The sequence below is a fragment of the Capsicum annuum genome, chromosome 12, assembly GCF_002878395.1.
Source record: "Capsicum annuum cultivar UCD-10X-F1 chromosome 12, UCD10Xv1.1, whole genome shotgun sequence".
NCBI classification, from domain to species: Eukaryota; Viridiplantae; Streptophyta; class Magnoliopsida; order Solanales; family Solanaceae; genus Capsicum; species Capsicum annuum.
Window position 1 is genome coordinate 178,691,670 of NC_061122.1, and position 144,179 is coordinate 178,835,848.

A 144,179-nucleotide genomic window follows, 5' to 3' on the forward strand; every position below is an offset into this window, starting at 1 on the left:
CGGTTGAAGATTACTCCGTGCTATGAATTCTATGTTATTAATCCATCATGGTTTCCACAACCCTAGTTATGGTACTTATCTACTCATAATTGCAAGAACATAAAAGGAAATCTGGTATGAAAACATAATTATGCACTTACAATGATGAAATAATAAAATCTAAAATTCCACTTGAATTAAAACCTTAAAATCAATGTTTGTGTAATTCCAAAGCCAAAAATATGCCTTACAACCTTACAAGAATGTAATAAAACATAAGGTAATACAATAAAACAAATAATAGCATTTATAGGTAAAATAAAACCTATCCTTAGCAAAATAAGAAATCTGAGTTAGTCATCTCAAACGAGTGAAAGGTATGATCGTGGTTAGATACAATGATCGTCCTTTGGTGCTTGTGGTTTGTTTATGTACTTTGTAAATTTTGTGTCTTCAATGATACAGATCTTAGAATGACCTCATACTTTCTAACTATGATCATATAATGCAGTAGTATGATTTTTCTCTACCTTGAGTTCTGTAGACTTCAATTCTGGGCTTTCATACTATGATATCTAGGTAGGACCGTGGACTTTAGGTATGGTTGTTGGAGAAACTCATCTAAATCATCTTCATACAACTTCTGCATCATTGATTTCAAGTATCCTTCCCATTATTAATTTGTACAATCGTATGATCAAGGTATAACCGTAGGAGATTTCGTCTTTAGCACCACCTGAGAGTCACTTCTATGCTTCTACATACGATGACCAAGTACAAACGTGGTCAAATTGCACGGTCATGGAAATAATTTTCTAATGCCTATTTTTTCAAAAATCCAACACTCTACTTCTCCAATCATATTTGACCATCACATACCCAAAAATACATCATATCCATATAAAAATACCTATGTACATACAAATATTCATGGTTTTAAGCATCTCAAGTGCTGTAAGTTCATGGAACATCCACATAATTTACAGAAAAAATTATAGTCAAAGTAGACAAACAAGACAATTATGTAAACAAAAAATACAATAAAGTAACACAAAAACCACTACAATGTAATACCAAAAACAACTTCATAAAACATGATCCATAAAGTGCTAAAAGTATGCATAATAATGCTATAAAAAGAACCTGTATTAATAGCCTTAAAAAGTGAACAAAGTACGCCTACTTCCCTCTTTAGTCTGTTGAAAAAAGAATAACCTTTTTTTTTGCAATACTTTAATTTCAGCTTTCCATATGGCATGTTTAAGACCATAATTAAAGGACATTTAGGTACATATGACACAACTTTAATTAAAGACCACAAGATCCAAAAGTCTTCTTTATTTTCTTAAACTTCGTGCCAAATTAAAATAGGTCATTATTTTTAAAATAGGGGAAGTAATTGTTTAATACTATATTATCATGCCCCTATTTAGAGGTCATGATGTCACCTACTAAATCTCGCCAGTAGTTAAGCCAATACTATAATACAGAGCTAACACAATGGACTAGTTCGGTAAGAAATACCAACATAGGCCAAATTCAACGAACACAGGTTTGAATATAAACAAGGTGTTCTAATATAGATAAACTGGCATTATAAGATACAAATCCCAAGACCTAGTAAAGTCAGTATGAGATCATATAATGTCACTAAAACAACTCCAAAGACTTAGAATATAGTCAATACATCTGTCTCAAACACTAAAGACTGAATATAAAAAGTAGATGGAAACTAGGGGATTCGAACTCCACGATCTCACTTTATCTCTAGAAGTCAATCACCGCACGAACTAGAATCAACAACGACAACTAGTACTCAAATATTTTCCAAAAAGGTACAAAAGTGTAGTATGAATACCAAAACAATGGGTACTCAGTAGGCAACACCATCTAACTTAGCTAAGCTATAATATAAAATGATATAATGAAAGAAAATCCTAAGAATGTCAAGGTACAGAATCGAACCTGAATCATCTCTATCATCACTTTATATAATAAGCAATTAAACTAAAATAATAGTATAACATATGGCATCAACACATGACAATATCATCATGCATAAGAAATAGACCATTCAGAACCATAACGCATCATAAGGCATACACACAAGCAAGCATAAGTAACAAGTTGGCGTCCATATACTAATTGGTGCATGAAGTAAAGAACTCATCACTACATACTATAAGCGAGTATACCAAGAGAGATAATAATAAGGTATTTGACTAATAATTAATCTAATTCTCATTATTTTCAAGATCTGAATACTTAATCTACTACAAAATAATCACCTACAGGAGTAGATATATGCAAATAAATAGATAAAAAATAACTAATCAGCTATAATCGTGGTGCATAAAGAGTATATATATAAGAATAAGTAGATCCAGGATAAAATAAAGCAAGAGCCGACTTATGGCACACTAAAATTATACTTATAACTACAACATTCAAAGTCTCAACCTTTGGTGTAGAGGTTACTACATATAACTGACCATGCTGGCTACCTAGCTGGGAACCTGGCCGAACTCTTGTTGTGCTTGCCTAAGAACTACATTGAGCACTCTGGAAACCACCCTTGTGATCATGAGAACCACCCCTACCTAAGGGATAAATTGCTTTAATAGGGGTAGCACCCTAAGCTGAAATAACCATCATCCTACGACTAGGGCAATCTTGCAAATAATGTCCAAAAAGACCACAAGTAAAGAAGGAAATATGACAACAACCGAAACTAATAAATTTGGCTGACCCAGAATAACTAAAACACCCGAGAATATGGCCTCACAAAATTTTTGGTTGGTTGGTAGTAATCATGATATATGTGTTATGTTGTATCCTTATAGTGTGTTGTTTCTAACTTGTGTAATGATTTATTTGGAGTATGTTGAGGTATTAACTTGTATCTATACTTACCTATCAAATTGGAAGATATTTGAATCACCTAAATCATGGAACCATTAAGAAAATATCAAATTTTGATGCCTCTAGAGTGGATACGGATGGAGGTTCTTGAATTGTACCGTAGGTCACGGCTCATACCCATCATGACCTCCCCTTTCATATCCTAGGCAGTACGTTGGGTTATCATACTGTGCTCTATTTAAAAAGGTCATACCTTGGTCCTAACTGTGCTTACAATTCATAAACTACTCAACCCTACAAAGGGAAAACTAACCTAGAGTGGAATTTTTTGGTCACAGATATAGATTATGACTTAGGGGGTGTGTCGTACCCCTTGGTTATGACTCAAAGGTCCCTTTTTATACCCAAAATAGTATGGTTTACCTAGGAGAAGTCTAGGGTATAATTTAGGGTACCACTTATACCCTAGGTTACGATTGCCAAGTAAACCGACTAATTGAGTAAACTTTAGAGAATACTCTTTCACCGACATATTGCCCTGCTAGAGGTTGATGAATTCTAGCACCTTATCTTCTATAAGCTCTTAAGGAAAGAATATATCTAAGAATGCAGTGACAAACTCCTCCCACTCTATAGGACCTACATCATCTGATCTCTCTAACTTCCACTATTTGAACCAAGTATGAGCCACATCCTGCAACTAATATGCAGCTAGCTTAGCACTCTCAACAGTAGTCACCCCCATGATGTCTGTCACCTTCTAAACTTGATCAATGACTTCCTGAGGGTCCTCATCTACCTTAGACCCAAGAAAGGATGGAGGATTTATTCAGGTGAAGTCCTAAAACCTAGCTGTGGCTAAATTGGTCACTGGGTAAGCCGAAATGACTGTTGGCTGTTCATTTTGAGTAGCAATTGACTGAGCAAGTGTAGTGAATGCGGCCTTAAACTCCGCATGAGAAACATGATCGCCCAAAGGATCTTTGGGTTGAGGGGCTAATTGATTTTCATTTTTTCTTTAAGGTGGCATGTTCAGTAGAAAAAAGGGAGAAACAGATTAGACTAAGAGATTGACTTAAGATTATGCTCACTGGCATGACATGAATACTAAAAGAAGGGAAACTGTTCCCAAAACATCTTATAGCCTCTTGCACATAAATGTGGCGCGCAACACATCCATGCACAAGACTTCACTAGATGCGGCTTTTAGACTTTCTAGGACTCTATTGAACCTTAGGCTCTGATACCAAGTTTGTAATGCCCCAAATCTGATACCCGGAATGCTACATGGTTCTCATGAACCTGAAGGATCACAAGCTAACTCATGACTGATATCTGTACCTATATACTGCATAAAATACTTGATAATGCGGAAACATAAACTGCAAGTCCATAAGGTTCAATACTGAACATGATCTAAATGATATAGCATCTGTAATGTGCAATAGAATAACCAAAACAAAACTGAACATACTGAAGTCTAAAACATAATAGTCGAGAAAGCCTCTAACTAACTGAACTAACTGAGTAGGGAGTTGATGGGAAATGTCCCCAACTAACTTTAACAAATAAACTGATTAATAATAAAATAGGGAAATAATCATGTCCTCAAAAGATGAGGATTCACTTCTAACTTTATTTGTGGATATCTGGAATCTACTGTTGCTCTGGAGCTTGTGTCTCAAAAATTATGGATATCTACTCACAATTCATTCATTAAGACATTTCAACGAACACTTGGGGTGTATCACTTGTATATGAATGGGGAATACATAATTGCATACTATATCGTGGTATTAATCTATTCCCATGGACAATTTATCAAATACTTTCACATAAAATAATCATGGCATGGTTTCTTCTCTTATTAGATTACATAGGCAATTCATCAAGCACATAATGAACATAGTATATGTAGACAACATTACTCAAAAAGTAAATATCATGATTCTATTTTAATTTCATAATTCAAGGGTTTAATCATGGGTTCACATGAATCTACTCATATAATAACTAATTTCACATAAAATTTATCACCAAACATGGATTATAGTTCAATTGGTCATTTTCAACATGAACAAAAGCAAACCCAATATGGGACTCATAAAAATCAGTATACTTGAACTTTGAAAAAGAGATTCTTGAGCTTTATGGGTGAAAGGGGCCCATGAATTAATACTTGACATACCTTGATTGTAAGTTTCTTGAAGTTCTTGGAGAGATTCTTGGAATTGGATTTGATTTCTTAAAAGCTAGGGTTTTGTTTCTTGGGAAAGAATATCCTTGATTTGGGGAAAAAGTGAGTAAATAATGATTTGAAATATTTTTAGGGATTAAATCCCGCACCTGGACGTGTTAAAACCTTAGGAAAGGACTAATTTATCCCTGGACAAAATATTTATTTTTCATCAAAATTTTTCGATTTGACTGGCTAGCACGATGTGGAGTTATTGCCCTGTGTCTCTGGAATTTGAAAAGAGGGAAATTGGGAGATGGCACAACACAGAGCTATCGCATTGCCACTTTGTTTGCGATCTAAAAGTTTGGCACATGTGGACACATCGCGGAGATTCACTGAAAAAGGACAATTGGTATTTAGGAGCCCTCCGAGATGTGATGTAATCGCGGAGTCTTACTGGAAACTGACAAACGTCATTTTGGCTTATGGAATGATGCACCACTGGCTGAAATGATGATGTTTTACGATAGAAACTTTAAATCACCATAACTTCTTACCCGGTTATTGGATTTAGGTGAATTTGGTATTGATGGAAAGCTTGTTCAATTTCCTACACAACAAAAAGTCAAAATCTTGAAAATTCCACATATATAAACATGTATTCATCTTTAAAGCATGTCTTTGACATCTTTAGGATGAATTTAAACTAGGTATAAGTATGGGGTACTACACCAAGTATTTAGATTAGGACAGGTGAAGATGTTCAAAAAGCCCAAATTATCTTAGGACACGATTTATGGATTTATACCTAATAGCCTAATCCATTAGTTTCCCCCTTTCCCATTTATATGATAATTGTTCTTAGTTTTCTTAGACTTAGTTAAAATCCCCGCTAAGTCATCAAGAAGACAATTTTCCTTAATAGTTTTCTTTTCAAAAATCAATTTCCTTTTTTAAAGTTAGTCAAAAAATATATTTTAAAATAGTCCGGATAACTAAAATTTAGGGGATACTCTTGGTGCCTTAAAAACCTTCCCAGAGTTTTAATAGGAACCACTCACTAAGAATTTCTAAACTTTAAAGATTTTTTATGTTTTGAATCTTATAAGTAATACTTTTAGTTTTTCTTCATATTTTTTCTTAAAAATCAAGTGGCGAATTTGTAATTTCTTAAATTATTTTTTTTAAAAAAAGTTTTGAAATAGTTTTAAAAGTCAAAAATAATATTTTTCAATTCTTTTAAGTTGAAAAAAGGGCAACACATGACGTACTTGTAGCTGTGATCATGAATTTTGACTCTAATGGTATCGAGGAGTATGAGGAGTTTGTAGGTGCACTTTATGATAATGGTTCTTATAATTTTTCACCAAAGAAGCTTGATTTAGAAATAAATAATGCAATGACTCCATCTGCTCTCCCATCCACTGAGGAGCCACCTATGTTAGAGTTGAAGTCCCTCCCATTTCACTTGTGATATACATTTTTGGGGACAATAATACTTTATTGGTTATTATTGCAGTTGATCTGATACAATTAAAAGTAGAAGCATTATTATTAGTGTTGCAGGATTTCAAGAGGGCCATTGGATGGTCCATTACAGATATTATGGGAATTCTGCCTAGTTTGTGTACTCACAAAATACAACTTGAGTTCCATCTATTGAACATCAACGTCGATTGAATCTTACTATTTAGAAGGTGGTTAAGAAAGAAATAATTAAGTAGTTGGATACTGGTGTGGTATTCCCAATTGCAGATAGCATGTGGGTCAGTCTAGTACAGTGCAATAAAGGCAAACTAACTATCTGCCTACAAAAAGAATAGGATAGTACCTATGAGGCAAATCACTGGATGGTGAGTGTGCATGGATTATAGAAAATTGAATGCATGGACCCAGAAAGACTATTCTCCCATGCCTTTCATGGATCAGATATTAGACATGTTAGCAGGAAGAGGATTTCTTAATAGGTATTCAGGCTACAATCAAATTTCTATTGCACTTGTGGACAAAGAAAATACAACTTTTATATGTCCTTATGGGACCTTTACATTCAAACATATTCCATTTAGGCCAATGCAATGCGTAGAGATGTATGATTTCTATTTCCTATGATATGCTCGAAGACACCATTGTAGTTTTTATCGACGATTTTTTAGTTGTTAGTGACTCTTTTGATGACTATCTTATTCACTTGCAAAAGGCTCTACAAAGGTGTGAAGAATATAATTTGGTGCTTAATTGGTAAAATTTCCATTTTATGATCAATTAAGGAATTGTGCTTGGGCACAAGATTTCAAAGAGGGGCATAGAGGTTGATCAAGTGAAGATTAAGGTGATTGAGAAATTACCTTACCCAATTTTTGTGAAGGAAATTCAAAGTTTTCTAGGGCATGCAGTTTTTCCTAGGAGATTTATCAAGGACTTCTCAAAAATTGCTAATCCTCTTTGCAAGCTTCTGGAGATGGAGGTAAAATTTAATTTTGATGATGCATGTAAGAAGGCTTTTAAAAGTGTAAAAGAGAAGTTGGTCATTGCTCCAATCATTATGTCCCCTTATTGGACTTCACCTTTTGAGATTATATATGACGCTATTGGACTTTCCATAGGGGTTGTACTAGGCCAACAAAAAGAAAGATCCTTCATCCCATATACTATGCTAGTAAAGAACTAAATCCTGCTCAAAAAAACTAAACTGTGATGGAGCAAGAGTTACTAACAGTGGTTTTTTTCCTTAAAAAGTTTGGATCTTACTTGATTGGGATAAGGGTGATTGTGTACACTGATCATGTAGCATTGCAATATTTAATGGCTAAAAAACATGCAAAGCTTAGGCTTATTCGGTGGGTGCTATTGTTGCAAGAATTTGACTTTGAGGTGAAGGATAGAAAAGGCACAGAAAATCAAGTTCCATACCACTTGTCTAGACAGGAAGAGGAAGCTATGTGGAAGGTTGCTAATGGGTTGGAGATTGATGATAATTTTTTCCAGATGAACAAATATTAGTAGCTTCCCAAGATCTAATTCCATGGTTTGTAGATTATGAAAATTACTTAGCCAATGATAGTCCAAGAAGACCTTTTGTATCAGCAAATGAAGAAGTTCATGCATGAGGTAAGGAAATTTTTTTGGGATGAACCTCACTTATTCATAATTTGTGAAGATGGAATCATTCGCAGGTGTATACCTGAGGTGGAAATGATGAGCATATTGGAAGCTTGTCCTTCATCGCCAATTAGGGGTTATTATGGAGGGCCCCACACAGCTCATAAAATCCTATAATGCGGCTAATATGGGTCAACCATATACAAAGATGCTCATAATTATGCTTCTGTGTGTGATCAATTCCAACGACAAGGTATGATTTCTAGAACACATGAACTTCCTATGACTCCTATTTTAGAATTAGAAGTGTTTGATGGGGTGTAGATTTCATGATACCTTTCATGAGTTTGTTTGGCATGAGATATATACATGTGGTTGTAGACTATGTATCAAAGTAGATGAAAGCTATTGCATTTCCTAATAATGAAGCACGCAGTGTCACTACATTCCTGAGAAAGAACATCTTCTCTCAATTTGCCATGCCACGAACTATTATTAGTGATGAAAGGTCATATTTATGCAATCATTTTTTCAAGAGACTCCTTGAAAAATATGGAGTAAAACATAGGGAGGAAATACCCTATAATCCACATACTAGTGGACAATTTGAAGTGTCCAATAGATAAATCAAATCCATATTAGCGAAGAATATAAATGCCAATAGGACTGATTGGGTGAGAAGGTTAGATGATGCATCATGGGCTTACCTCATAGCTTATAAAACCCCCCATAGGTGCCTCACCATGTTAGTTGGTGTATGTAAAGGCCTACCACTTACAAATGAAGCTTAATCATAAGGCGCTATGGGAATTAAAGAAGATGAATCTAGAGTGGAATGATGCATCCGAGTCATAAGAAGAGAGCATTTGAAAAAGGTGACCAGGTGATGTCTATATACTTCCAAGTTTTATTTGTTTCCAGGTAATCTAAGGTCAAGGTTGTATGGTCTATTCACAGTTAAAAGAGTTTATCCCTTTGGTGATTTAGAATTGAAGAATGATGGTGAACCCCCGTTCAAAGTTTATAGGCAAAAAGTGAAGCACTACCTGGGAAATATAGAAGACATGAATGAAGTAGATGATATTGACCTTGATAAAGACTGAATAATAAAGGAAATTATGTCGTGCCACGTCGTTAAATAAAGTGCTGCATGGGAGGCAACCCATGAGGCTAGTTGGTGAAATCTGAGTATCCAACTTAGCCACATCATTCCTTGATGTTAAATCAAGCACTGAATCGAAGGCAACTCATATTTTTGTACTATTTTAATTAAAGGGTAATATGTTTGTTCAGTGTGCAGGGGTAAGGAATTTAGAAAATGCCCAGAGAAATTGAAGAATTTTTTGTGTTACAGACTCTTTATGAGTCATATCTAGATGGTACGACTAGTGAGTAGGAGTCGTATAGTCCAGGGTGAAAAATTAAAATCAGGCAAAAGTTTCTGGAATGGATACAATTATCAGAATGAGTACTACCCTTAAGGTACAATTTATCACCTTAAGTCATACCAAGTTCCGAAACCCTGGTAAGACTTCTGGTCTATACGAGTCACAGACACAACCCATAAGACTTGATACGAATCATATACGTAACTTATACCTATGATTACCAGTTAAGTCATAGGTTGACCAAACCCAGATTTCCAATTAAAAACAAAATCAAGCACCTATCGGGTACCCGATACTCCAAACCAAAAACCAACTTCATTCTTTACCTAAATTAAAGCTACAAATCACTAAATCAACTTGAAAATGATTGGATTAAGCGACCAACAACTTTGAATTTCTCATTTTTTTCTTGATTCGAACTCAAATTTGGGAAAAGTTAAAACTTGTGTAATGCCTCGAATCTAGTACCCGAAATGCTACACGGTGCTCATGACCCTGAAGAACCATAAGCTAACCCATGACTGATATCTATAACTGAGAACAAAATAATATATTGTAAATTTGCAGAATATAGGTTGTAAGGCCATAAGGTTCAAAATTAAACTAATACTGAATATAATATAATATCTGAAATGGGGTATAAAATACCCAAAACTGAAATAAACTGTCTGAACACGTGCTGTAGTCTAAAATCCTCTAAAATATCTAAAAACTATGGAGTTGATAGGATATGTCCCCAACTAACTCCAAGCTACTAAAATAATGATGTAATAAAATAATCATGTTATCCTCAAATGATGAGGACTCACTACTAGTCTGGCAGTTGAACGTCAGATCTACTAAGGATGCTCGGGAGCTCGTGCTTCTAAACCTATGGTATAAAAACTCTATAGCACAAATACATCAGTACATTGAATGTACTAGTATGCATGTGAGGTAGGTTAAATGCAAGGGTTCATATGCATGAACAATAATAACTGACTATATAACATAAACATGAGAATATATGCATGAATATGTAACTGTAACTTAGATCATAATAATGTTGACTTATAAATTCTAATAACGTGGATTTACTGATATCTAAGTACTGATACTGGATACTGAATAACTAAGTCTACTGAATACTGAGGAACTAATATCATATTACTAATAAAGGACTGATTATTTTTGACAGTTCTGATTATGAAGACTGGTCTGATTGACTCTATCTGACAGTCTTGAAATTGAATACTGATAACACGGGTTTCGTATAATTAATATACTATTAACTGAGTTTGTTATAACATGATTACTAAGTCTGAATACTATTAACATGAGTGACTATATCTGACAGTCCTGATACTGATGGAACTAGCTGGGTTCCGCACTGTACTGATTTGACTGTATCTGACAGTCCTAGATTTCTAGAGAACTAAACTGAGCTCTATTTCTAAAAATAGATTTGAAACTGAGATTATGGAAGGTAACCATCTAATATATATGCTCCAAAACTAAACTGGTGTGGTCCAACCTATAATTCCAGAAGGAAGGGTATCAGTACCATACCATGGGTAAAGACAAGTTGTGAGTATATCCTCTCTGACATGGAACTCTCCGTTAACCCCTCCTAGTAGAAAACTCAAATGAGAGGTATAAATACCTAAATACGTAAGGTGCATCTCAATCTATGCTGACTACGTAGTTCTAGAACACAAGGATTGCTTTTAAGGATCACACCCTTCACTTAATAAAAGGTGAGTCCCCATCCTTGGGTTTACTCGGTGCTAGATCCTACTCCCAACTTAATAGACACTGAACTAATTAACTGAACTAAACTGATACTAATGGTATTGTTTAGTTGAGTTAAACTGAGTTCACTAAGTTCCATTGACTGACGGAATGCTATTGAGATCTAAGGACTGACGGAGAGTACTGAAGTTACTGAGATTTTTGGGAATACTTAGGTTACCGAGATTACTGAGTACTGATGCTACTGAGACCACTGAGGTTACTGAGATTAATGAGTAGGACTAGACTGATACTGAATTTATTGAGTTTTCCTGAGTCATGAGACTGACTGAATTCTAAGGATCATGGCTTGACTTAGAGTATCGTGAAAATATGACACTGCCTCTTGGCACACAACTAAATTGTAAGGTACAAGTACCCCCAGGACTCAATAGCATCAAACTGATAAGACATGACACTTCTTGAATACATGGCCAATATCAATAATTCATAATACATTAATTTGGGGATTTCATAAAGCACATGGTTATCATAGTCTTATACACGAATGGAATTGCATATAAACATGTCATACTTTCATCAACCTAATATTATAGACATTCCCTCAACCATTCATTATGTACGTGATATCATGGAAGTCATTCTTGGTCATAGGGTAAAGCATGCATTTATCACTTGGGTCACAATTAAGCTATAGTGCATAGTTTCTATTCTCTTAAGCATTTTATCAAATACCTAGGATACATGACTTAGGGCATAGGAATAACCATCAAATTAATACAACAAAACTCCATATTTCAACTCAATTTCACATGTTTTAGATGACATACTAGCATAGGTTCATGAACAACACATAAAGATTCCAACTTGAGAATCATACAACTATAATCACATGAACATAATCAACCCACAATAAAATATTCATAATATAAGATTTAAAACTTAATTCTTGGACTTCATGGATGAAATGAGTCCATGAATGAACATTGTGCATACCTTAGTTCTTGATTCTACAAAGATTGACAGAGAGATTCTTGAATTGAGTCTTGGATTCGAATCCCCAATTGAAAACCCTAGCCTGTTCTTGAGAGCAACTTGAGAGAAACAATATATTTTGGGTGAAATATGGCTAAATAATGTGTTATTGAGTATGTATAAGGGTGAGAAATTGACCCTTTTAACCCTTGGACATGTATTTTAATTCTGTGAAAATTTCCCGACCTGGAACCTTGGTACGACGCGGGGCTATCACACCGTGTCACTGGAATTTGACAACTCTGAATTTGATCCTTGGTGTGATGTGGTATAATTGCAGAGGCTCTTTGGATTTTTACGATTTCCATTTTAGATGGCTTCACGATGCGTTAATGGCTCAGGTGGCACACCGTCTTACTAAAGTGGCTCTATCTCTTCGCCCGGGTGTCGAATTTGGGCAAATTTGTTATTGATGGAAAGATTATTCAATTTTCCACATCATTAAAAGTCAAAATCTTGAAAATACCATATGTATAAAAGTGGATTAATCTTTTAAACAAGTCTTTAGCATTTCTAAGACAATTTTAAGCTAGGTAAAAGTACGGGGTATTACAATATCCCCCCCTTGGGAACATTCCTAATTGAAGACTCATTTAGATGGGAGAAAAAATAAGCTAAAGTACATACTAAACATGAACAGCTAAAACATAACTACCTGACTGACATTACTGAGATTCATACTAAGCATGCATATCAGATGCATAATTTTATGACTAAACTGATACATGAATGCTTGACTGAGAGTACTGATAAGCTAATCACACATACCTAATGCATGAATACATAAATGAACCGACTCATGAATATGAGACCGAATATGTAAGGGTAATGATACCAAGTTTGAAATACAAACTGAGCATGGAACTGAATACTATATTTGTAACTAAAACCTGAACATAAAACTTTATAAGCTTAAGAATAGCTATTACCTTGGGCTGAGTCTAAGCTTAATTACTAAATATGAATAAGAGGAAACATGAGAACGTAACTGGGTCTAGAACGCGAGACATGAGCTGAATATTTTGATATGAACTAAGTACCTTGAATACGTGGCATATGACTGAGATTGGAGCTAGAGGGTCAACCTATGGGTACCCACTACTCCAAATAGGATTCATTATGAGAAGAGAGCGGAATGTTTATGTCATGAAAGTTTTGGAGAATTATAATGTATCTTCCTCTTTGGACACTAGGTCCCTAGAAGAATACTGACTTGACTGTGATACTAAGGAAAACTAGGATGATGTACAGGGCAGTAACGAACTAAATCGTAATTGGGCATGGATTTATGAAAATTGAATTACTTGAAATTGGGAGACTAAGCATATAAAATGATTCAGAAATATTCTGTAATTGAGGTACTGAAATACTAATGACTGATTAACTGATAGTTATATGCTATGGTTGGGTAATCCTGAAAGTGAACCGAGTTTCTAATCCAGCTAAACTAGGACTGGGATTGAGATTGTAGCTAAGACGGTAATTGAGACTGTAACCATAACTAAGACTGTAATTGGGACTGAATGCTAGTTTTCTATATCTGAGGTTTAGACTAGTACAAGAGCATTGAATTCTGATGGCTGAATAACTGATAGCTGAAATCCATGGTTCTGTAGGACTATCTTAGTCCTTTACTGGATACTGGCTACTGAATGATGCTATAACTAATGCCTGCAGAAAGGAACATTAACACTATGGATTCACCAAGGTATCTAAACTGAGAGTATACGTGTCATAATGAGTTTGATTGAACCCTAAGAGTGAATTCATGAATTGTGTGGGATAAGCATACTGTAAAGAATGACATGAGTGCATGAGTCATGAGCTTCATGAACTGAGTCATATGTTTTTGTACTCATGGAACTTTATTCGTAACACAGAGTAAACCGAAACTCCTCATACTAGGAACTTAAATTACACACTAATTTTTTAATGAAAAGTGCAAAAATATAAGCTGGGTGTATGGAATTGTGACATAAAGCATGCATAAGTATCGGGAGAGTTGAAGTACAAAACTTCACATTACGATAGGATTAGGTCAGGAATTACCTTCCCTTATTGATTTCTTACACACACTAGTATTACTACTAGAACGTGAAGGCCTGGATTTGTGAGATATCATAATCGGACAGTTACTGCATACCTGTCGGGTTGTGTTAGATCAACTCACTAGGGTAGAGACTGGAAAAGATCATGTTAACATTTGGTCAGACCTTAAAGTTGAGTTCTATGCAAGGAGTTAAAAAAGAAAAAGAAGCTCCTAAATCTGAAGAAGTGAGAACATGTAAATCAAGGATCTGTAGCATACCAGTGGATGCATTAGGAGGAATTTCCTGATACTATCGGGACTGAAGTGCATAGAGACTATTAGGGCATTACCCATTGATAGCACTGGATTATCACCCTACTGATTCGGGCGATCAAACTGAGCTGAAGGAAGATCGTGTTGACTTCGATGACTGGGTTTAAGACAGTCTCAGACCTTATGACCTAACTTTCCACATCTAAAATACATATTACTGTTAGCTCTACACACACCCTTATGATGCTTACCACACTCTTCACAAAGTGGATGAGTAAAATCCCTGCTCTCACTACCCTGGGCCTCTGAGCCTAGCACTTCATCTCTGCGGTCATTTCTGAACTTTGGTGCTAGTGCACTAGTTGAAGATAGAATTGGGGCTGGAAAATTTTGTCTATGCTGAGAACAGTTAATACCTTGCGACCCTGGCTGAGAAAAATTATAACTACCAGTTCTAGCCTTCTTATTTTACCTCTCCTTCTTCTTAAGTTTTTGATCCTCAATCTGTTGAGCATGGAACATAAGTCTAGATATGTCTATCTCCTTAATCAACATCATAGTTCTGCACTCCTTAATGACTCTACCTGATATCCCAGAAACAAACCTACTCATTTTGGATCAATTGTCTACTACTACATGGGGAGCGTACCTGGATAACTCAGTAAACTTAAGGAAATACTCTTTTATGATCATGCTACCTTATCTGAGGTTGATGAACTCTAATACTTTGGCTTCTTTCTGCTCTAGGGGAAAGAATCTGTCTAAGAAGGCTGTAGCAAACTCTTCCAACTCTATGGGCTCTACATCTATACCCTTTTCTACCTTCCACTGCTTGAACCGCATATGGGATATATCTTGTAGCTGATAAGCATTTAACTCTACACTCTCACTGAAAGTCACTCCCAGGATGTTTATGAATTTCTTAACCTAGTCGAGGAATTTTCGTAGATCCTCTTCGAACTTAGAACCTGGGAATAAGGGAGGATTCATTCGGGTGAAGTCCCGAATCCTGGATGCAACTAAATTGGCCAATGGGTTTGCCAGAATAGAAGTTGGCCATTTATTTTGAGCTTTGACTCAATTGGATAGAGTAGTGAATGCAGTCCTGAATTCTGCATGAGAGACATGCTTATCCAGAGGATCTGCCTGAATGGGCTGAGGTGTTGACTGATTTCCCATTCTCCTTTTGTTAGTCCCTTTAGGAGGCATATTCTATAAACGGAAGGGAGAATGGCTTAGACTGAGAGAAAATTTGGAGCTTATGCTCACTAGCACGACATGAATACTGAAAGAAGAGAAATTTTTCCTAAAACATCTCATAGCCTCCTGTAGATAAGTGTGGTGCACAATACACCCATGTATAAGACTCTACTAGATGCGGCTTTTTGGACTTCCTAGGATACCGTTGAACCTTAGGCTCTGATACCAAGTTTGTAACACCCTGAATCTGGTACCCAGAATGCTACACGGTGCTTATGACCCCAAAGGACCACAAGCTAACCCATCCCTGATATCTGTAACTGAGCACTGAATAATTCATTATAAATATTAGAAATAAAAGTTGTAAGACCGTAAGGTTCAAAATTGAACAAATACTGAATATAATACAATATCTGTAATGGGGTATAAAAATACCCAAAACGAAAATACACTATCTGAACACATGATGTAGTCTGACAGTCTCTAAACTATCTAAAAACTATAGAGTTGATGGGATATGTCCCTAACTAAATTTGAACTACTAAAATAATAAAGTAATAAATTATTCATGATATCCTCGAATAATAAGGACTCACTGCTAGTCTGGCTGCTGAATGTTTGATCTACTAAGGATGCTCGGGAGCTCATGCTTCTAAACCTATGGTATAAAACACTATAGCACTAATGTGTTAGTACGATGAATATACTAGTATGCAAGTGAGGTAGGCTAAATAAAAGGGTTCATGTTCATGAACAATAATAACTGACTATATAACATGAACATGAGAATACATGCATGAATATGTAACTGTAACTAAGATCGTGATAATGCTGACTCATGAATTCTAATAACGTGGATTTACAGATATCTAAGTACTGATACTGGGATACTAAATGATGGAGTCTACTAAATACTGAGGAACTACTGTCATATTACTAATAAAGGAATGACTGTTTGTAATAGTTCTAATTATGAAGAACTGGTCTGATTGACTGTATTTGATAGTCCTAAAACTGAATACTGATAACATGGGTTTCGTATAATAAAGATACTATTAACTGAGTTCATGATAACATGATTACTGAGTCGAAATACTGAAAAAATAAGTGACTATATCTGATAGTGCTGATACTGATGGAACTAGCTGGGTTCCACACTGTACTGATTTGATTGTATCTAATAGTCCTGGATTTCTGTAGAACTGAACTGAGTTCTATTTCTAAAATTGACACTATGGAAGGTAATCATATAACCAACATACCCCGAAACTGAACTATTATGGTCCAACTATAACCTCAGCTGGAAGGGTGTCCTACCGTGCCACGGGTAAAGACAAGTTATAAGTATACCTTCTCTGACAGGGAGCTATTTCGTTAACCCCTCCAAGTAGGAAAATCAAATAAGATGTATAAATCCCTAAATACGTAGGGTGCATCTCAAACTATGTTGGCTACATAGTTATGGAACACAAGGTTTGCTTTTAAGGTTCACACCCTCCACTGAATAATAGGTGAGTCCCCATCCTTGGGTTCACTTGATGATGAATCCTACTCCCAACTAAATAGACACTGAACTGATTAACTGAACTGAACTAATACTAATGCTATCATTTAGCAAAGCTAAACTAAGTTCACTAAGTTTCGCTGAGTGATGAAATGCTATTAAGATCTGAGGATTGACAGAGAGTACTAAAGTTAATGAGATTTTTGGTAATACTTAGGTTACCAATATTACTAAGTACTGATGTTACTAAGACCACTGAGGTCACTGAGATTACTGAGTAGGACTAGACTGATACTGAATTTACTGAGTTTTGTTGAGTGATGAGACTAATTGAATTTTAAGGATCACGGACTGACTGAGAGTGCTGTGAAAACATGACACAGGCTCTAGGTACACAACTAAATTCTCAGGTACAAGTACTCCTATGACTTGATAGCATGAAACTGATAGGACATGACACTTCTTGAACACATGACCAATATCAACAATTGATAATACATTAATTTGGAGATTTCATGAAGCACATGGTCATCATAGTTTTGTACATGAATGAAATTGCATATAAACATGTAATTATTTCATCAAACTAATCTCATGGATATTCCCTCAACCATTCATAATGCACACAATATCATGGAAGTCATTATTAGTCAAAAGGTAAAGCATACACTTATCACTTGGGTCACAATTAAGCTATAATGCATAATTTCTATTCTCTTAGGCATTTTATAAAACACCTAGGATACATGACTTAGGGAATAGGCATGACCATCAAATTAACACAAAAAACACATTATTTCAACTCAATTTCACATGTTTCAGACCACATACTAGCATATGTTCATGAACAACACATAAAGATTCCAACTTGCGAATTATACAACCATAATGACATGAACATAATCAACCCATAGCAAAATATTCATAATACATGATTTATAACTTGATTCTTGGGCTCCATGGATTAAAGGAATCCATGAATGAACACTGTGCATACCTTAGTTCTTGATTCTATGAAGATTGACAGAGAGATTCTTGAATTTAAGTCTTGGATTCGAATCCCCAATTGAAAACCCTAGCTTGTTCTTGCGAGCACCTTGAGAGAAACAATATATTTTGGGTGAATTATAGTTGAATCACGTGTTATTGGGTATATATAGGGGTGATAAATTGACCCTTTTAACCCTTGGACGCGTATTTTAATTCTGTGAAAATTTCCTGACCTGGACCGTTTGTGCGATCGGCGCTATCACGCCGTGTCACTGGAATTTGAAAACTCTAAATTTAAACCTTGAAGCGACGTACCATAATCACGGAGGTGCACTAGATTTTGACAATTGCCATTTTGGCTGGCTTCGAGATGCGTTGATATCTCAGGTTGCATACTGTCTTACTAAAATGGTTCTAACTCTTCGCTCGGGTGTCGGATTTGGGCGAATTTGGTATAGATGGATATATTATTCAATTTTCCATATGATAAAAATTCAAAATCTTGAAAATACCACATGTATAAAAGTTGATTCATCTTTGAAACAAGTCTTTAACATTTCTGGGATGATTTTAAGCTAGGTAAAAGTATGGGGTAATACAACTTGAAAACAAGAATTTCACAACTTCAAACACCAAGTATGTTTTCGAACCCATTATGTTTAATTTTAAGAGGGAGTGAGTTGTGTTGGCTACCATTAAGTTGGTTTGAGTAGAATTTATACAAATATTGAAATTGTGGGTAACCTAGCTTGGGTGTTCTAGAGGAAATGTCTAAATTGGGTGGAACTAGGATTGGGAAATGGATTTGGTATGATTGTGGATTAAAATGATTAATATTGTTGAATATATTAGTTGGTATTTGGGGAAATTTCATTAGATTCAAAATTTAAAGTTTTACTTCTATGTTGCAGTTGATATATAATCTTTTACAACTCGTACCCACAAGTATAGGAGTTGTAATGGGATTCATACCCGCTGAAAGCATGGAAGTCTAACAAATTTAAGGTTCTAGAATATATACGACTCATACACTTTTAGTCATACCCACTTGGGAGGGATTATGCTATAATAAATGTTTCTAATTTGCTTTCAATTATTGGTAACAAGTCTTAACTTGCCAATACAATTGGTTAGGAGGATTTATAAGCTAACCAGTGAATAAATAGTATACATCTCCTAAGATATGACTCATTGATATGAGTCATACCCAGTAGGTACGGCACATACCTACCACTCGTACCCTAACCAGAACAAGAACCAACTGCTAACAAAGGTAGTAATTTTATTTTCTTAGTTTTAATTTCTTTTCTTTTATTTTCTTTACTTAGTTACTAACAAAGATACATTTATAGGACCATGCCTCTAAAGAAAGTTTCCTCATCCAAATAAGCTACAAAGAAAAACACTAAACAAGCACCAAATACTAGTACAAAATTGAGTGATTTAAAGTACGAGACATCATTCTCTAGTAGTGGTGAAGTTTATGAAAGAGCCATAAAAAAAGTTTCACAAAAGGGAAAGGTAGTTGAGAAATTAAAAGGGAAGAAGGTTGTTACCCAAGAATCAGACTCACCTCCAAAGAGGCTGAGAAGAAAGAATCCCACTATATCTTTTACCCACATACCACAGCTTGCTGCTGCTGATGATGATAAAGTTGAATCTAGATATGCAGAAGCAAGTTCTGAAGAGGCCTAAGGTTCATAAGAGGTAGATACTATCCCCATAGATAGACATGACCCCCACTTACAATGAACACTACTCTGGTACCTATTATTAAATAATGGTGATACCCAGTATGTTGGATATATTCAACATTGGGTTGTTTTGTCTTTGGGGTGGCAAGATCAGAAGGGTACTATATACTAAGCGAAGATTAACTAGTATCGGGATATCTTAGTTATAGAGTTTTAAAGAGTGACTCCAGAAGTATGGGTTTAAGTGGATGATATGAGAGCTTGGAAGATATAGTGAAGTATTTGTTTGGGAATTTTATAAAGCATATAAGAAGGCATTGTTGGCCTACCCCCCATATGATTATACAGATTTGTATACTTGCAGGAGTACTGGATCTCTCTTGAATAGATGAGATGATTGAGGCTAAGAGAAAATTTGATTTCAGCCTGATTAGAGATATGGACAACTCTTTGGCCTGACTAGCAAGACATGCAACAATTATTTTGGTAGTGTTGTTTCCTTAAGATGGTCAAACTGATACAACAACTATAGCAGAGGCTACTAAGGTAGGAGAACAGACAGAGGGCTCCTATAAAAATTTAGTAGGCACTTTTAGTGCCCCACCACCAGTCCATTCGGTGCCGCCCAGAGCTTAAGGTATGCCATCTGGTGTTATGCTTATTTCACAAGCACTTTGGACAGATTTCATAACAAGACTAGCCACATCAGAGGCTAAGGTCTGGCACATGGAAGGAGGCATAAAGACCTAGATCATTGTACAGTTTGAGAGACAAGATAGACTTGTCTAAGGTCATTTGTATACTTTTATGTCGAGGATCACTCGACAGCTAAGTAGTGGATAGATGTACATTATTTTTTTATATCAAATCTGAGGTGGGATAAATTAAGTGAATGGTCACAGAGCTTTATGAGAGATCGATGGTTGTTAAACCCATTGTAGATATAGTGATTCCTACTATACAGTGCCTAAAATTTGGGAAGTCCTAGCAGGTACACTAATTGAGGAGACCAAAGAGCAAAAATGAGAGATTAAAAGAAAGAATAAGGAAGACAACAGCCAAGAGGAAGGCCAGATCTGAAAGTATAAAAAAAGAGCAGGACAGGCAGACACGAGTCTATGAGATGGCCTTGGGAGCTAGTGGATCAAGATCATTAGTTGTGGTTACTGAGGGGGTAGATATGGTAACCCCAATTGTCATTGATTTAGTCATGGCTAATGGGATAGTAGCTGAGAATAGGGGGACCCAATCTAAGGGCCCTCGTGTTAATGTTGATGCACTGGCACCTTGAGCGCCTAGGTATGACCTTTATCCTTACTCTATTTATTTTTTATAGCACTGGGGATAGTGTAGTGATTTTTAGTTTGGGGTAAGGGTTATTCCAAAAAATCTGGGAGTAGCTAAAAATTATAAGTAGCTAAGACTGAAAGACTGTTATGACTTGTAGGTTTGATGTAGGCAACTGAGATAGGGTAAAAAATCCGCACGCCTATAGAAGTAGATTATTTTTTATTATGATTTTTGAGGATTTTGAAAAATTTCAATTGTAATGAAAGATTTTCTTGTTGATTTTTGAGTTATGGATTTTAAACCACTGCTAATTCAAAATATTACTGTGAATTTTTTTAAATTTTGCTGAAATTATGATAAAAAAGTTGAGCCCTTTTTCCAAAATATTTTGTCATATAGTGCATGATTTGTATACTTGTGTGAGACTATTGTGAATCTGGTAATGACATTAGGATTAGAGATAAAATAGTTAGGAAAAAAATAATTGCATAGTTGGATATCTTGTACTTAGTAGTGTAGCCCTATTCAAGTCCGTGTGAGGTCTATTGAGCGCTGGTGTGTTGGAATCTAGAACTTGCCTGATTGCTTTTACGTAAGTCTAGGATATTTAAGAAGAAGATGATCATAGGACCTTTTTTGTGTGAGTCCACTAGAGCCTAAAATGTCCTAACCAAATGAATGGATCCTTTAGATCCAAAAATGTTTGATCCTTGATAGACCAATTTTTCTTGTTATGCCCATCACCTTCCTATTTAAGTTACAATAAACCTATCTTGGCCCAGGTCCTCATATGTACACTGTGCACCTCAACTCAGACAAATTTCCTAAGTAGAGGGTAGTTATTATAGGTGTATGTTAGAGAAATCAAGTAAGAAGAAAGAGGGTAGAAGAAGAATATTTGAAATTTAAGCATAAGTGGTAAAAAGAAAAGAAAGAAGAGTTGCAAAGGAAAGGCAAAAGACAAAAAAGAGAATAGGAAAATAAATACCGAAAAACCACACCTGGCCTAATTAGAATATGCTTAAAATAAAAAGGGAGAGAAAATGGCAGAAATAAAATAAGAAGTGAAAAGTAAGTGGACCCCAAGAAAGGCGTAGTGTCTAGGAGGGTCAGTCACTAAATGAATCTCAAAAGATATTCTACCATCCCCAAGACTATGTTACAAGCCAAATAAAGTCCTATAGTGATCTTATCGTGACTGTTTGAAAACTTTGGAAAAGAGCATAAGGGTAAGCCTACGGTATGCTAAGTGCATCAGTGATATTTCGTTGCGAGTGAGAGATTCATGTGTTATATCCCTAAATAGATTGGTCTATCCAAACAAAGAGTGAATGGGATTTCTTTAACTAAGAGTGCACATGGGTTATTATTCTACGTTGATAGATTTTTTGATAAATGTAGTTTGCATCTATTCGCAAGTGTAAATTGCTAATGTAATTCCACTATCAAATTTCTTCATGTTTCTATGTTATCTAAAGCATTATAAGTTGTGTGAGTGGAAAAGTAAAAAATTAGGAGGGGGAACAAGAATATTTGAATCAAGTTCAAAATTATGGCAACGGTATACTTGAGATCTTCCTGTTTAAGTTTTGATACTCTACTAGAAAATAGTTATTTGGTTTTGTTTGCCTGAGGCTATGCAAAAGTCTAAGTTGTGGGTGTTGATATTGCATGTGAGCACGACATATTTTATTCTTAAAACCATGATTTTATGCATGAACTTAGGATATTTTGTTAGGTATGATGCACTTTGGTGTATAATGCGGGTAAAATAGGTTTACAATAGTGTTAGAATGAAAAGAGAAGAAAAATACTTGAAGAAGACTTACTCTGATAAGGATACAAGTCAGCTCTTGAAGTCATGAACATTCGATACACTCGTATGCTGAATCGTATAAACAACAGAACTAAAAGCCAACATGAGAAGCTATGTATGAGGTAGATACCAATAAAGCATCCAAGTCATAATCTAGGATATGAGTCATACAAAGCAGTCCTAAGCATAATAGAACCTAAGCTACCATTCAGGAGTTGAAGTCTCAAAAGTATACAAGTTGGAATTTTGAGTACAACTCGCATAGGAAAGTCGTACACAAACTAATGGTTAAAAATTACAAAGACTAAAGTAAGGGTATGAGTCATACACTCAGGTACAAATCGATGACACTCAGATAAGTAGAAATAGTATGTTGAACAGAAAGTTTAAGCCTTGGGAGAACAAACACTGGAACGGATACAAGAAGGCAGGGTATGACTCGTATGATGCTAATATGACTAAAGGTTGAGTCATATAGGCTGCTGACATAACTTTACCTTTCCTATTTTTATTATGATTTTCATGTTATTTTGATATACTATAAATACCCTAGGGTATGTTTTATAAGGTTACGCTCTTTTTCATATTATTATAATATCGTACAATACTTTTACAATTGTTCTTGAGATTTTGGGTGTTTATTCAATTAAATACTTTGGAGTTTATTCATTTTATTCTTATTAAATTAATAATATGTGTTCTCTATTGATAATCATGGTTTCTTGGACAAACATGAAGAGCTAACCTCCTTGAATAGGGTTATAGGAACCCTGGTGGATTAGCTACGTAGAGAAAGTGTGAGACTCATCTATTCTAGGGTTTCTATATGTATCTTAATCTTGTTCATGATAATTAACCTCAAGTAGTTATAGTAGCTTGGGATATCTTGTATTTTCTTCCATCCCCACAAGGGAGTTTATGATTGGGAAAAAAAGTTAAGATAGTGATTTGATATTTCTACCTCCATCTGTTAGTTCCCGCATCTCATCTAATCACTTTATTCCAAAAGAAAGGATGAACTGAGGTCATATCAAGGAGCCATAAGGTAACACCCTAAGACTTAACCTATAAAGGGTTAGATTTATCATTGCGCCTACAAGGCGGCTAATAATACATATCTTATAGACTTTGAATATAGAACAACAGAATAGTTACGTTGATCATGAGAAATTTATAAAATGGAGAAGCTGGTATGAACACAAGCCTAATGTTTATCTCATATTGTATACAAGTCAGAAACACTCAAGATTTGGTTACTATTTGGGGTTGATATTAAAATCCCTCTAGTTACTTTCTTGTATTGCTCTTGGATTACCTCAAGTCAAGAAAATATTCATGTTTTCCCTATGGGATCGACCCTGACCTAGTTGGGTTACTATATTTGCAATTGAAAGCATTATACTTCTAATCAGAAGGTAGTTTTGGCTGATATCAGGTACTCCTATGCTTTTCTTATGAAATAAAGATGGGTATCTCCAGATATGTGTAGACTATTATCAGTTGAGAAAGGTTGTGGTGAAGAATAAGTATCCTCTTTCTAGAAGCGATGACCTTTTTGATTAGCTTCTAGGTTTAGGTGATTTTCTAAGATTGAAGTACATTTGGGTTACCATCAGTTAAAAAGTAGGGAAGTTGATATTACCAAGAATGCTTTTCAAACCCGGTACCACCATTATGAGATTTTAGTTATGTCAATGGGGTTGACTAATGCTCCATCTGCTTTTATGGATCTTATGAATTAGGTGTTTGGGTAGTTTCTAGATTCATCCATTATAGTCTTCATTGATGACATCTTGGTGTACTTTAAGAGTGATGAGAATTATGCCAATCACCTTCAAATTATGTTGCAAACTCTTAAAGACCAGAGGTTGTATGCGAAATTTTCTAAATGTTAATTTTCGATAAGTGTTGTGACCTTTCTGGGGAATGTTTTTTCTAGTGAGAGGATCAAGGTTGATCCATAGAAAGCTGTAACAGTTAAAATATGGCCAAGACACTCAACTCCAACAGACATTAGGAGCTTTTTGGGCTTGGCTGGGTATTATAGGAGGATTGTGGAGAGTTTCTTAGCAATTACATCCCTGTTTACGAAGTTAACTCAAAAAAAGGTTAGGTTTTTATAGCCTGATGCTTGTGAAGGTAGTTTTGAAAAGTTGAAGAATAAGTTAACTTCTGCACTAGTTTTGACCCTGCCTGAGGATACTGATGGGTTTGTTGTGTATTATAATACATCATGAGTGGGATTAGGTTCTGTTTTGAAGCAACATGTTAATATTGTAGCATATGGTTCCAAGCAGCTAAAGGTTTATAAGAGAAATAACCTGACTCATAATTTAGAGTTGGTAGTTATGGTCTTTGCATTAAAAATCTTGCAGCATTATCTATATGAAGTAAATGTGGATATTTCTTCAGACCATAAGAGCTTGCAGTATGTATTTACTCAGAAGGAATTAAATCTTTGGCAGAGGCAGTGGCTCAAATTTCTTAAAGATTAGGATATAAGTTTGCACTACAATCTAGGTAAATCTAATATTGTTGTTGATGCTCTTAGAATGTTGTCTATAGGGAGCCTATCTCATATTTATGAGGATAAATGAGGGTTGGTGAAAGATATTCATAGGTTGGCTAATTTAGGAGTTCATTTTTAGACTCTGATATTGAAGTAGTGATTGTTCTAGAGGTTGTTAAATCATCTTTTGGTACTGAGGTGCAGTAGAAAGGCTTTGGATCCCATACTTATGCAAATTAAAGATTATGTGGGTAAGCAAATAAAAATGGATTTAGAGATTAGGGGAGATGGAATCTTAAGGTACCATGAAAGGTTGTGTGTTCCTGATGTTGATGGACTTCAGGAAAGATTCTTAGTTGAGGCTCATAAGTCTAGATATATAGTTTATCTAAGTTTGACTAAAATATATCATGACTTGAAGGAAATCTACTAGTGGAATAACACGAAGAGTGATGTGGCTAAGTGCATGGTTTATCAGCAAGTCAAGGTTGAAAATTTAAGGCCTTATGGCATGTCTCAAGAGATAGAATTGCCTATCTATAAGTGGTAGATGATTAATATTTATTTTTTATGGGGCCTTTGCGGTCTCACAATCAGTGTGATTCTATTTAGGTCATTGTGGATAAGATTAAGTCTGCTCATTTTTTATTGTGAGGACTAATTGCTCAGGTGAGGATTATACTAAGTTGTTCATTTAAGAATAGTTATGTTGAATGGGCCACTGGTTTCGATTATTTCAGATTGAGGTACATCATCATCTTCTCACTTCTCGCTTTTATTTCAGAAAGTTTTGGGTACTCGGGTGAGTTTTAGCACCACTTTCAACCCTCAAACAGATGGAAAAGCGACGTGTACCATTTATACTTTGAAGGATATGCTAAGGTCCTATGTGATTGATTTTATGGGCAGTTGGGTTGACTATTTTCTTCTTATTGATTTCGTGTACAACAATAGTTATTATTCAAGCATCCAAAGGGCTCCTTTTGAGGCTCTTTATGGTTGAAGTTGAAGGTCTTTTTTTGTGTGGATTGAGGTAGGTGAGACTTTAATGTTTGGACTTAACTTGGTTCACCAAGCCATGGAAAAGGTAAAGGTGACTACTGAAAGACTTAAGACTGCTCAAAGTTTCCAAAAGTCTTATTAGGATACGAGGCAAAGGGATTTAAAGTTTGAATTAAGTGATTGAATATTCTTAAAGGTATCTCTAATGAAAGAAGTAATGAGCTTTGGAAGAAAGGGAATCTCAGTCTCCATTATATTAGTCCATATCAGATTTTAAGGATAAATTTGAATGCCTCTTATGAGTGAGTTTGGCTTTAGTTCATCCTATTTTCTATGTGTCTATGCTGAAAAAGTGTGTGGTGACCTTTCTTTGATAGTGCGTATTAAAGATGTTGGTGTTTTGAATTCGTCGTCTTATGAGGAGGTCCCGATTGAGATATTGGATAGACAAGTTTATAGATTGAGAACAAAGGACATATCTTTAGTGATGGTTTTTTGGAGGAATCAAAAGGTGGAAGAAGCTACATAGGAAGCTGAAGTAGGTTTGAGAGCCTAATACCCGTTCTTGTTCCCAACGTTGGTTGAAAATGCTTAAGGTATGCTTTTTCATTTGCCTTCTCATAGCATTTCGAATTTGTCATTTTACTCGAAAGTATTCTGGCTATTATCGTGCTAAAAAATTTCTAGCTTCTTATTTGGGGACAAATGATCCTAATAGGGGGAGGTAATGTGAGCCCTCCTTAAGAATTTCAACTATTTTATTTTTTACCCTCTCATGTGTATAATGTTGATTTTTGACTATTAACACTATTAGGGGTGTTAAAAGGTGGGGGAGGGGGGTTGGAAATGTTTTGGAATTTTTGAAAGGGGTTTGATGTCATTTTGGAACCCCGATGCAGTAAGCTCTATGATTGTGGTATGTCACAAAGGTTAACCTCCATGATAAGTGCGTGTCACAGAAGCTAACCTCCACAATAAGGGCGTGCTACACTCCTATGTTAATTTTTTCAAGTTTTTATTTTTTTACTTGGGATGAGAGGCTTTTTGTATTTTTACCCCTTGCACGACTTTTGAACCTAAAATAAACCCTTTACCTCCAGTTTTCAAGGATCAAAACCATTCGTTTTCCTCTTTAACTCAAAACCCAATAAAGCTCAGGGTTTTAAAGAGAATTCAACATTGAAAATCTAAAATTTGATTTCTTTTCAATTCCTTTGTATTTTAGGCATGTTGCTCATCCCAAACCTATATTTCTACATTGTGGCATCTATTTAATCAATATTCATGTGTTTTAATTAATGGGTTTGAAATTTAATTGAAGGGTTTTGATTGTAATGACTTGAATTTGCTTTAACCATGGTGTAAATGGATTATTCATGCTTTAATTTATTATTTTTGAGACTAAATTGGTGCATTGTTTTAATGGCTAGAATTAGGGACATGGGTTTCCCCAAATTGGATGAATTTTTCCTTGATAATGGCATTGACCTCAACCATCTTTAGATCTTGGTTTGGAATATGAATAAATGTATGATTTAACATGTCTCTTGATTCTTGCATGGCATTAAAGGATAATCACATAAAAAATGGATTTGGATGGACTAGGTGGTCATGGCTTGGATTTTAAATAGAACTTAGGGGTCATTTTTGTTATATAAACTATTTTAGCATAATTTAATCAGCTTGAAAGAATGTTGGTATGATGTTATCATGTTATTAAATTCCTTAATAAATAACTCCTGGGTAAATGGTTGAAGTATGTCCAACTGTTTTAATTTGGGATTAAAAGGAATTGTGTAGCTTACCGTAAAGTTGCAGGGAGGATCAACATGGAAACTATGTTTGCTGGTGTTGGGGGTCCATGTGATCGTGTGCTTGGTTCACACATTATATATATTTTTGGAGGGCCATAGTCTCTGTGTCTTTAGCATTTTCTTGGTTTTTCCTCAGTTCATGGGGCTAACACATACTAAGGCCCTTCCTGCAAAGGGAGCTGGACCCATACAACACATAGGTGCCTTTAGGATGGAGCGAGCTACATAGTTCAGGATGATACTTTACACTTTTATGTTCATGGCCCTAGTCCCTATCATGACATCCTCTCTCTATATACATATATATGTATATGAATGTGGTGGATATGGTTTATGACTGAATATTTGTAATTACATTATTTTTTCCCTACACCTGAGTTACATGCCAGTGCTCACCCCACTGACCGTCCCAAGATGCTAAATCATCTTATGATGTAGGATCGACAGGGTTTTCTATTGCTCCTGTGAAGCGTTAGGTAATTTCTTATTCCTGTGGATCTGCTGTGAAGTGGTGGGCTTCTATTTTTTGAAAGGCCCCGTCATCTCACAGGTTTCTTTATTGTGTTAGGATTTTGTTTTGGATTATTTTTGGTCATAGTCAGGGGCATGTCCCTACTTAGTTGGTATTGTTGGTTTTAGAGGATCTTGTAGATCGATGTTAGTTAGTTGTTTATTCGAATTCTTAAGATTGTTATTTGACTTATTTATCCTTCTCACAACTATCTTAGTTGACTTCCACTATTTATATTTATGTGCTCTTAAGGTAAGGCTAAGGGGGTGGTCTTAGGGCCATGGTGGTCTTGAGATACCTATCACGGCTAGGTCGGGGTTCGGGTTGTGAAAAAAATATATCAAGGAGAATTGAATTGAATCTTCGAATTCTATTCGGGTAAAAATCCTAGTTCATGGGAATCATAGAAATCATAACTAATATTTTAATTTAAAACTATGTTTTGGGCATAAGGGTGAAAGGAATCCCTTATTGAAACCCACGTACTTGAGGTTTAAAACCTTGAAGAAATATTTGGCTTTGGATCTGGAAGTTGAAATGCCCTATTTCTTGCTTGGAGAGTAAAATCACCACTTTCCCTCTAATTTTTATAAGTGTTGAATGTATTTTGTAGGAATGGGGGACTTGTGGGTATTTTTATATAATGATTCAGCCCTTGGAAAGCTTAAATAACATAGTTTTGGTGTTAAAATGGTGAGGAAAGTCCAAACAACCCCTCAACTATCATATGAAAAACTAGTGGAAGTAGTACCGATGGCCTAGGCTATGACTCATATGGTCTAGATACAAGTCGTAGCCTAAGTTTTAGCAAAAGGTCCTAAAGTTTTGTCCCTACTGTCATGACAACGAGTCCTCTTGATGACTCGTAGTCACTGGCATCTTGGACAATGCATCAGTAAATTGACAATAACCTTTAACTCCAATATTGAATTAAGGAAAAATTGGATACGTTAGAAAGATAATTCAATTATATATGTTTTGATGGGTTTTTATCTCAAATAACTTTGTAATATAAAATGTAGGCTCTTTTGAAGTTGATTATAGCAATATTCTTCACAAGAATTCAATCTGTAAGGGATATTTTGACTTGTCCATAAGCTAGGAGCTATTTGTATACTTAATATATGTGTAAATCTCTTATAAAACTACCAGAATATGATTTTTGATTTCGGAATGAACTTGAAGCATCGTTCTAATACTGTCTTTGATTTTTGGTATCTTACAATATCTCTCTCTTGGAATCAATCATCCTCGAATTAACATTGACTTGGTTGAATGTATAGGGAAAGAGCAGTAATCCCTGACATAGAATTCTAATAGCTAAACATGGACATGATGACTAAATTTTCAACTAACTTTGATTATTTTTAAAATGAGGGAACTCAATAGTACTGACTGGCTGATTTTTAAAGTTGGACTTAAAACATTGTACCGACTTCTAAATATAGATACCTTTTATGATTGAGACTTATTTAGACTTGGAGTAAAGAGTCAATTGAGTTTACATGTAGAATGAATGGAAATAAAGAACCTCATCGAATAGTCATATGCATAAAATATAATAATACCCACCATTTTCAAGCTTAAGAATACTTAAGGGATAGGCCAATAAGATAACTTTCCAATGCATCATATCTCATCTTGATCCAAGGTCATGCCAGGAAGTTATGGAAGATTTCCCTTAAGGTCCTAACACACTGTCATGGCTATGACTCAAGGTAATGAATCATTACCACTAATCATGATTCATAACGAGTGAGTCATAGTCACCCTAGTGAATCCCTTAACTATAGCCTAGTGACTACTACTCTATACTATGACCCATAATAAATGGATACGAGTCATATGGACAGACTCACAGTCACAATAGTGTGCTACCCAAGATCCAATCCAGTGGTTATGAGTCCAGCATGTGACTCATAATCTTACATTACTATTCGTATCGTGGACTCACACCTAACCAGTGAGTGACCCAGGAACCCAGCCTCAAACTATAACTCCACTTAACGAAGTATAGTTAGTCCCCATGAGTTGTAGAGTGGTGATTCATAGTTAAGATAGTAAAGGTCCTAGATACAGAGTCCTAGCATATGACTCAGACTATGAATCATAAACAGTTGTGATGAGTCGTAGGATGAGTCATAGCTAATGGAGACCTATAATCTCAGCATGTTTTTATAAGGGCTTTTTGGTAATTTCCACACCTTCATAATCCAAACCCATGTCATTTGAGCTCTTAAAATGTTAGTTATCAAGGGTAAACATGACCCTAATCCCTCAGAACATAAAAATAACTTCTCCAACCTAAAAGAAAAGTGTTTCTCTTCTTCTTCGAGAGCAAACTAGGGTTTCTCAAGATTAATATCAACTATAATATCAACTCCAAGGAATTCTCTGAAGATTCTACTTCAGGTATGCTGGATATTCATCAATGGGTTCCTACCACCCATTGAGTCCTAAGAAACCCTCTAAACTTTTAAGCGTAAAATTCTTTTATGTTTTATGGGGTTTCAATTTAACCATGAATTTTATGAATCTCCTCTCAATTGTTTTGATTCTAAATGATAAAAATATATTCCCTCATGATAATTGTGTTTGCATACGGCTGATAATACAAATGTCTACATTGTGATTAGTTATTGAAATATAGGGTGTTATTCATGATTTCCCATACCATGATATATTGTCAAGTTCATAACATTACCATATTGATCATTGGTCATTAGCAGACCAAGTTTAATAAATAATAATACTGGTGTCATTTAGTAGGGAGTAGTGCTTAGCACCGAGTAAATGTAGGGATGGTGGCTCCCTCATCAGTTAGACATGATTCTTTAGTAGCAGTCCCTACATTGCAGACCTATTGAGACATCGTATATTTTGAAGGTTCCCCCATCAGTAGAGGCATGACACCCATGTCCTTCGGGACATAAGATTAGTGTATCTACGCCAACCAATGTTGGTACCCTTAGAAAGCTACAAGCAGTCATCCAACTGAGGTTACTAGTTGGTCCTCGGTTATTAGATTAGGGTGTGTTGGTTATAGATAGTTCCCACAGTCTCAATTCAATATTAAGATTATACTAGTTCTGGTTTACATGACAAAGTGCTCAGTATATCTGTTATTTAGTTAATCAGTTTTATAGATTATTTTAGCACATGCGTTACTTGGACTTGCATTCAGCTTACATATTTATACATTGATGTTAGTACAATTACATATATATATATATATATATCATCTAGTCCTTGTTTCTTTTACAAGTACATTCAAAGTACTAATTGTGTACTCACTTTTGCGCTATATTAATTTCATAATATAGGTTTAGATACTCTATTCCCAAATCACACGTAGTCCATTCATGTATAACTCAGCTGCAACATTGGTGATTCCTAATCAATCGAGGACTAGTTATATTATTTATCATTATATTATTTATCATACTTTCTTGTATTTTAGCTTATGTTATCTTAGTAGTCAGGGTTATTTGGGGACATATCTAAACAACTCATCATGTTTAGAGGCTTACAAATAGTATGACAATTATTTATGTTTTTACCAATTTGTTTCAGACCCTTTTTGTTTTGGATTTGATTATTCAAATATTTAATTGAATGACTTTCACACAATATTTTGTTATCTTTCTTTTAGTACTTATAGATTGTGTTTGTTCATGGGTTAGTTTGGGGTAACTTGAGGCCTTCAACATTGTGCTATGACTAGGCGGTAGCCTCGGCTCATGACAAACTTGGTATCAGAGCACAATTTTTAAAGTGTTCTAGGGTGTATGAAATCCACGTTAAGTAGAGACTTGTTCATGGGTATGAAGCGTGCCACACTTATAGGCGAGAGGCTATGAGATGTTTTCGAATAGATTTTCTTCTTTTAGTATTCATGTTATCTGATTAGTTGTGACTCCATTAAACTTCTATTTATAACTCATTCTCTACTATTTATAGAAAATTCCTCCCAAAAGGGCAAACAGAAGGAGAAATAGGGACTAGTCTTCTCTGCCACCTATTTAGGAAGACCGTCTGAACGAACATGTCTCCCATGATAAATTCAGGGCCTCTTTCATAGTTTTAGCCTAGTTTATGGATGCCTAGAATAAACAGCAGGCTATTGCTCCTGTTACCCCGTAGATAATACGACAACTACTAGAATCTGAGACTTTACTCAAATAAATCCTGTTGTGTTCTCTAGATCCAAGTTTGAGGAGGATCCATAAAAGTTTCTACATTCTATGTAGAAAGTGACAAATATTATGGGTGTTACTGCTAGTGAGAGTGTTGACTTAGAATCTTTCTAGTTAAAAGGAGTATCTCATACATTGGTTAAACAGTAGAAGAATAATAGAGGCAATGATGCAGGGCTTATAGTGTAGGATAAGTTTGCTATTTCTTTCTTAGACTAATTCTTCCCACTTGAATTTAAGGAGGCCAAGGTACAAAAGTTTATAAATTTGAAGTAGGGTAACATGAGTGTGAAGGAGTATCCACTCAAGTTCACCTAGCTAAAAAGGTATGCTCTTACTATATTGGCCGATGATAGGACCAAAATGAGTAAGTTTTTGTATAGAGTTTCCAAAGATGTAGTGAAATAGTATAGAGAAACTATTTTGATTAATGAGATGGATCTCTCTAGGGTGATGCTTCATGCTCAGCATATTGATGAAGGAAATCTTAAGAAAAAAGAAAAGGTAAAGTAAGAGGGCCAGAACTGCCAGTTTTAATCTTTCTCAGCAAAGGTCTGATGGTTGGAATAATTTTATGTTCCCCCAAAAATCTTAATCCCCATCCCTATCTTCTGCCAATGCTTTTATGCCTAATTTCTAGCCAGATCCTCATGATAGAGTGCCAGGCTGTAAGTCCCAGGGTAGTATCAACAGTGGTCACACAAATCCAATTGAAAAAAGGTGTGGTAAGAACTATAAAGGTGAGTGTATGGATGGCAGAGATGCATATTTTAGGTGTGGCATGATAGGCCACAAGATAAGCATTTCATCAGGCATAGTATTTCATCATGAAGCGTACCAATTCTCTTTATGCGCAAGAAATATAGTTCTCTCAGAATGTGCGTCGACTACTGTCAGTTGAACAAAGTAACATTATCTCTTCTCCAAGGTTGATCACTGGTTTGACCATCTTTAGAGAGCAAATTATTTCTCTAAAATAGACCTCAAATCTGGCTATCATTATCTTAGAGTCAGAGAATATGACATTTTAAAGATAGTCTTCAGAACTCGGTATGGCCACTTTGATTTTGTAGTTATTTCTTTTGGAATAACGAATTCTCCTGCATCTTGTATGTACTTGATGAATAGAGTGTTCAAGTAGTACTTGGACATATTCATCATTGTTTTTATTGATGATATCCTGATCTATTCTAGTAGTGAAGGTGATTATGTAGACCATTTAAGGATTATTTTGCAGACCATTAAGGATCATCAATTAGTTTCTAAGTGTAGTAAGTATGAATTCTATTTAAGATCAATATCTTTCCTTGGTCAAATTATTTCCAGTGATGGCATTAAAGTTGATCCTTTAAAGATCAAAGTAGTGAGAAACTGATCTAGACCCATATTTTCAATAGATATTAGGAGTTTCTTGGGATTAGCTAGTTACTACAGATGGTTTTTTGAAGGATTTTATTCTGCTGCTTCTCCAATGTAATGACTGACTCAGATAAAATTCAAGTTTCAGTGGTTAGATTCTTATGAGTTGAGTTTTTAGAAGTTGAAGACTTGACTCACTTTTGCTTAAGTATTGACTCTGCCCGATGGTTTAGATGGGTTTGTAGTTTATTATTATACTTCTAGGGTTGGTCTTGGTTATGTGTTGATGTAGCAAAGTAAGGTCATAACCTATGCCTCTATACAACTTAAACCCCATGAGAAGAATTACCTGACTCATGATCTCTAGTTGGCAGCGGTTGTCTTTTATTTAAAGATTTGGAGGCATTACCTCTATGGTGTTCATGTTGATGAGTTTACTAATCACAAATGTTTATCGTATATATTAATATAGAAATACCTTAATGTTTATAAGAGAAGGTTGTTTGAATTGTATGAAGACTATGACATAAGTGTGTTGTATCACCCGGGTAAGGTGAATGATGTGACCGATACCCTTAGAAGGTTGTCTATGGGAACTTGTACCCATGTAGAGGATGATAAGAAGTAGTTAGTTTATAAGGTCCATTAGGTGGCTAGATTGGGTGATCGGTTGGTTGATTTAGTCGCAGGTGGTATTTGGGTGTAGAATAGTTTGGAATCTTCCTTTGTTTTTGAGGTAATGAAAAAAAGACAGAGATCCTATTTTAGTTATGTTGAAAGAAATTGAGATCAGAATATGGAGCTTTTCTCCCAAGGGAGCGATAGTTTGCTTTGTTGTCAGGGCAGGTTGTGTGTTCCAAAAATGGATGGTTTGAGGCAAAAAATGTTAAAAAAAGCACATGGTTCACAATATTCAATTCATCAAGAAGCCACTAAGATGTACCGCAATTTGCAGGAAGTCTGTTAGTGGAATGGTATGAAAAAGGATATTGCAAAATTCATGGCTAAGTATTGCAATTGTCAGTAGGTCAAGGTTGAGCATGAAAGACCTAGTGGTATGCCTCGGGAGTTCAGCATTCCTACTTGGAAATGAGAAATGGTAAATATATATTTTATAATAGGGCTACCCTATCTGTGATATCAACATGATTCTGTTAAGGTCATTGTGGATAGAATAACTAAGTCAACCCATTTCTTACTAGTCCATACCTCATATTCAGCCAAGGGTTATGCTAGGATCTATCTCAGGGAGTTAGTGAGGTTACGTGGAGTTCTATTGACCATTATTTTGGATAGAGGTACTTAGTTTGCCACTCATTTTGGAAGGCTTTTTAGAAGGTTCTTGGTACCAAAGTTTATCTCAATATAGATTTTCACCCACAATCGGATGGTAAGGTAGAGAGGACAATTACAACCTTAGAGAATATGTTGAGGTCTTGTTTTATTGATTATAAGGGTAGTTGGCATCATCACTTGCTTTTGATTGAATTTGTCTACAAAAATAGTTATCCCTCTAATATTTAAATGGCGTAATTTGAGGTCTTAATGGTAGGAAGTATAGATCTCTTATTATTTGGGTTAAAGTTGGTAAGGCTACTTTTATAGGGCCAAATCTGGTAAATGAGGCAATGGATGAAGTTTAGTTGATCTGAGAGATGCTGAAAACATCCCTACATCATTAGAAATCCTATGCAGATATAAGGAGAAGAGATATTGAATTTGATGTTGGTGATTTAGTGTATTTGAAATTTTCTCCCATGAAAGGGGTAAAGAGATTTGGTATGAAGGGGAAGCATAGTCCCTGCGATGTTAGCCCCTATAGGATTTTGAACCATTTTCGGAAGGTAGCCTATTATTTAGAGTTGCTTGCAGAGTTAGTGTTAGTATATTCGATGTTCAATGTCTCTTTACTAAAGAATGCATTGGTGATCTAGCTTCAGTCATTCTGTTATAGATTATGGGTGTAGAAGAAAGCCTCTCCTATGAATAAGTCCCAATTGATATCCTTAACCGTCAGATTCATAGGTTGAGGAATAAAAAGTTGCCTTGGTTAAGATTCTATAGAGAAATTAGTCCATTGAGAGAGCTACATGGGAAGAAGAAGCCGATATGCGAGCAACGTATCCCCATCTTTTCTCTTTGAATTTAGATTCAACTTGAGGCAATGGTTTTCTTGAATTAATTCTTTCATTTTCTATATCAACTATCCATCCATCCTCATATCATAGCATGCATTCATAAATTCATTTCAGTCCATGCATCATGTTTCAAAATCAAATCTTTATCTATGTTTCGGCTCATAAGTATTCAGTGCATGATCTTAATTTTCCTGGATCCCAGCTCAGCTAGTTTCATTCGAAGATGAATGATCCCAAAGGGGAGATATTTTAATACCCCATATTTATGATAGGCCACTAAGATAGCTTCTCATTGTAGCATACCTCAACTTGGTCAATTATTGTGTTTCCTAAGATCCACACCAATGGTTATGAGTACAACATGTGACTCATAGTCCGACATTATGAGTTAGTCAGAACAAAGATTAAGACTACGAATCTACCTAACGAATCATATTTAGTTCCCACAAGTCATAGAGTGGTGAGTCATAGTCAATATCGTGAAGGTCCTAGCCTATGACTCATAATATAACTCGTAACCAGTTGTGAAGAGTTTTATGATAAGTTGTAATGACTTGAGGCCCAGAATCTCAACATATATTTATAAGGTATTTTTTGTAATTTACACCCCTTAATAACCCAAACCCATGACATTTCGGCTTCAAAAGTGTCAGTTATCAAAGGTAAACACTACCCTGATACCTCAGAACATAAGAATCACTTATTCTATACAAAAAAAAAGTGAATGTCTTCTTTCTCAAGAGCAAACTAGCAACTCCAAGGAATTCACCAAATCTTCTACTTCAAGTATGCGGGATATTCATTAGTGAGTTCCTTCTACCCATTAAGTCCTAAGAAACTCTTTAAACTTTAAAGTGTAAAAATCTTTTCTCTTTTATGGGGTTCCAAGTAAACCATGAATTTTATGAATCCCCTCTCAACTTTTTTATTCTAAACCATGAAATATATTCCCTCATGATAATTGTGTTTCTATGTGTTTGATAATGCAAATATTTCCATATAATGATTAGTTATTAAAATTTGGGGTGTTATTTATGATTTTCCCATATCATGCTTGTATTGTCAAATTTACAACATTACCATAATATTATTATCTTTATAGAGCATGTTTAATGAATAATAATACCAGTTTCATTTAGTTGGTTGTAGTATGTAGCACCGAGTTAATGCAGGGATGGTGGCTCCCTCGTCAGTTAGGCATAAATTGTTAGTAGCAATCACTAAGTTCTAGATCTATAGTGCCACTATAGATTTTGAGGGGTCCCCCATCAATAGAGGAATGACAGCCTCATCCTTAGGGATATTTGATTAATGAATCCACGCTAGACAATGTTGGTTTCCTTGTCCAGGAACTAACACCCATCAAATTGGGATTACTAGTTGGACCCCAGTTTCTCTCAAATTGGGGTATGTTGGTTATAGTTAGCTCCCACAGTCTCATTTCGGTATTCAGATTATACCAGTTTAAGTTTACATGACTAAGTCCTCTGTCTATTAGTTATTCGATTAATTAATTTTTCAGATCATTTCAGCACATGCTTACTTGGTATTGTCTTCAATTTACATGTTTATGCATTCATATTTAGTACCATTACATTTATACATATCATCAAGTCCTTATTTTATATACATATCATCTAGTCCTTATTTCACATACCAGTACATTCAAAGTATTGATAGCAAGATTTTTTTTATGCTATGTTGATTTCACAAATATAGGTTCAGTCACTCAGTTCCTAGATCGCACGTAGTCCGTTCCTATATCACTCAATTGTAGTATTGGTGAGTTCTCATCAGTCGATGACTAGTTATATTATTTATGAAACACCTTGGCATTGAATGGTTAGAAAATTTCCTAAGTTGATTTTCTGAACAACGTATGATTTGAGCATACTTCTCATATGTTATGGTATGGTTATGGCCCCTTCTATGATGTGTTAAGTAGTTTAGTTCTTTTTCATTTTATCCAAGGTATGATTGAATACCTTACTAGTCATATGTTCGGGTAAGAGTGGTAAGTTACAAAGTTGTAGGATGCCATAAGCTTGACCTAATGCATTCTGCTTAGGGTACGAGTTGTAGGGTACTTTTGGTGCCTTATGGTATGACTTATCCCTTTATGGTGTGTGTTGGATAGTTTGGAGGTCCATTTTGAGGCATAAGGTAAGAGATAAAGGTACCACTTATACCCTAGGGTATGGTTTAGGTGGGGAGGTCATAGCTTTTTCTAAAGCTAGTTTTCAACTTTTAAGCTGAAGCATTTAAGACATTTACCACCCTAAAACCCTTAATTCCCCATGTTCTATAACGTAATTTGGCCTTTGATAACACAAATTAATGGGTTAAAACATTCTAAAAACACTTTCTAAATCTCTCTTGAAGATTACAGGCAAGGGTTTCAAAGAGATGTTTACCTAGAGGCTAAAGGGTCAAGTTCATTTTGTGAATCATGTTGCATAAGAAATGTGTCTTCCCTCATTGTTTGTTCAAAATATCATGTGTTTTAAACATTGATTATGACTTGTAATAGTGGTTTTGAAAACAAAGTTAAAGGTTTTGATATGTAGTGTTGAGTATTATTTACTCTTATTTAAACTTGTGTTTGTAAATGTTTTTTGGAGATGGTTTGCACATGAGGGTGCTTGTTGATTTTGGTTTAAAAAATGGGTCATGAGTAACCCTAAACTTGATGATATCTACTTTGTTTTTTCTCTTGGTAAAGGTATGCCCTCAAGATGTTTGTGAAAATATGTAAGAGAAATGACTAGTCATATGTTAATGGTGTTTTGAACTAGGAAAATAGCCTAATAAGTATGAATGGTTGGTAAATGGTATTTTAAAGGCCTTGATGGCCATGTAATGAGTTAATTAGTAACTTTGATTATTAAAATTGGCTAAATGGGTTAGAGTCCCTAAACATGAAATTGAATTGTATTTTAAACTACAGCTTAATATAAGAATGCTAATAAAGAATGAATGGTTTTGTATAGGTCTTGAGGAGAACAAATTTACTTGAATGTTGATTTGAAATAAGGCATTGGTCTATTAAAGTAATTGGTTGATAAATGGTTTCATAAAGACCTTCTGGTCATATATGGTGTTGAACTATAACCTTAGTGGCTTAAATTGGCTAAATGTGTTAGATTCCTTAAGTGTTAAATTGAATGGGTGTCTGTGTCATTGCATAAACAAAGGGTTAAAGTCCTAATGTCAATGGCTTGAGGTAAGAGTCCACTTTCCTAACCAAATGGCTTGAGGTTAGAGTCCACATGCTCAATAAAAAGGCTTAAGATTAGAGTCCACTTGCCTAATATGACTGGAAAGTTCAATCTTTCCAAACTATATGGGTGGGAGTTTGGATTACTCCACTCCATTTCTTATGATCATATGCTTCAAAATACATGCTAAGCTTGTTTCTTTTTTGGCACATTAAGTATCTATATTTATCTACATATATGCCTATGTATGTAAATGTGGTTGCACATGATGGTTTAACTTGGTTATTAATAATTACATTATATTAACCTTATCCTTGAGTTATATGCTAGCACTCCAACCACTAACCATCTTCGAACGTTGTATCTCCACATAATACAAGGGTCAGAGCTTCTTCTACTCTTTTTGTGTATTGACCAGGTGTTCAAATGGTTTGTGTGTTGACATTAAAGTTGTGATCTTCTATATTTTCGAAGGCATACAATTCATGTTTTTTCTATTTTATGTCATAAACTTATTTAGACTTATTTTTTGGCTATTGTCAGGGGCATATCCCAACGTAATATAGACATCAGATTTGTAGAGGTTTTCCGAATGACAGTGCACTAGGGTAAGTTGGTTTAGTATGTTGACATCAATGGATTGATTAGACATTTCTTAAGTAATGATTATTAGCCTTATTTCCACTATCTTAGTTTATGGTCAAATTTCATCCGACATTTGTAGTTTGATATGATGGTTAGGTTAGGTTAATAGGGCAATCTTTTGTCCTTGTTGGACTTAAGATGCCCATTATGACAAGGCTCAATTTTGGGTCATGTGAAGTTTGTATTAGAACCTAGGTTCATGGACAGTTGGATTTTCACAAAGTTGTGCCAAGTAGAGTCTTTTTATAGGTGTGTAGTCCGCCACACTTATAAGAGAGCAGGTATGAGACATTTATGAATGTTTCCTTTTCCTGTGGTTCTATCTCAGTCTATAAAGTCTAAGGTCTTGTATTCCTCTGATTCATATTTGATCATCTTTTAGATCATCCCTCCCAGAAAATCTAAAGTTTAAGCAAACTCTTCTGTCATGACTAAGGATAGTATGGATGGAGCTCATCCATGTGCTAGGCTTAGACCCTATCAAGTTTCATGACATCTGACTATCCTTGTAGGTTTCCACCTGCCCCCACTAACCTACTTCTAAGAGTGGTACTCCTACTCAGTCGCCTCAATGGGCTGCTACTAATGTTGAGTGCCTTTGCACAATTAATATGTTGCCTCTGTTGGTAGCCTCTCAGTCTGAGCATGGTGTTCCTATTGCTCTATTTTTTAAGGCCACAAGGGTTGGACAGTTCATGAGGTTTAACCCTTCTTTGTTCACTAGTACAAATGTTGAGGAGTATTCTCAAAGCTTCATTGATGAAATAGAGAAGATCTTCTGGATATACATGCTTTAGAGTTTGAGGGTGTTGGGTTTACTTCCTATCTATTGAAAGATGCGGCGTACAGATGGTATGAAGAATGGGAATAGTCAACAGGTGATGATGTTATTTCTACCATATGGGAGGGTTTGTCTAGTGCCTTCTTAGACCTTTTCTTTCCTAAAAAGCAGAGGGAAGCAAAAGTAGAAGAGTTTACAAATTTAAGGCAAGGTAGGATGTCTATCAAGGAGTATGACTTAAAATTCCATCAGTTGTCTAGGTATGCTCGTTAGATGGTTTCTAACATGATGGCTAGAATGAGTAAGTTTTCTTCTGGACTGTCTCGTGAGTTGGTCCTTAATAGTAAGGCGGCTTTGTATTTTAAAGAAATGGACAATTCTAGATTGGTTGTGTATATGCAACAAGTGGAGGAAGAGAAAAAACAACTTGAGATTGATAAGAGGCAAAGTAAGAGGTCCAAGTTTTTTGAACAAAGTGGAGGCCAACAGTATAGTGGTAGGTGTTCCAAGAGAAAGAATTGTGTGAGTCCTAACTCATATTCCATGGCTAGTGCTCCCTACTCGAGGCCATCGAAAGAAAGCCATTTTTAGAGTGGTAGTGCTTCTAGGGAACAAGGTGCCAAGTCTTAGGCTAGTGGGGCCTAATCATCACCAAACTACCCTCTTTGTAGATTATATGGTCAACATCATCATGGTTAGTGCAAGAAAGAGAGGAATACACATTTTAGATATGGTCAGATTGGGCACATACAACTAGAGTTCCCCTTTTTAGTGGTTTCTTTGGGCTTACAAGGTCCCTATTTCTATTTCGTCTGTTCCTGCACCAAAGGGTACTGTCTCCACTTTTGCTTCTATTTCTAGCACCGGCACTCGCCGAAATCATTTATATGCTCTTGCATCTCGCCGACAGTCCAAGGCATCTCTGGATATTGTTATGAGTATGTTGAAAATTTTCTCTTGTGATTTGTACTATTTACTTGATCCAAGGTCCTCCCTCTCTTATATGACCCCATTTGTGGTTGTGCATTTTGGTTTTGGTCCTGAGTGTCTGTCTATTCCTTTTTCTATTTCTACATTAGTAGGAGTCTCTGGTGGTTAAAATAGTCTATACGGGATATGTAGTAGCTGTTGGTAGTAAAGAAACTCTAGTAGACTTGATAAAGTTGGACATGGTCGATTTTGACGTTATTCTAGGGATGGATTTATTGCATTCATGCTATGCTTCCATAGATTGTCGGACCTATAAAGTCATGTTTAAATTTCCTAATGAGTCAATCATTATATGGGAAGGCATTTTTTAGTTCATAATAAGAGGTTCATCTCATATCTTAGATCCCAAAAGCTGATCTCTAAAGGATGTTCGTATCATATGGTTTGAGTTAAAGATTCTAACTTGAAAAACCCTTCTTTAGAATTAGTTCCCATGGTTAATGTGTTTCTTGAGTTCTTTCCCAATGACCTTCCCAGTATTCCTCACGATAGGTAAATTGATTTTGGGATTTATCTTATCCCGAACACTCACCAATTTCTATAACTCCTTATAGAATGGCTCTAGAGGAGTTGAAGGAAATTAAGGAGCAATTGAAGGATCTCTTAGATAAAGGTTTTATTCATCCTAGTGTGTCTCCTTGGGGTGCTCCCGTGTTGTTTGTGCATAAAAAAATGGTTCTCATCAAATGTGCATTGATTATTGTTAGTTGAACAAGGTGACCATAAAGAATAAATATCCTCTTCCTAGGATCGATGATTTGTTTAATTATCTCTAAGGTGTAAAATATTTCTCTAAGATTGATCTTAAGTTGGGTTATCTTCAGCTTAAGATTAGGGAATTGGATATCCCTAATACTGCCTTTAGGACCCAATATGGTCATTTTGAGTTCCTAGTTTTGTATTTTGGATTGACCAATGCACTGACAACATTAATAGATTTGATGAATAGGGTCTTCCATCATTTTCTAGATTTGTTCATCATTATCTTTATTGATGACATCTTGGTCTAATCTAAGAGTTAGGTGGATTATGTCGATCACCTTTATATGGTGTCGTAGACTTTGAAGGATCATCATATATTTTCCAAGTTCTCTAAGTGTGAGCTTTCGTTGAGCGATATGAATTATCTTGGGCATGTTTTCTCTAGTGAAGGGATCTTGATGGATCCATAATAGGTTACGGTGGTTAAGAAGTGGCCTAGACCTATGACTCTAATCGATATTAAGAGATTCTTGGGTCTATCCGGTTACTATAGGAGATTTATCGATATTTTTTAAACTATAGATGCCCCATTGACTATTTTGGCCAAAAAAAGGTCATATTCTTATGGTTGGATGCGTGTTAGGGTAGTTTTGAGAATTTGAATGATTAGTTGACTTCATCTCTAGCTTTGATCTTGCATGAGGGTAATGATAGTTTTGTAGTGTACTGTGATGATTTTTGTATTGGTCTTAGGTGTGTGTTGATGCAACATGGTAGGGTGGTGGTCTATTCTTCTAGGAAATTGAAAGTTCATGAGAAGAACTATCCTACTCATGACTTGGAGTTGTTAGCTGTAGTTTTTGCTTTAAAGATTTGGAAACAATATCTCTATGGGATTCATGTTGACATCTTCTCTAATTATAAGAGCCTATAGTATGTATTTTCTCAGAAGGAGTTAAATCTTAGACAAATGAGATGGCTTAAGTTCTTAAAGGACTACAATATAAGTCTTTATTTCCATCTAGGTAAAGCTAATGTAGTTGTTGATGCTGTTAGGAGGTTATCCATGGGGAGTTTATCTTATGTGGATGAGGATAAGTGGGAGTTAGTGAAGGACATTCACCACTTGTCAAATAATGGAGTTTGCCTCGTGGACTCTGAGGATGATGATGTATTTATGCATCAGGTATTATTGTCATCTCTTGTTATTGAGATAAAATAAAAGCAAATGTTGGATCCCGATTTGATAAAGATAAAGGGTAATATGGATCAACAGAAGGTGTCAATTTTTCAATTGGTGGTGATGGTATATTGAGGTACCAAGGAAGGCTATGTGTTCCCAATGTTGATGGATTGAGGGAAAGGATTTTGGTCGAAGCTCATGATATCGTTATTCTATTCATCTCGATTCTATGAAGATGTATTATGATCTTAGGGAATTTTATTGGTGGAATAATATGAAACAAGAAATTGCTAGGTATATGGTGTGTCAACAAGTGAAAGTTAAGAAGATAAAACTCGTAGGACTGTACCATGAGATTGAGTTGCCCGAATTAAAGTGGGGGGAAATTAATATGGATTTTGTCATTGCACTTCCCAGTCTTGTAATCAATGTGATTCTATTTGGGTTATTTTGGATAGAATGACCAAGTCCGCTAACTTTTTTTTCGGTGAGGACTAGTTATTCGGTAGAGGATTATGCTAAGTTGTACCTTGTGGAGATTGTGAAGTTGCACGGTGCTTTGATTTCTATCATTTTGGATCGTGGAACTCTGTTCTCATCTCACTTTAGGAAGTTGTTTCAAAGAGGTTTTTGAACTAAGGTGTGCCTTGGTACCTCTTTCCACCCATAGACAGATGGATAAGCGAAGAGGACCATTTAGACCTTGGAGGATATGTTGCGCTTGTTTGTGATTGATCATGGTGGTAGTTAGTTTGACCATTTTCCTTTGAATGAATTTTCCCATTGCTCTTTTTGAGGCATTGTATGGTAGGTGATGTCGTTCCCCTATTGGATAGTATAAAGTCGGTGAAGGTAAGTTGTTTGGCCTTGATTTGGTTCAGTAAACCTTGGAGATGGTGAAGATGATTTGTGATAGGTTAAAGCTGCTCAAAGTTTCCAAAAGTCCTATTCGGATATGAGGCATAGAGATTTGGAGTTTAAGGCTAGTGATTGGGTATTGTTGAAGGTATCTCTAATGAAGGAAGTAATGTGGTTTGATAAGAAGGGGAAACATAGTCCCGATATGTTAGTCCATATTTGGTTTTGAAGAGGGTTGGTAATATTTCCTATTAGTTTGAGTTGCCCTCTAGTTTGAGTTCCATTCATCCGGCTTTTCATGTCTCTATGTTGCGGAAATGTATAGGTGATCTTTCGTTGGTTGTTCCCTTGGATGATGTTGGCATTTCAGACTCTTTCTCCTATGAGGAGATCTCGATGAGGATATTGGATACACAAGTTCGCCAATTGTGAAAAAGAGAGATGGCTTTGGTGAAGGTTTTATGGAGGAACTTGAAGTCCGAGGAAGCCACTTAGGAGGAGGAAGAGGACATAAGGTCCAAGTATCCGCATTTGTTTTTCGGTCTAGAAACTCGTGCTTGAGGTATGTGTTGATCTTCTTATCTTTGTTGTATGTCTTTGCACTATATGAAAAACAGCCTGTATGGAAGGGAAATCTGGTCCCAAAAAGTCCAAATCTTGTCCCAATTGGTCTTTTAAGACGAGAAAAAACTGGTTGCGTCCCGTCCAAACCGGATCTACCACAAAAGCTCAATAGCAACTAGTTAACAAACATGGTCCTTAAAAACCTTTTGAGACAACGAAAAAATCGGTCGTAATTATCTTTTGGCGATGGTATATCTTTTCCCAATCAACTAACTACCTGGTCCTAATTATCCTTTTGCAACGATATATCTTGTCCCAAATAGACTAACTACCTATTCATAATTATCTTTTAGCGGTGATATATCTCATCCGAAATAGACTAACTACTTGGTCATAATTATCTTTTAGTGATGATATATCTCGTCTCAAATAGACTAACTACCTGGTCATAATTATCTTTTAGGGATGGGAAATACTTGGTCCTAAATTATCCTTTAGCGACGAGCAAAATTCTTTACCTAGATAAAATTTTAAGGACGAGCAACATACTGGTCGTAGATCAACTTTTAAAGAGGAGCGATATTCTAGTCCTAGATAAAACTTTAAAGAGGTGCAACACCTATAGTCGTAGATAAGCATTTAAAGACTAGCAATATTTCTAGTCTCTAATTGACCACAAATGAGCCTAATTTATATCACAAAATAATAAATTTCATCAATTTATATCAAATTGCTATTGAGAATCTCGATACAAAAACATGATATAATTCGAGACTAGAAAACTTAGTTAACATCCAATGATATTAGTTTCAATAGTTGTTTCACAAAAAATATATTTACCATCCCGATCGAGCTAGAGTATGATATCAAATTTTCCATAATATTTGAATACGTACCGAAAAAATAATTAAGTAACTCTTGTTTCTACTGTTTAATCCTAGACTTTCAGTTCAAATTGCCAACTTCCATCATAGGGAAAAAAATAATTAATTCCTTCACTTTTAGTTCCTAGTGTTTCACCTAAATCAAGAAACTCTTGCAATAATAAAGCAAAAAATTAGTACATCACTTTTGGAGAAAAATAATTTGTGAAATCGGTTTAGCTATTCATAAATCATAAGTAAAAATATTTAGTATTTCAACGTTAAGGAGTTGAATGAAATATTTAGTACTTCACCTTTATATCTCTATCGAGAACAATTAGACATCCAACTTCAGAACTGACCTGCAACAAGAGAACACAGATACAGAAGTAAATACTAGCCCAATATGACATATAGTCAAAGTTAAAATACGCTATCTACAGATACAAAATGTCACCAAAAAAAAATTTCAAAAAAATTCTTCATGAAATTTCTTTTTTAAATTGACAAAGTACAGGCTCTTAATAATCCAGTTGGAGTTGTTAACGCTGACCAAGATAGAGGCACTAATAATTAAGTTGGAGGTGCAAATGTACAGGCTCCCAATGAGCAAAATGCTATTCAAGTTGCACCTGCTAGCAAAATTCCTACTATTTGGGTGATTTGCTTCATAGTGGCAAGGCCAAATTGTTGGATTGGACGTTGAGGTTCAAGATAGCTTTATACACAGCTGAGGGTCTTTCGTATTTGCACAATGATTTTGTTCCTCCAATTGTTCACCATGATGTTAAGTCAAACAACATATTGCTGAATGATGAATTTGGAGACAAAATTTCAGATTTTGGTGTGGCGGAAGTTGTTAAAGCAACCATCAAAGGTGATGTCGAATCCATGTGTAAAACTAACATTAGTGAAATTCAATGCAGAGTGTTCATATACACTTCTTGTGAATGAAAAAAGTGACATATATAGATTTGGAGTGGTCATTTTGGAGATGGTGTCTATCAAAAGACCATTGGGTCTAGAATTTGGGGAGAAAGATCTAGCTACTTGGGTACGCACGACCTTGAACGAGAATGCTTAAGTTATACCCTTTCTCGCAAAAGGAATCAATTAAAACAAGAAAAGATTTTTTTTATTTTTCTTAGAAATAATATATTAATCATCAGTACAAAGATAGAGAATTACATGTCAAAAAAGAAGCAAAAGATGTACCCTTGCTCAGCTTACAAGTAATCAGTAATATCTAAGAAGGACTCATCTTTATATACATAATTTTATCTACACAAAATATAAAATGGCAGAAGAAATATTGATATATGAAACTGGAAAGAAGGATCATATATCAAAGCTAACACAAAAAGAGCAATATAGTTTTTATCACTATCCTATATTGCATGACAAAGACTCTAACAGGGAAAGGTTTAAGCTTTGGCCTACCATAAGCCATATGGTTTCATCTTCTGATATTGGCACTTCCAATAGAACATTTCTTAACGGTTCAAAAAACAAGATAGAGTTGCCTTATTTAGTGTACAATTATTCTTGATAAATCTCTTTTCTATTGAAAATCGTAATGCCCATAGCCGTACTGCTTCTAAAAGTTTTCCAGAACAAAATTTAGCCACCAAAGTCTTAGCTTCATCTACTTTTTCAAGTTGCAGTAGAAAAGAAACATGCTGACAAGAAAGATCCTCTGTGATGCACCCTATGGTTTCAGCCTTTTCATATACTACCAAGAGATGTGAAATAGGATCCATACCATGACTAACTACACTGAAGTGCTCAAAAGATTGACTTGATTTTTAAAATGGATGACATCCATCCCGAAATTTGAATAATAATCAAACATTGAGGCTAAAGGCACAAATTTTTAACCTTCTTTATAAACCTACAGAATTAATGCAGGAAGCCTTGTCGATAAGGTAAAATATAAACCATGAAAAGAGAACTGCAGCTAATGAAATCTCCAAACCTCTTACCTCTACCCTCAAATATAAACCTATAGAATCAATACAGTTTTGATACATATCACATTATTTGTAATCAATTAAAATAATAAATGATACCCAAATCTATATCACACTCAATTTTTTAATTTATTTTTTAGGGGGGAGGAGCAGCTTAAGTTTCACAATCAAGTTTAAACCAGAAATTACTTAAAAGAGTAGTAAATAAGCATAAAACCAGAATTAAAACAAGGATAGAATATGTAATTCCCCTTTTCATTCCCTCTCAAAGTTTTCTCCGAGTATATCAAATATCACATTGGATAGGGACATCCATGAAGAGAGAAATTGATCAGTGGAATACGCGGTAACAGTGTGCTACACAAAACTAATCATGTAATTTGATTTGTATATCCAACTTTATTCACTTATACCATTCATAAAAGGATTTGGCAAGACATTGATCAACTTTAATAGATGTTAAATATGGTTGCAGCTATTTGGAACTTAGAGAAACATAAGAGGACACATGACAATTGTCCAAGAAGATAGTAAGTGAATCAGCACACACGTGAGTCCATTTTCCAAACCAAAGCAAAAAAAATGAACTATCACAGCCAAATTTCACATCTATTAAACATCTAGACTTACAAAAATAGTTGACAATTCAAATGCCTACTTGGATTATCCAAGTACTTGACCACTAACCCTATTAATTAGAAGATTTAAGTTTCTTAAATTTCTTCTTTGCTACTTGATTCACCTTATTATCGTAAACCCCACCTCCCTCAGGGCTGTGGTGAGGAAAGAAGGATAATGTAAAAGAAGAACAATTTCAAATCATACACCCAAAAGAAATCCATACAGGATCTGGACCTTCCAAGAAAAACAATGAGAACAAAGGAAGAACTCAAGATCTTCTGCATTTTTCTCAATTGGACAGATAGTAACCTTAATTTTCAATAAAAAATGGTCCAAGGACAGATAGCATTATGTTCTTAAAGACATTGCCAGCATATATTAGCTTACAGAAAAATAAAGCACTCTCTAATTGCATATGAACAAGCTTGACTTCAACTGTAAAGCATACTTTTTGGATAGGACTAGATTCTTAGTCTCAATTAAAACATAGACCTCATCAAACAAACAAACGATTGCATTCATATTCTAACAGATTCAAGGGCGGAAGAATAGATCAAAAAGTTAAAATCAAAATAGAAATTTAATATTATACATAGTTCTACTAACTAATCCATAGATTAAAATTGAAATAAAAATTAAACATTATGCATAGTTCAGCTAAAGAAGGTCGTTGTTATGGAACATAGTTTTTAAGGGAAATATGTTTAGCTAAAATTTTAGGTGAAATAAATTTCCATTGCTTTGATAATTTACTAGCCTAACGGAATAAAGAACTTAGGGTTTTTGATTTTGAATCGGCCATCACCAATTGATGTTTTGGTGAACGAAAAATTTTACTCTTGTCTTTATAGGGAAATGAGAAATCATACCAATAATAGAAGCTGCGATTGGAAATAAGACAGATTTAGGAATGCATAAGAGAGATTATAAATAACTTATGAAAGTCATTGATATGTTCTCAAATCCCACTATACATACCAAAAAAATTAACTTAAAAGCGATTTCACTTTGGTAAATAAATAAGGAATCCAATCAGCACAAGGCTTCATTCTTCCCATGAAAATTTCATCCCTAGTCCTACACTTCACTTTTATGGAATGTACGTATATCCCTTCAATATCCTTTCCACGAGCATCCATCACTTCTTCTTCTTTCACTAAAAAATAAAAGAAATAGGAGTACCATACTTATCAATAATCAGAGAGGGAGTCCAAAGTAGACGAGACCTTTCTAAAAATAGGTTAGGAATGTTTTACCAACTATCTTAGGTTAAATTCTAATATCAAGTTATAGGTGATCTTGGGTGTATTTACACACCTAAGCACCATAACTTATCCATATTTTAGCTATGTTTAGAGAAAAAAGTGCCTAATTTCTTTTGTTTTTACTCTACTTCTATGTAATTGAGCTAACCAATGTGATTAGCATAATTTTAGGTATTAATAAGGTAGATGAAGACAGAATGGGACTATGGAATGCAGATGGCATATGACACAAGAGAGAGTAGCAGTTTGGACAAAATATGGCACCTAAAAACTATGTCCAAGAGTAATTTATAATTTATAATTAGTTCAGGGACTTAGAAGGCAATTATGAGATAAAAGATGATTAAAAATACTTGATGCTGAATTTTTATCATAATTCAATATTCTATAGTATTTTGAACAAGGGTATAGTGGCTTAGGGGGGATAGAGAAAAGTTTTCTCTCTTGTTTTCACTATTTTCACACCAAGATCATCTTCTAGTTTTTGGTTTAATGAATATTTCTATTGTGATTCTCATTTTATTCATTAGTAGCTAAGTTTATTAGTTAGGGTTATGGAAGCCTTGTAACATACAATCTATTATTTTGGGTTTTTGAATTCATAATGTTTTGATCTGCTTATATCATACTCTCTTTATTTATCTTGAATTCTTGTGGTTGTAAACATAGAGGATGCACCTTAAAACTTAAATTGTTCGATAGAAAGGTTGAGGTTCAAAAAAAAGAGTAGTGACAAGAAAATAGGATTCCCAACCCCTTATTTCCTATGTTAATGCCTTAACAGGATTAAGTACTTGGAGATTTCGTGTTGTTTTTGTAAACACTTTTGATTCGAGAGATCTAAAGTGAATTAGTCCTTGATGGTTGAGAAACACTAAGATTATGTTATTAAATACAATATATGTTTCTCTGTAAGCATGATACATGTATAAATTCGTAAAGACCATAGTTAGAAAGTATTGAAAACTATAAGGTAGAGATAACCCTAGCTTGCTATTTCTCTGAATTTGAATACTACTATACATATTTCATCTTGTTAAACTGAAACCATTAATTTGTGAACTAAATCGAATTCCCCCTTTTTGTTTTACGGAAACGAATGATTAAAAGTCAACTAATCTGTATACAACTTAATTAGCACAATATTACCTGTGGTATTCAACCCCAACTTAATTGGGTTCTATATTTGACAGTGATTGCTTACGCTCTCGTAAGAGAGGTATAATTTAGGCATATCAAATTTTTGCACCGTTGTCGGGGAATACGGTTGTCAATTGAGTTTATGTGTGTTAATCGACTGTTAGTCAAGTTTCCTCATTTTACATTTATTTGTTGTTTTTGTTCGTTATAGGCTCATTGTTGTTTATTCCATGAACCATAAGTTCAGGAGAACCATTATTACCATTCAATCCTGAACCTCATCTCATTAAAAGAATGGCTAACCAACAAGAAGCTGAAAGATTAGCCGCTTTGGCTAATGCTTAATTAAATCCACAAAATGTAGATAACCCAGGTCGGGTACCTAATCTAGGTGGAGAGAACCTAAGAGATGATGATTTAATTGACCTGGCTAATAGGAGGCATACAACAGGGGTAGTTGCACCTATAAATCAAAATCGTCCATTCAAAGGAAGACTAGAATGCCAAGCTGCACTATTTGATGTTGACAATGATGAGGATAATTTATATAGAAATGGATCTACAGGGGTAATCATTCTACCACCACTAGCTCCTAGGATGAAATTCAACATCACCAGTACTATGATCCAGCTACTGAATTTGAAAGGACTCTTTGGTAGATTACCTGGTGATGATCCAAATTTATATTTGGTAAATTTCATCAGTATTTGTAAGTCCTTTAATAATCCTGTAGTGGGACAAAATTCTATTCATTTAAGATTGTTCCCACTGTCTCTGTCTAGAGAGGCAACTATGTGGTTTAATGAGTTGACTCCTAATTCTATAACAAACTGGAAGCAATTGAAAGGAGCTTTCCTAGAAAGGTTCTTTTCACCCTCCAGAATGTTACAGTTGAGGAATGAGATCAACAACTTTAGGCAATTGGCTAATGAAGCTTTGTATGAGACTTGGGCGAGGTTTAAATAAAAGTTGACTTAATTCCCAAACCATAAGATAACTGATGAACACTTGATGGAAATATTTCACAGAGCTTTGAACTCACTTATAAAGCCAACAGTGGATAATGTTGTAGAAGGAGCTATTATGGAGCTCAACTTTACTGAGGCTGCAGACATGTTAGAAAGAATGACTAAGACAAGTAGAGCTTGGCGTACCAGATATTCTATCGTAGCAAGCAATACTAGTTCTAGTGTAATATCAATAGAGCATCGTAGGAGAGAAGAGGAGTGTGATCAGGATATGGCTCAAATAAAAACCTAAATGGACCTGCTCATGAATTATTTTCTATTAGGGAATGTAGAAAAGGTAAAAACTATGGGTTCCCATGGTAAGGAAGCTGAATCAAAATCAAGGAAGAGGCTAAATACTTGCATAACTAGGAGGTTTCTGGATCGGTGGTCAAGGAAACCAAGGTTGGAACCATCAAGGAGATTGGAAGAATAAAAGTGATAGGAGTGAACTGTATGTTCCTCCTGGAAGCCGTGATAATGCTGCCACCAGTTCAGGCAAAATGTCCATGGAGTACATGATGGAGAAACTATTATAGAGAGTTGAGGCAACAAATTCTAGGGTGACTACTATGAAGAGTGACATATATTTCATGAGTCAACTACTAAATTTTCACTCAATTGCTATTAAACAACTGGGGCAGCAAATGAGCCAATTATATACAGTATTTAACCAAAGATAAAATGGGACTCTACTAAGTGATACAATTCAGAATCCGAGGACTGATGGATCGTGTCTGGCTATTACCACTAGGAGCGACAAGATGTTATCTAGTCTAGGATTGATAGCATCCTCTCATACTGATGCATTCAAAATGGATTAGGAGATGTTTGATGAATCTTCAATAGTGCTTTTAGAGTTGGGAAGTTTAGAAAAGAAGAGTGCAAAAGTGGAACAACCACCTAAGCCGAAGCATGTTAGTGATGTAGAGAAAGGAATAAGAAAGGAGGTAAAAGTTGCTCAAGTTGAAATCCCAAGGCTACCACCCCTATTTCCACAACGATTAAACAAGAAAGAAGATGAAGGCAAGTTTAACAAATTTATGGCTATGTTGAAGAAATTGACTGTGAATGTGCCTTTAGTTGAAGCACTTAAGCAGATACTAGGATATGCTAAATTTATTAAAGATCTTATGACAAAGAAAAGAGTGGTAGGCTACAAACTGGTGGATATTCTCCATCATTGTAGTGCTATTTCTATAAGGTCACTAGTGCAGAAGAAGGCAGACCTAGGAGCATTCACCATCCCTTGTACAATTGGGTCTCTGGATTTTGCTAAGGCCTTTTATCATCTGGGAGCTAGCATCAACCTAATGCCACTATCTGTTTATAAGAAGTTGGGTTTAGGAGACCCTACACCCACAAACATCTGACTTGTAACGACGGATATATCAGTAAAAAGGCTGGTTATGATTCTACATGATGTACTTGTAAAGGTGGCCAATTTTTATTTCCTACCGACTTTGTAATTATTGATTGTGAAGTGGACTTTAAAGTACCCATAATTTTGGGCAGTCCATTCTTAGCAACCGGGAGAATATTAGTTGACTTAGAGTTTAATGAGCTAAAATTTAGGATCAACGAGAAAGAGGTTAGTTTTGAAGTATGTAAATCCATAAAATAACAAAAAGAGATAAGTATATTTTCAATTGTGGATGCATGCTACAAAGATGAGAAAACGTACTGGATAAGGATAGAATTGTTGTGGAGACCATAACTAGTCTAGTTGAACTTGCAAGTAAGGATGTGAGTGACTTCAAATTGGCTGTGAGTGACTTCAAATTGGCTGGACTTGGAATAAAGCATTTTCTTGATCCAACAAATGAGGTACAAATGGTATCGTCGATGTATCTTGACAAAGTCTAAGTAGTCAAGATAATCAAGTCATGCCGTGATGTTAAATTAGGTGCTATATGGGAGGTGACCCATGATTTTATTTTTATTTTATCATTTTAAATAAAAATACAAAAATAAGAGTCGAGCCGTGACTAAAATTATGGCGCTTGATGGGAGGCAACCCATCCTTCTAATCATTTTTAGTTGTTTTTTATTAAGTTTAGGTGTATGAAGTTCTAAGGAGGTGATTGGTACCAAATTTGGTTTGGAATTGAGCCACATCAATGGTGGTAATTTTGGAGTAATAGTGACATTACAGGTAAGTTGGAGTGGTCAAATGTTAAGGCTCGAGTCATGACTCATGTTATAGTTGTGACCCAAATTATGTTAATCCTCCCCCCAAAGTTTCTTGGTGCAACTTTATTTTGTGATTTTCAAGGAGGTCGGTGGTAGTAGCATAGGGATCGGGCCGATAGGCCCGATCTCGAAGGACACCACTGATCTCGATGGGGGTGCGAGGATGAAGCCACTGTGGTACGGACCTTTCTCAATTCTTTATTTGAAGAATGAGGTTCATGGCATCCAAGTTTAAGTTTACTATAGGGTGTATGGTGTCCAAGTTTACTTAGGCCATGGCAAAGGTATTACCTAAGGCATAGCCTAAGCCCACTGCCTCAAGTAGGCATTACCATGTATGGCGCACCCCTTAATGTTGGCAATAGCTTGTGCATTGCATACCCAACCGCACACCCTCACTGTTTCACTTGTGCGATACCTTGGGCGGCGCATACTTAAACTTGTGTGATAACACATGCACCATACATTTACCTTTGTGCAATAACTATGCATCGCACACCATACCGCATAGGCTCACTATTTCACATGAGCGATGACCAATGCGGTACAAACTTAAAATTGTGCGATAACTTGTATACCGCACACCTTTCCAATTTCAACATATATCCTTCTTTGAGTTGGGTTAACCCGACCCAAATTTCATTTTTTCAATAGACTTCACATCCTAAATGCCCAAATTCATCCTTATTTCACCCCCAAGCCATACAAGATTTCTCCCTCACCATTCTACTTCTCCTTTAAGATTACTCTTTGCTTAATAATTTAAGAATTTCCCCCTTCCTTCCTCAATCTTCTATCTTCAAGGTAATGTTTACTTTCTTAACCCTTAGTTATTTTGACCTTTTGTTATAGTTAGTTGATTTCTTAAGGATTATGAATTAAATTCTTGCCATGTCTATGTTAAAAAAGGATTTTGAATATCTTGGGAAGATAAGCACCATTGTTGTAGTACTTGAGCTTGTACATATGAGTGAATTATTAACAACCAACATGGTAGTTGTGCAACCATTCATTTCCATCTTATTGTGTTTAATATTATATTGATAAAATCGTGTGAAAGTGATGGTGCTCTATATATCTTTATATGGTTGAAGTTGTAGGGAATGATTTTGTTCAAAAAGTGCTTCATTGAAATAGAATTGGGGAAATTAAAGTGAGTGAATTGTATTGCAACTAATGTTGGTGCACCATATTAAAGTGTATGTCGGCAAAGTCGGAGCACCCAATAATAACACTTAATTGGTTTATATTAACAAATTGAGTATGGGGTGGTGACTTCACCACCTTCATCTTAATTGTAGTTAGTTTCATTATGTGTGGCTGACATAGGTAATGTGATGAATACAGGAAAAATGGCCCCAATGATGATCTCCATGCAGGTGGCATGACTCTTAATGTGGATGATGAGTACTACTAGCCAGGTTCTTTACCTTGTTATGCGCACTGGGACAATGCTTAACTTAAGTGTAGGGTGGCTGGTTACTTTGCTACTTTTTTGTAAGAAAATAGGTACTTCTCCTTAGTATACTTCTGGATAGGATAAGTTATTTTGTTTATTTTGTTAGTTACTTAGTCATAATTAGGTATTTTTCTCGATGCTGGATGGATGATGATCTTCTTAAGATAGAATTAGTCATTTAGTTGCATGTAACTATTCTTGTATATCACAGGACATTATAACACAAGTATGTGATGGATCCTTACGTTTGAAACACCTAGGCTCTAGTTGTGACTCTTGTTATGATTGTTGGTTTTATTTGAATTCATTTAATTTTTGGTTCGAGAATCTATAATGCTCCTAATTGAGTTGACCATGTGCCGTGAGTATGTAAGATTGTTTTATATTTCTTATTGCAACTGATGCTGGAACTTTCTTGGCGTGTGTGCAAAGAAAAATAAAAGATTGTGAGTTTAGGAGATGATTTAGGCATTTCTTTGACAGCCATTGTTTATACCTTCTTTTGAACTACCTTTGTACATTATCTTAGCTAGCCCCGTTGAGCCTTTAGTTTGATCTTTGTTAGCCTCATTTGTAGCCTAATCTGTTCATTAATAGATCGTAATTTGATCCAAAAGCTTCTAAGCAGTTTAATGTAAAATCAATTTGAGTTAGGAGTTTGACAAATAAAAGGAAAAAGGTGAAATTAATGCCCCAAAGTATATTTATGGACGTGTCCAATTAATGTGGTTGGGAGTAACAAAAATTGTTGAGAAAGTTCCAAATTTTATCCCGGACATGTTACAATGAACCTATTTTAGCCCTGGTCCTTATAGGACAATTTATACCTCAACTAAGGCAAATCTCTTAAGTTGAGGGTGGCTATCATAGGGGTGCGTAACGTGAAATAGGTGCAAAAAAATATTTTTGAAAGGGTTATATACTCCCACTATAGTGTTATTAATTGGGCTTAATGAGCTGGGGTGAAAAGCATATCTGTGAAGATAGCAGAAGTTAAAATTGGTTGTTAGATATTGGTCTTAATTGTATAATGTAGTGTCTTAAAGCTCTTAGGTAAGATAGTCACTATTTCTAGCCAAAATACTTCCTACCCATCCCTTAGCCTGGATTACAACCCATAAAAGACCTATTTGATACTAATCTTAGCATTTTGATATTAGTAGAGCACTATGCTAAGAGCAAGCATATGATCATCAGTTGTAATTTGAGAATTCTTTGTCAGAGTGAGTGCAACTTGATTCTTATACCCATTTTATTAGAAATTGCATGATTGTGTGTGATTATGGGTAACTTTCTTTTTGTGAGAGCACATGGTTGATGAAGGTTGCGTAATTTATATGATTTCTTTGCTTAATGGTATGCATGAATTTTCCAACTTAATGAGTCTATTCTTGAGGGTAGGTATCTTTATTAATTATTTATGAATCTACTTTTTGTTCATAATTGTCGTGTTAGACTATTTGAGCATCTTGTTTTCTTTTGTGGGTGCTAAAACTTATGTAGTATGAATAAATAGATTTGTTATTCTAGGACGAACAAAGCTTTAAAAGTAGGGTGGTGATCTTGGGTGTATTTACATGCCTAAGCACCATAACTTATCCATATTTTAGCTAAGTTTAGAGAACAAAGTGCCTAGTTTCTAATGTTTTTACTCTACTTCTATGTAATTGAGCTAACCGATGTGATTAGCATGATTTCAGGTATTAATGAGGTAGATGAAGACATAATGGGACTATGGAATGCGGATGGCATATAACACAAGAGGGAGTAGCAGTCTGGACCAAATATGGCGCCAAAAAACTCTGCCCAAGACTAATTTGTCATTTATAATTAGTTCAGGGACTTAGAGGCAATTATGAAAGAAAAGATTATTAAAAATACTTGATGCTGAATTTTTATCATTATTCAATATTTTGTAGTATTTTGAACAAGGGAATATCAGCTTAGGGGGAAGAGAGAAAACGTTTCTCTTGTTTTCACTGTTTTCACACCAAGATCATCTTCTAGTTTTTGGTATGATGAATATTTCTATTGTGATTCATGTTTTATTCATGAGTAGCTAAGTTTATTAGTTAGGGTTATGGAAGCCTTGTAACATACAATCTATTCCTTTGGGGTTTTGAATTCATCATGTTTTGATCTGCTTATATCATACTCTCTTTGTTAATCTTGAATTCTTATGGTTCCAAACATAGAGGATGTGCCTTAAATCTCAACTTATTTGATAGAAAGGTTAATGTTCGAAAAAGAGAGTAGTGACAAGAAAATAGAATTCAACCCCTATTTCTTATGTTAATGCCTTAATAGGATAAACTACTTGTAGATTTCGTATTGTTTTCGTAAACACTTTTGATTTGAGAGAACTAACGTGAATTAGTCCTTGAGGGTTGAGAAACACAAGGATTATGTTATTAAATACAATATGTGTCTCTGTAAGCATGATACATGTATGAATTCGTATTTCCCATAGAAATTATTGAAAACTACAAGATGGACATAACTCTAGCTTGTTATTTCTCTGAATTTGAATACTACTATACATATTTTATCTTATTAAACTGAAACCATTAATTTGTGAACTGAATCAAATTTCCCTTTTTTGTTTTGCAGAAACGAATGATTAAAAGTCAACTAATCTGTATACAACTTAATTAGCACCATATTTCCAGTGGGATTCGACCCTAACCAGTTGGGTTCTATATTTGACAGAGACCGCTTACGCTCTCATAAGAGAGGTTTAATTTGGGCGTATTAATAGGTTTAACTGGACTACTAAAGATTGCATAGGTCGAGTAAGATAAAAAGAATAAAGATGTTACCCAGTGAAATAGGTAAGAGTTTTTCCAATGATGGAGCAAGAAGGGATGTCTCTTGTGATATGGATCACCACAGAGTTGAACAAACTTGACGAGATCACTGCTGGTAGCGTTCAATGAGAAAATTATCGACGGCAGCTTTGAGCAACAATTACTAGGGCGTGATATTGAAGAATACATAGATTTTATCCATTTTTCCACCCTAAGTTTTATTAGCATATATTATTTTTATTAAAATTTTTATAATATTATAATAAATTGGTGGTACTTCTCTCTAAATTATTAATAGGGACCAGTTAATAATTTTCTTATGACCAAATTCTATTCCTTCCTTAAAAAATGCATAATTAGGGACCAGAATTTAATCTTGTCATAATAAGTATACTTTTAGAGACCAAATTATTGACTTGTCCCTAAATGTTGGTCATAAATAGACCTTTTTCTTATAGTGTCAGTTTCTAACGTGGAAAAAGGTTAGTTTGATGTGTGATAATGTGTTAACTTATGCTTGTGATTTCCTTACCCATCATTCGAGGATGAATATTCCAAGTGGGGGTGAATTGAAATACCTTGGCTTTGAACCCTTAGAAAATTTGTTAAGTTGAGTTTCTTGACAAGGTACGGTTTGAGCATATTCTTGTATGCTCTAGTACAGTTATGGCCCTCTCTTTCATATGTTAGGTAGTGTAGTTTTGTTTTATTATGTCTAAGGTACAATTGAACACCTTACTAGTCTTATGTTAGTGTAAGAGTGGTAAGTTACCAAGTCGTATGATGCCTTAAGCTTGACCTAGTGTATTCTACCTAGGGTACGAGTAGTAGAAAACTTCTCATACCTAAAGGTATGAGTTAGCCTTGTGTGGTCATATATTGCATAGTTTTGAGGTCCATGGTAGGGCCTAGGGTAAGTGATAATGGTACCACTGGTACCCTAGGGTACAATTTAGGTAGGGAGGTCTACCCTTCTGCAAAACTAGTTTTTAGCTTTTAAGTTGAGGGCATTCCAGATATTTCACACCCAAAACCCTTAACTCCCCACGTTATATAACATGTTTTGGCCTCTCATAACACAAACTAGTGGATTAAGACATTCCAAAACACTCTCTAACTATTCTTAATGATTGGAGGCAGGGTTTCAAAAAGGTGTCCATCTAGAGGCTAAAGGGGCCAAGTTTTTTCCGTGAATCATATTATATAAGGCATGCGACTCTTACCTCATTGTTAGTTCAAAATATCATGTATTTTAAGCATTTATTATGACTTGAAAATGTTTGTTTTGAAAAACAATATTGAATGTTTTGATGTGTAGTGTTTAGTATTATTTACTCTTGTTTAAATTTGTATTTATATAGGTTTTTTGGGAGATGGTTTGCACATAAGGGTGCTTTTTGATTGTTGTTTATAAAATAGGAAATGATTAACCCTAATCTTAATGATTTCTACTTTTGTTTTGGTCTTGGTAAAGGTATGCTCTTAAGTTGATTGCAAAAAATTTCTTAGAAAAATGACTAAACACGTGGTAATGGTGTTTTAAACTAGGGTAATGGTCTAATAAGAATGAATGGTTGGTAATTGGTATTGTAAAGGTCTTGATGGTCCATGTGATGAGTTAATTTGTGACTTCGGTGATTAGATTAGATAAATAGGTAAGAGTCCCTAAACATGAAATAGACTTGTGTTTTGAACTAAAGCTTGATATAAGAATGCTAATAAAGAATGAATGATTTTGTATAGGTCTTGATGACAACAAATTGATTTCAATGGTGATTTGAACCAAGGCATTGGTATATTAGATTGATTGGTTGATAAATGATATCATAAAGACCTTGTGGTCATATATTGTGTTGAACTGTAACTTTGGCGGCTTAAATTAGCTAAATGGGTTAGAGTCCTTAAGTGTTGAATTGAATGGGTGTATATGTCATTGCATAAACAAGGGGTTAGAGTCCCAATGTCTGCTAATAATGGTCACAACGGCTATAGGTTAGAGTCTACTAGCTTATTAGGATGGCTTGAGGTTAGAGTACACTTTTCTAACAAAATGGCATAAGGTTAGAGTCCACTTGCTTAATAAGACGGCTTGAGGTTAGATTTCACTTCCCTAGCATGACTAGGAAGATTAATCATTCTAATCAATATGGTTAGGAGTTTAGAGTCCTCCACTCTATGTCTCATGATCTGGTTCTTTAGAATGTATGCTAAGCTTGGTTCCCTTTTCTGGCACGTTAAGTATCTATATATGTCTACATATATTCCTATGTGTATAAATGTGATTACATATGATGGTTTGAATTGGTATTAAATAATGGCATTGTTTTGTCCTTATCCTTAAGTTATATGATAGTGCTCCAACCACTAACTATCTTCGGACGTTGTATCTCCACGCGATATAGGGGTTGGAGCTTCTTCTTCTTTTTCTGCATAGTGGCCATGTGTTCGAATGGTTTCTTTGTTGACATTGAAGTGGTTAGCTTCCATACATCAGATGGAATAAATTTCATGGTCTTTCTATTTTATATGATAGACTTGTTTAAACTTTGTTTTCAGCCATTGTTGGGGGCATGTCTCAACATATTATAAACATTCGATTTGTAGAGATTTTGTGGATGACTGTGGATTTGGGTATGTTGGTTTAGTATATTGACATCAATAGATTAATTATACACTTCTTAAGTTATGATTATTGTGTCCTAGTTTATGATCGGAGTTCATCCGAAACTTGTGGATTGATGTGATGGTTAGGTTAGGTTAAACAGGCGATATCTGGTCCTTGTTGGACTCTAGATGCCTATTACAACAAGGCCCAGTTTTGGGTCGTGTCAATTTATCTTGCTTTCTAGTATTTAAGTTATTTTATCTTAGTGGTCAGAGTTAGTTGGGAACCTATCCCAACAACTCATCATATTTAGAGGATATTGACAGTCGGACAACTAGTTATATTTTTAGCGATGTGTTTCAGACCATTTTTTTTTATGGATTTGATTATTTAGATATTCAATTGAATGAAATCCGCGTTGCATTTTATTATCTTTCTTTTAGTACTTTATAGCTTTTTCCATTTTATGGGTTTGTTTGGGGTCACTTTTGGCCTTAAGCACCATGTTACGACTAGGGGGTAGTATCAAGTCGTGATATAAACCTAGGATACTAAGACTAGATAAAAAGATGAGAAACTATGGGAGCTTATTTGTTTGAGTATATAGACTAACTCATACTAGAATTTTTATGACTCAATTGATGCATTCCTAGAAGAACTTGTTTGTAGAATTGTATAGTGATAGCTATCTACATAATAAGATTCATTAAGAAAGAAATATTTTTTACCTATAACACTCCTTGTGAGAAGTTCTAATAAAATTATAGAGGGAAGAATTTTAGGCCTGTCCTCAGTAAGATATTTGAATAAAGATTATAAAATGGTTTAACCATCCAAGTCTGCTAGTCTGAGCTTGAAGAATAAGAATGACTTAGAGCTGAACATGAGACACCTCTGGTTCAAAGTTATATATATCATGGAAAGGGAGTATCTTCAGCTTAAAGTAAGGTTAGGACTAATATAGCTTAAGTGACGTGGCTAATACTACTTTAACTTAGCAAAACTTTTCGATGATGCTCTTCCTTATGAACCTACCTACTTAACTAGATGAAATTTGTAACTCTCTTAGGGATAGACTATTATTGGTTGCTAGAGGCTAAGTCTAGTTATATGATCTTCCACTCTTCAAGCCTAACTCAGAGATACAAAGCTCTAGAACTAAAATGGCCATCCTATCCTTACTATGGAAATCTATATTCTATATCTACTAGGAAGGATTAAGGTCAATATACAATATTTCTTGCTGCCTTAATCAATCAAAATTATATTCTTAAAGAGTGACTAACAACCATAACACATAATTTGAATATATATCAACAAAAATCCAATCACTAAATAGCCAACAACATCACCATTAAATCATAAAAAGTGTCACTAAAGAAATAAAATATGAGGGTCAGGTATATGAAGGATACTATGAAATCTTGACGTTATGATTTTCATGAATTCGACATATAACTAAGGCCTAAGGAGTAAAACGTAATTGGAATAATCTTCTTAAAGAGATCTAATCTGAGAGCATATGTGATGCAATGTGATATCATTAGTCATTAAAATGTATAATAAGTACCTGGAACTGAACATACTATAAAACATGCGTACATGAGTCATGACATGCATGACTTTAGATTGGAATTCTTAAATTCAAGGAATATGAGTCATACTTTTGAGTGAACTGTTACTCCTTATACTATGAACTGGGACAGGATATAATTATGTATAAAGTGCATTAATATGAGCTTTGATGATAGAGATAAATTGTATTTCATAAGTAGAGTGTCGTATCACTAAAGTACACAAATTTGTGCTAAGATAAGAAAAGGTCAAGTATCTTCCTCCCCTAGTGTTGTTCTAGAACTCACCAGTATCACAATAATATTTACAATACTTAATTTTCTTCTTTTTCTATCATCTCTCCTTTAGATTAAATTTATCACTCTAAGTTTATGGACCTCTGTAATAAAGTTTTAACTAAACTTCAATGACTCTACTCGAGAGTTCAGGATATAACATTACACATAAATACTAAACTCCTCCTGAAAGACTATATCTGAAAGTGTAAAACCCACTGCCAGTACTCCTTCGGATTTACAACTCTTAGTTTTCTATAGCTTCAGTAGTCATCAAAATAACTTAAACGATTATTAACTTTGAAGCTTTTGAATTATCACAATACCCTGAGTTCACATATTTTTCTTATAAAATTCAAAACTCTTCTTGCTATTATCTTGCTCATCCATAATTCAAACTTGTATGCTAACACTTAACATGGATATCCCCCAAAATTTTAATGAACTATATTAACTTACTACTACTGGATAGGAATGATGAAACACTAGTCTACTTAAAATTCTATAAACACACTCAACCTTAAAAAGCTTCTCTATCTTTCGAGTTACTGCCAAATCTCGATCCTTGCTAAATCACTAATATACTCTAAGTCCCCTTAATTGGTAAATATCTCTCACAGTGCTGTTATACAATCTACACAACACCTTCCTGGCTCCATAGATACATATCTACTAAATTAAAATAACCATTAACCCTACTTTAATGCTGCTACACTTCTAGGCTTATGCTTCTAACACTAGGTAATGCTTTCATAAGATTTTGAGAAGGGATCTGAGAGAACATCTAACTTTTGATCAGTGCATGATTTTTATTAATGAAAATAAACTCTTTTAAAGTTTAGAACTTAAAGATACTAATGGTATCCTTTCAAACCTTTATATAATCTGATAACCATTTGTAAGGACTATCTGAGAAAACATTATCCGTAGAAATTTATGACAGATTATTTCTATTTCCTTAGAAATAAGGGTTAGTTAATAGGAATGGAAAAATTCTAGAATATATGTATATTTTTCTTAAAGAACATCCCTACTGCATGACTTGAGTATAAAATAAAGAAAATATTTCTTAAATGCCTTATAGCCTTTTAAAGAAAAGTGCAGATGTCTTCATACAATTACACAATACTTTACTATACACGACTTCCTATACATACTAGGACACCAGAACTTTGTGCTCTGATACCTAGTTTGTCACAACCTGAGACTACCCCACAGTCATAGCAGGGTGCTTAAAACTATAAGTTATCCTAAGTTAACCCATGGTGCTTGAGCGACTAATTAAAATATATAAAAAGGTTAAATTGACTGAGCGGAATCATAATCATGATGAATTTGTTCAATGCGTTATCATTAAAAGTTTATAATGATGTAATATGAAAGAAGGGAAAACATAATCTACACATAGTACTTCTAATTGACAATCTATGAATCCTCTTCTAATAATGACTATAGGTAGCCGGGATATGAACCACAACTATCCCTAATCAATACATATAATTAAGAAAATGAAATACTAGAACTGTAATGTACTTGAGTCCTCGAAGTAAGATAACTCATTACCTCCTAGCTGGATGCTATGATCTACTTGACTATGATTTTGATTGTAAGCACCAAAATCTTTACCACATGAAAAAATTAGGCAAAAGAGGTATGTGATTAGTGCTGGGTCTTTGAGATATGCTCTAGTCATTAAAATAATCAAAACATTCTTTGAAATTGAGAATTAAGTCATTTTTTAAAATTTACATTTAAAATATGTTTGTACATAAAAGCTATGAGGCATAGTGAAATCTCTAAATCATGAGCATAAACGTTTCTGTAACTAGAAAGAGGTAGAAGCATAATTATTATGTTTAATCTAAAGTTAATGTTAAATATAATGTAAAATTTTACTGAATGCAAACTGAAATAAAGAGATGAACTTGAGTGCGAACTAAATACATGGAGGTAAATTGTAGTACAATGACCCAGTATAAAATACATATATACTAATGTGCAATGATAGTCTAAAAATTTATAGTATAAAAGAAAGTAAAAATAAACTGAGTGTCATGTTTAAATATTGGGTTTCAAACTGTGGGATGTGAATTAACGCAATGACCACGTAAATAAATATGTAACTTATCAATATCGTACTGCCTTAACAGATTAGAAGATCATGCGATAATTGGTTTGAATATGGGCTATACTAGTAACAGACATATAATCATGTGAGCTAAACATCGAGTTCGATGTATAAAATTTATCAAAAAGGGCCCAATATACCTTTCCAGGGTATAAATATTAAGATAAAGTGGTATTACTAAACTTATATCCAAAAGGTTTATGGTATCAATTCTGGTCTGATGGATGACTCTGTAGAACATACGGTGGTGCCGTAGTTCTTAAACTTAGGGACTTGTACTAAAGGTCTCAACCTAACTGACTGGTGGGCCTCCATCCCTTCCTATTATCAGTGCTAAGTACTACTCCTAACAAAAATGTAATTGATATACTGAATAACTCAATAATACTGATGTCCTGAGGTTGAAAGAGAAGTTTTATTTCTAAAAGTATTCTAAATCATGAAAATTCAAGGACTGGCTGTTTAACTAATAATGCATGATATCCTAGGTCATCGGGTGTTCATAACCCACTATCTCTGAAGAATGCAAGTAATATGATAAATTTTATAATCAAAAGATAAAATGTGAAATTTTATAATACAAGTCCAAAATCATAAATTTACCAACGTACTGAGGGTTCATAATTCAAAATATGTGAAATACTAATTTTCATGAAAAAACATGGTATGTCAACTAATATGGCCTGAAATTCAAAAAATCATAATAAATAATGCTTAATAGTCTTGAATACTAAAACATCATACATAACTCGATCATTTGCTTTAAATATAAGGTAATATCATATAAATAATGCTTGAACATGAGAATATTGTGAATTGTATAATATAGTCATAAGGAATCATAAATAATTGTGAAAATATGCTCAGAAATGTGAATATATCAAGGAGAACTGAATTGAAGCTTGGAATTCTATCTGGGTAAAAATCCTAGTTCATGGGAATCACTGAAATCATAATTGAAATTCATAATTTAAAACTAGATTTTGGGAATAATGGTGAAAGGAATCCCTTATTGAAAACCTACATACCTGGGGTTTAAAACACTGAAGAAATATTTGGAGACAAAAATTGAAAAGTCCTATGTAAGACCTCATAAAACTTCGATCATTTTATTTTTGACATTCCACATGTGTAATATTGTTGACTTGAATTATGTTTAGGTATGTTAAAAGAGTAATTTGAGAAAGTTTTAGAATTTTTTGAAGGGATTTAGAGTCATTTTTGTACCCTGGGGCTATGAGGGTCTGCAATAAGGATATGTCATTGAGGTTAACCTTCATGATATCAGCGTGGCATGGAGTATAACCTCTCAATAACGATGTTTAATGTCAGTGTGTTAATTTTGTCCTGTTTTATTTTTTTACTTGGGGTGAGGGGCTTTTGGTCTTTTTACCCCTTATATGACCGTTAAACATAAAATAAGCCTATTTTATTCAAATTTTAAAGATCAAAATCATCCATTCTCTCTTAAAACTCAAAACCTAAGAACATTCAAGGATTTCACAATGCATTTATAATTCGGGCTCCAAACTTCAAATTGACTTCAAATTCTTATATGTTTCAAGCATGTTTCTGTCCTTTAAACATTAATTTTACATTATGGCATTAATTGAATGGATTCATGTGATTTGAATTATGGGTTTTGAAATTGGTTTGAGGGGTTTTGGTTGTTACTTATTGAATTACTTGTCGCATATTTTGAATTCATTATTTATGCTTTAAATTGATGTTTCTGGGACTGAATTGGTACATTATTTAAGTGGTTGGAATAGGGGACACGGGTTTCCCCAAATTGGTTAAATTTTGGCTTGGAACTGCATTAACCTCAACCCACATAGTTAAATTGATTTTAATATGGAAAATTGTATAGATTAACTTGCTTTTGAACTCAATGCATTGCATTAATGGATAAATGGATATAAAAATGGATTTGAATGGCCTCGGTGGCCATGGTTTGGATTTTAATGGAATTTAAGAGTCAATTTGATTTTATGGATTGGTTTGGTATGTTTAATTAAGTTTGCAAGTGTATTAGTATGATGATACTAAGTGTTAAATTCCTTAATGAATGACTCTTGGGTTAATGGTTGGAATTATGTGCAAAGTGATTTTAACTTGGGCTTAAAGAAGGTCGCTTAGCTCACCGTGAAGGTGTAGGTTCTAGGGTACTCACATTAGAAACAATATTTATTGATATTATGGGTCTATATGACCAAGTGATTAATACACATTATATATATAAATAAATATATATTTGGGATGGCTATTACCCTTTGTGGCTTTAGTTTTCCCTTGATTTTTCCTCTGTTTTTATGGTTAACATGCACGGGGCCCTTTCAGTAGGGATTTGAACCCATATAGCCCATGAGTGCCTTTAGGATGGATCAAACTACACAGTCTAGGTTAATGAGTTTAAAAATCTCATGTTCATGACCCTTACCCTATCTCTCTATCTTATATATATATATATATATATATATATATATATATATATATATATATATATATGAATGTGTCTATATGGTTTTGACTAATTTTGGACATGACATTATTTTATCACTTTCCCTGAGTTACATGCTAGTGCTTATCCCAGTGATAATCATAGGGTGGTACATCATTTCATGTTTTATTATGGTATGAGGAATTTTCTAAATACTCCTATGCAACGATAGGTGGTTGAGCATGTCTATTGAGTTATTATGAATTAGTGAGAATCCATCCTTTAGAAGGCCTTATAATTTCATTATTCTTTCTTCGTTGAGTCAGTACTTTTGGATTCTTTTTGGTCATAGTCAAAGGCATGTCCCCACTTAGGTACTATTCTGCTTTTAGAGACAATTATGGACAGATCTGGGTTTGATGGTTGTTGTTTTGCCTTATAGTTTTATTAGAGTTATATATTTATCCTCTTATTACTATTTGATTTACTTCTACTTTATCTTTATTTTGAATATTGGGCTCTTGAGGTTAGTCTAAGGGGGTGGACTTTGGTCCATAGTGGGCTTGAGATACTCGTCATGACTAGGCTCGACGTTGGTCATGACAAGCTTTGTATCAGAGGATGGTTTAGAGTCGTTGGGTATCAAAAAATCCTTGTTGAGTAGAGTCCTTTTTATGGGTGTGTAGTAGGTCACACTTATAAGGAGGAAACTATAAGGGATTTAAGAATGTTTCCCTTTTTTGACCTTAATTTTTGGCTATAGGGTCTAGTGTTATGAAATTTCTCTAACTTCTACACTCCTTGCATTTCAGATTATATTTCCCCAAATATCTGATATTTGTAAAAACTCTATTGGGAACTTTGTCTTACCTGAGGAAAATATGGAGTGGACTCGCCCTGTGTATGGAGTGAAGACCCGATCTAAGGCCCTCACTCCTGATTGTGCCGCCCTATATGGAGTTCCACCTCTCCTCACTTGTCCTTTTTGAGTTTCTCGGGATAGTGATTCTTATGACCAGCTGCCTCAGGGGTCATTACTAATGCAGATTTTTGTTATTCTATTCATTTTCTAACTCAATTGGTGATATCTCAGTCTCATCAGTTGGATCATGTTGGTTCTATTGCTCCTTTTTTTGAGGTCACTCACCAACTCATAAGATTGAATCCCATAATATTTTATAGAATCTAAGGCTGAGGAGGATCCTTTAGGATTTGAGGATGAGATGGAGAACATTTTTAGAGTGATGCATGATACTAATTCTGAAGGTGTAGAGTTTATTGCATATAAGATGAAAGATGTAGCTTAGCAGTGGTATAAGAAGTGGGACCAGTTGAGGAGTGATGATGTGGAGATGGCAATGTGGGATAAGTTTTTGGGTGCCATTCTTGATCTCTTCTTTCCTCAAGAGTTAACAGAAGCTAAGGCTGTGGAGTTTCTAAATATGAAGTAGGGTAAGATGTGTGTGAAGGAGTTTTCACTAAAATTTCAACATGTGTCTCATTATCAACCAGAGTTGGTATCTAGCCAAGGATCTTGAATGAGGAAGTTTACTTTTGGGTTTCCTATGACATGGTATTAGAATGTAAGGCTGCAATGTTACACAATGATATGGATATCTCTAAGCTTGTGGTTTATATGTAGCAGGTGGAAGATAAGAAAAAGAAATAAGCAGTGATAGGAAAGAGACAAAATAAGAAGTTTAGGTATTGAAAGCTGGGTAGGGGTCAGCAAAATAGTGCAAAAGATGGTATACAATGGACCAAGAAGAAGAATTGGGAAATTCAAATTCGTCTGCTAGTGGTCTCTATCCTAAGCTATTGGATGCTTAGTCTCAGGCTAGTGGAGCGCATCTAGCCCCACATTATCCTTCTTTTCATTTTTATGTGAAGCATCACCATATTTAGTATGAAGAGGGGAGAAATCGGTGCTATAATTATTGTCAGCTTTGTCATATGAAATGAGATTGTCTTTTATCTAGGGTTGGCATTTGGGCTAATAAAGTTATAGTTCCCGCATCTTTAGCTCCTGAACCAAAGGGGGCTACTTCTAGTATCGACACTAGCTGGAATCGTCTCTATGCACTTGCTACAGGCCAGGAATCTAAGGCATCTCTAAATTTTATTACTGGTCTGTTATATCTCCTTTCCCATAATGTTTATTATTTGCTTTATCTAGGTTCTGCCCTTTTTTATGTGACCCCTTATGAGGTTGTGCATTTAGGTTTTGGTCCTTAAAGTATTTTTGACCCCTTCTCTATGTCTACTCTGGTGGGTGATTCTATAGTTCCAAGAAAAACCTATAGGGGTTGTATGGTGTGTATTGTTCATTGCGAGACATTGGTGAATTTGATAGAGTTTGATATGTTTGATTATGATGTTATCTTGGGGATAGATTAGCTTCACTCGTGCTATGCTTCTTTATATTGTAGGATCTGAAAGGTTATTTTTCACTTTCCGAATAAGCCAATATTAGAATGGGAGGATAGTTCCTTAGATCCCAAAGTAAGGTTTATTTCTAATCTTAGATCTCAGAATTTAATTTCTAAGGGGTGTCTTTATCATCTAGTTTGGGTTAAGGATTCTAATTCTGAAAGTCCTTATTTGCAATCTATTAATTTGGTTAATTAGATTCCTTAAGTATTTCCTGTTGATCTTTCTAGAATTCCTCCCGATAGGGAAATAGATTTTAGTTTTGATTTTCTGCTGGATACTTGTACAATTTTCATTCCTCCTAATAGAATGTCTCCAGCTGAACTAAAGAAGCTAAAAGATCAATTGAATAATCTTCTTAATAAGGGCTTTACCCGTCCTAGTTTCTCTCTGTGGAGGTTTCCTATACTTTTCATGCGAACGAAAGATAGGTCTCTCTAGATGTGTATAGACCATCGTAAGCAGAATAACGTGAAAATGAACAATAAGTACCCTCTTTCTAGGATTGATGACCTTTTTGATCAGCTTTATGGTGATAGATGTTTCTTTAATATTTATCTTCGTAAGGGTTATCATGAGTAAATATAAGGGAGGCTGATATTCCCAAGACTATTTTGTAAACTCGATATGGTTACTATGAGTTTTTGGTGACATCGTTTGGGCTAACAAATGATCCATCAGCATTAATGCATCTTATGAATCAGGTTTCTAGTAAGTTTCAAGATTTATTTGTGATAGTTTCATTGATAATATCTTGGTGTACTCTAAGAGTAAGGAGAATAATGCTAATCACATTTGAATTGTGTTGTAAACTATTAAAGAACAAAGATTGTATGCAAAATTTTCTAAGTGTGAGTTTTGGTTAAGTGATATGACCTTACTTGGGCATGTTTTTTCTAGTGAGGGGATCAACATAGATCCACAAAAAGTTGAGATAGTTAAAAAATGGTCTAGACGCATGACTCCAATCAACATTAGGAGCTACTTGGGCCTGACTGGGTATTTTAAGAGGTTTGGGAGGATTTTCTCATCTATTGTTGCTCTGTTGGCAAGGTTGACTCAAAAGAAGGTTATGTTTTTGTGGTCCGATGCTTGTGAGGGTATTTTTTTTAAGTTTAAGGGTATGTTGACTTCTATGCTAGTTTTGACCCTGCCCGAGGGTTCTGATTATTTTGTTGTGTTTTGTGATATGTCCTGAATAGGACTAGGTTGTCTTTTGATGCATCATAGTAAGGTTGTGGGCTATGCTTCTAGGAAGCTTAATGTTCAAAAGAGGAACTATCTAATTCACGACTTGGAGTTGGCAGCAATGGTTTCTGTATTGAACATTTGATGTCATTATTTGTATGTGGTGCATATGGATATCTATTAGAATCATAAAAGCTTACAGTATGTGTTTATGCAGAATGAGTTGAACCTTAGGAAGATGAGGTGGCTTGAATTTCTTAAGGATTACTCACTATCCTTCACTACTATCCAGGTAAATCTAATGTTGTTTCTGATGCTTTTAGAAGGTTGTCTATGGGAATTTTATCTCACGTGGATGAGGAGAAAAGAGGATTAGTGAAGGATATTCACAAGTTTACTAACATGGGAGTTCATATTTTGGACTCTAATCATGGAGAATTCATTCTTCAAGAAGTGGTCAATTCATCTCTTAGAGTTGAGGTAAAGGAAAAGCAGGCTTTGGATCCCATACTTATGCAGATTAATAATGATGTAGTTCAGCAAAAGGTTATGTCTTTCAAGATTAGGGGAGATGGTATTTTAAGGTACTAAGGTAGATTATGTGTTCCTGATCTAGATGGGCTGCAGGAAAGGATGTTGACTAAGGCTAATGAGTCTAGGTATACTGTTCATCTAGGTTCAACTAAGATGTACTATGATTTGAAGGAAATCTATTGGTGGAATATTATGAAGAGAGATACAAAAAAATTTATGGCTAAGTGTATGGTTTGTCATCAAGTCAAGGTTGAGCACTTGAGACCTGGTGGCATGTCTTGAGATATAGAGTTGCCTATGTAAAAGTGGGACATGATAAATATGGATTTCATTACGAGTTTGCCACGGTCTTGGAATCAGTATTATCCTATTTAGGTCATTGTGGATAAGATGACTAAGTCTGCTCGCTTCTTACCTGTGAGGACTAACTACTCAGGAGAGGATTATGCCAAGCATTTTATTCAAGAGATAGTTAAGTTGAATGGTGCATCAGTGTCCATTATTTTAGATTGAAGTACGCAGTTTTGATCTCACTTTTGTTATTTATTTCAGAAAGGTTTGGGTACTCAGGAGAACCTTAGCACTATTTTCCACCCTCAAACGGATGGACAAGCGGAGCGAAAGATTCAGACTTGGGAGGATATGCTAAGGGCCTGTGTGATTGATTTTAAGGGAAGTTGAATTGATTAGTTACCTCTTATTGAGTTTGCGTACAATAATAGCTATAATTTGAGTATTCTTGTCACGGTGCGAACTAGGGCCTGGCCATAACGGGTATCTCAAGTTCATCAAGAATCAGAGACCACCCCTATTGCTTAGCAAGAAAAAACATAACGCAACTAGAAGCGGCTGAAATCCAAACATATATCAAGATAGAAAGTAACTCAAAGACATCTAATAATGTCAAAAACAATACCCAATCCACAGTAATATCCATAATGCCTCTACTAATCGAAAAACAATCTAAGTCGGGACATGCCCCCGACCCTAATAATGATAATGACAATGTTAAAGTAAACTTTTCAATCCTAATTTATGAAAGGAAACTGATAGAATGATAAAGTCTTTTTGAGAATGGAAGATCAGCACTTCACCAGAAATGACCGATGAACCAAGACAATCCACATTATACTGCGCAGGAAAAGTAGAAGTATCTTCAGTGCTTGCATCACATGAGGATACAATGTTAAAAGATGGTTAACGGGTTGTCCGCTAGCTTTTAACTCAGGGATAGGGGATAAAATAATGCCATAATCAACATTTGAAAATTCATTCCAAGCCAATGAACATTATCATATATATATATATATATATATATATATATATATATATAAACATGTCATGCCGAAAAAGGGAACAAGGTTTAGTATGAATTAAAATATTATCCTAGACTATGTAGCTCAACCTTCATAACAGGCACCCACAGGCTATATGGGTTCAACTCCCCTACTGAAAAGGCCCCAGTGCATGTTATCCACGTGAACCATAGGTATCTAGGAATACCTAGGAATGCCCCAAACCTATGTCAATCCAATATACAATCATATCAATAGTGTGAACTATGCACACTATCATCAAGAACCAAACCTCACGTCGGAGAACATGAGTTTCTAGTTTAAGTCATTTAAAACCCACACTTTCACGGCTTATATACATAACCCTCATTAAGCCCAAATTAAAATAAATTTCACATAAACCATTCATTTACCAAGGAATCATACATTAAGGCACATCATCGGTATCCTACACCTGCAAGCTTATCATGATGCCATTACAATTTCATTATCTCAAGGGAACAACTTAACCAACTTTGTTCATTGAATCGATTAGGGGAATGCCTCGACCCTTATTCAAATTATCATACCCATCCATCCTAATGGGTTTAAACATGAAAACAAAGCATGAACAATTGTATTAAACCCATGGGAAATCAATTTAAGATGCATTCATTCCAAAACCACAATTAAATTACATAGGCATAATCATAAACACATGCTTTTGATAAAAGAATAGTTGGGGATGAGTAACATGAGTGAAATAAAAAGATTGATCGAGAGATATAAACCCTTGAGCCCTTAGATGACCAACTTCTTTGAAAACCCTAAGTATATTGACCATGAAGAGTTTTGGAGAGTGATTTGAGTGCTGAAGTATTGAAACTAACGTCTCAAGGGTGTTTTATGGTAGTGTGTATTAAGTGGGCAAAGAGGAAACATCCAAAGTGCCCTCAACTTAAAAGCTGAAAAATGACTCCCAGTCTCTATGGGTGACCTTATGACTCGTAGGGTCACCCTACGACTCATTTTGTCCAGTCGTAGTCTAGACAGTACCTAAGGCCACCCATACTGGTCTGGTTAAAGGTTAAACCATATGACATATATCCAGTCCTTATGACTCGTAACATTTTAGTCGCAATCACAATAGGAACATAGGATAGTACACTGTTTTCCACATGATTAGAACACTATGACTCGTTATGTGTCTTGTCGACTCTTTGGGTTATAGTCGTGATCAGCTCAGAAACTCATCCAAGTATATTACATATACATTTGATACATACTGTCCAGTGACACGATATTTGACACATCGCATCGCTTATTCATACACTGTTGCCGACACATATTGAAGAATTTTCCTATTTTAATTCAAATTGCATGGTATATTTAATAAAGAAAGGAGGGAATCTCTGTTTAGAAACCCGTGCGAGCCTCTTAATCCCTTTTACATTGGGAATTAAATAACATAAACTTGAACTATTTGGTCACTTCTTGGCAACATTTTGACAAGGACAAGTCCTGAACATATTTGGACAACATTGGAGTAATTTATTTATACCAAGACACGTTAGCTGGACGTCATTGGAACAACCTGGGATTATTTTTTGTCAAACGGTGAGTGGACAATATTTAAAAGACCTGGAACTCTTGGAATATTAATTTATGGGAAGAACACCTGGACAAAAAAATGGTGGTATTAAATTCAGAGGAGATTGCACACGATTTTGATTAGGTTTTTATTATTTTTATTTAGTCTTTAATTTTTCATATCATGTAATCAATTAATTGGATTGTGATTATGAATATTATAGGCTAAAATCCTCTTTTTGAGGTTAAAACCAAGAACATAATTACTATTATTTTGAAATAATTTTGATTAATTTTGCTTATCATATTTGGTTGTTTGCTTATTCTTAATTTAATTATTTTTTGGATTGATCACTGATAAAATACATATATTGTTGACCTTGTGATCTCGGAAGAGAAAATAGGGAGATAGAATGTGGGAATAAATAAAGTTTGGGTTTTTATTCTTTTATAAAATAAAGAATTAAACTTAGCATCTAGGATACAGATGTACTTAGATGCCTTACTTGATTCATACGTAGGATGATAGCTTTAATTCACTTAATTGAATTATTACATTCTCACTCAACGATATAGTTGTAATGTCCATATTAGGTAAAAAATTATAGATTGAGAAGCCATGATCATGCAATTAACCCTACGAATCAACAACCAAGATAAGCAAGTTAACCAAGGAAATTCAATAACATAGTATGATTGTTCAGAGTGATTTAACCCTAGGTTTTGTCCATTGACTGTCTCAAGCACTTTAATTTTCGCATTGTTTACTCTATTGTTAATTTAAAAAATTACAAATTCTTTTTTTTGTTTCTCTTTCACTAAATTAATCTAGTCTGTGAACTAAAATTAAATGGTTGTTAAATCAAGTCTCTGTGGGATCGATACTTGGCTTTAATTAGGCCACTTTACTACTTGTTAGACCATGTATATTTGCATATGCACTTGGGAGTTTTCAACAAACTCCTAATTAGCTAGCGAGTGAATATCCGTCACCAACCCTCTTTTCTTCTAATCCACAAGAGATAAGCTCCCTATGGAAAACCTACTAAGAGAATTAGCAACCATATTAGCTTTTACCTAGATAGTAGTGAAGACTCATATCATAGCCTTTTAGCAACTCAAGACATCGTCTCTACCAAAGATTCAATTCCTTCTAAGCAAACACATACTGTAAGTTGTTATGACCCGAGTAGATATCCATATGCACCCCATATAAATAATGGCGACAAATGTTCAAATGAAAAATCACAACCACCAACTCCAAACTATGTGTTATGTATTTCCTTTAATGAACATTAAGCTACCTAGAAGCATAGTCCACAACATTATCATGATACATCAAAACCCAACCTAGTCCCATGGTGGACGCATCACAATACACCACAAATCCATTAGTAACCTCGAGAAAGGTCAGAACTAGCACATAAGTCAACTTATTCTTCAACTTCTCAAAGCTACTATCATAAGCATCGAGCCATAAGAAATTCACCTTTTTCTGGGTCAACTTCATTAATGGAGTACTAATAAAAGAGAAACTCTCCACAAACCTCCTATAATGGAAATCCTAAGAAGCTCTGAATGTCGGTTAGATTCGTGGTTCTAGGCCAACTCTTAAACACCTCAAATTTCTATGGATCCACTTTGATCCCTGCTCTAGAAACAACATACCTTAGGAAAGTCACAACATCCAACCAAAACTCACACTTATAAAATTTATCATACAACTTTTGATCCTTAAGAGCCTACAACAGAATTCGAAGGTGATTGGCATAATGCTCCTCACTTTTATAATACAACAAAATATCATCAGTTAAGACAATAACAAACAAGTCCAAAAACTACTTGAAAACCCGATTCATGAGATCTAAGAAGCTGCCGGAGCATTAGTCAGACCAAATCGAGTTAGAAAAGTAGTCTTGATAATATCACCCTCTATAATTTCAACCGATGATAACCCGAGAAAAGATAAATCTTAGAGAATCATGTAGCACCCTAAAGCTGGTGAAAGAGAACATCTATCCTAGGAAGAAGATACTTATTCTTCATTGTAACCTTATTCAACTATTGATAGTCTATGTATATCCAAGGAGAACCATTTTTCTTATGTATGAAAAGCACTGAAGTACCCTAGGAGAAATACTAGAGTTGATAAAACCCTTATCCAAAATATCCTTTAATTGCTCCTTAATCTCTTTTAATTTAGTTGGAGTCATTCTATACAGAGGAATATAGATAGGAAGGGTATCCGATAAAAGATCAATTCAAAAGTCTATCTCCCTATCGGGAGAAATGCTAGAAATATAATCATAAAATACCTCAGGAAATTCATTATCAACGGGGATAGATTGCAAAGAAGGAACCTTAGAAATAGAATCTTTAACCCAAACTAAATGATATGGACATCCCTTGGAAATCAACTTTTGGGTCATGAGATAAGAACTAATCCTCCCTTTAGGTACTAAAGAACTCCCCTCCCATTCTAATACTGGCTCATTAGGAAATTGGAAATTGGCCTTTCAAGTCCTATAGTCCAAAGAAGCATAGCACGAATGAAGTCAATCCATCCCCAAGATCACATGAAAATCTACCATATCAAGCTCTACAAAATCTACTAATATCTCTATATGAAATATGGATACCACACAAACCCTATAGATCTTTTTAGCCATAATAGAATCAGCTATGGAAATAGAAATAGAGAAAAGGTTGGAAATAATTTTAGGACCAAAACCAAAATACACAGCCACGTATGGGTCACATAGAACCTTGGATTAAGCAAACAATACACATCATGAGATAAGAATTGTAATGTACTAGTAATAACGTCATTGGATGCCTCAGATTCCTGACCAATGTCAAGAGCATAAAAATGATTGCGTGTAATGTCCATACCATAAGTTGCACCCTTTATTGAGGAAGTTGATAAGGTAGCAATTAGGGCCTTTTTAGCTCCCATAGCAATCTTAGATAAAGATTACTATTAATGATATTCCCTAGATAGCCACAATTGAAGCACTGATTTGTCCCTGTACCTGAATAACCCTAGTAAAGTTTATCACAAAATCTACAAGTAGGATATGATGGGGCTTACTGAGCTCCACTAGCATGAGACTGGGCACCCTGTGCCTTAGGAAAACTACTAGCCTTAAATCGACAATCACCAGATGGCTTAGGATAAGAATCACTAGCCGAAGAATACGAAATTAGAGTTTCCCCAAGTCTTTTTCTTTCTCCACTATCTACCATCTCTTCCAATATTTTGTTGACTCCCACCCTACTCTCAATATCTAAACTTCTTATTCAACCTTTCTTCCATGTTTACCTTCTTTTTTTCTCATCTTTAATTTGATACATATAAACCACAAGCCTGTAGATATTCATATCATTGTTCAATATCCCAGCCTTACATTCTAATACCAAGTCATATGACAAACCTGAAGAAAACTTTTTCATTCCAGCCATCATACTTGACACCAACTCCAGAGCATAATGAGACAACTGATTGAACTTTAGAAATACTCCTTCACACGTATACTACCTTTCCTCAAGTTTACAAAGTCTTTAGCCTTAGCTTTTCTCAACTCCCAAGGAAAGAGATAATCAAGAAAAGTACTAGAAAACTCCTCCCATATTTCCTGCTCAGCATCTTTACCTTTCAACTGCTCCCACTCTTCATACCACTGATATGCAACATATTTTAACTAATATACAACAAACTCCACACCCTTAGAATCGGAAGCATGCATCACCTTAAAGATTTTCTTCATTGCATTAATAAATCTATAAAGATACTGTCAACCTTAAAGCTAGTATAGGTTAGGGGATTCAACCTCATGAATTGACCAACTTGAGTAACCTCCAAGAAAGGATCAATAAAACCACCCCTAAAATGACTGGCGAGACTGGGAGGTCACCAACTGAATCAAAATATGAATTGAACAGCGAAAGTCTATATTAGAAATATCCCTTTGTGGTGATCGAGCATGAGTATCACCAACCTGAGAAATACTAGTAAGGATCGATGAAACCTCAGGTGGAGTGTCACAATTAGGAGGAGGGACCCTATATATTAGGTCTGCATTCTATAAATGGGGCAACTCCCCTCCATATTACCCTCATGTGAGGCATAGGTTCTGATAGAGTCTATATGAAAAATCATATCTTCGAGGAGGCATGATATGGAATGCGAGCAAACTAGGAGTTAGATAAATTCCATGACCTAAGACTCTATAGCCCAAAATAAAACACAAGAAAGGGAATCATTCCTAAATGTCTTTTAGCCTCCCCATTATAAGTGTGACGCGTTACACACACATAAAAAACACTACAACAAACGAGCAATATAGTGATGACAATTAGTGGCGACTAAGTTTATTGCTGCAGAAACATCATATACAGTGGCGACAAATATTTTTATTGCAATAAATAGTCTTTTAGAATCAATTTTTTTTGTTGCTGCTAATACGTGTCACTATATAGAAAATTTTAGTTCCCGCGGAAATGAAATTTTTGGCTCCATTTTTATAGTGGCAACAAATATATGTTGTTGCTAAAACTTACTTTGTGGTGACAATGTCTCCCCTGAAGGTAGTTAATTTTAATATAGGGAACCTTCTAGTATATATATATACATATATATTTTAGAAAAATAAATTACATTAGTCCTTTCCAAAGCTGTTGTCCTGTATACCAAAGTTCATTGCCTTTACCAAAACTCATCGATTCCATTTCCTTTTTTCTCTAAATTCACAACCAAAATCCTGATCAAAAATTACAACAATCCTTCCTCAAAGCTATGTGTGTGTGTATACCAAAGTTCATCGTCTTTACCAAAATTGATCGCTGCCATTTCTTTTTTGCTCTAAACACAACAAAAATCTCAATTCTGAAAAAAAAAAGTTAGATTTATCGGTCAAGCTGCTCAAATCTGTTGATTAAAGTTTCTTCAAATAGGTTTTCAAAATTTGTGCTCCATAAGGTATGTGGTCAAAATTCTTTTGGGTATTATATTAACCCTTTAACAAATATGCTTGAGCTTGAATTTCATTATGATTTTGATGGTTGGGTGGTTTTCGTTTGGGTCTTTTATGACATGGGTGTTGGTGATTTTCATAATTTTTGTTTTTTGATGGGATTGTTCAACCAAACACATGCTTTAATGGAGTTAAAAGGGCTTTTTTCTCCCTACTTTCCATTTGTGTATTGTTACTGCAAGTTTTTAGTTGTGTGTTGTTTCGTCAAATATTTTGGGTTATGTACATCAAATGTTGTTACTGCAAGTTAAAATTGGTTTGGTCTTATTCTTGTGTAGTTGTTTTGTGGCCTTTCTCTTGCCAGGGCACCAACCATATATTTTGACTGATGTGCATAGATGGTATATCATGAAACGATGTGTCCTTTGTATCTTCCTCAAATTTTTTTTTAGGATGTTGAGTTTGACTTGGCAAAAAGTTTCTTTTAATTTGTAAATGCTTTGATGTTTCCACGTAAAGGGATCTTTTATGTTTTCTTTATGAATTGAAAAGTTGGGGTTTATGCTATACTTGAATCCAAGCCACTGTATATATAGGAACTCTGAAGGTTTTGTCTCCTATTGCGTGAAAGTTTAGGATAGTTTAGGGCGACTGAGCTATATGTGATGGTATTTACATATGTTTCTTCAATTTGGAACACTTGTTCTATACTTTTTCCAATAGGACTTTGCATAGTTGGCCAAGCGTGCATCAGGCTTCACGAAAACTTAATTTATTACCTACTTGATTATGTTAATATTTATGTGTCTTCACTTGTATTGGTTTCTTGAGAACGCAAATAGGAATGTTGATAACTTATATTTGATTAATCAATATAGTTATCTTTCTTACATCAAATACATGTGATGTAATGACTTTTCTTTCCTTAGACTTATCCTTTAGTTAGTTAAGAAGGTGGACTATTGATAGAGCTTGTTTGTTCAATTTTGTAAACATGGGAAAGGATACAAATACTGAGGGAACTTGATTTATTCATTGTCAAAGAAGGTGGTAGCAAATGATCTTATGATGTGTCTCCACTAAACTTAATGGCTTAAAACAAACTTTATTCTGTTGCAAATGATATTGATTGTGAAGTCACGTAGAATATGAAAGACTATTAAATTGTATACTTTATTTTTTTAGTTTGTCCAACATATTACATTTGTGACTAGTTTCTCTTTGTTTTACTATGGGTTTAGAGTTTGTTGTGATATTTACAATACACTTCGATCTTGTATTTATTTTGATTATTTTCATACTTGTATCTTTAATTAATTAATTGATTTGTTTTAATGATATAAAAGATAGGAATGGATAAAAGTCGGTTGAGTATCACGATAGAGTTGACCCAAGATATAGAGAGGGAGTAGATAACTTTCTTAATTGGGCGTTCAATTAATTTGGGGTGAGCACTATTATTAGATGTCCTTGCAAGGAGTGTAGAAAGATCGTGTTTAATATGAGAATTGATGTATGACTACGCTTGTTGAATAAAGGCTTCTGGGCTTCCTATAAAGTATGGGATTATCATGGAGAAATGTTCGATAGGGTTGAAAATTCTAATCCTCCAGGTAGTGAAGAAGTAGAAGATAATGATGCTATTTAAATGATTCATGATGCTTGCGGATATACAAATATGCAGGATACTACTAATTCTCGGGATGGAAATGAAGATCCAAATGTGCATGCAATAAAGTTTTATAGATTATTAGAAGATTGTTAGCAGAACTTTATTAGGGTTAGACAAAAGTCACGAAATTGTCTTTTGTTGTTAAATTACTTCACTTAAAGTTCCTTAACCATTGGAGCACCAAATCAATGGATGAGTTGTTGAACTTCCTTAAAGATGTTCTTCCTAAGGGGTCATTTGTACCCAAGTCTTTCTATGAAGCAAAGAAAGTTCTTTCTGATCTTGGCTTGGGATACACAAAAATTGATGCATGTAGGAATGTTTTTATATTATATTGGCGCAATTATGAGAATTTTTAATCATGTCCAAAGTATGGTGAATCTCGATGGAAGGCAGAAGAACATAAAGGCAAGAAAGTAGCTCATAAAGTATTGTGGCATTTTTCAATCAAACCAAGGCTTCAAAGATTGTACATAGCAAAAGCGACGGTAAAAAAGATGAGGTGGCACAAGGAGAAAAATATTAATGATGGTGTCATACGACATCCATATGACTCAATTTAATGGAAATCCTTTGATGCGCGCCATCCAACCTTTTCAGCTGATTTAACAAATATTCGATTAGGTTTAACAAGTGACGGGCTCCAGCTTAATAGGAATATGAGTTTCAATTATAGTATTTGGCCCGTCGTGCTAGCTACATGTAATTTGCCACCATGGGATTGCATGAAAAGTTCATATTTCATGATGACTCTTTTAATTCTAGTCCCTAAGTGTCCAGGTAATGATATTGATGTATACTTACAACCAATAATTGAAGAGCTGAATGAATTATGAAATAGGGTGGATACTTATGATGTACATTCAAAATCTAATTTTCTTATATGTGTTGCTCTCATGTGGATGCTTAATGACTTTCCTGCATATAGTAATCTTTCAGGATAGTCAACCAAGGTAAGCTTGCATGCCCTTGTTGCCATAAAGATACATATTTTATTTCCTTACGTAATAAGTTGTGTTATATGGGTCATCGCTGTTTTCTTTCTATGAACTATCCATGGCGTAGAAATAGAGTTTTATTTGATGGAAAAGTTGAAATAAGGGTTGCACCTATTCCTTTAACTGGTGTTGAAACACTTGTGCAATTACATGATCTAGGCAATGTGACTTTTGGTAAAGGCCAAAAAAGAAAGTGCAATGTTTGTAATGATGCTTACAATTCGAGGAAGAAAAGTATATTTTTTGAATTGTCTTATTGGGATGGTCATCACCTACAACATAACCTTGATCCTATGAACATAGAAACAAATATGTCTGGAAGTTTTTTACAACTATAATGAGTATGGTTGGAAAGACAAAGGACACATTAAAAAGGAAAAGTTTGCATCCAATTGAGGATGGAGATAATATTTTGTTACCGGCAACATGCTATACTTTGTCCTCTGAAGAGAAGTTGAAGTTATGCGACTTCTTAGCTAACTTGAAGGTTTCAGATGCCTTTTCATCAAATATTTCTTGGTGTGTTAACATGCTTGAGAAAAAGATACATGGATTGAAGTGTCATGATCATCATGTATTACTGCAAGACATTTTTACCAGTAGCAATAGGTGGTTTATTTCCTAAGGAAGTTTTGAACCAATTATTGGCTTAGGTAAATGTTTCAAGAATCTATACTCTAAATGCCTGACAATTGAAGATCTTGATAACCTAGAGGTTGAAATTCCTATCATATTGTGCAAACTTGAAATGGTTTTTCCTCCGACGTTCTTTGATATCATGATTCATTTGTCAATTCACTTGGTAAGAGAGGCAAAACTTGGTGGACCCATTCAATATCGGAACATGTACCCTTTTGAAAGGTATTGTATCATTCCAAAATTTAAATGTCATTATATATAAAATGTCATATTCTATAATTATATAAATATGATATCTTTATATAGGTATTTACGAGAACATAAAGCTTATAATCGCAACAAAGGTTGTCCAGAAGGTTCAATTGCTGAAGGATATTTGGCAAAGGAAAGCCTTATGTTTTGTTCTTGATATTTAAACAACATATCAACTAAGTTTAATAAATTAACTAGAAATGATAATGAATCTATGTCAGATGGTGAGATGTCTGTCTTTAAATACCGTGGACAAACAAAAGGGGCTTCAGATGAAGGAAATAGGCTACCTCATGATGAGTTCAATAAAACATGTAATTATGTGCTTGAAAATTTTGAAGAGATTTCACTGTACAGGGAGTAAGTCTATTACTAGTTCAAATATAATTTGACATTAATATAATTTAGTTAATCTTAACTAACACAAACTGTAGGGAATACATAAGACAGACTGAAGTAGAAGGTTCAACGCGTACTCATCAAGTGAATAAAAATAGATTTATCAATTGGTTTCGTGCACGCGTAGGTTTCTAATTAAATCACTCAATAAATATAAGTATTTTTCAATGTTCTTATATAAGTCATAATAGTGTTGCTTGGTTTTTGTAGATATTTTTACTATCTTCTCAAGGTCGAACAAATAATGAGATCATAAGTCTAGCTGTTTGTCCAAAACCACTGGTACATCGATATTCAACATGTACGGTCAATGGATTTAGATTTCAAACAAAAGACCATATGAGAAAAACACAAAACAGTGGAGTTCTTATGAGAGGAGATGTTTCAGACTCTAATAAGGAGTATTATGGGGTATTGAAGGATATCTATGAGTTGCGTTACACTGGAAATAGAAAAGTTCATCTTTTCAAGTTTTATTAGTAGGATGTGGCACACTTAGGAAGATGATATAAGATTGATATGTATGGTTTTACAAGTGTGAATACTCAACGTGTATTGAATACAAATGAGCCATTTGTGTTGGCATCGCAGTCTGAACAAGTCTTCTACTTGAATGATTTAATCGATAAAGATTGGCTTGTTGTTGTAAAGACTAATCCCCGTGACCTTTTTAATGTGCCAGAAGTTGAAAGAGAAGCATCATTGAATAACGAAGTTTATCAACAAGATGAAGTTGAAGATATTTTGTGTGGCAATAACCAAGAAACTAAAATTGAGGTATCTTTGCATAGGGATGATGTTGAAGCAGAAATCATTTTACGAACCAATGATCAAGTAAATAAGGAAAATGGTTTCATTAATCACAATGATACAGATGTTTTAGATAATGAAGAAAGTGAAGAAGAGTTTATTGATGATAATGATGGAGAAGACAGTGATATGTCTTGTTGAAAATTGAGAAGAAAGGACTGAACAGAAGTTTTGCATAATTTGTGATCTTATTAGGCTGGCATTTGTTTTGAGAAGTTATTATTAGGCTGATATATGGTGTTTTGTATTCTTAATAGTTTGACATCTTGCAGTTTATGTTCTTATTATGAAACCCTTGTATTTGGTGTTGTTTTCCTTGCAACTTTTATTTGTAAATGAAATTAGTGTTCAAGTAGAATCAATAATTTTAAATAGTTCAAAAAACTGTTAGATATCTATAATTATTTGATTTACTGTTTCATTTTATAAATTGATATTTTCCTCGATAGTAGATATATATATTTGTGTTATCTTTAATTTCTGGTTTTGAAACACTTTTCCTTTTTAAACTAATATAGCAGGAAATGAGAGGAGCTGGGTGAGGTAAAAGTGGAAGAAGAGGTGCGGGACATGGACGTGGACGTGGCAGCTTTTCAGAATGTACAAGTTTTGAAACAACATCTAATCCGTAAATACAACCAGTGGGAGTTATTGTGACTTCTTTGGAGACTGGACAATCATCTAATCCAAGCCAAAGACCTCTACAAACAGAACATATTCCAAGTGGTCCTGTAAAATGGACATCCCCAAAGACACAATCATTAAGAACTCTAGATGAAAATATACGAGTTAGCGTAGAGGCTAAAGGTGGTGTAGGTTAGTTCACTGTTAACTTCTCTTCTTATTAATTCCTAACATATACAAAAACACCGTCGTGTCATCCTATTTTTTTTTTCTTGTTCTTGATTAATGTATTTGTACCAAAGGGGGCTTATCTTTGTTTTTGATTAATCATCCATTTTTTTGTAATTACTTATTTAGCAAAAAAAATTGAGAACTTCTATTAGCACACTAGTTCATTGGTATAATGTTCTAGACTTCTTTGGTAATACCTGTATTTTTGATATATAACTTTCATACATGGTTTGCAGGCTGCAGCATATATGTCTTCTTTCTGTATAAACATGTTTTCTTATCAAAACAAATAAGAAAGAAAAAATTAGGTGTATCAGTTTTTCTTCGGCATAGAAAACAGAGAATGTTGTTTTCTAATTATGGTGTAGGTGCTTGGTAGAAATTGTACATTAGTTGGCTTAATGCAGATAACTTTTGTTCATGTTGCTCCAATATGGTTAACTGGCTTCATCACTATTGCGGATATACTAAAATTGCATTTTTCATCTGTGCTCTTGCTGCTTTGAGCTATAAAAGTATTCTGTACTTTTCTTATGGTGCACCTATGTAGTTTCAGTTTGTATAGACTATGGGATCTTGGATGAATGGAAGCACCTAGTGGAATATTTTGGCACTGATGAATTCAAGGTAACTTAATAACCAAACATTCGTGTGGTACAAGATAATTTGCAGGAGTAGAGGAATCTACGGTGAAAATACATTATATTTGTTCTCTGGTTATTACATATACTTTTTTGATATTTATACAATTCTTTGCTTATATTTTTCTTTTCAATGTTACAGAGAAATCCTCTTACAGGGGAAAATGAGACACCAGATAAACTCTGGGAGATCCAACATACCCGTAAGAATGTTAATGGAGAACGTGTATGGTTGGATCCATAATCCGAACAAATTCATGTACTTTTCTATAATTACTACCTTATTACCTCTCCGATGTACTATAAGTTATGCACAGTATGTTATGTGTGGATGTAAATATTAATGTATTATTATAGGGGCATCTTTAGCAACTTGTCATTGAACAACAGTCAGAAGAGATAGATAATCCCATGACTAGCGATGAGATTTTAGCTTCGGTTCTTGGTGTGAGATCAAAATATTTTCGGGAAAAAGGATATGGGAAGAAGCCTTCTAAAAAGAGTCAAATGCAACAAGTAAACATAGAGGCCAGTGTGTCTTCAGTGGTAGAAAGTATGCGTCAAGAGATGCAACTTGACATGGAAAGAAAGTTGCAAAAAGAGCATGAACAAATGGTTGACGACTTGAAAAGACAGATGGATCAGGATTTGCAAAAGAAATTGGAAAAGGAACGTGAACACATGAAAGAAGAAGTAGAAAACATATTTCAAGAAAAAATAGCTGCTCTCATGGTTGGAATACAACTGGTATTCTCTTGACTAGAATTCAGTTTGTGGATTGTAACGACTTGAAAAATGATCATACAATTACCATTGCTGGACATAATATCGATAGTTGAAACATTATGTTAGCAGGGAATTTAAAGCTCTGGGAGACTTCAATAAATGAATGATTGACCGAATAATAGTGCATCGTATGCTTTTTTACTTCTTCATTAGTGATATTACCTTAACTTTATAAACATTAACAATTTTAGCTGGTATAGATAGCTGGTATATTTTTAAGAATAGTAATGTTCCACTACTTAGTCATTTACAGATTATGGTGAAACGACATCAAAGTATCTGTCATTTTGTTTGCTTATTTCTCTGATATTCATGCTCTAATAGTCCTTTTACTGTTTTACTCTCATTTTCTCTACCTTTATGGAGTAAAAAAATAACAAAGGGTTGATAATTAGGAAACAAATGATCATGATAAATATAATTGGCCATCTCATAGATAGTATCCTGATGAAGGTTGAAAGTAACAAATCCTTTATCCAATATTCTATATTAGTTAATTGGGGCAAAAAGATGGAATGGATCAATTTAGAGTTACTTTTAGCTAGTGTCTTAATACACATATCAAAGTAGTTGTCCTAGTTAAATTTGGAACTCATTCTTTGGCTATGCTTCAAATAGGTTAAAATCGAACACAGTTCATGAGGAAACTGATGATGTTCGTAACTGCTTACTATATGGTTTAGGTCTATATTCCTTTTTTACTTCTGATTTTCATGTTGATACGTGTTCCCATGAGCTGAGTGTCTTTTAGAAAAAACCTCTCTACCTCCATAAGGTAGGTAAGGTCTGGTACACTCTACCACTCCCTAGACCCCACCCGTGGAATCCCATTGGGTCCGTTGTTGTGTATGCAAAAAAATTTGCTCCATTGATCATCAGTTGCACTGATAATGAAAAAACATATTTAATTTACAACATTACTTCCAAATCTTGCTAACTCATATTAAAAATTTGATCTAGAGCATCATTATTTTATTTTGTGTAAAATTCAATCTCTTATAACAAATCGATATTTGCTTTTTTATTTATAGATTAGGTAAAAGCCTATTAATTTGAAGCTTTTTAGTAAATAAAGTGATTTGTGTTTTTTTAATGGCAGGGACATTCTTAACCAATGGGTTGACCAAGGAGGAGGCTGAAGGCGTAGAATGCATTTTTGATTTTCGGTCATATGTATAAATATGATAAAACTAAAGCATTATGTCGTTCTTAATATATATGTCATTGACTTCTTATTAAGGAATGTACTTATAATATTTGACCGGAGGATGATTTTGTAAAAGACTATTGGATGCTTTTATTAGCTAATACTATTTGTAGTTCTTAAAATTTGTTGTCAATTTTGTAAAATACTATTGATATTGATTTTTTGGTGAGAAAGGTCGTTATCGATGGCGTGCAACAATTTTAGTGGTGACTAACAAATGGTCACAATAGGTTTGCAGCAGTTTTAGTGGCGACTAACAAATGGTCACAATAAATGTGTAGCATTTTAGTGGTGACAATCAAGTGGCCACAATAGATGAGAAGCAGTTTTAGTGGCGACAATCAAGTGGCCACATTAGATGAGAAGCAGTTTTAGTGGAGACAATCAAGTAGCCACAATACATGAGAAACAGTTTTAGTGGCGACAATCAAGTAGCCACAATAGATGAGAAGCAGTTTTAGTGGTGACAATCAAGTGGTCACAATAGATGTGCAGAAGTTTTAGTGGCGACAAATAAGTCGCTGCTAATTTCTTAATATCAGTTGCGACCTAGCCCCAATATGTTTTGCCAAAATACAGTTTGCAGCGTAATTGTCTATGTTTTGTGGCGGTAACAGTCATCACAAATAACTTATTATTGTGAAAATAATTCTTTGTCGCCACAAATAACCTTTAGTTACAGAGGTATTACCTATGGCAGCTGCTAAAAATATTTAGTGGCGACTTTTGGTTCTTTTGCGGTGACTTTTGTCGCCACTAAAAACCAGATTTCTTGTAGTGAAAGGACTCTACTCAACATGGCTTTATGGTTATCCAACGACCCTGAACCTATGCTTTGATACCAATCTTGTTACGACCCAACTCCAGGTCTAGTCGTGATGGGTATCTCAAGCCCACCGAAGACTGGAGACCACCCCATAGTCTACTCAACCAAGAAAAATTCAAATAATAATAAGTGAAAGACAAAAAGAGAATAAATATAAAACAATTAATGTAACAAAAAATAATCTCTAAAAGTCAACATACAACACCATCCAACCCATATGTTACCCACAAAGCCTCTAAACCAATCCTATATAAAACTAGGTCAGAACATGCCCTTGACTATGACAGTGACAATGACAATGATAATGTTAATATGAACTTTTTAGTTTTATAATATGGAAATAAACCAATGGAATTACTGAGCTCTGTGGAGGATGAAAGCTCACGATTTCACCACGAACCAACTAACAAACCAGACAACCTAACACTATACAAATAAATAGAAGAAACCCCTAGGACCCTACATCATGGAAGGGTGTAGCATCTGGGAACGGTTAGCAGGCTGAGTACTAGCATGTAACTCGGGAAAGGAAGAAACTAATGCCCTTTCAAAATAAAATCAAAACTTACTGTACATGTTCACATCCATGCATACATACATATATTAGATATTGGGATAGGGAATAAGGTTTAGCATGAGATTTAAAACCATTAATCTAGACTGTGTAGCTCCAACCATCCTAAGGGCACCTACGAGCTTTATGGGTTCAACTTTCCCCAATGATAGGGCTCTAGTATGTGTTAGCTGCACGGACTGGAGAAATCCAAGGAAGGGCTAGGGAATCCACAACCCCAGCCATCCCAAAGTATATATATAAAGTGTGAACTGTGTACATGGTCATAAAGACCCCAACATTGACAAATGTGGTATCCAGTATTGGTACCTCAGAGACCTCCACCTTCCACGATGAGCTACACAACCCCTTTAAGCCCAAATTAAAAGAATTACACTTAACCCATAAATTTTTCTAGGAACCATTTGTTAATGTATTCACGATTGGTATCATTATACCAAGAGCTTGAAAGCTTGTAGAATTATTCCATTACAATCATCCACCAACTTGAGGGAATCTACGACCCCCAAGCTCCAATATAAAACAAAATTATGGCCACAAAGGCCATTCAAAACCATTTATATTCCATTGTCATTTTATGCATTGCAATAGTTTCAAAAGTGGTTAAATTATACATATAGCCATGTTTTAAAGATTATTTCATAATGTGGGTAGATTTATTACCAATTTCAATACAAATAATCCATAAGTGTAAGAGAATCCACAAACCCCATTCCATTATTCATGAATTTAGGGGAATCTACGACCCCCATTCAATTTACCATGACCATGCACCTAACGAGTTTCAAAATCCATCAATAAAGCATAAACAAATGCATGTAAACCATGGAAATACCATTTAAATAGTAACTATCCAAAACCCTCAACCAAAATTCTAAAACCAAATATTTAAAGCCACATGAATATCAACCTATTGTATATTATGATAAAATACAAGTTTAGGGAAGAGATACATGCCTGAAGATACCAAGAATTTAGAGAAGAAACCACACATTGAGCCTTATATGACCAACCCTTAAAAACCCCAGCTTTGTTTTCATCTTGGGAATTTAAGATAAAAGAGAGTGTTTTTTACTTGTTAAAATAATGGGAAAATAAACCTTAGTGTGTTTTATGGTTGTGAGTTATAATGTGGGACAGAAGGAAATGAACAAAGTCACCCTAATTAAAATACAGGAAGAACTGTTGCCAATGACTACGGGTCACCTCACGACTCTCGGTCACTGATCATGAGTCGTTACTAAGTCTCGTAGTCTGGGCAGAAACTCAGGGCCTCCTTACTATTTTGGTCATGAGTCCCACCCTATGACTCATAGTCTCACTCTATGAATCTTGAAGTCTAGTCATTAACAAGACAACAACCTTGGGCCATCTCACTGTTAATATCATGAGTCCCTCACCATGACTCGTGACATTACCTTACGATGTGTATGGTCCCAGTCGTGACCATGATAGAAACTTAGGGAAACCATACTGGTTAGACCACTATTAACTCTATATGACTCGTGATGAGTCTTTACAACTCGTCGCCTAAGTCGTACCATAAGCATCAAGCACAATCACAGAGAAAAATTCTGAGTCCAAAAACCTAGTATATTACAGAGCTAATCCACCTAACCTACATAGGGATAAAAAAGTGTGTTAAGACCCTACATCATGAAAAATATAGCATCATAGGATGGTTAGTGTAATAAGCACTAGCATGTAACTCAAGAAAAGTGATAACATAATGCCATAACCCAAAATTAGAAAAATCCATAATGCACACATTTATATATACATATATAGGACTCCAAGATAGGGAACATGGCCATGAACATGCAATTTCTTAATTGCATTAACCTAGACTGTGTATCTCTAACCATCCTAAGAACAGCGATGGGCTATATGGGTTCAGTTTTCCCTACTAAAAAGGTCCCAGTGTATGTTAGCCATACAAACCAGTAAAAATCCCAGGAAGGTCCACCAAGCCTCCAACCATTTCAAAATATATATAGAATGTGTGAACTATGCACACAATCATAAAGATACCTCACCAAAAAATGTTACTTCCAGTACCGATCCCCCCAGGACCTCCAACTTCTACAGTGAGCTACACAACCTCATTTAAGCCCATATTAAAACACTTTACGCACATTCTCATCCGTCAACCAAGGAGTTTTTTAATTAGGCATTTACCCTTGGTATTGTCATACCAAATAAAGTTAAGCTTGCAAGACAATTGCATTATACCATACCAAAAGAAATTAGAGAAATTAACTCCAAAGTTTCAAATTTAAAACCAACACATAGCCACCAAGGCCTTTCAAAACCAATTTATGTTGCATTTACCTTTTATGCAATGCAAGTTTTCAAAATTGAAGTAGATTATTTTTATGACCATGTTTCAAAACCAGTTTCACAAGTTGGGTTGAGGTTAAAGATAATTCCTATCCATTGAACCATAAAATTTAGGGAAACCCATGTTTCCTGATGAGTGGTGATTTTACCATTAATTTTTACTCAACTTTCATGCACACTACCAATTTTTGTATAAATAAATGACACATAATCATGATTTAATGCACTAATATCAATATTTTCAAGGCATAGATTTAGTGAGATAAAAAGATGTGGATGAAGCTAAAAAGAGATCAAGTGGAAGAAAAGAAGTGCAACTGAAGATTTGGAGCAGTCATCAGCCCCAATTACCATGATCGCGGGACAGAGGCCGCAGTCATGGTTAGTCAAGATGGTCAATAGAAGGCAATCGAGGAACCATTCTCCTGCCATGGAAAACCTTATCCAATCACGAGTAAGCGGGAATATTGCACGGGGCAATTTTGTAATTTCACTTAGTTGAATCCCAAACCTTATATAGGGAAAAACCCTTTTTTCTTGGGGTATTACTTACCTCATAGACACTTTTGAATTTGAAACAAGAACCCTAATTGGGCAAGATTGTAACTAATTTTGGAGACTTAAATTCTGATATAAGAATGACCTAGAGAGATGAAGACTAAGAGAAACAAGATAACAAACAAATACAATAAAGTAAGATAGATAGCTTGACATACAAGATTACAAAAAATAGTAACCAAACCGTTCATCAAAGCTTGAATCTTTATGTATGGGCCTCAAATGATGTCATCAAAAGCTATGATGGCCCTTTGACTCATATTATCCTCCCCTTCTTGAAAAGGATTCTACCTCAAATCCACACCTTGCAAAAGCAAAGAAAGGACAAACAAGTATAATATCTTTATGGCATGAGGGTTAGGGTTAGTATAACAAATAAGATCATCATGCCAAGGCGGTACACACTTGAAATATAACCATGAATACTTTGTTTTAGTCATGAAAATCTTGGTGAAAATGTCATAAAGGAGATGTCTATGACAAGTATCAAGAGATAAAGAAACTACAAAAGTCTTAATGGTATCACTAAATCCAAAAAGTAAGACTACCTTTATTTTAAGAACCATAAGACACATTGGTTTCATTACCTCTTCAAGTGTCCTCATCAATAGTGGTGCCACTATTGGTCTTAAAGTCCACTAAACCCACATAGCATTGTCATTCAAACAAGTGGACCAACCAACAAGTTCCCTACCTCTACATAATACAAATCCAAAACTAGTATGGATGTCATCATTGGAAAAGAGGTAGTATAGGAAGGAATTAAGTAAAAAGGCATCATCCAAGGTGATATCATATATAAGAATGCAATTTGGCTCAAAAGATATAGCACATAAAGCACACAAGGATGTATTTAAGGAACTTAAGCATATATGACCTCGTCCTTTCAAGTAAAGTATCAATTTGGCATCCATAAGTTGGGAATCATACAACTTAAGCGCAAGTGTGTCAAGCAAGGATGCATATTTAGTAGAATTACCCCAGGGAGATAATGACACCTTTTCCCTTGGGTTTTTAAGAATATCACTTTGCTTGTCATGTAGACCAAGCAACAAGTTGGGTGTGCCAATATCATCATATCCATATTTGGCACCGAGGTCAAATGGAATGAGTGGCCATAGATATGGGTCTAGACAACACTCTTTTCCCCCACAGGGTTTACCCAATCTAAAAGACACGCTCTCTATAATAGCATACACATCATCAAAATCAAATAGAGAGTAGAGGAAGGTATCACTTAAGTCAACTTCAACTAAGGTGTCCTCATGTATGTACTCACTACTAGTTTCAAAATCATCAGCATGAGTACTCTCGGCAATAAGGTCACACAAAGTAGAAGAAGAAGTAATTTCCAAGCAATGGACACTTACTCTTTTTATGGAAGAACCCTCAAGTAGACATACACCACAATCAGTGACTGTATCTGACAGTCCAGAATCTGATGGAACTAGCTGAGTTCCATACTGTATCTGAATTGACTATATCTGACAGTCCTAAAATCTAAAGAACTATCTGAGTTCTTTTACTAAGACTAAAACTGAGACTGTGGGAGGTAATCATCTAACCGACATACCTAGAAACTAAACTAGTAGGGTCCAAGTTGTTACCCCAGATGGAAGGGTGTCAGTACCATGCCACAGGCAAAGAACTGTTGTGAGTATACCTTCGCTGATAGGGAGCTCTTTCGTTAACCCCTCCTAGTAGGTAACCCAAATGAGATGTATATATATATCTCTAAACACGTAAGGTGCATCTCAACCTATGCTAGATATGTAGTTTTGGAACTTAGGGATTGCTTCTAGGGATCTCAGTCCTATCTAGCGGATGATTCCCCATCCCTAGGCTCGCTCTGTGCTGAATCCTACTCCCATTGGAAAGACACTGAACTGATTAACTGAGCTGAGCTGATACTAGTGGTATAGTTTAGCGGAGCTAAACTAAACTGAATTTACTGAATTTCATTGACTGATGGAATGTACTGAGTTCTGAAGACTGATTGATAATGCTAATGTTACTGAGATTGACTAGGAATACTAAGGTTATTGAGATTACTGAGTACTGAGATCACTGAGATTACTGAACTACTGAGATTACTGAGATTTTTGAGATTTCTAGGTTTTCCTGAGTCATATGACTAACTAAGTTCTATGGATTATAGCTTGACTGAGTGTATCATGAAAACATGACATGGCTCTAGGCACATAGCTAAATTGTCGAGTATAAATATCTCCATGACTCAATGGAAAGAAACTGACATAACATGACTTACGTCAACACATGACCAATAATACAATTCGTAATTCATATATTAAATAACTTCATCAAACAAGTGATATACATAAACTTGTACAAACATGGGGATTTTATAATATCATGCTAGTTGGGCACTTTTCCTTCATATTGGCATTTAATCAAACACATGATAGGCATAATATATGTAGACACCATTATACAACAATTACCCATCATGACTCAACATCTAATTTCATCATCCTAGCGTTTAATAATAGATTCATATAAATATACATCGATACAAATCAATTCAACATAACATTAATCACCCAACATGGATTTGAATTCAATTGATCATCCTCAACCTAAACAAAATAAACCCAACATGAAGTTCATAAAGAAAATCTAAAATCTTGACTTTAGAAAAAAGATTCTTGGGCTTCATAGACGAAAGGAGTCCATGAATGAATACTATACATACCTGGGATGTGATTTCTTGAGGATTGATAGTGAAATCTTCTTGAATTTGAATCTCCAATAGAAACCCTAGCTTGTTCTTGAGAGAAACTAGTATATTTTGGGTGAAGAATGACTAAATCACGTGTTATTGGGTATATATAGGGGTGGGAATTGACCCTTTTAACCCTAGACACATCTTTAATTTCTGAGAACATTTTTTGATTTTCATCCTTGGCGCAATGCACAACTATCACACCAAGTCACTAGAAAGTGACAAATAGGAAATTGCACTGTGGCGCGATGCGGAGCTATCACGTTGCCACCTTGTCTGCGGCTTGAAATTTTGGCACGATGTGCCACTATCGCGGAGAAACAATCGAAATTGATAATTTCTATTTGATCTATCTCCGTGACGCGCTGAAGGATCAGGTGATACACTGTCTCATTAAAAAAGCTCTAACTCTTCACCCGGGTGTCAAATTTTGGAGAATTTGGTATCTATGTAAAGCTTATTGAATTTTCCACATGAAAAACAATGAAAATATTAATAATACAACATGTACAAAAATGGATTCATCTTTCAAAGAAATCTTCTAATATTCTTGGGAAACTTTTCAAGCTAGGAAATGTATGAGGTATTACAATATCTCCCCCTTGAGAACAATCATCCTCGAATGAGACTAAGTGAGAGAGAAAGAATAAAAACTAACGTACATACTGAACATGATAGGCTGGAACATGATTTCATGATCAATATGACTGATGGATGAATATAACATACTGAACATGCATATCTGATGCATAACTAATAAGCTGAATTCATGCATATCTGATGAATTACTGATAATTGACTTATGAGTACTTGACTAAATATTCTGATGAATTGAATTTCTCATAGTGAGAATGCATGTCTAATTCATATTACATGCTTGAACTGATATATGAATGCATGGCTAAATATGCAAGGGTACTTGGTACCAAGTTTGTAATAGAAATCTAAGAATGAATGAAATACCAAGTTTTTAATGGTAATTTGAACATAGAACTGAGTAAGTGCAAGAAAAACCCATTACTTAAGCCATAAATACGGTGAACCCATGATTATGCTAGGAGTATGCATGAACGAGATCATGAGGACAAAACTGAGACTGAAACGTGGAGCATGAACTAAATTTTCGTGAACTGAACTAAGTTTTAAATACAAGGAGTACCACTGAAGTTGGAGCTTGAGGGTCAACTTATGAGTACCCCTTACTCCAAAATGGATTCATTACGTGAAAAGAGATTGGCATGCTTTTTTTATGAAAACTTGGGGGATTTATTGTGTATCTCCCCCTTGGGATGCTATACCCCTCGAAGAATACTAACTTGGCTGAGTTGCTGAGAAAATTGAAGAGATCACAAGGCATCTACGAGATGAGTCTTAACTAAATATCTAGGATCTGAAACTGAAGCATCATACATGAACTGGGCTGAGCTTGCGTCTATCTAGTCGGTTTATCATAGAATGGTTACATTCATGAGGCTTAAGATAGAAGGGATGGAAACCCAAACTATGCGAACTTTTTTTTCTAACTAATAGACTGACTTTCTAGTTTACAGTCTAACTCCTGCTAAAAACTTACACTCAATTGGAGCATTTTTATGACACTCTTTCTCTAGACTTCTAATGACTATAGGACGTAAGGAAATCTTGGCCTTGTCTAAACAAGACAGCTGAATAAGAAAATCATCATATGGCTAAATTTTGGTAAGATGATTTGGGGCCTACGAATACTATTTAAGATGAAATGACTAAGTCTGTTGCACTGCAACTGAGGCTAGTAAAAATATTCACATGGGTGTTGAACATAAGTGCATAAATACACTAACTTATCTAATTAACTGTATAGCTGATAGCTGAATACTGGGCATGTAAGACTGAACTGTACTTAGTCTTGAATACTGGACTGCAACTACAAAGCATCATGCATAGGAGATAAGGACTAATTGGTTGACAAGAGATACTGAGCATGAACTGAGGGTAATTGTATTATTTAAGAATGTAACACTAAGAGTACAATATGTTTCAAGAACAGTCTTGTAAACTGAGGTACTGGAAGCCTGAAAATTGAGTAGCTGATAACTGTACGCTATGGTCGAGTAAACCTAAAACTGAACTAAGTTACCGACCTGATTACCGAACTAGGATTGGGACTGAGATTATAGATAAGATGATAATTGAGACTATAACCATAACTAAGACTGTAACTGGGAATGAATACTGTTTTCTGATAACTAAGGTTTAAACTGATACTGAAGTGCTTAATTTTGAGAATGAATACTGACTACTGAAATAGAACACTAAAACTGTAACTTAGATAGCAACAGAATTCTGATAGTTACACAATGAGGGCTGACATAAGTTAGGGATCCAAATGTACACTCACACTCTGTACTTTCCCAACTACTAAATATAACCTCTTGCTAGACATTTACTTTCACACTAACATGACATTCAAGCCTATCTTCATCACTACACCCTCGGGTAAAATAAGCATGTAACAATCTTGTCTTAATATGAAATATCCATTCTCTTCCTTCTAAGCCACTGCTCTCCACTATAGTATTTTCACAACAAGAGCTCACTGAAGGGTTAAATTAGGAGGACATGAAGAATGAACGGAAACTAACTGAACTTGACACTTAGCTGAAGCCTGAGGAATAGAATATTAATATTATGGATTCACCAAGAGGTCTAAACTGAGAATATACATAACATAGTCTAAATTTAACTGATCAGTAGAGGCATACAATAAGCCATGAAAGCTGAGTATACTGTAAAACATAATATGTGTACATGAGTCATGAGCTATATGACCTAAGTTTAGAGTTTTCTGCATTCGTGAGATGTAATTTGCAGTACTAGGGGGAATAGAACTAAACTCCTTATGCTGGGAACTAGAATCGTACATGATTATTTAGGAAGCGTATGAATATAAGTTGTGTTCATGGAACTGAGATGTGAAGCATACATAGGCATCATGCTGACTGAAGTACCAAACTTTACATTGAGATAAGGATGAGTGGGGAATCATCTTCCCTTACTACTTTTCTATATGTACTGGCATTATTACTAGGATCTAAGAGCCTACTCGGTCACTTGATCTATCATCTCTACCTTAGCTTTAAGCCATCATCAAAAGTCTGTGAGCACTTTACTAAACTCTGAACTAAACTACAATCATTGCCACCTACTAATACTCTGTTCGACACATACTTACGTTAATAAACACATTATCTGCTTTTGTTTCTTCATAGACAACTAATACCACATCACCTCAATAGCATCCATGCCTTAATACTTACTATTAAATTAATAACTTAAGTGCTAGCTTGCACTATTCAAGCCTAATTATTTACTCTGGTACATGTATCCCTATGAATACATAATCTATTCAACCTAGATAATGTTATCCCAACTCTACTACTGCTAAACTCCTAAGTTCATGCTTCTAACTCTAGGTCATATGGTATTATAGGATTCTGAGAAGGGATCTGATGACATATGAGTTCTCATAATCATAAATAAGAGTTGTACAACTTTGGAGCATAATTGAACTGATGGGATACTTTTGAGCTTGTGGGCAATCCCATACTAACTGTATGCAGGGACTATTTGAAAAATCCCTATCTCTAGGACTTTAATCTTCATCATTTTTGTTACCTTGAAAGTAAGGTGAAGTTGACATAAGTGGAGCATGAGGAGAATCTACATGAGTTTCTTAAAGAACCTTTTTATAGCACGACCTAAGATATGAAAGAAGGGAAACTGTTCCTAAAACATCTCATAGCCTCTTGCACAAAAGTATGGTGCACAATACACCCATGTACAAGACTCTACTAGATGTGGTTTTCAGACTTCTTAGGACACTATTGAACCTTAGGCTCTGATACCAAGTTTGTAACGCCCCAAATTCGGTACCTGAAATGCTACACAGTGCCCATGACCCCAAAAGACCACAAGCGAACCCATGACTTATATTTGTAAACTGAGCACTGAATAATAGTAATCATATCATAAATGCAGAAACATGAACTGAAAGGCCATAATGTTCAATAATAGTACATAAATGAAAAGTATGGTATAATAATACCAAAACAACTGAGATAATTTTTTGAACATACTATAGCCTAGAAGCCTCTAAACTGTCTGAAAAAGGAGTTGATAGGATATTTCCCTAACTAACTCTAACAACTAAAATAAACTGAAAACTAAAATAGTAATTTAATCATCATGTCCTCAAAATATTAGGACTCACTGCTAACTCTGATCGCTGAACTGGTATGCTACTGGTTCTGTGGAGCTTGTGCTTCTAAACCTATGATATAAGAAACCATAGCGCAAATGCATCAGTACTTTGAATGTACTGGTATACAAGTGAGGTAGGCTGAATACAATAGGTTTATATACATAAAAAATACTAACTGACTGACTAACATGAATGTGAGAATACATGCTTGCATACGTAACTGTAACTGAGATCATGCTAGGACTGAATACTGAGTTCTAACTATTGATTCTACTGATTTTAACATCTGAGTCACTAATGAGTGAGAAAGACTGATACTATATAACTGAATATTGAGGGGGTGATACTATGTTACTAATACATGAATAACTATTTCTGATAGTTTTGATTATAAAAAACTGGTCTGGTTGATTGTATATGACAGTCCTGAAGCTGAATACTAATAACATAAGTACAGATAACTGATATAACTGATAACATGAGTGACTGTATCTGGCAGTCCTAAATCTGATGGAACTAGCTGAGTTCTGTACTGTATTTGAATTGACTGTATCTGACAATCTTAATATCTGAAGCACCATCTGAGTTCTTTTACTAAAACTGAGACTGAAACTGAGACTGTGGGAGATAATCATCTAACCTACATACCCCAAAACCAAATTGGTGGGGTCTAACCTATAACCCTAGCTGGAATGGTGTTAGTACCGTGCCATAGATAAAGACCTACTGTTAGTATACCCTTGCTGATAGGGAGCTCTTCTGTCAACCCCTCCTAGTAGGTAACACAAATAAGATGTATATATATCCTTAAATGCCTAGGGTGCATCTCAACCTACGCTGGCTACATAGTTCTAGAACTTAGGGATTGGTATTAGGGATCTCAGTCCTATCTAGGGGGTTAGTCCTCATCCCTAGGCTTGATCGGTGTTGAATCCTGTTCCCATCTGAAAGACACTAAACTATTAACTGAGCTGAACTGATACTAGTGGTATTGTTTAGCGGAGCTAAACTAGACTCAATTTACTGAGTTCTATTGGCAGACGGAATGTACTAAGTTCTGAGGACTGACTGATAATACTAAAGTTACTGAGATTGACTAGGAATACTGTAGTTATTGAGATTACTGAGTACTGAGATCACTGAGATTACTGAACTACTAAGATTACTGAGATTTTTGGGTTTTCCTGAGTCACATGATTGACTGAGTGCTATGGATTATAGCTTGACTGAGAGTACCGTGAAAACATGACATGGCTCTAGGCACACAGCTAAATTGTCGGGTACAAGTAACCCCATAACTCGATGGAAAGAAACTTACATAGCATGACTTACATGAATAAATGACCAACAATACACTTTATATTTCATATATTGAAGCACTTTATCAAACATGTGATATATATGAACTTGTACAAATATGGGGATTTCATAATATCATGCTAGTTGGTCACTTTTCCTTCATATCGTTATTTAATCAATCACATGATAGGATTAATATATGTTAACACCATTATACAACAATTACACATCATGATTCAATATCTAATTTCATCATCCTAGGGTTTAATCATAGGTTCACATGAATATACATATCAATTCCACATAACATTAATCACCTAACATGGATTTGAATTCAATTGATCATTCTCAACCTAAACAAAATAAACCCAACATGAAGTTCATACAGGAAATCTAAAATCATAACTTTAGAAAAGAGATTCTTGGGCTTCATGGATGAAAGGAGTCCATGAATGAACACTATGCATACCTAGGATAAGATTTCTTGAGGATTAACGGTGAAATCTTCTTGAATTTGAATCCTCAATAGAAACCCTAGGTTGTTCTTGAGAGAAATTAGAGAGAAACTAGTATATTTTGGGTGAAGAATAACTAAGTCAAGTGTTATTCGGTATATATAGGGGTGGTAAATTGACCCTTTTAACCTTGGATGCGTCTTTAATTTCTGAGAACATTTCTCAATTTTCATCCTTGGCGCAAGTGCCACTATCGTGCCAAGTCACTGGAAAGTGACAAAGGGGAAATTACACGGTGGAGCGACGTGAAGCTATCACATTGCCACCTTGTCTATAACCTAGAAGTTTTGCGTGATGCACCACTATCATGGAGCAATACTGGAAATTGACAATTGTCATTTGAGGAATTTGGTATCGTAGAGCAACTCAGGTGATACACTGTCTTACTAAAAAGGCTCTAACTCTTCACTCAGGTGTCGGATTTGAGCGAATTCGGTATCGATGGGAAGCTTATTAAATTTCTCAAATGAAAAAAGTAAAAATCTTAAAAATACCATATGTACAAAAGTGAATTCATCTTTCCAAGAAATCTTCCAATATTTTTGGAAAACTTTTCAAGCTAGGAAAAGTACGAGGTATTACAAGGAATGAGCTCTTTAAAAAGATATGGAAGAGGTTTAAAGGCCTATGAAAGGTCCTAAAACCCCAACATCAATTTCTTTCTTCCTGGGTGGAGAATGATAATGAGGCACAGGCTGATTTGTCCGATCTTCAGAAAAGTAATGATGATGTAGAGTCTAAAAGTGATAGCATCCCTTGATACAGTTTTAGTAAGCACCCTTTTCTCTTTTATCCTTGATTATTTATGCATTATGGACACTGATACCTTTTAAGTTGGGGGTTCCTATCTCCATTTTCATTTGATTTGGGCCTGCATTATTAATATTTTTGCATATTTTTCTGCTTTTATAGATGATTCTAATTTTTATTTGGGTTGTAATATTTGGGCACTCTAATGGTGGCCACATTTGCCTGATTAGTCACTTTGTTCCTCGATTGTTTTTAATTTAGTTTTGGTCACTTGACGAGCTTTTTCCTATGATAGACTGAGTGACGACATTCTTAAGGAGAAAGCATCATGATTGGGTTTTAGTCATGGATGCGGGGAAAGTCTAAGTACCCATGGCATCAAGGTAAAAAATGCAAGGTAAGTATGAGTACCTGCGACACTATGCAATTATTAATTTGGGATCCCATTCATACCCATTTGTGAAGTATGAGTAGCCATATTGGTGGGTAGCCCATATTAATGCCTCAATGTGAGACAAGATCATTGTTTTCTACCATTATTAAAAAATTATGCATAGTTCGAATGCAAAAACAAACACCTCCCTTTATCTAAAATTTTACAAAATTCAAGGGCGTGGATGTGAGTAACTTTATAACAAAACTTTTTCTCTTTTTATGACTACGAAAATTGACTTAGAAAATTATTTGTCTCAAGAGGGATGAACAATTGAACCCCCTCAATAAGATTTACATGCCATGTGTGGGAGCTTATTTGTCTATCTCATATCTACTTATACCATCTATAACTTGCCCCATTAGTCATTTAAGGAATAATTTTGATTGTATATGGTTTGTAAAATGATCCTAGGCCATTCTTGTGATATTGGAATCCCACTTTAGCCTAAAAACCCTACCAACACATAGATATAATCCTTAGTCACCCACTTTGAGCCTTTGGATTATTCTTTGGGGAACACATTGCAAACCATGAACCTTCTACTATCCCTCTCTTGAACGATATCTTTCTTGAACTTAAGAATGCAATTTGAAGCAAAAACCCTAAGTTGGGGGTGGAAAAAGTTGAAAGAGGTGTCGTTAGGCCATGAAGTCATAAGAAAGTACTGACATGCTTAAGCAAATAAAGCAAAATTATTAGAAGAAAGAAAGTATCCAATAAAGGAAAGAAATGCATGAAGTATGCACACAAAAAAACTTAATCAAAGAAGAGAAAGAGAGAAGTAGAAAGAAAGTGGGAAAACCAATTAAGGCAATATAGGCACAATAGTGAAAGAAAAGAAGTGTCCCAATAGCAAAATTGAAAAGAGTGTGTTTTATAAGTTCACGAAGGGTTTAGCCTTATTTTCCTGAAATCAATATCCTACCCTACCCTAAACCTACATCACAATATCAAAAAGTCATTCATGATTCCCAGCCAAATGTGATTATTGTAGTGGTGATTGAAAAGAGAGTCAAGCCTATGGCATGGTACTTGTTAGCATTGAGAGTTCTTAAGAGAGAGAGTGTTTGCACTTAAATTCCTTATTTTATGGTTGATAGCTAGGTGTGTAAATTCTTATTTTTTGTGAGGAGTCTTGTGACCAAGTTAAGGTGGGTGATTTTTTCACCTTCCAAACTATGAGGCAAAAGGAAATATAATGTCATTGAGGGCAAGAAGTTATTCATTTCTAGAGTATTAGAAGTTGTCATATGGTTGCTCCTCAAAGTCTATTGAGTCCTTCAATATTCCATTTTATGTTGAGGTGTGTAGCCAAAATCATTTTCCTATGTGTAAAGAGATTTTTATGGGTGTAATCAAGTTAAAGTTATCATGATCATATTAGGTAATATAATGTAGGCATACATGTGAAATTATCTCATGATAAGGGGTGGTGTTACTTGAGGAAAATCAAGATTTTAAGTTGGGGATGTTGATGAGTAGTGATTTTAACACTCATTTGCACTCAACTTTTGTGCTCGCTACCAATTTTTTATGAATAAATAAGACAAAATCTTGATTTAATGTGCTAATATACACATTTTGTAGGCATTGAGTTGGTGAGATGAAAAGATATGGATTGAAGCTAAAAAGAGATCAAGTAGAAGCAAAGAAGTGCAGCTGAAGACCAGGAGCAGTCATCATCCCCAGTTACCGTAATCATGGGCCAAAGTCTGTGGTAGCGGTCAATCAAGATAGTAAATAAAATGTGATCATGGAACTATACCGCGGTCGTGGACAACCTCATGCGATCGCAGCTAAGCGGGAATGTTGCCCAGGATAGTTTTGTAATGTCACTTGGCCGAATCCCAAACCTTATATGGGCAAAATCCCTTTCTTCTTTGGGTATTGCTTACCTCACAGACACTTTTGAATTTGAAATAATAACCCTAATTAGGAAAGATCGTAACTAATTTTGGAGACTTAAATTCTTAGTGTTTTGTGATGGATGGATGCTTTGGATAATCCTTATGGTATATCTTTCTCTAATTTCTTCATGAGTAGCTAAGTAATTTAGTCTTGGAATTATGTTGAACTAAAGTATATTGTGTGTGGGTGTTGTTCTGTTTGCATGATTTTTAGTTGTTAAGTATGGATTACACCATTCCTTGTGTTTAATAGTTGGAATTTATGGGTGAAAACTCCAAATATCCAAATGGATTTGATGGGTGAAAACCCCAAACTATAGAATCCCTTCATCATCCTTGAATGGGGGATGAAGGTGAACATATAGGAACCCATAGCATCCTTGAAAGAGGGATATAGGGGAACAAGGTAATGATGGACAATTAAGCATATGATTTGCTAACTTTTACAATCTAAGACATAAGTGTAGATGGAGTGTGAGTCATATCATTAGAATTTTTGTAGAAATAGGGATGTATAATTGAGGTTTTGGGTGACTAGGAATGACACATTCATTAGGTGCTCAAAAAAGCCAATGGGAGACATCTTTGTGGTTTTGTTGAAAAACTAACCACAAAGACCTTTGACCTAGCGTATCTCTTACTAACAGCTAAGATTTATGTTAAACCATCATTAACCCACATGATCTTTACTTTTTGGTAAGCATAATCCCAAGATTACCTCCAAACTTGATTTTAAATCAAAAGTGCAATAATAGTGTGTTGTTTGACTAAAGATTCTTATAAACAAACTCCAAACCAACCCCCACCCTAATTTTAATTTAAATTTGTTTTTGTTGCATTACGAGTATCATTTTAATAATTGGAACACCCATAGGACTTGAAATTTGAATTTCACTCCTTGTGGATTCGACCCCAACGTGAGTTGGGATATTGACAACGACCTCCTTACCCCTTAAACACGGGAGTAAGTTGAGAGTTATTATTTCCCATCCTAATTATTACACCCATACGATTATTTAGTTCAAAATCATGAGAAATAAACGACCAATTCAAACCTATGGGAACACAATTCATGAAACAACCATTCTAAATCCCTCAAGCTATATTCAAATCTAAAAAATTGAACCACATGGACGATAATTTAACACATGATTTTGTATAAAATTAGTTTAGAAAAGAGATATATGCCTCAAAATCACAAGAATTAGTAATCAATTTGATGTTTGGAGCACGGATAAAGAAACTCTTGATTGTTCTTGGTTTTTGTGTTTTAGAGGGAAATAGAGGGTTTGATCTTTGAAAACTTGTAGGAATGGGACTATTTTATGTTTAAAAGTCATACAAGGGGTAAAAATACCTAAATCCCCTTATCCCAAGTGAATAAAAAAACTGCATAAAATTTTCACCTAGGCGTGGCACACCAATATCGCGGAGACTATATTCTATGCCATGTCAATACTGCGGAGGATAGCTTTTGTGACACAATGATATCGAGGACCCTCACTACCTCGAGGTTCCAAAGTGACCCCGAACCCCTTATCAAAATTCCTAAAATTTTCATGAACATCATTTTAATATCCCTAAACATAATCAAGTCAAAAATCGATATTACAAACACGGGAAGGTGTAAAATAAAAGAATGGAAATTTTAAGGTTCTACAATAATTGTCTTCAAATACTCATTGCAAATGAGTTCTTGAAATTAATTTAAGTTTAAGATTCGAGGACTAAAAATTTCAACATGATTAGCAACTGCTTTGTTAATATTCAGATAATACTCGTAGAAACATAATTGAAGAGCCATTGAAAACTGATCACGCTTACCTATGCCATAGTTTTGATATAGGTCAAACATTGTCAATAAAGCCAACTCATGTTTAAGAAGAATCCTCAAGGAATGAGTCTTGTCTTCAAACCTTATAGGTGTTGATAGCGTCTACATGTATGACCGTAGTGTAAACAAATTGAATTGCATAAATTAAAATGGGGGATTGGTTTGGAAAGTTATGTTACCAAAATCAAATCAAATTACAAACTCAAAGCAACAAATATTACTACGATTTAAATATGATACAAGTCTTGGCATTTTTACTATGGGAAAATAATTCTCTAGTTCATGACAATCGGATGTAAATTCTAGTTGATGATTACATGGGTGGGCTAGGTTAGGGGTTCTTGATGCTAGTTTGTCAAACAGACCTCGTGATTATCACCCAGGGTACCTTTTAGATACATCATAAATGTGTCAATCAAATCCACCTAATACCTCAATTGGGCATCCCTATTTCTAGGAAGATGCCCAAGACCTAGTTCTTAATTCACCCTTATGTCTAGGATAACAAAAAGAGAATAACCCACATCTAACTATTGTTCACTAATGCCTTATCACGCATATACTTCTTTCAAGGATGATATAGCATCCAAAAGTATACTCACATTTCTCTTTCAACGATGATGTGAGGTTTTGATAATTTGGGGCTTTCACACAAATTTATTTTGGAAATTTGGGGCTTTCACCCTTAAATTCCAGCTAAATCAAGCAAGCATTAGTAAAACCCATCATCAACAAATAATAATCTACACCAATACATCACAACCCATATATATTTGCACCCTAAATTTAAAATAATTCTAAGATAAATGCTTAGTTACTCATGAAGTTAGGGAGATGAAATATACTAAAAGGATCATTCCATGCTTTCAGTGAAGATGCAAACAAGATTATTCTTTATTTTAAATTCAATTGTACTAAATTCAAATTGGAAATTTAAACACAATATTCTTGCTCAAATTAGTTGGGTTTACAAAGTCTCCAAAATCAATTTTTCAAAGTGAAGAATAACAAATAAGAAAGGGTTTTTTTGTCTTATATGGTTTTTGGGGTCGACATAAAATTACATAATTTCCCCTGGGCATAAACCCACTGTGCCGCGATCAGTGCAGTTTGTCCCCGATCGCAACTATCACGACCGCCATAAGAATATCACAATCGTGATAGATGAACAAGCTTGACTTTTTGAGATCGTGACCCTCAGAATATGATCGTGGTAACTAAAGGTCAAATCGTCCTCCTGTTTTTCTAGATTTTGCACTTCTCTTCCCCTTTTGATCATTTTTCAGCTCATTTCGCTCTTTTTATTCTTATCACCTATATACCTATAAAATATGAGAATTAGTGTATTCAAATGACAAGATTATCTCATTCATATCATTAACTCATAGTATTGTGTACTAATTTAGACCTAAATGAGTGCTAAATTTATCACTCATCAAAAACCACCAAATGTATAAGATGATGGATTAACCTTCCAACTATGACTCTATGCTTTTTTAAGAACTCTGAACATTCAATCGCCTAATCATAATTAAAGTGCTGACCAGAATCTATCAAACCCAAATAAAATATTGTTATGTAATTTCTTGACAAATCAGTTTCTGAGTACCTGATTATGAAATATATCATATCAATTTTATCAAATCTTATTCCATAAAAACTTCTTAGAATCAACAACATCTATATAAAACTTAAACCTCTTATCATTTTCATCCAAGGTAATACCTAACCATAAGTTTGTTTTGGAGACATGGATCAGAGAAAAAATTAGATTTCTTACCAAATTTGAACCCACTAACAATGGAATTAGAATTCCCTTTTATCAAATTGCAACATCTTTCCATTCAAACTGAGGATGAACAAATCAACTCTATCATTATCCATCTCTACATGCAACAAATTGCAAAGGAGCTAAGGCTGAACTTTAAGCTGTTGTATATTCAAGATTTGTCTAAATGGAAAGTTCGCAAACATCTGAAAAATTCTCTTATTTCTATCTCTTTCTAAGGTCATCTAATACATTAACCTTAATATAAGAAGACAAGTGGTTATATGTTTTCTCTCCTAAAAAATACAATGAAAAAGTTATTCAATTTTTTTAATATAATATAAAACATATCAATAATGTAAAAAAAAAAATCGTACACAAACTAAATCATAAAATTTATATAGATGAAAAGTGAAATAACTACAAAATCAATAAATTTTGAAGTTTATATTAGCAAAATATATAAAAATAAAAGATGATAAAACTAATAATCATGGATTTCAATATCTAAAAAATTATATAAAAAAAAAAACAACAATCAAATTGATTTGATGGACCAAAAAAAATTCAATAAACAAAATCAAAATAATTACCTTACAAACTTTTCTAGATTTCTTGTTGCTAAGATTTTAGCAACATTCTTCACAATTGTCACATTAGACGTTGATTTTTTAACTCTTAAAGGTGTATCTATTCTAGTCTTTAACTTTTTGGATTTGTGTGATTGGTCTTTCTTCTTCAAATTTAAATCAAATATTTTATCACACACGATATTATTTGTCTTATATTTCCTCAATAACACTTTTATTGGAAATTTTCACACTTTCTCTTACTGACAGGAGATAGAGGGAAACAACCAAGATAAAAAGATGGTCAGAAAAGAATAATAGAGTTGTTATCCTCTAATAATCTAGGACTCTTCCCAGCAGCAATAGAATCAGAATTAGATTTAGAAGACATGATTCATATCCAGTTGAAATCAAAACATAAATCTAACATATAATTCTAATGAATCAAAATGACTTTTAAATTGAAATGAAATTCAAACCACGAAAGTAAAAGTCGATTAAGAAAGACCAAAGGTAATACATAAAATACTCGAAATCAAAAAATTCATACAAAGATGGTAGTTAAAAAAAAGGATGTATTTGAGAAGATGAGTATATTAAATGAATAGAAATTTGATTCCATTAAAGAGATTTATAGAGAAACGTGTAACTTTTTTTGAAAAGGTAAAAACGTGAATAAATAGAGATAAATTGTTGATAATATTTTACTCCTACAGTAATTATCAACATAATTATTGAGGAGAGATGGAATATCAAACACTAAAAATGAACATAATTTGACTAATACATATGAACTAAATGATTATTTTTTAAAAAATTGCTACAACTTGATATTAAATATAAAACTGTTGCTAAAACTTGCAATAAAAAATCTAATAAGTATATAAAAGATTATTTTCACTATTCTTTTACATATTATTTTGAAAATGTCAAACCACATATACTACTTTATATATACCTAATATACATTATATACCTCAGAAGATATACTATTTTCTTATATTATATGAGTATATTAATTTGCATTCTCTATGTATCCCAGGAATATATTATAGGCTCTAGTTTCGTATACCACATGTACCCTCTTATACCATATACATATACTTATTAATTGTAACAAATTAAGCTATCGCTTTTTTGGGGATAAATATTACGTGGTCACTTTATTTATTTTTTTGAATAAAAATAATTTTTTTCCTCACACTTTCCTTTTAAAATAGGTATATATTTGTCTTAGCTCAATTCATCCTATAGTGCATAAACAAGAGTCTTAGAACCTAAAAATTTAGCCAAGTGTTGGAGACTTAGTTTTATTTTTGTCCTCCTAACTTTGATAATTTTTAACGTGACCTTTCTGACCTCGAGACATAAGCTTTTAAGTTGATTCATATTCAGGGGTGTAAGTACCATGTCTCAGTAAGTTTTGAATTTTTTATACGAGGTTTAGACCATGTTTGGATTTCCAAAATAGCAAGTCACCGCGATTGTAGTACGTCGCGGTGGAATAGCAATGGAGGCCTTGGCGCATCGCAGTGAGGGATCAATGTGTGTTCTAGTTATGAATTTAAATTTTTCAAGGGAATTCAAGTCTTTTCCCATGGCCCCAATCCGTAAAACCACAGGATTATCATCAGTTGAGGCATTATATTCCCTATTTCCATAATTTCTCCTTAAAATAAACCCTAACCATCACCCAAATTCATCAATTTAAACCATTATTTCTTTAAGAAAACTCAATAATTCAAGATTTACCATCCAATAACGATCAAGAATGTCAATTCTCTTGCAAAATTAAAGCCTTAAGGTATGTTAAATGTCCATCCATGGACCCTTTTCACCCATGGAGTCCAAGTATCTATTTTTTTTTCAAAATCATGAATTCACATATTTACAATGATTTAATGTCGTGAAGCTTATGGGAATTTTGATTGTGCATGATGTTTATAAGTGATTTCAATTGGAAAGTAGCCTTTACACGTTTGAAGCATGAAATTCCATGTTAAATCCCCTGATGTATGGTTTTAGTGTTATGATTACGTTATTCCAACATGTTTCAATTATTCCTATGTCTAAGTTCATAAATTTCAAGTGATTGATGAAATGCCTAAGAGATGAATTTTGAACAATTACTACTTATCATGTTTTTAAAGCTTTGGTATGCTTTAACTGTTAATGTTATCGAGTCCTGGGGGTTTAGTTGTTTACTTAGTCTTAGTACTTTCAGAATGGTTTCAGGCATATATAAGTATTATTATTTGTTTAGTTAGTTATCCTACCAGTCAAGTGTACATAAGTTTAGTATTCTGAGTCAGTTTAGTTGGGAGTAAGATTTCAGTTTAGTTGGGAGTAAGATTTAGCATCGAGTGAATCCAGGGATAGGGGCTCACCTTCCATTTGAAGGTGTGACCTTTAGTAGCAATCCCTATATTCCAGAACTACGTAGATAGAATAGGTTAGAGATGTTAACCTACCAGTTGAGGGTTGACATATATCTCACTAGAACACATGCTAGTAGAGGGTGACTCTTTAGTCCTTTGGGATGTCATTTTAATGAATCCACACAGCCAGTGTTAGTACCCAAGGCATGGTACTGACACCCTTCAAATTGGGGTCACAAGTTGGACCCTAATTAGTTTTTATAGGGGCATGCTGGTTAAATGATATCTCCCACAGTCTTAGTCTAGTATTCAGTTCAGAGTTCAGTTTTAGGCTTTCTTGACCATGACATACAGTTATAGTTGTTCAGTATCAGTATTTTAGTATTTCTATTTATAGACTATCCCACTATCATGTCATATGCTTGGTCATGAATTCTCTTATTTTATAGCTTCCTTGCATACTATACATTAAATAATTATTCATGCATATGAGCTACGCATATCAGCCTAACCTCATTTAGCATACCATTACATTCAAAGTACTGACCGCATACTTGTTTTTTACTCTATGATGTCTCATATCATAGGTTTGGACACACAAGTTCCCAACCATACATACATATCCCAAAGCACCAACACCAGCAGCAACAGTAGTCATGAGACCTCATATTCAAAGGACCATTTATGTTTATTTTAGTGTTTCAATTCAGTAGTCAGTTGGAGTTAGTTGGGGACTTGTCCCATCAACTCCACATTTAGTCAGTTAATGGCTTTCAGACACTTTTAGATAGTTAGCTAGTTATCATTTTTATTGACAGTCTTTACAGTATTGTTTTCATATATTTATTTTTGAAGCATATTAGTTCAAAGATATTTTTAAATGTTTAAACCTTATGGTGTATCCAAATTTATTTTTCACAAATGTGTATCCTATATTATTAGTTTATTTATCACTTATAGTAGGTATCAGCTCATGGGTTATCTTGTGGTCAATTATGACTATAAGCATCGTGTGGCATCCAGGGTGTACTCTCGGGGCATTACAAGCTTGGTATCAGAGCCTAAGGTTTTAAAATATCCTAGGGAGTCTAAAACCCTCATTCAGTAGAGTCTTATGCATAGGTGTAAAGCGCTCGTGCATAGGTGTGAAGCGCTCCATACTTATGGATAAGAGGCTACAAGGTGTTTTAGGAAAAGTTTCCTTTCTTTCAATATTCATGTCGTGCGAGTGAGCATGATCTCAATTTTAACGCGCTTTCTAATTGAATCTTTTTTCTATTTACAGAACATGCCTCCCATAAAAAATAACAGAAGGAGAAATAGGAATCAACCCGTACCTCTGCCTGTTCAGAAAGATCCCTTGAAAAACATGTCTTCCATGCCTAATTCAGAGCTGTATTCACTACTTTAGATCACTCTGTATTAGTCTAGAATAATCTGTTAGCTACTGTCCCAGCTATTTCGATGGCTAATACTATTGCAGCTAGGATTTGGGAATTCATCAGAATGTATCCTCTTCTATTTTCTGGATCTAGGTCTAATAAGGATCCAAAGAAGTTCCTAGACATAGTTCAGAAGGTTGCTGATATTATAGGTTTGACTTCTAGTGAGAGTGGAGAGTTGGGTGCTTACCAGTTATAGGATGTTGCTCATATCTGGTATAAGAAGTAAAATAGGGATAGAGACACAGATGCAGGGCCTATTGAATGGGAAGTATTTGCTATGACCTTTTTTTCTAGGTTATTTTCCTTGGAGTTAAGGGAAGCTAAGGTGTAAGAGTTAATTAATTTAAGGTAGGAAAACATGAGTGTAAAGAAGAATTCTCTTATGTTTACTCGGCTAGCTAGGTATGCTCCTAATGTGGTGTCTGATGACAAGTCTAGGATTAGTAAGTTTATCTCTGGTATAGCTAATAGCATGGCTAATGAGTGCAAAATCATGATTTTGATTAAGGATATAGACTTGTCTAGGTTGATGGTCCATGCTCAATAGATTGAGGAGCAGAAGTTTAAGAAAAGAGAGAAGGAGAATAAGAGAGCCAGAACAAATAGCTTCAATTTTACTCAGCTGAGGTCATGGGGTGGTAACTATCCTTAATTCTATCGGAAATCTTCAGCCCCAAGTCCATCTTCAGCAAGTACTCCATCTCCATAGTTTAGAAATGATAATTAGGATAAGGCACCAGGTCCTAAGCCCCAGGTAAGTATGAATAGTGGTTACATAAATTTTCTTTGCCAGAAATATGATAGAAACTATTAGGGTGTGTTTATAGATGGTAATGATATATGCTTTGAGTGTGGAAAGATAGGCCACAGTTCAGGGATTGCCTACAGATTGGTCAGCAAGGTCAGTCTAGTCATCCCCAAGTTCCATCCGATCTTTCGACTCAACAGGGTACCACTTCCAGTGACACCAGTGGTCAACTCCCAAATATATTGTATTTACTTCAATCTTGGTAGAATTAGGAAAATTCTCCTAGTGTAGTTACTGGTATGTTACATATATTTCATTTACATGTTTATGCTTTGTTAGACCCTGGAGCTTCTCTTTCTTTTATAACCCCTTATATAGCTTCTAATTTCTGTGTCAGACCTGAGACTTTAGCAAAACCCTTTTTAGTGTCTACTCTAGTAGGTGTCTCTATTATAGACAGGCAGGTATACAGGAACTTTCTGATCATAATATCCTAAAAAGTCACTTTAATTGATCTTATAGAGTTAGAGATGATGGATTTTAATGTCATTCTCAGCATGGATTGACTCCACTCATGCTATGCTTCAGTTGATTGTAGAAACAGAGTTATTCATTTTTAGTTGCTAAATAAACTAGTCCTATAATAGAGGGGTAGTACTTCATCACTTAGGAGTCAGCTTATTTCATACCTTAGAGCGAGAAAAATGATATCCAAGGGGTGTATCTACCATCTTGTTTGAGTTAAAGACTCTAGTTTGAAGACTCTCAATCTTGAGTCAATTTTGTTTTAAGGGAATTTCCAGATGTATTTCCCAAAAATCTTCCCAGAGTTCCTCCCGAAAGGGAAATTGACTTTAGAATAAATCTCTTTCTAGATACCTAACCTATATCTTTCTAATGGCTCCAACAGATCCTAGGAAGTTAAAAGAAATGTTGAAACATCTCTTAGATAAGGGATTCATCAGGCCCAATATTTCTCTATGGGGTGATCCAGTCTTTTTCGTGCATTAAAAAGATAGTTCTCTCAGAATATACATCGATTACTATCAGTTGAACAAAGTCATAATCAAGAAAAAATATCAACTCCCCAGAATTGATTAATTGTTCAACCAATTTATGGTCAGTTACTTCTCTAAGATAGACCTCAGATCTGGCTAACATCAGCTCAGAGTCAGAGAATGTGACATTCCAAAAATAGCTTACAAAACACAGTATAGTCACTTTGAATTCCTTGTCATGTCTTTTCGTCTTACAAATGCCCCAAATGCTTTCATGGACTTGATGAATAGAGTGTTCAAGTAGTATTTGGACATATTCATCATAGTCTTTATAGATGACATTCTTTTGTACTCTCGTAATGAAAATAATCATGCAGACCATCTTAGAATAATATTGCAGACTCTTAGAGCCTATTAATCATTTTCTAAATTCAGCAAACGCGAGTTTTGACTAAGATCAGTAGCTAGTATTGGCCATATTATTTTTGGTGATGGCATTAAGTTGACCGTCAAAATAATGAAGCAATGATAAAATGGCCCAAACCTATTTCTCCATCAAATATCAGGAGTTTCTTAGGTTTGGCTGGCTATTAAAGATGGTTTGTTGAGGGATTTTTGTCAATTGCCTCCCCCACATCTAGATTGACTCAGACGAAAGTCAAGTTTTAGTGGTTGGATTTTTGTGAGAAGAGTTTTCAAGAGTTAAAGGCTCGAATTACCTCAGCTTTAGTTTTGATCGTGCCAGATGGCTTAGATAGGTTTGTTGTTTATTGTGATGCTTTCAAAGTTGGTTTGGGTTGTGTTTTGATACATAAAGGTAAGGTCATAGCCTACGCCTCTAGACAGGGTATGCCCTATGAAAAGAATAATCCTACCCATGATCTTGAATTAGCAGTTGTCGTGTTTGCCTTGAAAAATTAGAGGCATTATCTATATTGGGTGCATGTTGATGTCATGGATCATAAAAGTTTGCAGTATGTGTTTTCCCAGAGAGAGTTAAATCTTCATCAGAGGAGGTGGTTAGATTTATTGAAAGACTATGATATTAGACTTTTGTATTATTTGGGTATGGTCATTATAGTAGCAGATGCCCTTAGTAGATTGTCTATGGGTATTGTGGCTCATATTGAGAATGATAAGAAGAAGTTGGTTCAGGAGGTTCATTAGTTTGCTAGATTAGGTATTCGTTCGATTGACTCAGCTGAGGGTGCTGTATGGGTTCAGAATAGTTCAGAATCTTCTTTGGTTTCTAGTTAAATTGAAGAATTCAGTCAGAGATCAGAAAGTAGAGATTTACTCCCAAGGGGGAGATGGTGTGTTGCGTTGCTAGGGTAGGCTGTGTGTGTCGTGTGTTGATGGTTTGAGACAATGAATTCTTGTAGAAGCTCATGGTGTACCTTACTCTATTCACCCAGGAGCTACCAAGATGTATCATTATTTTCAGGAAATCTAATAATGGAACGGTATGAAGAGAGATATTGCAGATTTTGTTGCCAAGTGTTCTCATGTCAGTGGGTTAGGGTTGAGCAAAAAAGGCCTAGTAGTTCTATGCAGGAGTTCAGCATACCTACTTGGAAGTGGGAAGAGGTGAACATGTATTTTGTGATAGGGTTGTCTCATTCTTATCGCCAGCATGATTCGATTTGGGTTACTGTAGATAAAATGACCAAATTAGCCTATTTCTTGTAAGTCCATACTACTTATTCAGCCGAGCATTATGCCAGATCTATATTAGAGAGTTGGTTAGATTGCATAGAGTTCTATTTTCCATTATTTCAGATAGAGGTACTCAGTTTACCTCTTATTTTTGGAAGGCTTTTTAGAAGGGTCTTAGTACCCAAGTTCGTATCAGCATAACCTTTCACCCTCAGATAGATGGTCAAACAGAGAGGACCATTCATACCTTATAGTACATGTTGAGATCTTGTGTTATCGACTTTAAGGGCAATTGGGATGATTACTTTCCATTGATTGAGTTTGCTACAATAACAGTTATCATTATAGTATTTAGATGGATCCATTTGAGGCTCTTTATGGGAGGAGATATAGATCTCCTATTGGTTTGTTTGAGGTAGGTGAGACTGCATTGATAGGGCCAAATTCAGTATTCGATGCTTTAGATAAAGTTCAGTTGACCAGGGAGAAGCTTAAGACATCCCAAAGCCATCAAAAATCCTATGTAGATATGTGGAAAAGAGATTTTGAGTTTGAGGTTAGAGATTGGGTATATATGAAGATCTCTCCCATAAAAGGACTGAAGAGATTTCGCAAATAGGGGAAACTCAGTCCCCAATATGTAGGCCCTTATAGGATTTTAAGTCAATTTGGAAAGGTAGGGTATGAGCTTGAGTTGCCCGAAGATTTGGCTTCAGTGCATGCAGTGTTCCATGTGTCCTTGTTAAAAAAGTGTATTGGGGACCTAGTTGTAGTTGTTTTTTAGAAAGTATAGATTGTCAGGACGGCCTTTCTTACAAAAAACTCCCTGATGAAATCTTAGATCGCAAGATTTGTAGACTAAGTAACAAAGAAGTTCCCTTAGTCAATGTTCTTTGGCTGAATCAGTTCGTTGAGGGAGCTACTTGGGAAGAAGAAGTAGACATGCTGTAAAACCCCACAAAATTCCTAGCTTAATTCATTCCTTTAAGCTTGTTAAGGGGTCCCAAACTTAGAAAAATCTAGCTAAGTATTCAGACTTAGTGTTATTTTAGTCTTCGAAAGTTGGCAATCTTATTTCATGACCATTACATCGCTTAAATGTTGATATCTAGGTTGATTCATGATCAGGAATGTCTGTAGGTGTTTTTGGACAAGTTTTGGATTTTTCCGACTTCGTTTGAAGAACCTTTGAAATCCTAAAACAGTGGATCAACGCGATCTTGGCACACCACATAGACTATCGTATTGATGGATGTTTTCCCCAGCTCCCAATGTTATTTTCAGTGAGTCAATACGGACTCGACGTGATGTATTGGCTATCACATCGATTCCAATGACATAATGCATCGATCTACGCATCGATAGTACAATTTTCAGTCAATAAAAGACTGCATCCTTGGGGGTATTTAGGTCTTTTTTCCTTAACCTCCAACCCCCGAAACACAAAATTAATCATCTTAGGGAGCAAATAAACTTACTTTCTCTCAAAATATATCAAGAACAAGCCTTCAGGTTTTCAATTCAAGATTTAAATCTCAAGAATTCTACCATCAATCTTCTCAAAATCAAGGATCAAGGTATGTGAAGTGTTCATCCAAGGGTCCCTTCCACCTTTGGAGTCCAAGAAACTATTTTTAAACTTTAATTTTATGGATTTCATGAATTCCATGTTGGGTTTGATTATGTACATGTTTATAATGATTAATTGGGATTCTAATCCATGGTTTATGATACATTTCATGTGAGGTTAATTGATATGTATGTAATATCATGAGGATCCATGCAAAACCATTGAAATTGTCAATGGGGATTTGAATTATGATGTCTATTTGTTGTTTAGTGTTATATGCACATGTATGCTCACCAAGTGTTTGATGAATTGTCGATGTGATTTGAATAATGAAATTATAGCATGCTAACATGTATTCCCCATTCATGTACAAGTTAATACATTACAAGTGTTTGAGTAAATGTCTCTATGAATGAACTATGGACTAGTGTGCATTGTTATGACTTTTACGACTATGCTATGCTCTACTTTTCATGCTATCAAGTCCAAGGGGTATTTATACCCGATAATTTAGTTGATTACCTAAAGCCAGTGTCAGTTACAGAATAATCTAAGTCATGTAATGATTAGTAGCACTTTCAGTCAGTTACAGAACTCAGGAAAATTTTGTAGTACTCAATAATTAGTCTCTGTTCAGTATTCCATTCAGAACACAGTAGTATCTAGTTTGTAACTCAGTAAACTTAGTTAGTTGACATAATTTAGTCTGTAATTAGTTCAGTACTTAGAGAACTCAGAATCAGTCTAGTTTAGTTTGATAAAATTAGCTTAGTTCTGTTATACCACACAATCAGTAAACAGTTCAATCTAGCCTAGTACAGTCTAGAATTAAGTCCACTGTCTATTTAGTTGGGAGTAGGATTCAGTACCGAGTTAACCCAAGGTTGGGGACTAATCTTCTAGTAAAGGGTGAAATCCTTAGGAGCAATCCTTGCATTCCAGAACTACCTAGCCAGCGTAGGTTGAGATAACTCCCTACGAGACTAGATATATCTTATTTGAGTTTTACTACTAGCAAGGGTTGACGGAAGAGCTTCCTGTGAGAGAGGGCTAACTCCAAGCTTATCCTTAACCATGGAATGGTATTGACACCCTTCCAACCGGGGTTATAGGTTTGACCCTAATCAGTTTAGAGAGGAGCATGTCGGTTAGATGATTACCTCCTACGGTCTCAGTTTTAGATTCCATCTCAGTATAGAACTTAGTTCAGTTCTATAGATTTAGAAAAGTCAAATACATTCACTCAACTCAATTTAGAACTCAGTACAGTCCCACATAGTCCCATAGATTTAGGACTATCAGATACATTCATTCATTTATCAGTAATTCAGTATCAATATACTTAGATATCAATTTATCAGTATTCAGATTTAGTATCTAGTATTACCATGATTTCTATTACTGTCTACGTATTCATGCATATACTCTAATCCAGTCATACTCATGTTATTTAGTTGTTATTGTTCATTTATAAGAACCCAGGCATTTCAGCCTACCTCACTGAGCATACTAGTACATTCAAAGTACTGACGTATGCATTTATCTTGTGTTATGATGTCTTATATCATAGGTTTAGACGCACAGACATTAGAGTACCCTTAGCAGTTTATATTCTTAGCATACAGAGTTAGTGGTGAGTCCTTATAATTTGAGGAAATAATTATTTATTTCAGCATTTTAGTTTACTTTTAGTAGTCAGAGTTAGTTGGGGACTTGTCCCATCAGCTACACTACTCAAACAGTTTAGAGGCTTTTCAGAATAGAGTATAGTTTAGACAATTGTTCAGTTTTTAGTATTAATGTTCATTTTTGATATTGTGATACCATATCTAGTATTATTTAAAGTATTGAACCTTATGGCAAGTTCTGCCTAATTCTGCATATTTATAGTATTTTTATTCAGTTGATACAACAGGTACCAGTCATGGGTTAGCTTGTCATCCTTCAGGATCATGAGCACCATGTAGCATCTTAGGCACAGACTTGGGGCGTTACAAACTTGGAATTAGAGTCTAAGGTTCAACAGTGTCTAAAGAAGTCTGAAAACCATATCTAGTAGAGTCTTGTGCATAAGTGTGTTGCGCACCACACTTATTGACAGGAGGCTACGGGATGTATTAGGAAAAGTTTCTCTTTTTTCATTATTCATGTCGTGTGAGTGAGCATGATATCAAGTTAAACTCTCAACCTAATCTATGTTTCTCTTCAATTTATAGAACATGCCTCTAAAAAAACTAGGGTAAGAGGAACGGGAGACCAGCCAGAACCTTAGCCCATCTATCCATATTCTTTGGACAAACAAGACTCCTACGCTGAGTTTAGAGAAGAATTTACCACCCTAGCTCATTCTATGGCAGCCCAAAATTAAAGACTAGTAGCCATTTCAGCCAACCCAGTGGCCAATACTACTGCTTCCAGGATTTGAGACTTCACCCAAATGAACCCTCCATCATTTACCAGGAACAAGTCAGATGAGAACCCTCAAAAATTTCTTGATCAGGTGCAGAAGGATATAGCTATCATGGGGTGAATATTGTTGAGAGTGCTAAGTTAGCCACCAATCAGCTACAAGATGTAGCTCATACAAGGTTTAAGCAGTGAAAGGTAGATAGAGGTGTAGATATAGAGACCGTAGAATGGGAAGAGTTTGCTATAGGCTTCTTAGATAGATTCTTTCCCTTAGAGGTGAAAGAAGCCAAGGTGTAAGAGTTCATCAATCTCAGGTAGGGCAGTATGAGTGTGAAAGACTATTCCCTCAAGTTTACTCAGTTAGCTAAGTATGCTCCCCATATAGTAGCAGAAAATAGATCCAGAATGAGAAAGTTTGTATCTGAGGTATCTGGTAAAGTGGTTAAGGAGTCCAGGACTACGATGTTGATTTGGGAGATGGACATATCTAGGCTTATGTTCCATGATTAACAAATTAAGCAACAGATACTTAAGAAGAAGGAGAGAGAAAATAAGAGAGCCAGAAAGGGTAGCTTTAGTTTTGCCCAACCAAGGTCAGAAGGTGGTAACTGTTCTTGGTTTAGTCAGAAGTCATTAGCCCCAATTCTATCTTCAGTTAGTACACCAGTACCAAGTTTAAGGAATGGCAGTCATGATGGGGCGTTAGGCTTCAAAACCTAGAGTAGTGCAAGTGGTGTTTGTACTAATCCGCTTTACGAGAAATATGGTAAGAATCATAAGGGTATGTGTAGAGCCAACAGTGATGTGTGTTTTGTATATGGTGAGTTAGGTCACAGAGTCCGAGACTGTCCTAAGGCTTGTCTACGAAGTCAGCACAGTCATCCTTTAGCTCATTCTGGTCGCCCAAATCAATAGGAGTCCACTTCCAGTACCACTAGGGGGTTGTACCTAAATAGGCTTTATAAACTTCAGTCTAGACAAGATCGAGAAAGTTCTCCTGATATGATCACTGGTACATTATAGACCTCCTATTTATATATTTATTTCTTATTTGATCTAAGAGTTTCTTTGTCTTTTGTAACTCCTTGTACAATAGTTAACTTTAAGGTCGGACCAGATATTAACAAAACCTTTCTAAACCTCCACCCCAATGGGTCAGTCTATCATAGCCCGGTGGGTATATAGGAACTGTCCAATTATGATATCTCAGGAAGTTAGGATTCTAGACTTCAGTAGTTATATTAGTTTGTGCAGAAAAGTAATGGGTGGGAATGATGCCCAACTCTTCTTTACCTCAGTTCAAAGCTTGTACTTTAGTCATCATGATACCTATGCATGCTTTACGTTTCATCTCTATGAACACAACTTATATTCACATATTTTCCACAAAGTTGTGTGTGTTTCTAGTTCCTAGTATAAAGAGTTCCAATTCACTCAGCAGTACGAATTATATTTTGTAAAATCATGAAATCCAAACTCAGGTCATACAACTTATGACTTCTGAACTCATTCCTTACAGTGTTTTTAGTCCCAGTTACCATATCAATCACAGTCTCACTTACAGTCTTAGTTATAGTGTTAGTCTCAGTCCCAGTCTCAGTCAAGCAATCAGATCAGAAACTCAGTTTAGTTTTAGGTTGCTTGACCATAGCGTATAGTTATTAGTTATTCAATTATCTTTATTTCAATACCTCAGTTTACAGAATATTTTAGAATCATGTTATGCGTTTGTTCATGCATTCACAAATAATACAAATTTTCTTTTTAATGAATTCATGCTCAGTTATCTCATGTTACCCATTCAGTCCTTACTTTATGTACATGACACTCTACTGTTTTAGTCCCGTTATTCATACTAAGTATAGTTCATTCTTACATGCCCAGTATTTAGCTATCAGTCATCCAGTTAATCAAATAAGTTAGTATGCTTATGCATTCGTGCACAGCGCCCATGAGAATATTTTTTGTAATCCCAGGTGAAGTATCGTACTAAGGTGGAGAGTATAGTTGTGAATAAGTTTTCATTATGAGTTAGTCCGTAAAGCCAGTAATTCAGTATTAGCAATTAGATAGTGTGGTGCAGTTTCCACCTTTCCATCTAGTTGCTCTGTCCGAATGTCTCATGAATTAAATTATTCCTGGATGGAGCAATCAGGTAGTGAGTGTTCATCTCAGATCTTGTATCATGTATCAGTTTTAGATCCTAGGTATTCAGTCACGATTCATTTCATAGGTGCCTTGCGCATCGCCCTAACTTTTCTTAGTATCTCAGCCAAGTCAACATTCTTTGAGGGACATAATGTTCTAGTTCTCTTAACGTAACGAATCTAGTTTAGAGTAGTAGGTACTCATAAGTTGACCCTCAAACTTCTAATCTCAGCCGTAAGCCACGTATTTAAGGGGCTCAGTTCAGTGCACGATATTCAATTCATGTACCACGTTCCATTCTAAGTCATGTTGTCATGTTTCAGTTTATGTGTACTCTGAAAATAATCTTGAGTTCATTAGTATTTTTTAGTTTAAGTAATAGTTTTTCTTGAAATCATTCAGTTTCATGTTTAGATTTTAGCTACAAACATGGCATCAATCACTATTGCATAATCAGTCATATGTTCTTGAGTCAGTTCAGTCATGTATGCATACATTAGATATTCATGTTTAGTATGAGAAACTCAGCTTATCAAAAATTCCAGTTTTGTACTCATGAATCGGCTCAATTATATACTCATACATCAGATACCCATATTTAATGTGGTAATTTAGTATATCAATAATATCAGTCCTATATTCAGGTCCTAGATGTTCATGTCTAGTAAGTAGATTTAGCCTTCTAGTACTCTCAGTTCAGTCAGTCGCATTCAAGGATGAATTTTCCCAAGGGGGACATATTGTAATACCCTAAAATTAGTTGTTTACTTAGTCATAGTACTTTCAAAATGATTTTTAGGCATATATGAGTATCATTAGTTTAGTCAGTTATCCTATCAGTCAAGTTTAGATTAGTTCAGTATTCTGAGTTAGTTCAGTTGGAAGTAGGATTTAGTACTGAGCGAATCTAGGGATGGGGGCTCACCTTTCAGTTGAGGGTGTGACCTTTAGTAGCAGTCCCTGTGTTCCAAAACTACGTATCCAGCATAGGTTAGAGGTGTTATACTATCATTTGAGGGTTGACATATATCTCACTAGAGGACCTGCCAGTAGAGGGTGACTCCTTAGTCCTTCAAGACGTCATTTTAGTGGATCCAAACAGCCATTGTTAGTACCCTTTGCACGGTACTGACACCTTTCCAACTGAGGTCACAAGTTGGAGCCCAATTAGTTCTTATTGGGGCATATTGGTTAGATGATAACTCCCATAGTCTCAGACCAGTATTCAGTTTTTAGTTCAATTTTAGGCTTGCTTGACCATGGCATACAATTATTAGTTATTCAGTATCAGTATTTCAGTATTTCAGTTTACAAACTATCCCAGTATCATGTCATATACTTGGTCATGCATTCTAAGATTTTATAGCTTCCTCACATACTATATATCAGTTATCTCATGATATTTATTCTATCAGTTATTATTCATGTATATGATCCATGAATAGCAGCCTAACCTCATTTAGCATACCAGTACATTCAAAGTACTGACCTTATACTCATTTATTGTGCTATGATGTCTGATATCATTGGTTCAGATGTTCATTTTTTTTACCACACCTAGACATCCCAGCGTACCACCAGCAACAGCAGTGGTGAGTCCTCAATTCCAAGGACCATTTATGTTTATTCGGTGTTTCAGTTCAGTAGTCAGTCGGAGTTAGTTGGGGACTTGTCCCATCAACTCCGTTGTCAGTCAGTTAGAGGCTTTTAGACACTTTTTGATAGTTGGTCAGTTATTAGTTTTTATTGACAATCTTTACAGTATTGTTTTCAGACATTTGTTTTTTAGGCATATTTGTAAAGAGATATTTTTAAATGCTTAAACCTTATGGTGTATCTAGCTTTGTTTACTGCATATGTGTATCCTATATTATATGTTTGTTCAGTGCTTATAGCAGGTACTAGCTCATGGGTTAGCTTATGATCACTTCTGACTGTAAGCACTATGTGGCATCCAGGGTGTACTCACTCGGTGTTACAACCACACATTAATTAGACTAAGTTTAAGAAACTATCTATGGATAAATCGTAAATGCCTAAATCTTCCTCTTTGAATAAGTAAAACCTTATCTAGAATCTCATTGATTACGTGTACATAACAGGGTTTACATTTCAAAATAAATATGTTTTCTAATATTATCTTAAATTAGGTGGTAACTTTGAGCTTTCCTTTACCTAGATAAACACAATCATAAGTTGTGAACTATTTTAGCCGTTTAAAAATAAGGTACAATATTGTGAAAATGACAAAAATTGATATTTTAGTATAACAGTAGTAACTATTATAATGTAATGATCCATTCAATTAGTTTAAGTATTAGGACACATTTATACTAATGACCATTCTTATAGATTTAGAAAGTGATTTATGACTTGTGAAGATAAGCGACACAATTTTTGACGCAAACAGATGTATTTCAGAGAAGAAAATTAAAAACTAAGAATGTTGAAATTTAAGGGTGGATCATAGTACACATTTGGGCTAAATTAGATTGGAATTTAGTTTTGATAGTTCCTATAGATTCACAGGGTGATTTAGGTCTTCGATGAATGGTTTGGATGAGTCCCGAGTGATATGGAAGTATTTTGAATGCTTGGGTTGTTTATTAATTACTTTGAAGTTTAAGAGTTGACCATTGTTAATGATACATTGTTCAATCAATACTTAGATGATTCCAATAGGTTCATAACATGATTTAAGAGTGATTTGCATATTTGATTTTAATTCCAAGTGGTTCAGAAGAGTTTCAGGCATCTAAAAAAAGTTTGGGAGGTAATTTTTTCGGATATCTAATGCCAAAAAATTGACCTTCACGTTCATGAGCTTGACTCTCACGACTATGAAGAGATGATTGAGTATTGACCTATGCAATTGCGAAGGGAGTTCTGTGATTGTGAAATATTATATATCAACCACTTAATCACGATCCTAAGGAAACTATTCTATGATCACAAAGGACCAATCAATCGTGAGTCCTCAATCACAAAAAATCATATATATCAGTAATAATTTTCTCCAAATCTAGATAAGATATCTCAAAGCATATTTTGAGCTCTTAACCTTGAATTAGAGAGATTTTTGAAAATATTTTCTAGCTCTATTCAAGAAGTAAAGATGTAAGTTTCCTTTTACTGTGTATTCATGAATTTATATGGATTCTAGTCATTTAATTTCCCATTTATTTGTGTTTTGAATTGTAAATATAAATTAAAATATCAAAGTCAAGTTAGAAAATTAGGATTTGGAGCTCAGTTTGTGATAGATTTTGGATGAAATTTGAGATTTGTGACCCATAAGTAATAGGCAAGTTGATTTTGAAAGAAAATTATAGATTTAACCACAAATTTGACTTTTTAGTTGATTGGTTTTATGTTAATATGAGTACTAAATGTCATGACCCATCCGGTCATGATTGGAACCAACCCCCACTCTACAGTGGGAGAACTATCTAACTCAACCCTTACCAACTATCTCGGACCTTCAAAAGTCAGCTTTCTAAATTAACTATTATTTAACTCATTCAACACAATATTAATTAATCAAATAAAGTTCATTACTAGCTTGTTTAATATCTAAAACAGAGAGAGTTTGGAAGTATCTCTTATTATTGCAATCCCCCCTACTCAAAACTCATAATAAAAGAGCTCTAAGGAAATTCGAAACCAAGTCTTAACTATATCTAAAATACAAAATAAAAGAAATTTCTCTATCTCGAAACAATGGACATAACCAACATAAAAATGATACAATGGTTGTCCAGATTTGGTTACCACCATTTAATTGATGTCTAAATTACAAAGTATAGTTAAGGTCTCATCTCAAATGCTAAAACACGCTCTGAACTCTACAAAAAGAAGAATATTGATAGTATCAATACAATAACTAAGTAATGGTAGGTATAGTCGACTGACTTAACTCAAAACTATACAAATAGGCAAGTGGTATGCAAGTAACAACAATCAAAACACAATTCATAATTAGTTGACATGCAAATTAAATCAGAAAACTTCATTTCAATAGAATATAGGTATACAAGTAATTAATTATACTTAGGCATATTTCTTCAACATTAGTCATCTCTAATATAAATACAAATGAAATGATGTTTGCATGCATGCAAGATGTACACATATACTAGAGTTTGTAGGAACTCTCAACTACGACATGTATGGGATAAGCTCAATCTATATACAGTGTCGGGGTGACACCTTTTCTAATAATAGTTGGAATGAAGATGCTAAATGTGTGTATCTATTTGGGAGGGCTAATAACTGACCATTTACAGGTCCTCTGCAGACACAACCATAGCTGAATAAATAGATCGAGAAGAGAAACCTTAATAGCCATGGCTTCTCAAATAAGTACCACTAAAATTAATCTATTTCAGAGCCCTTTTTTCCACCTTTCACCTCTTCTTCTTTCTTAATCCCTTCTACCTTTTGTACAAACTGGACCACTTCTTAAAAAGACTTTCTAGATATGGTCACTTGCAGTCCAGCCACCTAAAGACCTTAATTCAAACCTTTCATAAAATACCTAATCCCATTCTCTTCTAAAGTAATCAACTAGAGTGCATAGCAATAAAACTTTGCCTTATTGGCCGCCATAGACATATCACCCTACTCAATTTTTATGAACTCATCCTTCTTTGTATCTCAGTAGGTACGAGGAACATACTTAATAAGGAAAACATTCTAAAATTGGGACCAAGCAAGTAAAGGTAAACTAGCCCTACACTCAACAAAGGACCTCCATTATTAGTTGACCTCTGCCTGCAACTGAAATGTCATAAATACCATGGCATACCTCTCCACAATGCCTATTTTATATAGATATGCTATAATACTGGATATAGAAATACAAGAACTTCCTGAGTAGCATTGGTGCCAGCTAAACAACCCAAAAACCCTAACACTTATTGAATTAAATCTGCAAACATACTCTTTTGAGTGGCACCATTTGACACGGGTACCACATTATTTGGAACCTTCACTTTTTTATCCTTAACCCATTACCTCCTTATTCTAACCCAAATCTAGAGCATCCCATTATAAGGGAGGGGACAATTATATCTTCCTAGCTAGCACTTGAGCTGCCTGAGCTCTACCTATGGTAGGCATTATCCCTTATCCTCCTCTTCTTTCTCTACCCTCTAATCGAGTGCTACCTCAAACCATGGCCTCAGAGGCCGATGGTGGTGTTGCTATAATGATTACTACTACCCTGTTTGAATGAGTGTTCATCATCTATGATTCAATAATGAAGAAGGATAGACAATAATTTAGATCACTAAATATAAATTGAAATAAAGTACTTACAAAAAAAGAAAGAAAAAGGTGAAAATTGTTTCCTAAAGCCCTAAGTCTCTTGACGAAAAGTACAGATGTCTCTATAACATTTGGCAAGACTCTTATATACCTATTTTTGTACGAAGAGATCTACAAACCCAATGCTTTGATACATCTTTGTTATAAACCAAGTAGTCGTGATTAGAACCTATGATAACTCTATAGTGGGAGTACCATATAACTCAATCCTTAACCAACTACCTCAGACCTTCATAAGTCATTTTCTCCATTAACTACTATTTAACTAATTTCACACAATATTAATAAACAAAGTTCATTAATAACTTATTTAATATCTGAAATAGAAAAGTGCAAAAGTACCTCTAATTATTAAAACCCCCAAGACTTAAAAGTCATGATTAAAGAACTCTAAAGAAATTCAATACCAAGTCTAAAAATTATTTGAAATATAGTATGGAAGAATTTTCTTTGTCCTAAAATAAATACATAAACAATATAAAGAGGATCCAATGGTTTCTTGAACATGATGTGCACCCTTGATAGATATCTGAATCACAAAATAGAGTCTAAGGCTCCTCTTAAATACTAGAGCATACTTTACATTGAACAAAAAGAAGAGTATAGATAGTATTAGTACAATAACTAAGTACTGGTAGATATCATTGGATGTCATAACTAAAAACCTTACAAATAGTAAAGTGCAATGCAAATAACAACAATCAAAACATAACTCGCAATTAGCTAAAAAGCAAATTTAGTTAGAACACTTCATTTAATCAAATTACAGGTATACAAGTAATCAAGTATAATTATGAAGATTTCTTTAAAATTAGTCATCACAAATATAAATAAAAATAAAATGATAATGGTATCCATACAAGATGTACATAGTTACTAATTCGACAGGTACTCTCAGTTATGACCCATAGGGGATAAGCCCAATCCATGTACCAGTGTCGGTGTGACACCTATTTTGATACCAGTGTTAGCATGTCATCCAAGCCATATAATAATATTGGCATGATACATGATCCATCCAATAATTAATTTCACCTCAAAATCTAGTACTCAATCTGTGATACAGTCATTATTGACAACTAATGTTCACAAGTTAATCACAAACACCCAAGTCATATATAAGCAAATAGTCAAGCAAATCTTTACTACTACTAAACCATAACCTAACTCAATTCCTTGACTTAAAATAGTATTACACCATAGTTTTGACATTTCTGATTTTCACTCGATCTTGATCTATAAATAACAAATAAACAAACTTAACATAACAATTCACCATTCCTAAGCATAAGGAACTTCCATTTATCAAATTAATGCATGAACTTAAGCTAGTTCATTATACCTGAGTTTTAGACCCTTTAAACTCTTGGAATTCCTCAAATTCTATGATTACTATCCTAAATTATATGATAGAAAGTATTTTCCAATACCCTACGATCAATGACAATTGATAGTAACATCATTCTTTACCATTTCCCACCAATTCATAACATAGGGCTAAATCTCAAACTCTACCATAGTTATGATTCTTACAAGACTGTGAATTTAGAGGATTAATTCAAGTTTGAACTATAACAAAACCTTACCTCAAACATAGAAAGTACCAGAAGTTATAAAGAATCACTCTTGCTAAACCTTGAATATTTTTTTGTAAGAATAGAGTGAAAATGGGTCTTTTAATTTTTAAAACTAGTATACTACATTTTTATTGCTTTAATGCCACTTTGTCACTAAAGTGGAGCATCTACTACGATAACAATACTTTAATAAAAGGGATGACAAATCTCTCCCTATTGCAATGTTACTATAATAACTCTTATATCATTGTAGTGCTACATCTACACAAATCTAGTAGCTCAAGAATCGATCCCAACTCCAACCATTTCACAACGCACTTATTTAAAAGTTTGACATTACGAACCGACCCTTGCACGGTAATTACTATAATAGGAGTTCTACAAACCTGTTAATGTACCATAAGTATATATGACTTTGTAAATTTTTCCTCTAAGACAAAATACAATAAAAATATTAACCAACACAATAATAATTACTAGATTCATTTAGACTACCACATACTTAAATCATTCATGAATCTAGGCCAATGATCAATGCCCAAACTACACTTCCAATTAAAGGTAAAGCTGTCTCTATCAAGTAAAGTAACCTAACTCAGGTTAGGGTCAAACCCAAGGGAATACATGGAATTATGTCTCTCGGTTGCTAGAATTAAAGGGTGGCGCTTGCATTAGTAATCTCAAATAAATAACAGAACTCAATTTGGGTTGTAATTTGTCGAAAATGAACACTAGGACTGTGTTCCCCCTAACTTCTTAACTTAGTAGGTTTATTGTGCTTTATTGAAAAAACCTAATACCTTGGGTGTGGTTTTTTTTTATTTTTTCCTTTTTATTCATTTTTCTTTACTTTTGTTTTTCCTTTTTCTACTTCACCTATCCCTACTATCATTTCCTCTTAGTTTACCCTTTTTCATACCCACTTTAAATTTCATACCCCTATGATAGCCACCCTCAACTTAGGTAATTTGCCTGATTTGAGGTGCATAATATCTAAGAAGAACTAGGACCAAAATATGTTCTTTGTAACATAAATTGGAATGTGAACGTGTAACAAGAAAAATAGGCTATAAGGCTCAAAAATTAGGATCAAGGGATACTTATTCACACATGGAAGGTCATTTAGGCTAAAAGTGGACTAATATAAAAAAAACAATGATCCTTCCCTAACCTACTATCCTACAACCTAGGCAAGACTAACTGAGCATGTTCTGGAAATAACGCATAGACAAAACTAGATAGAATCTCATAAACATGGCATGAAGTCATCACAAGATATTACCTATCCAATTTATGTACAAGTAAGCTATAATTATCATTTCCCTAATCCTAATGCCATAAAATATCCACAATGAACACACATATAAAAATTATGCACTATTCCCAGTGCATATACATAATGTAAAGCAAGGGAATAAAGATATATCTGGGATGCACTAGGCGTCTGTGTCTTGATCATCCCTATGTGGGGGTATCTCAATTGGAAGAGGCAGTGGTAGTGGCAGTGTACTACTAGAGGATGCACCCATAACTAGCTTGACATACCTTTATGTATCAGCAAAGTCAGTCTTCCTTGAATCATATCTATCCCATTTTTAGGCTTGGTTAAATAGTATATCAGGATCTTAAAACTCCACCTCTCTTTATCTCTTCATCCTAAATATGGGGATTATCTCCTCATTCTATGCAAACAAATCAAAATATCTAGGTCTAAATAGATGTGCCGGCTGAACAAATATAGGTATAACTAGAGAGATTTTTGAAATACGATCTCAGTAAAATAGCATATCTATACCCTCAGTATGGCCATCTCATATCTAATCATACCCAGGTTGTGTTCCTTAATATTCTAAATCGGTCTGATACTCAGACCTAAAAATTATCTATAAATGCATATACCATAACTCAGAACCCTGATATCTCAGCCCTGCGTGTAGACTATAATATCATCTCTACCACATTAAATTTGAATCTAATCAAAGAAGGAATCTATAATGATACCACCTTGTCCTGAATATTCTCTAGCTGTGTGGTGCTCACTCTCTAAATATCTTCTAAGATCTATAAGAACTCATGGGATACAAAAGCCATACCTGATGCAGCAGCTATAGTATAGAGTCTAGGGGGAAATACAGATGTCCTAACTGGCTCCAAAGAGAAAGTGTTTTTGGTTGTATTTATGTATTTTACCATCACTATTCTAACCTATTTAGCCTTATTTAAAGGATAATTCATGTTCTTAATGTGTTGACAATGATATAAATAAGCATCTAAGTGTCCAAGTATGTTTTTACAATATTTAATGGTGTTTTCACATGAGTTTTGATTTAAATTGATCATTTAGAATTCAACCGAGAAAACTAGTGTAACGAGCTTAAGCTAGGTGTTTGTCTAGTTTATCGTGTTGGGTTATAATGTGTTTAATGAGTTATTAAGGTTGTTATTGTGTATTTATATGTTAAAAAACTTGTTTATAATGTTCAAGGGTTAATTGTATCAAAACAAGAGCCAAAACAATAATCTTAAGATCAATGTGGGCAAGCCTAGTCTTAGCTCATGATTCTAGCTCACTATCTTAGATGTTGTGTTGTTTTGAGCTCTAAATTATTGTGTTTAATGATATAGGATACTTGGTGAATGGATTATGATGATATATTAAGGATATAAAAGCTTCCAATTAAGTGGGAAAAACTCAAAAAGGCTCGGAATTGAAAAACGAAAGCACAATATAAAATTTGGAGAAATTTGGAGACCTAGAATGTCTAGGGTGCGTGTGGGCTATAAGAGTGTCCTATTGGCGTGTATGACACACCACTGGATTCATAAGGGTCCCAAAATGTTGACCTACCATTTTACGGTCCTAATAGCGATGAAAGAGGCACTATGTCACGGTGAAAAGTAAATTTGCAATTGTTAATTTCTAGAATCTTAGGGCGATTACACCGCTTCACGGGCTAATATTGATAAACCAACCACTGCAAAGTGATGACCATCAAAATATGGATTTTTGTTCCCATCTAAAGTATAATAATTTGTAAAACTAATCCTATTCGGTTTATGATTTGTCTATTATAAATATAACATCTTAAAATATGTTTTAAGGATCTTGGAACCCCTAGATCTATTAGAACAACATTGGAGGCTACCACAATTTATTTTTAGGTTTTTATTTCTTTAATTGAGTTTTATTTATGGTTTTAATTATTCATACAATTATTTGGATGTTGATTATGCCTATGAGTAACTAAAAACTCCCTTTCTAGGGTTAAAGCCAAGATCATGAGTACGATTGTTTTGAATTGATTTCTTTTGGTTTGCTTATCATTATTAGTTATTTGTTTATTCTTGATTGAACTATTTGATGGATTTATCACCCAAAAAATACAACTGTTTTCACCCTTGTGATCTCGGGAGAGGGAATAGGTAGATAGAACATAGGAATAAACAATGTATCATTTGTATTCTTTTATGAAATAAAGAGTTTAAATTAGAATCTAGGAAAGAAATGTACTTAGATACCTTACTTGATTCAAACGTAGGATGATAGCTTTAAAGAACTTAATTTTATTATTACATCCCTGCTCAACAATGTAGTTGTAATGTCCAAATTAGGCAAACAGTTAGAGGTTGGGAGACCATGATCATGCAATTAACCCTACAAATCAACAACCAAGATAAGCAAGTTAATAAATGGAGTTCGATAACATAGTAAGATTGTTTGAAGTACTTTAACCCTGGGATTTCTCCTCTAGATTGTTTCAAGACCTTTATTTTATGCATTGATTCCTTCACTTTATTTTACAAATATTCAAAACTCTATTTTTGGTTAACTTTGGATTAATTGAATCTAAATTTTGAACTAGAATAGAATCATTGTTCAATCAAGTCACTGTGGGATCGATACTCAGCTATCTTAAAGGCCACTTTACTACTTGATAGACCACGTACAGCTGAGTGTGCGCTTGAGCACTGTCAAGTTTTTTACGCCATTGTCGGGGACTCAAAATTTGGCAACTGTTCTATTTTTTGATTTACTTTTAGGTTTCTTTGGTGTTTTTATGCTTGGTCTTGGTTTTGCATTTACAGGAAATAGGTTTACAAAGTAGTAAGCTGATAAGGGATCAAGACTTAGTTAAACCAAGCTTCGAACCTAAGCAACTTTTCCATGAATGAAGGAGAGAAGCAATCCTTCTCCCCCAAATTCCATAAATCTAAGAAGACCAAGAGAATCATGCCATTGTGGATGATGAACAAGAACCCCGCAGAACAGTCAGAGAAGTGGCAATTTAGAAGCTGGCAGCTAGAGGTGATTTCGAGCTTAAACAGAATATTATACGGCTTCTAATTAGCAGTGGAAAATTCACAAGGCTCTCATAAGAATATTCACAAGTCCAGTTGTATAATTTTCTAGAAATCAATGATACATTCATTTCTATGAGTGTAAATACAGAATATATGAGGATAAAGTTGTTTTTTTTCACTAATTAGGAAAGCAAAAGTGTTGTTGAATGTGAAACTGGCAAATTCAATCACCTCATGGGATGACATGTCCAGCAAATTCCTTATTAGGTTCTTCCCATTTAGCAAGACTGCGAGACTTCGTAGTGAGATATTATGCTTCAAACAGAAGCCAGATGAGAATCTTTATCATTCTTGGGAGTGCTTCAAGGCTCTTCTTTGGGACTGTCCACACCATCAATAGTCCAATGAGGTAATTTCTCATACTTTTGTAGAGGCTCTTGACCATAATACAAAAATATTATTATATTCAGTTGTAGGTGGTGAAGATCTTGAGATGACATATGTTAAGATGTACACCTTATTGAACCGCATCCACAAGGAAATCCAGAGTGGCATGGTATTCTAGAAATTCCACCAAGAAAGTTACAGGTTTGCTGGAGGTGGACCAATTTACCGTTTTATTAGCTTAGGTTGTCGCATTGCATGATATGATAAATACCCAGTTTAGAAGCTTAAAGTAGGGAGCTACACAACTTATAATAGCAATCAGTCAGTTCAGCAGACTAGTGGTTGGGGCAAGGTTTGTAGCAACAGTGGTCATTCTACGGCCATGTGTGGTTAAAATTCAAAATCGGTAATGTATATGGGTAATTCTCAAAGGCCCAAAAAGCTTAAGAATACTTGGAAGTTCACTCTCCCTATTTAGATTAGCAATAGCAAGGTGGTACAGGCACTTAGTAATTTAGGGGCGATTATCAACTTGATGCCCCTATCTCTATTCAATACATTAGGTTTATGGAAACCTAGACCAAGATTTATACTATTATAGTTGTCGAATGGGACTGTAGCTCACCTGGAAGGAATTATTAAGGATGTCCTCCTAAAGGTTGGTAAATTTTTTATTCCTAATGACTTTATTGTTCTATATTTTATAGCAGATGAATAGGTACCAATCATTTTGGGGCGTCCATTTTTAGCAATCGGAGGAGCTTTGATTGATATTAGAAAGGGTACTCTAAAAATGAGGTTGGAGGATAAAAGGGTGGTATTTAAAGTTTAAAAGTCGTTTAACCCACTATCCCACTGTAAAGACTTGTGCATTATTACTGTTATTAAAGGGGATAAGTATGGGGTGGTTAGTCTACCAAAAGCCTCTTCAGTCTACCTCATTGAGATACATAAGCCACAACCACCACAACCATAATTTATGCAAATTGGTGAGTCTGAAATGGCTAAAGTTGATAAAATGATTTCCTTTGAGAGTCCACACCAAGAGGGGTGAAAAGAATTAGAAGGCGGAGACCAAGTGTGAGAAGGATAAAAGAATTTAGTTGAGATGAGTTAGGCCATTCCGCAACACTAAATCAGGAGCTGCTTGGGAGGCATCCCAAGTTAAGTAGGTATGTTTTTTTAGTTTTTACTTTAAGTAGTTTTTTGTTTTTTGAGTCACGGGTTCATGAGAAGTATGAGTACTAAAAACCTGAGCTAAAGAGCATGGCAAAGATAGAGTGTGGGGTCCACGAACCTTCTTTTTGTGCAAAGACATAGCTAGCTAGGCCTAGAGGCCTCAGAGAGTATTTATTTCTCTTACTTTAAAATTTCACTTTGGGGACAAGTGGATTTTTAAGTGTGGGGTAGGGAAATTCCTAATTTTGGGCTCAATTTAAAAAAAAATTATGTAAGATATTCTTGTTAGTGCTATTTTTTGCATGGTCAAAGTGTTTTAATTGTAAAAGTTTGTTGATGATGTGAATTACTACTTTTGAGACTCTTAGGCTCATGTTTATGACTCTAGTACTTGTTGGCTTAAAATTGAATTCATGCTATTACTTGGTTGAGAGCCTATGATGATCCTATGTTAGTTGAGCATATTCTATATGTGCTGTAAGGTGTTTGTATATTCATTGTTATCTGTAATGTATATAAGTTGCCCAGTGTGTGTGCAAAGCGAAATAAAGAGTATGGGTTTAGGAGATGATTTAGGCATTTATTTTATAGCCTAGTTTTATACCTTCTTTTTGACCTACTCTTTGTGCATAATCCTAGTAAGCCCCGTTGAGCCTTTAGCTTTTTCTTTGGAAGCCTCATATGTAGCTGAATTCCTTCTGTGATAGACCATGATTTAATCCAAAGGCTCCTAGGTGCTTTAATCAAAAATTAATCAAGTATGGATTTTGAAAAATAAGAGGGAGAAAAGGTGAAATTGAAGCCCCTAAGTAATTGTTATTGGTGTACCAAATGTTAATATGTGTTGTGGTAGGGTGTGGTTAATAAACAGGATAACAATTTGTTCAGATTGAATGAGTTGTGCATAAAATACTCCAACCATAGTGTATATAAATGAGCTTAATAAGATAGGGTGAAAAACAAAAGAATGGGGTAAACAAAGATGGTGTAATTTGGTTGTTGGATATTAGTTTTGAATGTATAAAGTGATGTATTAAAGCACTTAGGGAAGATAGTCACTATTCAGGCAAAATAGTTCCTACCCATCCCTTCGCCTACATTAAAACCTGGAAAAGACCTATTTGATCCTAAACTTTATCATTCTGATATTTGTGGAGCACTACACTAAGGGCAAGCCTATGGTTCATTTTGTGTAACTTGTGAATTAGAGTGAGCGCAATTTTATTCTTGAACCCATTGTTAAAGATTTCATTATCGTGAGTGATTATGGGCAACTCTTTTTTGTGAGAATACATATTTGATGAATATGGGTAATTCTTGTGATGCCTTTGAGTAATGAAATATGCATGAGTTTTTCACTTGTGGAGTCTATTCTTAAGGCTAGGATGTTTTGAAGTAGGATTCTTGAGCTTTCAATTGTGTAGAACATGCTTAGTGAAGAAACTTGCATTCCATGTAGTCATTGCCATACTATCTTGAATTTCTTGCTTGTAGTATAAGTTTCATGTCTCTTCAGCTCATGGTATTTTATAGTGAGAAGTTGTTCGAGGACTAACAAGGCTTTAAGTGTGGGGCGGTGATGTTGGGTGTATTTATGCATTCAACCGTCACTATTCTAGCCTATTTAGCCTTTTTTAGAGGATAATTCATGTTCTTAATGTGTTTATAATGGTATAAATGTGCATCTAATAGTTCATGTATTTGTTTACTATGTTTAACGGTGTTTTCACACGATTTTTGACTCAAATTGATCATTTTGAATTCAACCGAGAAAACTACTGTGACTAGCTTGAGCTAGGTGTTTATCTACTTTATCATGTTTGGTTCTAACATGTTTATTACTAAGGTTGCTATCATGTATTTAAATATGAAAAAACTTGTTTATAATGTTCAAGGGTCAATTGTATCAAAACAAGAGTCAAAACAATAAGCTTAAGATTAATGTGGGCAAACCTAGCCTTAGCTTGTGTTTCTAGTTCACCGTCTTTGATGTTGTGTTGTTTTGAGCACTAAATTATTGTGTTTAATGTTGAGGATTATTTGTGAATATATTATGATGATATATGAATGATATAAAATCTTCAAATCAAGTGGAAACAACTAAAAAAGGCTCGGAATGTTTCAACAAAAGCACAATACAAAATTTGGCGTAATTTCGAGACCTGGAATATCCAGGGTACGTGTGGACTGTAAGAGTGTCCTATTGGTATGTGAAACTCACCAATGGATTCATTATGGAACAAAAATGGTTTCCGACCTTTTCATGATCCTAATAGCAATGAAGGAGGCACCAAGTTGCAGTGAAAAGTAAATCTGCAGTTGTCAATTTCCAGAATCTTAGTGCGATTACACCGCTTCGCGGGCTAAAAGCGATGAGCCCACCACTGTGACGCTATGAACATCAAAAGCAGTATTTTTTTCACCATCTGAAGGATAATAATGTTGAAACCTAATCCTATTTGGTTTATGACTTGTCTATTATAAATATAACACTTCTTAAAACATGTTTTGAGGATCTTGGAACCCTTAGATCGATTGGAACAACATTGGAGGCTATCACAACTTCATTTTACGTTTTAATTATTTAATTTAGCTTTCTATATGGTTTTAATCATTCATACAATTATTTGGATGTTGACTAGGACTATGAGTGGCTAAAAACTTCCTTTTCGAGGTTAAAGCCAAGAACCTGAGTACGATTGTTTTGAATTGATTTCTTTGATTTGCATATCATTATTGGTTGTTTGTTTATTCTTTATTTAACTAATTGATGGATTTATCACCCATAAAATACATCTATTGTCACCCTTGTGATCTCAGGAGAGGGAATTGGAAGATAAAATATGGAAATAAACAAAGTATGGTTTGTATTCTTTTATGAAACAAGGAGTTCAGATTAGCGTCTTGGACAGGGATGTACTTGGATTCCTTACTTGATTCAAATGTAGTATGATAGTTTTAAAGAAGTTAATTGGATTATTACATCCCCGCTCAACAATGTAGTTTTAATATTCAAATTAGGTAAATGGTTAGACATCGGAGACCATGATCATGAAATTAACCCTATGAATTAATAACCAAGATAAGCAAGTTAATGAATGAAGTTCAATAACATAGTTGTGATTAGCATGGTTCCTAATACATTTTTTTTAATTTTCACTAGATCATGGTTTGGAATCCCAATTACATAATCAAAGACTCATAATGTACATAATGGGTTTTGAAAGTAGTCTTGGGTATATCAGCCTCCCTAATTTTCAGTTGATGGTAGCTCGAACGAAGATTAATATTTGAGAAACACTTAGCCCGTTGAAGTTGATCAAAAAGATCGTCAATCCTAGGAAGAGGATACTTGTTCTTCACTATAACTTTTTTATCTTACAATAGTCTATACACATCCGAAGAGACCCATCTTTCTTTCGCACGAAAAGCACAGGAGCACCCCACGGAGAAACATTATGACAGATGAAACCCTTATTAAGAAGATCCTTTAACTGGTCCTTTAGCTCCATTAACTCAATCAGATCCATTCTATAAGTAGGAATGGAAATAAGATAGGTATTTGATAGAAGATCAATCCTAAAATCTATCTCCCTATCAGGAAGAATATTGGTAAGATCAACGGGAAAAAACTTCAAGAAATTCATTAACCCTAGGGACAAATTGCGAAGTAGGACCGTTAAAATTAGAATCATTACACGAACTAGATGATACATACACCTTTTGAATAGAAACTTCTGAGCTCTAAGATAGGAAATAAACCTCCCTTTTGGTACTAAGGAACTCCCCTCCCTTTAAATCACAGGTTCATTAGGAAAATGAAAACTGACATTTCGGGTCCTACAATCCAAGGATGTATAGCACGAATAGAGCCAATCTATCCCCAAGATGACATCAAATTCTACCATATCAAGTTCTATTAAATTGACCATTGTCTCTCTAGGAAAGATGGACACCACAAAACCCCGGTAGATATTTCTAGCAATAATTGAATCACCCATCGGAGTAGACATAGAAAAGCGGTTAAAAATATTTTCAGGACCAAAACCAAAGTGTATAGCCTCATATAGGGTCACAAAAGATAGGGTAGAATTCAGATCAAGTAGACAGCAAACACTACGGGAAAAATCTATAACATACAAGTGACAACATCGGGGAATGTCTCAGATTCCTGAAGAGTAGAAAGTCCATAAAGTCAATTCCAAACAATACTGGTACATGAAATTTCACCCTTAGGTATAGGAACTGAGGAAGTAGTGTTTGAAACCTTATTGGCTCTAGTGGAAACTTTAGCTATGCGATAATTTTTCTATAAATGACCAAGCTGATCACAATTGAACCACAAGTTCCTCCTCTCCTTACAATATACACATGGATGTTTCCTATAAAATTGACATAAAGGGTAAGGTGGGATTACTGAGCTCCACTAACTTAAGATTAGGAACCCTATGCCTTAGGACCACTTCCAACCTAAAAACAACGATAACCAAAGGCTTAGGATAAGGAGTACTAGTTGTCCAATTTGAATTTCCCAAATTCATTTTCTTGGTTCACTGCCTACCATCTATCCCACTATTCTGCCACCCTTCACCCTACTCTAAATATCTAAACTTCTTGTTCTCCCTCCCTCCCATCATAACTATCTTCTTTTTCTTATTCTTCACCTATTGCATATAAACAATCATCCTGGAGATATCCATATCATTATTCAACATTAGCCTTACACTTTAACACCAAATCATGGGACATCCTAGATGCAAACTTACTCATCCTAGATCTTATATTGGATACTAACTCTGGAGCATAACGGGATAGTTGGTGGAACTTCAGAGCATACTCCTTAACACTCATCTTACGGTGTTTCAACTTCACAAACTCTTCAACATTATCTTTCCTCAACTCTTAAGAAAAGAAGTGATCAAGAAAGGCACTTGAAAACTCATCCCATACCACTGACTTATCATCATTACTGCTCATCGCTTCCTACTCCCCATATCACTGGTAAGCCACATCCTTCAACTGATAAGAAACAAACTCTATACCCTCTGAATTAGTAGCATATATCACCCTAAATATTTTTTTATCTCATCAATAAATCCTTGTGGATACTCCTCAACCTTGGATCCTATAAAGGTTGGGGAATTCAACCATATAAACTTGCCAACCTGACTGACCTCATATGAACTAACAATAGGACCAACATAATCAGACCAATGAGACAATGATGCCACACGCTGGGCCAGCATATCAATAGACTAACAGATCTCTACATTAAAGATATCTCCCTATGGTTTCTAGGTAGGAGTATCACCAAATTTGGAAGCACGATGAGGACTAGTAGGGACCTGTAGAACCCCACGTAGAGAGGTATAGTTAGGAGCAGGGACCCTAGATCAGGTCTATACTTCATAAATAGGGAAGACTCCCTTTACATTATTCTTAGGTAGGATAGAGATTTCAACAGAGTTTTTATGACCTTTAGATCTTTAGGGAGGCATAATCTGAAATACGAGTAAGCTAGGAGTTAAAAGTTTCATGACAACTAGACTCTGTAGCCTAATATAGAACACAAGAAAGGGAAACATTCCTAAATGCCTTGTCGCCTCACCTTGTAAGTGTGGTATGCTAACACCCTAAAAGGGACTCCACTCGACATGTATTTTTGGACACCCAAAGACGTTAAACCGTGCTCTAATACCAAGTTTGTTACGACCCAAACATAGGCTTGGTCGTGATGAGTAATATCTAGCCTACCCTGGACCAAAGATAACCCCTTTAGCCTTAACTTAAGAGAATTATATAAGAATACAATGGAATCCAAAAAACATGATAATGAGAATGATAGATAAACCAAATAAAACTCTTGATAATCAAAACAAACAACTAAGCCACACTTGTCTACAAAAGCCTCTAAAATGAAAATACCAGCTAAGTCAGGACATGCCCCCAACTATGACAAAATAATCCAAAATAAAATACTAAAAAATATTGAAAATAATAAAATGACCTAGCATTTCAAAAGATGGAGGCTCACCATTTCACAGCAGATCCACAGAATTACCAAATCGTGTAATATTGTATATAAGTAATACATAAACCCTCGGACCCTACATCATGAAAGGATGCAATGTCTAGGGATAGTTAGTGGGACAAGCACTGATATATAACTCAGGAGAAAGAGATAAATAACTTATTTCCAAAACACATAAAAAACCACATGCACAATATTTATATACATATATATAGGATGTTGGGATAGGGACAAGGGTCATGAACATGCATGTTTAAACCATTAACTTGATCTATGTAGATCTCTTCATCCTAAAGTCACCCACTAGCTTTATGGGTTCATCTCCTCCTGACGAAAGAGCCCTAGTGCAAGTTAACTACACATACCGAGGAATTTGAGAAATGGATAAACAATCTAAGGAATAGCCATCCAAAATATAATATGTGCACCAAGAACATAGTCACATGTACCCCTATGATGGTAAACATAGTTTCAAGTGTTGGTTCCCTCGGGACCTACACCTTTAGGGTGAGCTACACAAGTCCATTTAAGCCGAAATTAAAATAGGTGCACATAAACCCAAACATCAACCCAGGAGTTATTCATTAAGGCATTTACCAATATGGTATCATTATACCAATATGCTTGTAAGCTTATATAATTATGCCAAACCAATACATGTATCCATTAGACTCTCATGTTTCATTTAAATTTAAAAACTATGGCCACCAAAGGCATTCCAAAACCATTTTTATTATCCATTTATCCATTAATGAAATTCAATATTTCAAAGGTAAGTTGAACTATGTGTATAATCATATTTAAAACCAAGTTTACAAATTGGGTTGAGGTTAATACAATTATCAAGTGAAGATTTCATCAATTTGGGGAAACCAATGTTCCCCATCTCAATCATCATAACAATGCACCTATTTAGCCCCAAAAACCATTAATTAAAGTATGTATAACACATTTAAATCATGGAAAATATAATTCAAGTAATAACCATCAATAGCCCTCAACCCAATTCTAAACCCATCAATTAAAATCACATGAATAATGATTAAATAAAGGTCACAATATAAAATTCAAGTTAGGAAAGGAGAAACTAGTTGAAAAAACAAAGAATTTGATAGGAATTTGGAGTTTGGAGAAGGAGTAGTGATTTCTTGAAAAACTCTTGAGCTTCTTCATTGGAGAGTAAAAAAAGAGAATAAAATGAACTTTGATAGTTAAAAACTGAAAAGGCTGATTTTATGTTTAAAAGCTGCACAAGGATTAAAAGGACCAAAAGCCCCTCACTCTAACGTAAAAAAACAAAAACTAGGCAAAAAATACATAGCAAAATATCACGCTTCCATCGTAGAGGTTAGCCTCTATGACGCATCATTATCACAAAGGTTATCCTCTATTTCACACTCTTATCGTTGAGGCTTACTACCTTGGGGTCCCAAAATGACCCTAAACCCCCTTCAAAAATTTTAAAATATTCCTAACATACCCTTTTAGCATCCCTAATCACAAGTCAAGTAAAAAATTTATATTATGCATGAAGGAGGGTCAAAAATAAAATGGTTGAAGTTTTGTGATGTCTTACATTAACCCATCAATATAAGAGTGGTCAATAAGTAAATTATCAAATGGCATAACGCGGGTTTTGTGTGCCCAATTTCAAATAGTACATGGGTAAGTTTGGCTAATGCGTTCCTAAGAAAGGTGGTATGATGGTGGTCCAAAATAAAAATAATAATATTTGACCATCCATCCGGTCATAGGTTGGAGGGTTTGTATGTATTACCATAAATTAAATTTTTGAACCAAAAAAGACTATTTTTTATGTCATTCAGGGACCAAATATTAGATCTATTGGCCAAGCGTGGGTGGTATTGTTTTCTTGATGGGGACTCTAGGTATAATCAAATTTCCATTTCTCTAAAAGATCAAGAGAAAACTAATTTTACATTCCCTTACGGGACCTTTTCCTTCAAATGTCTTTTGGCCTATGCAATATGCCTGCCACCTTTCAAAGGTGTATATGGTCTATATTTATGGATATGGTTGAGGACACTATTAAATTAGTCATGTCTAACTTCTCCATTATTAGTGAATTATTTGAATCTTTCATTAGAGAACTTGGGTAAAGTAATTGAGTGGTGTGTAAAATAAACCTTGTATTGAATAGGAAAAAGTGACATTTCATGATCAAAGAAGGTATTATTCCCAGGAACAACATCTTGGGTTAGGCATTAAAGTTGATCAAGCAATGGTATAGGTTACTGCTATGTTACCCCCCACCGATCTCTATAAAAGGTGTTAGAAGTTTTCTTGGGCATGTCGGTTTTTATAGGTGCTTTATAAAGGATTTCTCTAAAATAGTGCATTCCATGTGTAAGCTTCTTCAAAAGGAAGCCAAATTTGAATTTGATGGTGATTATATAAAAAATTCAACTGTATGAAGGAGAAGATTATATCATCTCCTATCATTATGGCTCTAGATTGGGCATTATCGTTTTATTTAATACGTGATGAAAGTGGGTTGGAATTGGTGCAACATTAGGTTAATAGAAAGATAAACTTTTTCAACCTATCTATTATTCTAGAAAACTGTTAAATGATTCCCAATGCAATATACAATGACAGAGTAAGATTTTCTTGCCTAGTTTATTCTTTTAGAAAATTTTATGCGTATTTGATAGGTACAAAGGTATTTGTGCACATGGTTCGTGCAGCTCTTCGTTCTTTAATGGCCAAGAAAAAATCAAAATCGAGATTTATTAGATAGATCTTACTCCTACAAGAGTTTGAATTCAATTTAAAGATCGAAAGGGATGTGAAAATCAAGTTGTTGGCCACTTGTCTCATCTTGAATCGAATGATGTGTGTAAGAATTAATTTGAGATCAATAAGGAGTTTTTTGATGAACTTGTAATATGCCGGAGAAGGTGGTGCCTTGTTATGTTGATTTTGCAAACTATATAGTGTCTGGAATTTCTTGATGACTTAAAATTCCATCAAAAGAAAAAATTTCTCCATGGCATGAAGTGATACTCTTAGGATGAGCTTTACCTATTTAGACATTATTAAAATGGAGTGATTCAGTGAGGTGCTATTGAGGGAGAAATAAGATCCATTCTTAATATATTTCACTCACCACTAGTTACTGGACATCATAGTGGTGTGCATAAAGTTGCAAAAGTTCTTCAAAGAGGATTCTATTGCCCAAAACTGTATCATGATTCACATGAATTAATGAGGGCCTATGACCAATGTCAAAGGCAAAGAGGGATATCACGGAGACATAAAATGCCATTACAACCAAGAATTGATGTTAACTTGTAGTTAGACTTCATGGTCCCATTTGTTAGTTAGAATGGAAACCATTACATCTTCATATCTATTGATTGTATTTCTAAGTTGGTTGAACTTGTTGTTGTGCTGAACAATAAAGCTAAAAGAGTTATATTTATAAAGAAGAATGTTTTCACTAGGTTTGTCACCGCTCATGCAATTATAAGTAATAGGGGATCTTATTTTTTCAACCAATCAT

General features: G+C 34.8%; 1 non-coding gene across 1 annotated transcript; it reads right to left on the reverse strand.

Moving 5' to 3' along the window:
• Positions 1–133,348: 133,348 nt before the first annotated feature.
• Positions 133,349–133,455, reverse strand: LOC124889931. Its single transcript, XR_007048843.1, has one exon. It is a non-coding gene; the product is annotated as a small nucleolar RNA R71 (small nucleolar RNA).
• Positions 133,456–144,179: the final 10,724 nt, after the last annotated feature.